We start from the raw sequence: 144,179 nt of genomic DNA on the forward strand, positions 1-144,179 counted from the left end.
AAAATTGGGTGATTTTGACTAGCATTATAGGTGAAAAAACTACTTAGTGGCCAAATACCATTATAAAAAACCAGCAAAATTTGCAAATGTTTTTATTTTTAAGATGAAACTTTAGAAGTCATAATAACTGCCCTCCAAAGTTCTTGATCCCCTTTTGGCAATGACACTATTTTTGTTTTGTCAGCAGCACCAATGAATACAGCTGCTACACTGTATGAAATAATTGTATTATATGACAGATAGAACAAGGAGTATGCATCATATTATAAATAATTTAATTTTACAAAGGAATTTTACATCTTAATCTGTTTGACCATCACTTTCACTTAGGCCCTGAAATAGAATTATGTTATTGTATTCTTTGCTATAATCTAATTTTTTCACCCATAAGGAAATGTCAGGTCACATTTATAGCAATCTAGGGGCCTCTAAGCCAGATTGGAAGGTCATTCTGTTTGAGCATTGTAAATGAACCTGTCCAGCAAAGTTTTGGTTAAGGACAACCAAGGACTCATTATATAGTTAATTTACCCAAATGCCAGTAAAAGCAATGCCACGGTTGTTGCTGTCTGCCCTGTGAAATGTGAAGTGGTATCCAGAATCCAAGAATTAATCCTTTATTATGAAGCCTGGGAAGAAATTATATTTAAAAAAATTTCTAGAAGATCATTATGTTACAATACAAATAACAGTAAGCAAAATAAACTTGTGCCAAAATGGTACAAGCTGTATTTCAGTATTATGAAAAATAAGGATTTATTTTTGTTTTCTAAATGTCCTAAAGCATTATTCTAAATCTTTATTCTAAGAGGCTTGACTAACTTTCATAGCCTACCTAGACTGCTACATTGTCATGATTAAGTTCTGTCAAGAGACTATTTTTGTGGTAAATTGTGACTCCCTTTTAGACATATGATTGTGCATTTGTTATACACACCATCAGGGAACATGACTGCAGTCTTCAAAGCAATTTCCACCTCACTTATCTAGTGTTGATGCTAGAAATCAGGAGAAATAAAGATGCAGTTGTGGGTGGTGCCTAAATCACTAATTAATCTGTGGTCCTCCATAGGGAGAAAGAAAGGAATTAAATATCATTACAAATTTGTAAAGGGCCAGCCAGCATATTCTAGTTATATAGGGTAGCTTTTGTGCTCTGGGTATTGTTTTACACTGCTATTTGTCTATTTTGTAACACTGCAATCTTTAAGCTCATCTTTAAGATAAGATTTCCCAAGTTGGTGCAAAACCAGCAAGAGTTGCTAAACCACATATTTTAAGCAACACTCTGGTAAACTCAGTCAAAGCATTTCAGTTCTCTCCTGATAGTAACTATTTTTCCCATCCTTTCACATCTTCTTTCCTGATTTGTATGATTTATATGGTATGCGTATTATACATAGCAGGAGAGGAGACAAATCTCCTTGAAAATTGAGTTGGTACAAATTAAAGCATTGGAGTTACAGACTGTGGTAGGAACACTGGAGAGATCTGTAAGCAAGAGGAAGGATTTTTTCTTTCTGCATCATCACAGCCTATTTTGAACCATAAATAAAAATAACATAATTGAACTGAGATAATTTGAGCAATTGCAGTTGTCTTCCTCCAGTCAAAGAGCTATATGACTGGTTCTGTTATGATATCATGGAATTTTACATGGGACACACAAAAAAGTTCATATTTAGAGCTAAAAAGTCCTTTTAGCTTTCATGTCATTCAGAAAGGGAACAAAGTTTATTCTGATAAACTGAGACTCATGATGTCAGGAATGTAGAGAATACACAGGAAAAAAGATCTTTCCATAGAAAAATCTTCTCTGTTTACCACTCTGTAGAAATTCCTTCATTCTTCACTGGAAATCCTAAAAGTCCCTGAGCAGTTAAATGCAATGTATTTGATTTTCTCAACAATACAGTGCTATGAAACTCCTGGAAGAAATTGAATCATGTGTCATAGTTGGTAATGTTTAGTGAGCTTTTGCCACACCAGTTTGATTTCTTGATTCTCTTGAAGGCTGCTTTCCTGCTCCATTTCTCTGGAGAGTTGTAATGAGACACTTGCTAGTGTTGATAACACCATAGATTGCAAAAGCAATCTCTTTGCCAAGCTAAGAACAAATCTTTGGCATGGTTTTCCTTTGTGCTGTTTTCAGTGTTGGGCATGTTGGTCACAGGTCTGGCACCAACCTTCTCTTGCGTAACTTCAGGGACATCCATAGCTCTGTTAGAACTCGTATTATTACTGAAGTGGCTTCATGTGTGAAGCAAGGATTTGCAGTACTCCATGGTCCAAAGATTCTCCTTTGGGATCACACATAGGTTTTAATTTTCACTAGAAAAGGGAGGGATGTTTCCTTTAGTGCAGTCTCTAATGTATCAAAGTGTTGATTTCGGCCAAGAAATTGTGTAAAACCTAAAGTAGAGCCTGGGAACTTGAGCATGATGAAATACAGGCAGACTAACTTCTCCCCTTAAATCAGAGATGGGTTTGGCTAAAGGAGAGATTTTTTAGGGCAATTAAAATGAGCTTGTTTTTCCAATCCATGATGCATAATGCTTACAAATAAGGTAACTTTATGAAGTCCAAGAATGGAAAAGTGCATGCAGCCACACGGAAGACTTACATTATCTTCCTACTGCCAATATAAGGTATCTTCCTGGGACTGTGGAGGGTAAATGATATCATGTGGTATGAATCTGCAGCTGAAATAATACTCAATTTTCCAGCCTCATGTTGTGTTTCATTGATATTGTTGGAAACAATGTTGGAACTCCTGTTTACCAGTGGTGGAAGTGCCATTGTTTAAAAGAAACTCATCAAAAAGGAGAGGGGTGTGGTAATTAATTGTTACCTGCACATCTCTGGGTAGAAAGCCACCTGCTGCAAAGTGATGTTATCCTCCCTCTAGTGACATCTAAGGACGCTATAGGCTCCAGCATGGCCAAACATTCAAGAATCCTTCATACTTCAAGGAACAGAGGGAATCTGAAGTATTTGCCTGAGGCAGAGCTATCATGGAGGCAGGGAAATTGCTCTGTTAGTGTAATTGCTCCCAAATATCGTGGGTAATATGTGGGTTTGTGTTGTTTCCGGGGATTTTGGGTTTTTTTATGAAATACTGCATTTAAGAACAAAATGGAGAGAGCAGTTAATTGTGCATTTAATGATTGTACAAAGAATAAAATATGGCCGGTGGCTAATTACGTCCCTAATTACTACACTGCTTCTGTAATGATTCTACAGTTGAAACAAAAGTCCTCATGCATTTAATGCATTTTATGCTCAAGCAGGTATTATGAGTCACTAGTCCAAAGAGCAGCCTAAGAACTCAGCAGGTGTACAGAAGCCTTTCGTAACAAGCTGTAAAAGTAGTTAATTTGTGGCAATTTCTGGAAGGTGGCAGGTAACATATGTGACCCGTTATTTAGCAGAATAAATTGTCTCTTGGATCCAGTGCCTTTGCAGTTTTGTCAGCCAGCTGCACTCCAAATGGTCTGTGCCTCCAAGCTTTTTTCCCTTTAAATGCAATCATATTATGCACTCCTTGCCCATAGCTTTTCCACCTTAAATCAGTCTGCAGCATTTGACACTTGCATACTAAAAATAAAATGAGCTGAGTCCCAAGTTAACATCTGTTTATTAAAGATGATCTTTCATGTATAGAATTACCAGGACATTTGGCCTGATTTACTATACTAACATTTCCATTTTCGCCCTGGGTAGGGAGCTCTGCTAATAATGCTGCACCCTATGGTGAAATAGTACCTAATCAGTATTTATGAATAGGGTTTTGAAAGTCACTAAAGAGCAGAGCTTTCACGGTGGACTGGGGAAGAGGTTTTACCTTCTTAAAACAGCAATATTGCTGAGCTTTGGGGATCTGTATGACATTTTAGAATTGAAGAGCTTTCATTTTTAAATTGCATTAAAATGTGTAATGTAATTCTGTCATTAGTTTAACTGGAATGTATGTCTTTTGGCCATTAATGCTACTGTTAAACCTTGTAATTATTATGCAAATGACTGCTGCACTTAAAAAAAATGCCGAACAGTGACTACAGCATCTTCAAATTCTGTCAAATGAGAAAATAGTCTCCTTATTTTTTTCTTTTTTCTTTTTTTTTCTTTTTGAACTCAAATATTGTTTGGGGAAGATTGCATTTTGGGAAGAAAAAGTAATTTTTTGGAGTTGAAATAAGACCTGTGGGGCTATCTCTATACAGTAACAGTATGCTTATTGCATAATGTATTTGGTTTTCCTAATCTGAAATGAGTTCTTTAAAACGTCAAGGTTCTAAGACTGGCTCTTTTTAGAAAGCTGGCCTCAGGGAAAAGTTAAAGTTATGCAAGGCAGCTTGATGCACAGTTTCTTTTGTTACTGGTGACTTATCTATCTGCATAAACTGGACTCATCTAGAAATTACTAGGATCACATTGGATGATACTTCCTGTTCCCTCAATGTTGAGGGAAGATTGCTATTCCCTTTTGTTTACACAGCTACTGTATATATACTTAGAAGTTTTAATACTGCTTTTCCTTCATCTAGTTACCTAAGCAAGTCTGTTTTTAAATCTTCCCCAAGTTTCTATCTTCTAGACTTGTATACTTTCTCTCCTCACGATGTTCTCCAGTGTTTCGATGCCCAAAATCTGATATAGGAATTCAAGTCTTCCAAATATATTTCCCCATAGCTGAGGAAAGTGTAAAAGTCTGTTATTTCCATTAAAAGCTATATTCCAGTTCATGTGAACCACATTGAGTACTGGGTTTTTTCATTATATCAAATATTTTTTAATTGCTGTTACATTGGTGATGTAGCACAACTTGTAGATTCTTTTCCACAAACATTTGCCTAGAGGCTTTTTTTCCCATCTCTATTATGTATCAGGTAAGCCTTGTTTAAGTGTGAAAACCCATGTTTATCCTATTTTAAAATGCAACCTGTGTTGTTTTCTTTTGGTTTTTTATTTGGTATTTAAAAGATGATTCTGTTGTTCATTCTTAAGAAAGTCTTTGTGAATTTTAGTGAGAAATACTTATCTTAATGACAAAATTAGAAGATATGCAGCTGATCAGCAAAGGTCTACATCAAATCAAGTCATGATGCCAATGACTGTGTCTCCCTTCTGCAGGAGCTGCAGTTCATATTTGAACTTTCAGGATCTTATTATGTTGAGCAGTAGACCTGCACAGATGAGTATGGGCCGTAAAAACAGTCTTGTTGAGCTAAAAGCACAAACCTGGAGAATGTGTACCATAATGAAAAATGGAGAAATACATATAATTCATATTTGGATAGGAAGCAAGACACATTTCAGTAGAAGAATGTAAAATTCAGTTTAAGCTAAGGAATTAGCCCCACAGATTCCTCTGCAAGTTTATGAAGTTCAGTAAGAGTAAAATGCAATGATTTCTAGATCTTCCAAAATCATTATAAATAAATTATATTGGAAGAGCTTTTCAAACATGACCTCTAAAGGTAATTCTCATATAAGGAACTCTGCTTCTTTTCCAGGCTAAGACATAATTCAGAAAAATAATATAAAGGTCATAAGAACAATGTTCTTTTCTAGAAAAGGTCACTGGATACAGAGGGAATAACACAGGATTGGAATGAATTTCCTCATTTCTTCTGCTGTGCATCTGAAGATTTTATTTGTTGTTTGCTCAAAGGTTTTGATTAGTTTTTTTTTTCTTTGTAGAGCACATATGGAGAAAAGTGTTCTTTCTCCTTCAACCCCCTCTCTCTCATACATATGAAAATATATACACATACATATAAACAGAGCAAATCTTCATCATCTTGTTCCCCCACTTTTAAAAAAAAAGTTATCGATGGTTTGCCAACATAGTTTTATGAACTTAATGTCATTGAAACTCTGTCAGTTGGAGTACTTCTGCAAGTTTCTTTTGAAATTATAGGTAGCAGCTTGGCAAATAGGATGGGTAGTCTATTACAAATTAGTTGCCAGAATAGTCTAGAGCAGGTGGGAATGCATGTGCACACACTAAGGCGGTGTGTGCCTTATAGCATTCAACAGGCTTCTCTTCATAACACCTTTTCAAAGCAAGAGACTGCCTTTGTCTCCATTTCACATGCAGAAGATAAAAAAAAGCTTTATAGCGTGCCTGAGTGACAAAGCAGCCCAGGTTAAAGCAGGGAATGGGATCCAGCCCCCCAGGAGCTAAGCTCTAACCTGCAGTCACGTTGCAGCAGTAGCGCAGCAGGACTCTCACCTGATTAATTTGTCAGCTGAGCAAGTTGTTGCATCAGGATCCATCTTATAAGGACATTTTAAATCTGGGCTCTTAATTTAAATTTGCAGAATGGTGCTTGATTGAGACAAATAACACAATTGGTCAGGAGATTCTGCCATATTAAATAAAGCACCAGAGAGACTAATTTAAAATTTACCAAGTTTTTGAACGCAGCAGCAGTCTGAGGCTTCAAAATCTTTCATTTCTGCCACTGATTAACTAGGTGCAGATGAGAAAATCTTTTTACTTTCCACTGCATCAGTTCCAATACCTGTTTCCTGCATTTGCACAGAATCATTGAATGGCTTGCATTGGAAGGGGCTTTAGAGATCATCTACTTCTCACTTCCCTACCATGAGCAGGGACACCCTCCACTAAAACAGGTTGCTCAAAGCCCCATCCAACCTGGGCTTGAACATTTCCAGGGATGGGGCATCTTCTCTGGACAACATGTTCCAGTGCCTCACCACCACTCACAAAGAAGAATTTCTTCCTTATATCTCATCTAAACATATTTTTTTTCAGTTTAAACCATTGTCCCTTGTCCTGTCCCCACATGCTCTTATCAAATGTCCCTCTCCACCACTCTTGCAACCCCCTTTAGGTACCAAAAGCTAAAAGTCTGTCTCCTCCAGCTTTTTTGTAGCCTTCTTTAGGTACTGGAAGGTCCTATGTAGTTCCTCTGGAGCTTTTCTCCAAGCTGAACCACCCAAATTTCTCAGCCTGTCTTCATGGGAGAGGTGACACCTCCTTTGTGAAGCTGCTTGTGAAAGAGCTAGATTCTACTGTCAGCAGTGGGGGTATGTTTATATAGATGTGAATTGCATGAAAAGTGTTCAGATTCCTTCATTGTCACTTTTACAATCATATTCCTTAGCATTTCTATTCGTCTCAGTGTCTGTTTTCTCATGTTACAAACACTGGTCCTTGCGTCTCCTGAAAAGTACATAACAAATGATGCCTTTTAATTTGTCTTCCTAGGATGGGATTGATCTAATCTGTTTTGCAAAGAAAAGATTTCTTCACCACAATTCTTGGTTGAACAAGAGCAGTTTACATGGCAAAAAAGCGTATACTAATAAATATTTTTCTTTAGAATAGAAACTGATGTGAATGAGTGTCTGTGATAACCATAACTGTCATTTACATGCTGCTAATTTGTGAGGGCCACCTTACTGAGAGATGACATTGATGCCATTAGAAACTTCCATCACAGACTTTTTACCAGTTTCAACATTCTGCAATGTGCCTCAACATTAAAAAGATCATATTTAAAATTTACCAAGTTTTTAATGTTCAAATGTTTTTCTTAATAGTTGTCCAACCACGATAAGAAAATAAAGGGAGATTTTTTTGTCTCCTGAAAGTCTCTGACATGGAGTGCTAAACTGCTTAAACCATCTGTATTACACATAATCAGAACTAATGCGCATCCCTCAGAAAGATGTTACAAGGGGAAATGTTGGGAAAATATTTTTTTATTAAAATGAGTGATACTTGATTTGAGTTATTGTGGAAGAGGAAAATTAGAGTGAAAACACACCTTTTGTGGACCCTTGTTTAAAGTTACAAACATCTTACCTTCAAAAGTACATAGAAATGTGCAGTGTCATTATGTTTATGAGAAATATAGAACCCTACTTAAGGCACTGTCTTTGAAGGCTACTCTTTGAAGGGTACTTTTGTATCATTCGTGGGCTGAAACATAGCTTTTAAATACACTGAAAAACGTAAAAGGGATCCCTTTGACATTTCATATGCTAAAGCACTGCAGACAGAAAATTATAAACCTCAAGGACCCTCCAGAACATATCCTTTACTTGTCTTCTGACTGCACAGGGATAGTCAGCTTTCATTTTCTCTCCTTCCCTTTGAACTGAGGGAACTCTGTTGTCTTCTAGCCTGTAAGCAGATAGCTTGTCCCAGATGGTAGAGTTTTGTGTGAGCTCTCCACAGGTTTTACATTCTCAAAGCGAGATTTTATTGTGTTCACTGCAGTCCTTAGGAATAAAGTGGAGACTATAGCAGAAGAGCTGCCATGCACTGCAAGGGCCTGAGCATTGCTCTGTGGGACCTGCAGTACACAATGTCTTCAAACCAGACCATGTAACGCTCAGAGAGAAAGCTGGCATGGAGAAAATAAGGGAATCAAAAATAAAAAAAGGTTCACAGTTAAACATGTAAGTTAAAGCTTTCAAGAGTCTTTTAATGTATTTACATAACAATTTACATTGGCCAAGGAAAATCTGATGCTGGAAACAAAGAGAATGAGACTGAGAAAAAAGCAAAATAGAAAAAAATTGTAATTAAACGTAGCAGATTTACACAGCTGGTAATAATCAGATCCCAGCCTAGGTCCCATAAATATTCTCAAAGAATTTTCAGTAACTGATATATACAAAAACTAAAAAAATCCAGGAGCTCCTATGTTCATATGGTCTGTTTGGTGTGTTTGTGTGCCTGTTTTTTCTATACATGATCTAAATGACTGGAAATACAAACTCGTGTGACTGTAGTAGCTGCCCTCAAAATATATTTGCAAAAGCTTTTCTGACGGTCATGAAAATGTGTGTCAGTACTGATCTTGGCAGAGGTTACGTTTCACTATAGGAAATTGCAGTGATGTAAAAAGCGACTTACATCAGTTTTATATGTGTATGTAGAAAAGGCTGTGCTCTGAATTCTGCTCTTACTGTGCATTTTCACTCAAGCTTGTGATATATTTGTGTTTTAGAACACCTGAGAATATGAGATAAAATTGCTTCACAGAATATGTGCTTTGAAAACTTAACTCCTTCTTCCCTCTCCCGTTCTCAACTATGTCAAGTATTCCTGGGTTTTTTTCTTCTCACATAAATTGTTTTCTATCAGGGAGCTCTCAGTTTATTAAAGGATTAGCTACTTTTCACATCAGCACCAACTTTCTTCTGGCTTTGGTGAAAACCTGTACTTTTCTTTCCTTTAAATGAATGCTTTATGAGTTCTTTAGAATATCTACTTTTAGAAATACACATATCTCACTTTCACAAACAATTGGCCATTTTCTCAATGTCAAAGAACAAACTTCTTAACTTAGTATTAATTAATACTCTTTACTCTGCTCAGATGAAACTCTGCTTGGAGTATTTCATTCAGTTCTGAGGGCCCCAGTATGGAGTACGTGGACCTGTTAGAACAAGTCCAGAGGAGGGCCATAAAGATGGTCAGAAGGCTGGAGCACCTCTCCTCTGAAGACAGACTTACACAGTTGGGGCTATTCAGCCTGGAGAACAGAAGGCTCCAAGGAGACCTCACTGTTGCCTCTCCAGTACTACAAGAAAACTGGAGAGGAACTTTTGTCAAGGGCATGTAATCATAACACATGTAGTGGTGATAGATTAAAATAGAACAGGGTTAGATTAGATTTAACAAGAGAATCCTGTCCTGTGATAGTGGTGAGGCACAGGAAGCTGTGGATGCTCCATCCCTGGACGTGCACAAGACCAGGTGACAGGGCTCTGAGCATCCTGGTCTAAGGGAAGGTATCCCTGCCCTTGGAAGGGTGATGGGAATGAGATGATCTTTAAGGTCTCTTCCAACCCAAACCATTGTATATTTCCTTTTAGAATTTTTAATGGGAAAGAATGCACCTTTGCTAAAGTTGACTTTTTTCACACAATAACCTGAAGAGGTCATCCAAACTAGTGTCAAAACAAGTTTAAGTGTTATGGTTCAATGACAACATAACACAAAATTCTGGGAGATTGTGGAATTTATTTTAAAAAGGTAACATGAATATAAAGAAAGTGATCAAAAAGAAAAGACAAGCATTTTGTTTTCACCAATTCACACATTAGATTTCACTATGTATTTCACGGCGACTCTAGTCAAGCTTTTTTAGTAGTGAGAGAGAAGACTATCGGAAAATCAGAGTTGGGATGGCTGAGGCTTTGTTCCTGATGTCAGCTATGTAGCTGAAAACAGGGATTATAGCTGGGTTTTGGAAGCTATTCACAAGAGGTGGCTTGAAAGAGCCTGGGGGAGTACACCAAACACTCCTTATTTGCATTTTAGTCTCCTGGCTCCTAGCATGAAAGAAAGAGTGAAGATTACATGAAAAGCAGTTGTTTGTCACATTTCATCTATATGGCAACTAGGAATGGCAGAATTGAGACTCTGGAGAGCTAAGGCCAATTTCTACACACTAAATTCAAGTACTTGATCTGCTCTGAAAAATATTAAGGCTTTCTAAAGTTTTCCTACTTTTATCCTAGATCAAGCACCTATGGTCTAGTCTTACTGACATTGTTGGCTGGTTTGTATTGATAGTATTCCACATATTTAAGATCTAATTTTCTCGCTTCCTTTTTTTTACTGTCACTTCTGTGCATGCTTATCAGTTTTTGCCCCTCAGTGACATTGGTAGCATCTTGACTGCAAATTCTACAGAAGACATCTTCCTGCATTGTGCCCATACTGCTTCTGAACCTTTCAAACAACATCTGAGTAACTTTTCCTACTGGAAACCTTGAAAAATATTAGATTCTTTCCCTCCTGTAAAAATGGTCAACACATGATTTTCCAGAGCAGGGTTTTCCCCAAACCCTCTAGGTGATTGAAAATATGGTTAGAAACTTGAGAAGATCGCCAAATTAAGATGAAAATACAGTGGAGTTTAAGCTAAACCTTGGTAATTTTGTGGAATGTACTGGCTGATAGAGATGCTTGTAAGAGTTGGAAACTGGATGTTTTGATACTGGATGTTCCTTATAGTTATACATCTCCCCAGAAATCTCACCACAAAGACTAAATCTTGTTGTAAGCCCGAATTTATGTGAAAGCATAGTGTAGCATTTTAAGTGTTTTCATGTGCTGGTTTTTAATCACAAAATGACAGCCTCCCTCTATTAGCATTTAATGCATTTTCCTCTGCTGTATTGAAAGTTCTAAGAGTGAGAACTTGGTATGGTGCTTATCTCTTGCTAAGACTGTATTCTGCCATCCTTTGCATTTTATAGTACCTTTTTTGTAATTCTGGTCACTTCAGTGACAAACTTGCCTCTTAAAATTGCCCACAGAGTTACCTGTTATAGCAGGGTTTGGGCAACTCTGTTTCCTTAGCAATATATGGTGATTTAAGTTTCCTGCTGTGTCTTTTCTGACATTAGGTTGAGTGCGACTGACATTTAAACAAATTATAGGCTTCTGCTTAGTCCTCTTTTTCTTCCCATGGTTTATACATAGCATTACAAGGAAATACTTTGAGTGATGTCAGATACTGTTCTGAAGAGCTTCCTACATATAGTGAAATCCTTATCTCCTAGAACTTGCTTAGCTTATTGTCTTCTAGCATGTTCCCAATTTTTTCAGCCCAGATTTTCTACTGTCTTCTTCCAAAAGACCAAACATTGTGCAAAAATAAGAGTCATGTTTCTTAATAATAGCTATTATATATATAACACTAATATTTTCAATTTTTTACTTAGAGGTATTGTTTCTGATGACCTTAGTGACAATTATGTATTTATTCCATTGCAAACTTAATCTTTCTTTCTGCTTTTGCAAATTTCATGTAGGCAAAATTTTGTCTTTAGAGGAGATTGTTAAGTGTAAAGATTTAAAATTCAAGTAATATTCTTGGTATCTGGACTTCTTAGAATGCACCAGAGACTCATTATCAATCTGTGTATAATTTTCATTAATATGAATGGTAAGCACATCATTTACTTGTTGATTCTGTCCTGGTTAATTGCACCAGGGAATAATGTATTTTGAGTAGGGAAAGGAAGATATTGGTCCCTATTCAGCAACAACGTTCACTCCCTTGTTTGTTTTTTTTTTTTTGTAAGTAACTGACTTACAAAATATAAAATAAAAAATGTGAAAACTGACAGCATTTTTTCTGTCTCTGGCAGCACAAAGATATTGCTGAAGAGGTTTATATTGTATAATTTTGGTATGCAAGTGCCCAGAGAATGTCCTTCTAAAAGCAAAAAAAATAAAAAAGAGTTATTTTTAAAATAATTTTCATTTATGAAAAAAACAGGAGAGCAATATTTTGATCAGTTGTAGCACATGTATACGACTCAACATGTTTAACTCTTGAAATTGAAAACTTGCTTACTAAATTATTTCAAGACCTTGAACAGATTCCATAAAACACAGTGCTAGTAGCTATTACCAACTATGTATGGTGTGTTGTAATTCTGTTTTAATAATGCTATTAATATTCACCAAGGTGAGCTGTGTTGAGTGTTCTTGATAATATCTGTATTAGATATTACAATACCCTGTATGAACAGACCAAAATGAAGTAATTATTATAAAGCACCTGCACTCAACTTGTCATTTGCATTGCCTTTAAGTTATAATATTGAAAACAGAATTCATCTTACCACATTTGAAGGGCTGTGATGCTGTCTGAAAAAATGTCAGCGACAGAGTAAGAAGCATGCAGGAATTGATTCACAGACTTCATAACAGGTTCTGTATCTGCATTTTTTAATGTATATGGGTACTTATGGGAAATAACAGTATCTTGTTCTGTTTCTCTTCTTTAGTACTAATGCCTAATTGTTTTGGTTTTTTTTAATTCCCCCTTGAAAGCCAATGCCAATGTCAGCTTAAAAATGAGACAGTTTAATTGTATTCAGGATTCTTTCCAGAGATGTGCACATGTGATGCCTTTTCCTGGTCTTAAAATCAAGAGTCAGACACGGTTAGAAGGGGAAAAGGGATTTTACCTTGGTATTTATTTTAAGGATCCTTAGATGCACACATCCAGGTCATATGCATCGAGATGCACCCTGCCGAGTCTATGTGTGTCCCCCTCCCCCCCCCAACATTGGGTATAACATTATAGGTTTTACTAATTAGCATATCTATCCAAGATTCCCCAATGAGAGGCTCAAGTGAGCCCCCCTCCCCAAGGAACCTTCCCCTATCTTAGTTTACAGAATGTGTTCTGGAGAGGACCTTGGGGGCTGGGGCACACTGATCCCTACCTACGAAGCTTCTAAAATGTTTAGTCTTTTAGCTTGACAAACAAGTCTAAGAATGTAGGCAAAAAGCACTAGGAGTACAGAAGTTGTAAAAGGTATAACAGGGGTATAAAAGAAAAGGCAAAAATCTTCATGGCATCACATGGAAACATTGCTGCTGGGTCCTGGAAGCCATCAACTCTGAAAGGAGTAAAATCTTTATATACTTGGTCAGGTTAAAGTCTGTCTGGTATCCACATATTGACTCTACCATAGTGAAGGAGACTTTTTCAGTTATTGCAGAGACAGAAGTGGAATAGGAAAGAGATAGGAGGGAGACAGCCAATATTCAAGGCTACTGAAACCTGCAACTAGAAATTGGATTCCATCCCTATCCCAAAGTTATAAACCAAACTAATTTTTTGAATACCCGACAAGATTCCCAAAATTTTATTTGCAGGAGTGTTGAGTATTTGCAGTTAAAATAGAAAACAATGCAAAAAAGATTTTAAATCTGTTGAGTGCTATATACCATTGAATTCTCTAAAAATCCCAAAGTTTTGATGTTTTGACTTGGGCAGAGTTTGTGGGTACCTTTGACTTTTCTTGCTAGACTTCAAGACTAAATTTTAGATATTCTTCTGTTCTCACAAGAATGAAACATGAATATGGGATTCTTACATAAAGTCACGGAAATCGCATTGTGTGTATGCAATATTAGGTAGTTGGATAGTGTTTTAATACTGAACCCTAAGTAAAGCATGGGCAAAACAACAAGGAGAAAATAAATACTCAACCTGTGTATGTAAATTCATACCAACATTTCAGTGAATCAAATAATTCTTTGAAAAAGAAAAAAAACGATGTAATCTTCAACAAAAAATATCAGTGTTGAAATTGAAATGTGTATGTTCACTTGTGTGAATCAAGGTTGTACAGGCAATTTGAATTCTAGATTTTAGTATTTTTGGTGTGTTTGAAACTGCAAACTTGTGACTATTCTATTGATGTTGAATATGAATTTCGTAGTGTTGTTCTGTGGGATGACTGGCTTGTGAATAGAACAGTTCTCTCTGCAAAGGTAATAAAATACCCTGCTGAAGGTTCATCTATAACAACCGTTGCTATTTCTTCACTTTTCTTCAAGAAATTAGGTTAAATTAAATATCTTCAAGAGAAGTAATGGAGATTTTCTTGTATATTGACAGTGCTGGTAATAAGAAGCTGGATGACTGCAGCTGGCTAAATTAATCTGATATCAAAAGTGTTTTTACCCCACCTAAATCAGAAAGTATCATGTTCAGAGAAGGATTCAACCCTTCACTGAGAGACTTTTTTGTTTCTCTATGTCTTCTTTTCTCTCCTAGGAACCATGATTATTGTTTCCATTAAATTTCTGTGGAATCATCTCTGTAGTCTGCATGAGGGTGTGCTGGAGCAGACCACGCCATGCAATAACCTTCTCTGCCAGCAAAGGAACAAGGAGGGACTGTAGGATTGAACTCAAGGCTGATATGACACACATTGCTTCCTAAGGTTTATAAGTTGCAAGCAATGTTTAAAGTATGTGAATTTCACATTCCTTTTGATATTGCTAATGTCTGTCTTAGTGCTTGGTAAATCAATAATTTGATTTACTTCGGTAATAATAAAGCTATACTTGAAGCAACCTTAATCTTGGCTCTGTGTGTTTGCATGGGATGTAGTCTATAGTTGTGGAATAATTCATTAAACATTTCCTTCTTTGTGTGGTAGAATGAAGATTCATATCTGCATTACATAAGATAGTTTTGGGGAATATTTTATATGCTAACTCTTTCTTTTAACCACAACACAGATTACAGTAACAAAAACCCTCTCTAAAAATTGCTGTAAAATAAAAAAAAAGATTATATTTCGCTCATCATGCAAGCACCTACAGAGGAGATGCTCTTTAATTTAGTTCTTAACTCAGTTGTGCATGAATATTCTAAGACTTTATACATTAGTAATATGTAAGATAACACTATCATCTAAAAGCTTTGCAGTACCATGGGTATAGCAGCACGAGATGAGCTATTCTTATCCTTACCTTTGTCTTTCTGGTAGCCAAATGAGCAGTTTAACAGAGATTTTTCTTTTTCTTCTGTTGTTGATAAAAAATTTGCAATAGCAGCATATGTTCAATGCACCATGTTCTTTTCACTCCTTTTACATCCATGCTTCTGGATGAATCATGACTCTTGGCCCACTGTACTGAAGAACATCATGTTGTGTTATGTGCAGAAAAACAGACACATTTTCATTTCCAGGAAAAGTCAGAATAATAACCTGTGTTAAGTCAGATTGTAATAACTCATTCATTGGTCTTATGGAAGTTTGAAAGCACTAGATGAAACCCCAAGGTGAAGGTATCTAAAACAATGGTGTTTAGGGGGAAAGTTGAAATCATTATTGTTTTTTTTTTTTTTTAATGATACTTCAATCAAATAGAGAGAACAGTTAGATTTGTGAGACCTTTTTTTTTTTTTTGTAATGGTCAGAGATAACACTGAAGAAAGAAGTCTTAAAAAGTTACAGACCTCAACTATAATTTATGTCTTTGAGTGCAATGAAGCCATACATCTAGCTTTTTAAGTAACTATTTGTTTTATGTTATTCTCACCTCTTTGCCACGGCTGCCTTTTCCATTCCAGTGCAGCTACTACTCTGGAGTACAAAATCATAATGAATCTCTGTATCATACAGAGTTTGGAAGACTTATTCATTTTTCCTGCAAAAGTTAAATAAAGTACAGAACTTTCAGCCCATCAATCCTTTAGCAAGCTGTCCAAGGTGACATTTCATTAGCGCATTTTGTCAGTGGATAAATTGTACAGCATGCTCTGAAGAAAAGGTGGAAAACATCCAGTCCTTTTTCATTAGATCCATTCAAAGCTGAACCACTGGAGATTACACACAAAAAGCACATAAGACAGAAAAAACGCTATTCTGTCTATAAACTGCATTAATCATTCATTTCCTTCTGAGTGCTTTGAGTCACTGCCCTTTCTCTGGTTAGGCCCAAAACTGGCAATTTAATTTTGAGCTGCATGACAGATACATTTCAAGGAAAATCACAGACATAATGACTCCTGCCAAGCTTGATAAAGTCCTCATTCGTCAATTAAGGAGCCTCCAATAAGGCAAGATAGATAGAGAAAATGGGACCAATAACATGATAATATGAGCAGAGTTGGGGTTGCCAGGATTCCACCCCCCTCCCCCCCCCCCCCCCCCCCCATGCAAGAACAAGCACATATTCCCCAAAACAAACACACACACACATGCAGACCCCCTCACATATGTTCCTCTTGTTGTTCCTGGGAATAGAAGTAATAAGGGGTCTTTGATTCACTGGTATGGACTAATTACCTAAGGGACTGGGGTTACTTTGCTGCTACACTGATGGTAAGTGTCAAAGAGCTGACCAAAGATAATAAATACCTGGGGAATTACGTACATACTGCAGTGTCAAGACGGTTTTTTTCTTAGTAAATTTTTACAGGCTGTGCTGAAAATCAGTGTTCTAATAAAAGTGAGCTGTGTAAAGAAATAGCAGTGCAGCAAAATCTAATGAATTGCTGGAAAATGTGCTACGTGAACAAGTGAAGCTCTGACAATATAGAGGAGGCACACTGCGATATTTAAAGACCAATTCAAATTAGTGATAAGCCAGTTGGAGGGGCACTGTCAGTTTAAAACTGTGGGTCCAATACAGTGTTAAGTCAGTGGATGTATTAGATATTGAAGAGTCATTTTGCAGTTAAAGGCTTGGCTAAATACTAAGACATCACTGCTGAGGGCTTCCTAATCAGACATCACTAACAACCTTTATTTTCAGATGCAGCCTAGGATAAGAAAGCCTAGAATAGCCTAGGATAAGAAACCATACCCTTGTGCACCTTTATGCATAAAGGAGTCCTTAAAGAATTTTTTTTAAAGATTTCACACCAAATTTTTCTATTAGGTGGTGAGAGTACAAGTATTTCTGGAAGCTCTACACCTGTTTAAAGCATCAAAAATTACTGATTTTACTTGGCACCTTTGATGATACCAGTAGGAACCGATTCATAAACTTTGCTTTACTGGTTCCTGCTCCTCTTTTGAGTTTGCTCCTTTTCTACATTTCTAGTATTACAACCTATCCATCTCTACCACTTCCCACCACTAAGAATGGTTTATTTTGTTCCCTAACAACCGGATATTCAGAGGTAAGACATACTTTTCTTTCCAGACGTATTTTTCTTTCAGTCTTATTTTTCTTTCCAGATCCTTTCTAGTAAAACATTCTTGTTTAGGCTAATTGAAAGAGAAGTGGTTAGATGCTACTGGCCCACAATGAAAAATCATTAAATTCTGCCATTTCTGCTAGATTCAGAACAGATGACTTCTTGGACACCTGGTGCCCTGACTTTTTGATGTACTTGATTCCACCTCCAGTGAAGGTTTTTTCTGACATTTGAAGTAAACAAAGCCATAACTCCTCATATTTTTGTCTTCTGTCAGTGTTTAGAGTTCCACCACATGAGCAACATCATAAACTGGAGTAGACGTATAACTTGAAGATTCAAATGAAGAGTGGGAGAGTACAGAAGTGGTGGAAAATCATCTATATCCTCTCTTCTTCCACTTTTTTAGCTTAAGAAACACAGCACTAGATAATGTCCTCATGTCAACAACCTCCTCCTTAAATTTTGGCATTTAAAAGCACTCAAGTATTTCTTTGCAGAGAAATTTTCACTTTGGAGCAAACTTGATCTTTATTTTCTCAAATATTTTACATACTATCCGAAATACCCAATATTAACAAGTGTTTTCTACCAGCAGAATTTACTCTCTCAGTTTCATTCGATGATGACACAATTTTTTGACATCACAGTCTATTGATTTGCCACTTGTGCTTTTACAAATATACATGAAAATTAATTTCAAAAAATTATCTGTGAAGGCATCAATTTAGTTTTTATAGACTCATTAGTTAGCCGACATGTTTTAAAACTTGCACCTGAAAGTGAAAATAGTGATCATGCTGCAAAGGGCTTCGACTGACAGAACATCTTGTAGACCTGCGAGTGAAGACAGCAGACACCTAACAGTAGAATGAAATGGATTTCATGGAAAGATTACATATTTTCTCAGATTTTAATCTTTTTTATAGTTGTATATGTGCTTATTTTTTACTAAAATATTGCTGATTTTTTCTTGTTTTATTTACAGATGATGTTTTAAAACTCTTGGAACACTAAGAATACCTTGGCGTTCATGATGCAAATGAGGGAAAATTACCTCATTTTTTTATAAATGTCCAGCTGTGCTCTTATGAAATGCATTATATCTGAAAGACACTCCCACTCAAAAAAAGTGAGAAAGAAGCAGCTCGTGTAAATGAGACCTTTGCTGGTATAAGGAAAACCAATGATGTTTAAGGAGTGAAATTCTCTATCAAGAAGCATCTTATAGGTGATTCTTCTTTTAGAGCCCCAAGATGGTATTTTGGATGGCTTTATGAAGTTGGGTTGAAAAAATAATTGTGTCATGTTCAAATTTTAGCCTAGGAAGTCTCTGTCTGTGTTAGAAGTGCTTTCTGGGAAACGTGAACACAGAAAATATTCCATTAAATTCTCCCACACAACTGGAAGGTATACAAGCATTGTCTCTCTTATTTTGTCCATATTTTCTATGTATTTGCGTACAAGAAGGCACACACAGCCTCCTTGCAGCCACAGAACAGTCTCTGGCTGCTTTTCCTCTACTGTACCTTCCCAGTGGGTCAGGAAACTGCACAGGGATGAGAGAGCACAGTTCTTGCTGTGCCACTCAGGTGGCAAAGAGGGTAAGGTATCCCTCAACCAGGAATGAAACATTTTGGTGTGCTTCACCTCTGTAGAAAAAAAAATGTTCTCTGCAGACTATTTAGACATTTGAAAGTCTAAATTAGACCACGGGTGATAGTGAGGAAAAAACAAGAGTTATTGAAAACTCAAGGTAGCTCCTTCCCACAGGCCTAATTTAGAGCATTTGAAAGTACAGTGGAACCCACTGAAAAAATAAACCTTTAGTCTCCTTAGGAATTATCCTACAGAACGTGAACAAGATGATAAGTACCTGTGTGAAATCCAAAACCAGAAACAGAAATGTTGTTTATGTGGGTATGAATATGTCATTTGAGATAATACTGTACTTAACATTGTTTAATGAAAATGAACTGGTTTAGATAAGGGTCTTGAGGAACTTGTTTACTTTGCTAAAACCTAAATAATTTTCATGAAATAATTACATTTAATTGTAGTTTCAAGGAAGGTAAAAGCCTTCAAAATAGTTTTAACAGCATTTATCATTCAATAGGTGGAGCCACTAAATGGCACAATGCTTCTCCAAAAATAAAAATAATGTCCCTGTTTGCAAGTATTGTTCACAATGCCCTTATTTTTCACCCTTCATAAAATTATATTTGGATCATACATATTGTATTAAAACCATGGTAATTATACAAATATTAATATAAAATTATGGCCAAAATATTTTCTTTCAAGGTAATCTTTGTTGGTGTGTTTATGAAAAGTTTATTGCAATTATAAATACAAATAAACTATACTATAGATTTATCTCAGTATCTCTATTACAACCCAAATTTTCTTAATGGCATAATATCTTTTATAGTTTCTTCCTAATTAATATTAGTGTTATTTTCTAACTACTCAGATTTTAAGCATTTCGACTCAAGGCTGTTGGCATTTTTTTACAACTGTCAATTGGGTTTCTTATCAGATTTGAGAAAATGTTCGAACCATTTCACTACATTTTTCCCTTTCAATTTTTTTCAAAAGAAATATGGCACTTTTACTAGTACTTGATTAAAGACTTTTTTTATTCCCAATGAGTTTTAATATTTATTAGAAAATTTGGACTTCTGAAAATTAATTACTGGTCACAAGAGGTTTGAATATGCTCACAGGAGTGAATAATAATTTAAAAAATAACTCCCAAAATCTAGACTTTTTGCATCTGAAAGGTGTGAATATAGAGAATTCTTGTCTTGGGGTGACCTTATGATGTGTATCCCATATCGCTGCCTATGCCCAGAAATTAATTATTGGCCTTTCTATGCCTCTGAACTGAGCCTGAGAGGGGGAAGAAAAACTGAGCAAAACTTTCTCAAAGCAGTTTGAAACTTGTTCAAGGTCACATAAAGATAGCAGGGGTTTTTTTCCAGCTGGGGCAGGGGGGAGCGAGGAAGCACCCGGCTGGCAGCTTTTCCAGTCAGTTTTTGGCCAGTTTTTTTCCAGTTCCTTGTTCTCTGGAGAGAGGCTGAGAGCTGAACTTTTCCTTCTCTGGAATTTCGGATTTTCTCCCTTTTCTACTGGACTGCCTGATTGCTGTAACATCAGAGCACATCGGGAGGACTTTCCACCGGGCACAGAGGGCCTGGCCCTGGGCCAAGCCCCAGCTCCGAGGAGACCAAAGGGAGGACTCGAACACTTTCCCAGGTTTTTCCTCTACAGCGAAAGATTTTACCATTTAACATTATTTTCCTTTCCCGTGTGCTTGTTAAATAAATAGTTTTATCTTCTTCACTTTCCTTCGAGGAAAATTTATTTTTTTTTTCCCGAACCTGGTGGGGGGAGGGGTGGTTGTGCCTTCTCTCAGAATATATATATATTTCTAAATTTGGCCAAACCGGAACAAATTTAGTGGCGCCCAACTGTGTGGCTCGAAGGAAAGTGAAAAAACTTGTGCTAATTACATTTTGGGTTGAATTTACTTATTCTGTGTTGGAGTAAAGTAGTCACCATGCTGGTTGAGTTCATAATGTCTCTCTGGCTCGATGTACTCATGTCTTTCTGGTCCTTAGGCTTCATTGAGGTACTAGTGCTTTTTTGGTCCCTAGGGTTGTTTGCCTATCCACAACTTGCTCCAATCTTGTCCCTGGTATGTAAATTTTACAGAGAAGGGAGACGAATCAGGATTTCTATTTTGCTGTGCTCAGTGATAATGATTTATAAGAAGTTGATAGAGGTACAGGCAGCTGTTCGAGGTGTGTATGATAAGTGGTTTCTCCGTCCTAACCCCAGTCCTAGCTTCAGTAGCCTGTTTTGGGAATTTATTAGTAATTGCACCCAGATTGTTAGAGGAGGAGGAGATGGGGTTTCCCTTGCCTTTAAATTTGACAGGTTATCTTTTGAGAATGTTCAGTATCCCCTGGATGTTAAAGAGACCACCCTCCTGGTATTTAATCTGGTAATCTTCCTCTATATGATTCACAGCTTGTCTAGAATAAGAGCTCAGATTTCCAGGGTGACTGCTGAGACACCTGACCCAGAGGTGGAAAATCCTGAGTGGTGTGGGGAATGGGAGGACATCGGCCAAACCCTAAAGAAATTCTCTGACCCGATAGTTTGGGATTTCCCATCTGAACAAATTCAGAAACCAGCTGAGGTGGGAAAATATCTGAAAGAGAGATACAATGACAATTCTAATGAGAACAAGCTCCTTGCAATATGTTGGGCTTTGGCATATGCCTATCGCACACTGCAGCAGCAAGTAAAGGTAGAGAGGCAAGAAGATCAATCAGCAAAGCCTGCAGACACCCCAGTCACTCAGGCTGCAGATAAACCAGACAGCCAGCCCAAAACAGATGGAGAGTCTAAGCCACTGACAGTGGCTCCTGTCACGAGGAAAAAGCACACAACCAAAACTGATCGCCCAGTGAAAGATGATGATGATGCAGGGGAAGGAACCTCAAAAGATGCAGGGGAAGGAACCTCAAAACCACCAACGGACTCAGGCACAGAAACCATTACTGAGTCCATGTCCATAAAGGACCTTCACAGCCTAAGAAAGGATTACACCCGACGGTCCGATGAATCCATAATAAGTTGGATGGTCCGTATTTGGGATGCGGCAGGTGATGATGTGATGCTGGACGGTGCTGAAGCGAGGCATTTGGGATCCCTGTCACAAGATCCAGTGATCGACCAAGAGATGAAAAGGGAGGCTAACTCTACCAGTCTCTGGAGACGAGTTTTGACAGGCGTGATGGAAAGATATATGTGTGGAGATGATCTCTACATGCAGCAAACGCCGTGGAAGACCATAGAACAAGGGATCCAACGCCTGAGAGAACTAGGGGTGGTAGAGGTTGTCTTCACACATGACCCAGGATTGAGGAGTCCAGACCGGGCCAGAGTTATTCCATACATGTGGCGAAAACTCATACAGCTTGGGCCACCAGAATACGCTTCTGCTTTAGCAATAATGAAACCAGACTACGGTGCGAATGAGACCGTGCGGGATATGGCAGTGAAGCTCAGAGCATATGCAGACTCTGTGCATGGCCCAACACATGCAAGAATCGCAGCTGTGGAAACACATATGCAGAAAATGGAAGATGAAATGAAAAAGAGTCTCCAGGAGATTAAAGAGTGCCTTCTCCGTGGACGTTCCCCAGAGAGAAGGTACATCCCACGAAGTGAGCTGTGGAATTTCCTGTGTGACAGTGGGGAAAACATGAGGAAGTGGGGTGGACAACCCACTTCTGCTCTGGCAGCACGAGTGAGTGAATTGAAGGAGCGCAAGTCTCAGAAAGGAGGATCTACCAAAAAGGAAGTAGCTCCAGTTGCCTGTAGCCAAATTGCCGGAAATGATGGAAAAGACGACGGCATGTCCAATTCCCATGAAGGAACCTCTAAGGTGCAGGCCCAGGGAAAGAAGGATAACCAGGCATAGAGGGGCCCTGCCTCTAGCCAGGTGGAGGTCAGGGAAAACCGTGTTTTTTGGACTGTGTGGATTCGTTGGCCTGGTACATCAGAACCACAAAAATATGATGCCTTGGTTGACACTGGTGCGCAGTGTACAATAATTCCATCGCAGCATGTGGGGGTAGAATCTGTTTCTATTTCTGGTGTAACAGGTGGATCACAAAATTTGACCTTGGTGGAAGCTGAGGTGAGCCTGACTGGAAATGAGTGGAAGAGACATCTCATTGTGACTGGCCCAGAGGCCCCGTGCATTTTGGGCATAGACTTCCTCCGGAACGGGTATTTTAGAGACCCAAAGGGACTCAGGTGGGCTTTTGGAATAGCTGCTGTGGAGACAGAGGGCATTAAGCAATTGAACACTTTGCCTGGGCTATCAGAGAACCCGTCTGCAGTTGGCCTTCTGAAGGTGGAAGAACAAAGAGTACCAATTGCTACCTCGACAGTGCATCGCCGACAGTACCGGACAACTTGAGATGCTGTGATTCCCATCCACAAGATGATCCGTGAGCTGGAGACCCAAGGGGTGGTCAGCAAGACCCACTCACCCTTCAACAGCCCCATCTGGCCTGTGCGCAAATCGGAAGGAGAATGGAGATTGACTGTGGACTATCGTGCCCTGAATGAAGTGACTCCACCGCTGAGCGCTGCCGTGCCAGACATGTTGGAGCTCCAGTATGAGCTGGAGTCCAAAGCAGCGAAGTGGTACGCCACTATTGACATTGCCAATGCATTCTTCTCCATTCCTCTGGCAGCAGAGTGCAGGCCTCAGTTTGCCTTCACCTGGAGGGGCGTGCAGTACACCTGGAACCGACTGCCCCAGGGGTGGAAGCACAGTCCCACCATCTGCCATGGACTGATCCAGACTGCACTAGAAAAGGGTGAGGCTCCAGAACATTTGCAGTACATTGATGACATCATTGTGTGGGGGAACACTGCAACAGAAGTGTTTGAGAAAGGAGAGAAAGTTATCCGGATTCTCCTGGAAGCTGGTTTCGCCATTAAGAAGAGCAAAGTCAAGGGACCTGCCCAAGAGATCCAGTTCCTGGGAGTGAAATGGCAAGATGGACGGCGTCAGATTCCCACTGAGGTCATCAATAAGATCACAGTAATGTCTCCACCGACCAACAAGAAGGAAACACAAGCTTTCCTAGGTGCTATAGGTTTCTGGAGGATGCACATTCCCGAGTACAGCCAGATTGTGAGTCCTCTTTACCTGGTTACCCGCAAGAAGAACGATTTCCATTGGGGCCCTGAACAGCAACAAGCTTTTGCCCAAATCAAGCAGGAAATCGCTCATGCGGTAGCCCTTGGCCCAGTTAGGACAGGACCCGAAGTGAAGAACGTGCTCTATTCTGCAGCCGGAAGCCATGGCCTGTCCTGGAGCCTCTGGCAGAAGGTGCCTGGTGAGACTCGAGGTCGACCACTGGGATTCTGGAGCCGAAGCTACAGAGGGTCTGAGGCCAACTACACCCCAACAGAAAAGGAGATCTTGGCAGCCTATGAAGGAATCCAAGCCGTCTCAGAGGTAATTGGCACTGAGGCACAACTCCTCCTGGCACCCCGACTACCGGTGCTGGGGTGGATGTTCAAAGCAGAGGTTCCCTCTACCCACCATGCCACCAATGCCACATGGAGCAAATGGATTGCTCTCATCACACAGCGCGCCCGAATCGGAAAACTGAATCGCCCTGGGATTTTGGAAATAATTACCAACTGGCCTGAAGGTGAAAACTTTGGTCTTGCTGATGAAGAACAAGTGACACGCGCTGAAGAAGCTCCACCGTACAACCAACTGCCATCAGAAGACACACGCTACGCTCTTTTCACCGATGGTTCTTGTCGCATCGTAGGGATGAAACGAAAGTGGAAAGCAGCCGTATGGAGCCCCACACGACGGGTTGCAGAAGCTACTGAAGGAGAAGGTGGATCAAGCCAACTCGCTGAACTCAAAGCTGTTCAACTAGCCCTGGACATTGCTGAAAGGGAGAAGTGGCCAAAGCTCTACCTCTACACTGATTCATGGATGGTAGCCAATGCTCTGTGGGGATGGTTAGAAAAGTGGGAAAAAGCTAATTGGCAGCGTAGGGGAAAACCAATCTGGGCTGCTGCAGAGTGGAAAAACATCGCTGCCCGAGTAAGAAAGCTGGCTGTGAGAGTCCGCCATGTGGATGCTCACGTCCCCAAGAGTAGGGCTAATGAGGAACACCAAAACAACAAGCAGGTAGATCAGGCTGCAAAGATAGAAGTGTCACAGGTAGACTTGGACTGGAAACACAAGGGAGAGTTGTTCCTAGCTCGATGGGCCCATGATGCCTCAGGCCATCAGGGCAGAGATGCCACCTATAAGTGGGCACGAGACCGAGGGGTGGATCTAACCATGGACAGTATCTCCCAGGCGATCCATGACTGTGAGACATGCGCTGCGATCAAGCAGGCCAAGCGGGTGAAGCCCCTGTGGTACGGTGGGCGATGGTCCAAATACAAGTATGGGGAAGCCTGGCAGATTGATTACATCACACTGCCTCAAACCCGCCAAGGCAAGCGCTATGTGCTCACAATGGTAGAAGCCACCACTGGATGGCTGGAGACCTACCCTGTGCCTCACGCTACTGCCCGAAACACCATCCTGGGCCTTGAAAAGCAAGTCCTTTGGAGGCATGGCACCCCTGAGAGAATCGAGTCTGACAATGGGACTCATTTTAAGAATAGCCTTATTAATACCTGGGCTAGAGAACATGGCATAGAGTGGGTGTACCACATCCCTTACCATGCACCAGCTGCAGGCAAAGTGGAATGGTGCAATGGATTGTTGAAAACCACTTTGAAGGCACTGGGTGGGGGAACTTTCAAAAATTGGGAACAGAATCTAGCAAAGGCCACCTGGTTAGTTAACACCCGAGGTTCCACCAATAGAGCTGGTCCAGCCCAATCTGAATCCCTGCATACAACAGATGGAGATAAGGTCCCAGTAGTGCATATCAGAGGTCTGTTAGGAAAGACTGTGTGGATAAATTCTGCCTCGAGTACAGACAAACCCATCCGTGCGGTTGTCTTTGCTCAGGGACCTGGTTGCACATGGTGGGTAATGCAGAAAGATGGCACAACACGTTGTGTACCACAGGGAGATCTGATTGTTGTGTGAAAACCACCTGTAGTGTGAAATGCCAGTATACCCTTGCTTGCTGAGTGTCACTGTCACTGTTCGTACATAGCTGTGTATATATATATGTTTATGTATTAATGTGTGTGTGGAGAATTAGAATATCTTAGTTTGGACATTGAGCCAACAATATGGGATAAGGGGTGGAATGTCTTGGGGTGACCTTATGATGTGTATCCCATATCGCTGCCTATGCCCAGAAATTAATTATTGGCCTTTCTATGCCTCTGAACTGAGCCTGAGAGGGGGAAGAAAAACTGAGCAAAACTTTCTCAAAGCAGTTTGAAACTTGTTCAAGGTCACATAAAGATAGCAGGGGTTTTTTTCCAGCTGGGGCAGGGGGGAGCGAGGAAGCACCCGGCTGGCAGCTTTTCCAGTCAGTTTTTGGCCAGTTTTTTTCCAGTTCCTTGTTCTCTGGAGAGAGGCTGAGAGCTGAACTTTTCCTTCTCTGGAATTTCGGATTTTCTCCCTTTTCTACTGGACTGCCTGATTGCTGTAACATCAGAGCACATCGGGAGGACTTTCCACCGGGCACAGAGGGCCTGGCCCTGGGCCAAGCCCCAGCTCCGAGGAGACCAAAGGGAGGACTCGAACACTTTCCCAGGTTTTTCCTCTACAGCGAAAGATTTTACCATTTAACATTATTTTCCTTTCCCGTGTGCTTGTTAAATAAATAGTTTTATCTTCTTCACTTTCCTTCGAGGAAAATTTATTTTTTTTTTCCCGAACCTGGTGGGGGGAGGGGTGGTTGTGCCTTCTCTCAGAATATATATATATTTCTAAATTTGGCCAAACCGGAACAATTCTGATTTCCTTCTCCTACTGAGACCAGTGATGACATTAGTGAATATACCAGTAGTTCTGATTTTGATCCTTGCTGAAGCACACAGCTTCTAAACAGTGAAAAAGAATATAAGAAGTAACCCTTGTTGAATTTACTTGGTTTATTTTTTCCTAGTTGGTTTGATGACCTGTAGTTGATATGTTCCATTTAGGTGAGGATGAAAGGCCATGAAAGCCTAACAGCAGGTCTCAAGTAACATGCAGAAAAAGTTGAATTAACTATTTTTCCAATAACAGCTCTAAAATCTTTTCATGAGGGCTGTATAAGGTGAAACTTTTCATTTGGAAAGTTTAAATATTCGGCATACCTCAGGTAGCTTCTTCATGTCTGGAAATAAAACATGTTTCTTACAACTATAAGCTTAGCTGTTTGTCTTGCAACATTTTACAATACAACCCAATTAGCTGTGCTACAGTTGGTAAGTGAAAACTTTACCTTCATTATGCTTATATTACAATTCCAATAGTCTGCTAGAGAACAGAGATTTGGGTTTATACTATGATCAAAGGTGTTAATGTACCACCTGTTCTGTGCCATAATACTTACTCTGTTTAATGAAATAAAGGTTGAGGTGGGAATTCAAAAAGATCATATTGTGTACCACAGATTATATAAGACATCTAAACCATGTACTCTACTTCTCCTTTGCTTTGTGCTTTTAGCTTCCATTTAGATCTTTCATCTATCTATAAGCTAATGGTAATGATACATTGAAACATAGGTTTGGAGCACAAAATTCTGTTGTCTCAGTGTTTTTAGTTTGCTGAAGGCTAGTATACAAGACAACCCTGACAGATCTTAACATTCTTGTTTGGTTTCTAAGTTCTCCCATATTTTTGCTTTTAGAGCCTTGTAAGGTTAGGATGCCTAAGTCAGTGGTCATGACTGATAATTCCATGACTAACACTGGTGCTTTAAGACATAAGATGAACCCCAAAATGCACAGGGTAACTGAGAAAATATGCCCTACATGAAAGTAAATGACACATCTTTCTTTCCTCTCTAAGACAGTCAGGCTTGACATTTGCAATAGTACACAAGTTGCAAACAATTAGTTATTAAAAATTAATTTCTCCATTAAAATGTCTTGTGACTAACAGGAAGAAACCCTTGCATACAGTGTTATAAATGTTACTGCTAACACTAAACCCTTCTAATTATGGGTTAGACTAACTAAACATGATAAAATTTATGTGCAAATCAGACTAATGTGATTTTTTTTTTAATTCCCTCTTTGGCATGGAATTAAATAAGGAATCTCTAAAGGCGCACAAATGAACAAGTTGGTGAAAATAATATACTACTCTTCCAAGTATCCTGATACTAAATAGTTTCAGGTGATCTGCTTCCTTTGATTCAGAAAATAAAGAAATTAAAACAAAATCTAGCTGTCTGCAACTACTTACTATCAAGTTACTTAACAATGATGTTCATTTGCATTTTCATTTAAATTCCTTAAGAGAACTTTTAAAAATTATTTTTAATTTTCCCCCCTTCTTTTCTGTTATTGCAGTAGATGACTCAGTCCTGTTGCTTTAAATAAACAGGTATGTGATTATAATTCAGAAAGATATAAGAAAACTTTGACCACTTTATTTTGGTCTTGTCTATAACAACTGCAAGCAGAAATGTTTCTGCTAGTATTTGAATGGTAGCAGTATTTTAGTTACTATAATCTTTACATTTTAAAGGAAGTGAGAATTTAGAAGACAATTTTTTTCAGATTTTAGTGAGTCAGATTTCTACATGCCTTCACAATGTGGTCCTGTGTGTTGAAGTCCATTTCTGAAATTCATGAAACAAGTTATTGATGGTTTGAATTATTTTCAGTTCTCATCTGGTCTTCGAATTGAAATTCTGTTGTTTAGCATTCTGTTTTTATAAGCAGTAGGTAATGAAGGCTAGGTAGATCACTGCTTCAGAGGATCCTTGTAAACATTTATATCAAGCATTTTCTCTGGTCTAGGAATGTTGTTAGGAATGATCTCTATAATTCACAGGTTCTGGGGAGGACATTTATGTATCTAGGTCAAAGTTCAGTCATATTTTTTTCTGGTGAAAAAATGTATTTTGTTAACTGTGTTTTTGAAACTGATGATCCCTAAAAATCACAAAGAATAAGAATAAGTTCATGAAGAAACCCACAATCTTTAAGGAAGTTTCTCATGTTTGAAGGACAGTTCAGAAAGAAATAACTGCCTTACTAGAACTGTGTGAAAAGTAGCCTGACGATAAAACAATATACATATATCTGAAAGAGTTTATGGGAATTAGAGCTCTGTTCCACTGAAAATCAGTGAAATTAATTGCTAATGATAATACTTCAAAAATGCTAGTACTGTATGCAGAATGCTAAAACTCTGTGGGTGAATATCTATCTATCTCAAAAGGAAAACAACTGTTACCCATTAAATGGTTGGAATATTGGTGATGAGAAAATTACTGAAATACATGACTTGGAGAGAGGAGGGTTTGTATAAAAACTCAGTAATGATATACTGAAATATTATGGGGAAAAAGTGTAATGTAATTGGGAGCTAAATAAGAAGCTAAGCATCACTGAATCCATCAATGACAGGGCTAGGGTCAATCTACCCAAAACCCTAAAGTAATTGGAAATTCACCCTAAAGTAATTGGCTACTGACATGTCCATATTCCATCAAAAGTCAGTAATGAGCCAGGAATACTAGTCCCCTTTATGTACTTGTGTGAAATAGTGTCAACAGTGTTAGAGTACTTATGAAGTACAAGCTTTAGTATGTGAAGGGACTACAAAAGAAGATAAATATTCTTTTATTAAATGGGAATGAACGTTTTGTTTCCTTCTGCATCACTAATTCAGACAGTAGGCACGTATGTTTTCAGTACCCTTCAGGTCCTTAGAGCAGGCAGAGGATTATACACATATAAGGTTTTAGCATGCTACATAACCTGATCTCCTTCTGCAACAAGGTGACCTGCTTAGTGGATGATGGGAAGGCAGTGGACATTCTTTACCTAGACCTTAAGGAAGCCTTTGACCATGTTTTCCAAAACATTCTCCTGGAGAAACTGGTAGCTTGTGGCTTGAACACATGCACTCTTCAATGGGTAAAAAGCTGGTTGGGTGGCCAAGACCAGAAAGTGATGTGGAATGGAGCAACATCCAGTTGGTGTCTGATCACTAGTGGGGGTTCTCCAGGGATCAGTGTTGGGTTCAGCCCTGTTTAATATCTTCATCAATGATCTGGATGAGGCAATTGAATACACCCTCAGTCAATTTGCAGATGACACCATGTTGAGCAGTAGTGTTGCTCTGCTGAAGGGTAGGAAGGTTCTGCAGAGCGACATGGACAGACTGGATCCATAGGCTGAGGCCATGTGGATGAGGTTCAACAAAGGTCAAGTTTCCAGGTCCTGCCCTTGGGTCACAACAACCCCATGCAGCACTACAGGCTGGGGTACAGCAGCTGGAAGGTGGCCAAATGGAAAAGGACCTGGGAATGCTGGGTGGCCTCCAATTGAGCATGAGCCAGTGTGTTCTCAGGTGGCCACGAAGGCCAAAGGCATCCTGGTCTTCAGCAACAGTGTGGCCAGCAGGACCAGGACAGTGACTGTCCCCCTGTACTCGGCACTGTTGAGGCCACACCTCAAGTCTTGTGTCCACTTTCAGGCCCCTCACTACAGGAGAGACATTGAGGTGCTGAAACGTGTCCAGAGAAGTGCAGTGGTGAAGGACCTGGAACACAAGTACTATGTGGAGTGGCTGAGGAAGTTTGGGTTGTTTAGTCTGGAGAAAAGGAGGCTCGAGTGACTCTTACCACTCTCTACAGCTCCCTGAAAGGAGGTTGAAGCAAGGTGGGGGTCAGCCTCCTCTCCCAGGCAACCAGTGACAGAAGGAGAGGACATGGCCTCAAGCTGCAGCAGGGAATATCAAGGTTGGACATCAGGAAGAATTTTGTCATGGAAAGGGTTGTCAAGCTTTGGAACAGGCTGCCCAGGGAAGCAGTGGAGTCATCATCGTTGAAAGTGTTCAAGAAATGACAGGACATGGCATTTAGTGGGTGTCCTTGACAAGGTGGTGGTGGTGATTGGTCAAATGTTGGACTCGATGATCTCAGAGGTCTTTTCCAACCTTGTGATTCTCTGATTCTGTGACTAATAAATTCCAAGCAGCACTTTAGCAAAGGCTTTGCTAAGATCAGGTTTAATTGACTGCTTAACTGGTAAGAAAATGGGTATTAATGTATAAGCTAACTCTCTTTTGGTAAATTATGAGACACACCCTGGTGTTTCTAAAAGGAATCACATGACAATTTTATCCAATTTTCCAGTTTACTTTCAACTATTCCAATTTTAACCCATACACACTACAAGATTAGATCACTATAGTTGGCCAAAGAATTTTTTTTTTCTTCCCTCTGTTCCTTTTCACCATTTTACTGAAGGAAAGAGAAAGATCCCATTCCAAGTTCTGGTGAGTAATATAAAGCTTCCTTTATTCTCTGTCTAAAACTCTGTATTATTGTCAGTTGTCCTACTTATTTCATAGGAACTCTTAGAATGTGATTTAAAAGAGCTAACCCTGGGACTTTTCAGAAGCACTACAAAAAAAGAAAACAACAGCATATGCAGAAAACATCATAGAAATGCGTTGCTAACTGCAATAGTGAAAGAACTGAAAGAACTCACATGTGAAGAAATACTCCAACCCATACTGTTATTGAGAATGGAGCTAGAAACTACAGCTTTCCAATTATTTAGGTCAGAAAAGACCCAAAGAGTCGCTGCCCTTTGTGGACTCAGCTTCTGCTTACAATATTGCAAACCATTGCATGACAGCCACCTTGAGAAGAATTGACGTCCTTTAGAAAGGACATGTGCGCCTGGGATACAATCATTTCTCAAGGAATTGAGCAGATAAACAGTCAAACTGTTGGACACTTTGGCAATGAAACGAGATCAAATAGAGGAGCTGGATTATACATGAGCTGAACGACACTGAAAGTGTAACATGGGAAGTAGCATACAAAAACATTTCCAAATAGAATAAAGATCAAGAAAAAAAGATGAATTCACAGAGAATGGCAGACTAGATATAGAGATCCTGCAAGCCTGTTTCTCTGTTGTCATTAAATAGTTATTCACACTTTCAAGCCATGCATCTTCTGCCTTTTCCTTTTTTCCCCTATCTGTCAGAAGGAGCAACTATTAAAGAAAAGAGATTTTATCAGTGAAGCATAACCCTTGTACAGATTCTGGCTTAGTGAGGATGGATATATTTCGTAAAACAGATAAAAACATCAAGAATGTTGTATTCTTTATACACTTTTTAGTGAACTCCTAATAATAAATCACTGTTTCTGCTACCTGACACATTCAAAATTGCATAATATTTCTCGACTGCAGCAAATAAGTTCAATGGGGTAGCAGAGCATGATAACTGAGATATCATTGAAATATGGGAGTCGCAACCCCAGCACTGAACAAGTAAAGCAGGCTACCAAATGTCCTGCCTTGAACCGAGTTAGTTACACATAAATGAAACAAACAAACGAAATCAAAAAAGCTCCACATCCAACTGTGATGAGTATCCTCCTAGAGGTTGTCACCAGGCTTTGGGTCCAAATTTAGGTGACGAGAAAATGCCACAGGTATGCTGAGTTTTAATTTGCTAACTCTAGGAATGAGAAGAGTTAGCTGGATGTAAAGCTGAGAATTGGGACAAAAGCAGGAATAAGGTAATGAAATGTTGGTCATGTAGGCTGTCAGAAATTGCTATTTGTACCCTTCTGTACTAAAATATGTCTCAGTTTATGTGAATCCCTTTCTGTATACCTGTGAGAGGCATACAGAAGACTTTCCAGAAAACTTTCTGCACAGCTATTTTGACATTGCTTGCTAAAGATAATTTTCTCTGCAAAAATACCAGTAGAGAAAGGAAAGGTAAGGAAAAGCTGAATGAAGCTGTGAAGGAAAACTACTTCCTGTAGCAAAAAAACAGAGGTAATTTGACCTCCTACCAATACAGTTAGTTTTCAAATTTTGCCACATAATTATGACCATGATAGATGGTTGAGGAGGGTTTTTCTGCCCACATGTGGAAACTGAAAATTGTACAACAATATTGTCTGCACTAGACACTTTTCTGTGCTTCCTTGGATCACATTGGTCATGAGCTTGAACAGAACAAATTTTTGTACTGATTTGGAATGAAAAGTCAGCTGTCATGTTTTGATGTGAGTTACAGCATGTCTGCACAGCAAAATATGATCTTTACAGTATAGTCATGAGAACCATCAAAAAAAAAAGGTCGTGACATAGTTTCTTACCTGACAAAGTGCATGACTAGATTGTTGATTACCATCTTGTTCTTGTTACTTCTACTGCGACTGCAGTTGTCTTGTTGCATCAGGCAGCAAAAATGACAGAGACATCATCTCACAGATTGTGGTCTTGGCTTTTACACAAAGGCTCAGTTTAAAATATTTGAGACTATGGGTGTAATTAAATTGTGGATTTGATTAAATTAGCATCTTGTTGACTGTGAGAAACAATGGCAAGTTATCCGAACTAAGTCAATTAAGCGTTGTCTCAGTATTCACTCAGAGGAAAGTGCTCATATTTTAACATGAAATCTATGACTACAGAATGCCACATAAAAATTGTAATAGATGCTGATGATGTTTTTATCTCCTCTGTCTGCTTTTTTTTGTGTCTGCTTCTCCTGCTGTGTTGTACAGTATCCTGACAGCCATTTCATTTTAAATTTATATTTCCATTTTAAGTTTACCAATATTGAATTTAAAAGTAAATTTACTGTTTATTAGAGAAAATTGGAAATACAGCAATTTTGTCATGAAAGGTAAAGGAAGAAAAGGCAAAGAAAAACACCAATTGACCCCACAGAAGCCTTTTCTTTCCTTTTGAAAGCACACTTATATTTTTTTCTGTGCACCACAAAGATAGCTTTTCTAAAAATTAAAATGAAAGTTTCATTACTATTTTCTTACTTTAATAAACTGTAACCTTCATAGTAATCAGATTTATTTTGATACTCAATTATGGGGGTAATTAGTTATTTATATCTAGTTTTAGGGGCTGCTCCTGTAAATATACATGTGAATAATTTTACTAATACAAAGTAGAAGTGCGTTTTGTAAAGGTAGTGCTCTGCCATGTGTATATATTTCTTAGAGCTGTTATATAAATGTGTGTTCTGAATACATACTTTACAGATAACATATATTGTCTGAATTCATGAGCCTTGTTTTTAAAATTTTTCTATAAAGTGAATCAGTCTTGAAATGCTTTTTATTACCCTCTGTGGAACACATATTACTTATGTTTCAACCCCAAATGCAGCAAACACATTGAGGTGAAAAAAAGCTAATCAGAATATCTGATGGTATTCTTAATTTGTTTTGTTTTGTTTTGTCTTGTTTTGTTTTTTGTCTTGTTTTGTTTTGTTGCAATGCAACCTGAACCACCCTACTGCATTATGTGGTCAATTTTGTGACAAATTCTCACTTTTGAAATATCTAGATAATGGTTTACATTTTCTCCTCTCTTTTTCTCAACCTGCAGTACTAGAGAACATGGCAACTGGACCAAATGTTGGCCATGTTGTGTGAAGTAAATCTGTACATGACAGCAAGTCTGTTGCATTGTCCTGCTCCGTACATGTATGCACTGATGAATTTTGGTGTGAGAGGTCTAAGATTTCCTGAGCACCTGCATTTTCACAAGTATATTTTCCTGCCTGATATTCCCTGGAGAGGAGTTGTAGAGTACAATACCATGGAGTGTTTCATCCTGTCTGTAATCACAGCACAGCTGTTAAGACTGGGACTCAAGTGCAACTTCTACGAAGGTCCTAGGATGGGTCAGTCTGCATTGTATAGATAAATCATGGAAACCTCCCACCTCATCTCCTGGACATATGTCATGGGTTAGCAAGCCTAGTCACAGAAGTGATGTTCTTGCAAAGGGGTGTCTACAGCTTCCTCTGTGACCTGACAGAATCTATCAGCTGGCCAGTTTGAATATGGACAAATTTTTTAGCCACTTAAATTCTGACCGCCTCTGACCGCTCTGCCCTTAAGAATAGACAAATGCCGGGCGGAGCTCTCTCTCATTTCCGGTGCTGGGACAGGTGGCTGCCGGCCCTGTGCAAGGGCCGGCGGGCCCGGCTCAGGCCCTGCTCGGGCCAGGCCGGGCTGCGCCATGGCCATCCTGGAGCCGATGGGCCCTGTTCCAGCCGCAGCCCCCCTCAGCTCCCCCTCTTCAGTGCGGCCAAGATTCAGCTGAAGCTGCCCTGCTGTCCCGCAAAAGATCATGTGACCAACAGCGATAAGCCACATTCCAGCTGCAAGGCCCAGGTGAGATTAACCCTTTTATTGCTGTGAAGAGCTGAAAACCTGAGGGAGAAGAAAGAGGAGATGCTTAAGGCTGAAGTTCTGTTGTGAAGCTATGGTGTATCAGAGTACCTGTTGTAATTTCATGAAGGCAGGGGGGTGGAGCGTTCAACTTGTACTTGTGAGCAAAAGCACCTGTGCTGAGATAGGCAGATGCTGAAGCAGCTGTAATTTAATGAGAAGTTTAAACAGGGAGAGATGGAAGCGATGAGGACTTTTGTTCCAAATGGAAAAGGAGAAAACCTCAGTTCCTAGAGATGCTCCCAGAGATAGTCCTAGAGATGGAAATGAGGAAGACCCTTTGCTCCCAGGGAAGGAGAAGGGCCTCTGTTCTTAGAGATTAAATGCTCCCAGAGATAGGTGAAGAGAACTTTTGTTTCTGAACCGCTCAACCTTAAAATCGTACCCCAGTAATTCAAGAGTGGAGCCTCAAAAGCAGTTGTGGGAAAAGCTGCAAGTTGTGGGAAGGGACTCACATGCGAGCAGAGAACCAACCCGGGCGGCTGTCTCGTTGTGATAATGTCTTCATAGCATGAGCAAGAGAGACTCCTCTTCCTAAATGAACTGAACAAGGTTATTATGGAAGTGGTAAACAGACTGAACATCTGAAGGGTTGTCTTTTTACATTGTCAGTGGGAGAAGGGAGGAAGGTGGGGGGAGGAGAAGAGTTCTGAAGGTATGGTATAAGTTTTTTTTTCTTCTTTTAGGTCTGTTAATAAACTTCTTTTTATTCTTTCAAAGTTGGTGCCTGCTTTGCATTTCTCCTAATTCTTATCTCACAGAAGATAAACAGTAATGAGTATTTTGGACCAAACCACTACACTGAATTGGTGTTTCTGCCTGTTTTCAAACTGAACCTGCTACAACATACTGTTCCAGTGCTGGAAATTGTTTCAACTGATGTCCAACCTGACCTGCTCAATTTGCAATTTGTGGTGGGTGTTTCTTGTTGGGTGATCTACTAATAGCAAGTAGAGTCTGCCTTGCACTTGTACTTTTCAAGTAGCCATAGAATGGTATCATATTATCCTTTAGCCTATACTTCACCAGTCAACACCCACCAATCTCTGTAGGAATTATTCAAATAGTAGGGTAATAACAGCATCAAGAAGGAGAGGAATTGTTAGGTGAATATAAATACAATCAAATATACAAAATGCAAACTAATGGGCAAATTAACTTTGCTGGAAATGCAGGTCTGCAATACTGTCTTTTGTATTACAAGTTTCTATGTGTTAAAGCACATTAACTATATATGTATGTTATATATCTTTAAACTCCTTTTCAGAATCATATTCTGAAAATTTTTCATAAGAAAGAGTAACACTGAGAAACCAGCCTGGCACATAATCAACCTAAGTCTGGGGGAATGGAATGATTTTTACCCTGTGAATACTCCTGATCTGCATCATGGTACTCTCCATTTCCATCAAGGCACTGGGCCCTATGACGCAATGAGTCTGATCTGAATAAAGAAAGAAAATCTCATAAATGACTTCTACTTGTTAAACTGCTATCTTGTGAAAATTTGGTCCCTAGTTCTAAACAGTACCACTGAGTAAAAAACAGGTCGTTGCAGGAGCAGAAGGTGGTGTTTGCAGCTTTGGGATAGACTTTAGGCACATATTCATCATCTGCCTTCATGGCATTTTCTCAAATTTTCCTAAATACTAAGTTTATTGCCACTAAAACTTAAGAGTATTATGAGATAAACTACTGGGTCTCACATTCAATCAACCATTTTTTAGTAGTGTATTTTCAGTCAGATCAATAACTTGGGAGGGCTGTGATGAGCATCTTCTCCCCATTCCAGAGCCACTCAGTTAAACAAATTCACTCTCTTTGTTTAAATCAACCCTTTGCTTTTTATATATAATACGATTATAAAATATGCAAAATATATTGTTTATAATGCTCAGAGGTTTCTTAATTATAGTGTTTTGGGGGTTTTTTTTGGAAAATGTAGGTAACTTAATGGTGCTTTAAGTGCTCTCTAATACTTTGACACCTGTTGTTTCATATGTTCTCCCATTTGAATTTTTGATTTTTTTTCTCCCATCTGAAATGTAAGAATTGCTTCTGTTATAGATGACTCAGTTGCCATGGTGTCTTTTCCAAGTTTCTTTCACTGAGAATTACCTCGTTTTCAATCAGGGTATTGGTCTGGCAACTAGATTTTTTTGTTAAAGCATCTGGATTTTCTGGTAAGTGGTTAATATAAAATTTTAAGCATATCTCAAAAGGGATTAGTCTAAAGAAGGTTAGCACTAAAAAATAATATTGTCACATCATATATCCACAACCCATTTGCTTTTGCATATGTCTGATTCCTGGGTTAGATTCTGTTTTGCTTTTGATGAACACGCTCATTCTTATTGCAAACATTTGGTCTTCACTTCTCACCTGACCTCTGATTGTTTCATAAAGATTTTATATTTTGAATCACAAAATGGTTTTGCTAGGTCTTTTTTTCAAAAATGGAAAGCCAAGCATTTTCAAGCTGTTGTTAAAAAAATACATTAAATAGCCTGTGTTCAAGTACTGTAGCTTTGTATCAGGCTAACAGGTGACCCCTGAATTCCACAAATATATTTTATCAGTAGGTTAATTTATTATAGATGTCAACTCTTTCTGTCCCTCTTATTTTTTTTTTTTTAATGATACACTTGATTATCTATTCACTAAGGGGAAATAATGCATTTTAGCTAAATGACAAAATAAGAGAGAGATCATGTTTTCATCTATGTCTCCAAGACATCCAGTTGGTACTAGACCAGTCTGATCAATTGGAGCAGGGCTTTGATAGTCAAGTCTGATTCATGTGGATGGTGTTTGTGATTAAGTTACACTCAGTCACATGGCAGTTTTTTGGTAACACAAATTATCACTGCAACTGGTTTGAGTCACTTGTCCTTGTAGACTTGAGCCTGGATTAATCTGGGGTATGATCTGATTTTTGCACAAAGTTGATGCTTACATCTCTATGGATATTTTTAAGCAGCATCTATTTATTGAAGAAGAATGATGTAATAGCAGTGTATAGACACAACAATTTCTTTAATTGCTTTACTAGCACTTCTTGGAATCACACAACCCACAAATGATACACTTTGTAAGCTGTTTTCTTCCATCAATCGACTTACAATGTGGCATCAGAAATGCTGCTCTCTTCTCAGCTGGTCCTGTGGTGCTGGGGTTTGTCTCCCTAGTGTCATGGGTTAGCTAGCCTAGTCTTGGAAGCGATGTCCTTGCAAAGGAGTGCTTACAGCTTCCTCTATGACTTGACAGAAACTATCAGCTGGCCAGTTAGAATATGGACAATTCTTTAAGCCGCTTAAAATTGTGACCGCCTCTGTGATCCACACTTAAGAATAGACAAACTCCCCCTCAAACTCTCTCTTGTTTCCAGTGCTGGGACAGGCGGCTGCCGGCCCCGTGCGGGGGCCAGGCCTGGCCGGGCCACAGCCATCCTGGAGCCGATGGCCTCTGTGTTACACCCGTGGAATCCCCCCACCACCTTGCTGTGGGCAGCTGGAGCGGCTCGGCTCTCCCCCCTCTCCACTGCAATAAGCCACATTCCAGCTGCAAGGCCGAGGTGATATTAACACTTTTAGTGCTGTGAAGAGCTGAAAACCCTAGGGAGGAGAAAGAGGAGGTGCTTAAAGCTGAAAGTCTGTTGTGAAGCTATGATATATCAGAGTATCCTGTTGTAATTTCATGAAGATATGGGGGGTGGAGCGTTCAACTTGTAAGCAAAAGCACCTGCGCTGAGATAGGCAGATGCTGACGCAGCTGTAATTTCATGAGGAGTTTAAACAGGGAGAGATGGAAGCGATGAGGACTTTTGTTCCAAATGGAAAAGAAGAAAACCTCAGTTCCTAGAGATGCTCCCAGAGATGGTCCTAGAGATGGAAATGAGGAAGACCCTTTGCTCCCAGGGAAGGAGAAGGGCCTCTGTTCTTAGAGATTAAATGCTCCCAGAGATGGGTGAAGAGAACTTTTGTTTCTGAACCGCTCAACCTTAAAATCGTACCCCAGTAATTCAAGAGTGGAGCCTCAAAAGCAGGTGTGGGAAAAGCTGCAAGTTGTGGGAAGGGACTCACATGCGAGCAGAGAACCAACCCGGGCGGCTGTCTCGTTGTGATAATGTCTTCATAGCATGAGCAAGAGAGACTCCTCTTCCTAAATGAACTGAACAAGGTTATTATGGAAGTGGTAAACAGACTGAACATCTGAAGGGTTGTCTTTTTACATTGTCAGTGGGAGAAGGGAGGAAGGTGGGGGGAGGAGAAGAGTTCTGAAGGTATGGTATAAGTTTTTTTTTCTTCTTTTAGGTCTGTTAATAAACTTCTTTTTATTCTTTCAAAGTTGGTGCCTGCTTTGCATTTCTCCTAATTCTTATCTCACAGAAGGTAAACAGTAATGAGTATTTTGGGCCAAACCACTACACTGAATTGGTGTTTCTGCCTGGTTACGAACCCAACCTGCGACACCTAGATACAGCCTAGATATAAATATTTAGTTCGAACACAAAGAGGAAGCAAGACAGGCAGCCTGGTGCTTCAAGGGTTCCCGTTACTGGGACCAAGTCTGCAAACAGATCTGTTTATCTGATTAAATGCAAAAGTTTCTTATGGCTTGTTGGACCTGAAACAAATCTAGTGGTACGTGGTGATGTGAGAATGCATACCCAGTATCACAGCTTAAAACATAGCCCGTGGTCAAATGAAAAAAAGCTTACATGAGCTGTGGAATGATATTTGGACTTGACTCTTTAAGGAGAGTCAGACTGTTATGCTTATGCTCATACAAAAAAGTCTTAAAACCAAAAAAGTATAAGATAAAAATCTTGATAACTCTGCCTTGGTCCTAATAGTTGGGTGGGCTGTTCTAATTCAATGTGCTAGGACACAAATTCTGAATATCATGAAGTTATCTGTACATGTTTGATGAGTGCTATCAGGAGGTTACTAATTTTTAATTAATTTATGGAAAAGATTAAGTGACATGTCAGGAATGTTTTTCAAGTTGAAGTGTAATCATACAGGTAAGTAGACGCAGCAATATATATAAGCAAGGAAGATATATTAGAACATAGACCTCATTCATTTAAAAAATTGCTTGTATTCACATTTCATGGAGTGAAACCTTCAAAATTCAATGCATTGTAACTGTAAATATATCACAGGAGCAAATAAAGCAATGAAGTCTTGCTGCTAAGGGGTTGATCACATAAAATGCTTAGTAAATCTATAGCGCCAAATATTGTGAACTGTTATTTCAAATTCTAATTACTGCACATGTTATGCAAACTAGGTATATGTTATTTGATGACTTAATTGCTACTACTTTTTCTTCTTGATCAGGCTGTAAGACTGATCTTTTTTTCAGTATTCATGTCAGCAGATAAAGCTATGTTAGCACCTCACTGTTGCATATTTTGTTCTTAATTACCATAGTTAATATTGATTAATCATTTTTATTACAATATCCTATACAAATGTATTATTTCTTTTTTCTGTGTTGTATCTATATCCAGTCAGCTGTCAGTTTTGTTTAGCAATATACCAATGCAGAATACAGCACAATAGCTATCCCTAAAATTTCAGTGCATATGAAACAGAGAGTCACTACACAGGGCATGGGCACAGTATGCCATCTGAATACTTTAATGTCCAAAGGGAAGAAGCTGTTTTCCATAGTAATACGGAATTACTATATCATATCTATGGTGGTTTGAATTTGGTTGGAAGCTAGTTGCCTGCCAAAGGCACTCTATCACTCCTTTCCTTACCTGGTCAGGGGAAAGAATGTGGAACAAAATGGTCACGGATCAAGGTAAAGACAAAGAGATCACTCACCTCTTACTGTTATGGGCAAAACAAGCTCAGCTCAGGGAAATCAGTTTAATTTCTTATCATTCAAATCAAAGTAAGGTAATGAGAAATAAACCCAACACTTAAAAACATCTTCAACCCATCCATCCCTCCTTCCTCGGCTTGATTTTATTCCAAATTTACTCTAACTCCTCCTTCCCACTGGTGCTGGGGGATGTGGAGTGGGGGCTGCAGTCAGCTCATCACACATTGTCTCTACTGCTACCTCCTCCTCAGGAGGAGAGACTCCCCACACTGTTCCCCTGCTCCAGGATGGGACCTCTCCCATGGGATACAGTCCTCCATGAACCATCATGGGTCCCTTGCATGGGCTTCAATTCTTCACAAACTGCTCCAGTGTGGCTCCCTTCCACGGGGTGCTGTCCTTCAGGCAGTGTAGGTCACCTGCAGGGTCACAAATCCTGGTGGCAAGCCCTTAGCCCAACATGGGGCCCTGTGTCCCCAGGGCCTGCTGGCTAATCTTGATCCATAAGCTCCTGACTCATCCCAATGCCAAGCTCTGTGCATTTCCAATGGTAAGTCACAGAAAGAGTCACTCACCCTCCTCACCTTGCCAGACTCTGCTGCCTAGAACTCACATATCCCTCCGTTACAGCACTCCAGGCACTACCTACTTTTGTGTATGGGTAGTGCCAAGAACTTTGATATGAACTTTTGTTGAAAAAACCATATATGCCTTACATGTTGGTATATTTTAATGTTTCTATAATGTTTTAACTGTGACCTTAAACTAAGATTCAGAATTGATTTGAGAAAAAATATCTTTTTTTTCTAAAGATAAAGCCCAGGCTAGTGTTCACAATGATGAAATCTTTTAAAGACTTTTTTGAGAAAAGCTGAATTAATAATTTCATGCATTCTTTTATTTTAACTCAAATATCATGAATATACAATTTTTAGGTTTTTATAAACTATGGAACCTGTGAAAAAAAGAAAAAAGGTTTTCTTAGAAGGTTTGGGCCATATTTTTAAAGGGTGTTTATTCTATATGAAAATTTCAGCACCATAAGGCACAAAATGTAGTCTTTCCTAATGTGTGTGTAAGATATGGGATATGAGCAATTGTTTAAATTTTGTATGGATCATTACACAGAAGCTGTGGGTAAATGTGTTTACTGTCTGCAGCTTTCTGAAAGCTGTTATATGAGTAAATTTGATAGGCTTAGCCAACAAATATGTTAGAATGATTTTGAAAAATTACTTCTCCAGAACAATAGGCAATTTCACTGTCTCATTTAGACCACAGTCAGCAGCTTGTGTCCATTATGTAAAACAGTCAGAAACTTTGCTTCTCTACCAAGTAGGCTATAAAATAACTTATTTAGCAAATGAAGTTAGAAGATTTCATTTGCTCAGTTGGCAAAATCATCCACCATGTGTAGTTTAAATGTGTTTTTAAATATTCTGGTAGAAATAATATGAATCTCTGAAAATTTCCTAAAGGAAACACGGCACTATATCTGCTGAATCACCATAGTATCTTGTTTCTTTCTTTACAATGTAGTGTTTATAATTTTTTTCTTTCTTATGTTCTAAATAGTAGCCTTTGGGATGCATGGACTACCAATTTCCTCAGAGATTTTAATTTCTACTGTCTATCTGTGCACATTATGTCAGACATTACATAGGTATTTACATATCAATATTACTGATTTTTTGCTACTGAATGCAGAAACACAGAAATGTTGCATATATTTTCCTTCTTGCATCCTTTAATCAAATTCTTATTTCTGTATGTATTGTTACTCAGCAGCAAGTCAGGGTGACATTTTAAAGAGTCTTAAGTGATGACAAGATCAAGACAGATATGCATATTTATCAGAGACAAAAGAGAGATGGGGGACATGCTAGGGACATAAGCACAGACATCTGTAGGTCAGAGTTAAGGGGTGTTCCCATTTACTCACACAGACCATGTGAATCTGTGCTGGCAGTCCTGCTCTTACAACTACAGATGTCCAACAGCAGTCTGATCCCATCCCTTCCCGTGCTAGTTCCAAAATGATGATGGAGAATCTTCACTGGCAAAATGTGTCAGTTACTTTCTGTGGGTAGTTGCAATCTGGGGCTTCTTGGAGCAGGTCAGCACAGAGGATACACAAAGACGTTTGTCAGAAGTGCTTTCGTCGATGTGGTGCTCTTCTCCACTAGGAACTCAGCTGACTGATGTAATTCTCTTATCTCCAAGGTTTTTCCAGTGACGGATCTTTACCTTCCTTCAGCCAAGCTGTATGCCTGCTACAGCCCAACATCCAGTTGACTAGTCTGGTTTCCAAAAAAGAAATAGGCTTTTGGAGTTGTTGAGCAAATAAACCTCAGGAATACCAAGCTACACTAAGATTTGTACTCATTGGAAGGTTAGAGACACAAGCCTTTCTTTCTACAATGAAGCAAAGGCCATAATGGGACCCAGTGGCCCAGTAGGTAGCTCACCCACTGAATGAATAGAGACAGTCACAGTCACGGGGAGTACAGATGGTAGGTGACTGCTTGGAAAACAGGTGGAGGTATATATAGAGGTTAGCAGGTCTGTAAACTGCAGTGGGGAGAGGTGGTTTAAGGAGCACCATTCTGGTAGGACAGAATGAGTGTGAGGCTTTTCTGAAGCAAGACATTAAGAGGTTGCACAGGCCTGAAAGTGAACTGGCGGGAGAAATGAACCCCACACAAACACCTTGAGAGAGATTTCAGGTTGGAGGTACAATTTAATAGAAAGATAACAATAAATGTGATGATACACAGAAGAACTGGCTTAAACCCGCAGTCAGAGCACAACCTGGCACCCTCTTGGTCAGGATGGTGGTTGCAGTCCTGTTGAAGTGATGGTTGCAGCAGAATACTGTGGTCCTGTGGAAGGTCTGGTCCTCCTCTGGATCCGTCCAGTGGGGGTAATGTCCCAAGTCCCCAGTTTTATCCTCTTGGGTTCAGAAGGGAATGCTCAGTACCTCCCCAGGGCCAGGGAGTTTCACAATGGAATGATGTAATCCTGTGAGTCACAGGATATTTTCTGAAGTCCTTGATGGTCATTGCAGCTGCCTACTCTGTTGGTGCCACTGAGGTCATTATGGCCCATTAGAAGACATGGCCCCCTCAGGATGTGTGGGACTGTGCTGCTGCCTCCCCAGAGGGAGTTATCAGGGTTGAGTTATTGGTGTGAAGAAAAAGAAACATTACCCTGCCTGGCAGGGTTTGCCTCTTTATCTCATTTAGCACCCCACTTGTAGCCTGAGGTGTCAGGTGTGCACTGGGCAGCTACTGTGAGCCACCCATTATTAACAGCTTTGCAGAAATGAAGTGGAAGGCAGTAGAATACACAGAGTGGGTTACACACACATAGTGCTAAACTTCTCCAGGAACAATGACAGATGTGTACTCAAATATTCTGAAATGAAAACTCTCTTGGTCCTTCTGTTCATGGATGAAACTTAGTCAGCAGCATTTTTTTTAAAGCTTTACCACTCAGGGTTTTATTTGAAAGTTATTGTGCATGATTAACTGAATTCTTGCTTTTTGAAAGAGCCCAAAAGTACTCTCATAGTAACAAATAATTTGATTTTTGCAAAAGAATAAAAAGAAATCTTTTTGCTTTGGATGAAAAATATTCCTTAATTATATTTTAATCACATACTATTTTCTGTAGATTTTGTTTTCCCAAGTATGAAGGAAAGTTCGTTGCAGCAATTCTTGTAAAGCCATATAATTTTGAGCTTAAAGGTCAGGTTTGTTAGTCTGTCTTGTTTATGCTTAGAGTCTTCTGATTTTAAAATAATTGCTATTTTTCTGCTGCAGTGATATAAAAGAGCTTAACCTTAGATGTTAAAGTTTCCACTCTTGTCAAAAAGGATATCCATGGAGAACCCTAAGTAAGCTTAAATCTTCTTGCACACTTTTCTTTCACCCCTGAATTTCCACTGATTGCAGGGAAGCCGTTGCTAATTATGGGCAGGTCTGTAATTTTGCTATTTGTCCATTGAAGGGGAAACCCTCTCCTGAAGTGCTTTAGGTGATATCTAACTTACAGATGGTGATTTGTGATATTACTGCCAGAATTCTTTGTCAATAAACAGCATTTCCTTTCTGAGCTACATTGTTCAGACATAGACTGTCGCTGAACAGTTCTGCAAAAGGGAGATTAACAGTCTCATGGAAAGGATTCCCTAAACAGGACTAGCTGGAGCTTTCTGTATATGCATTGGTGATGATCTGTCCCTGCATGAGAGCAGAGTCTGTATGCAGCTGACATTACTTCAGTTGTTAGACATACTGTATTTCTGCTCCCTCAGTCTCTGGTGGGAGTCCTTATGGCAGTATTCCTTGTAGCAAGAACCATTTTCTTCATCAACAACTAGTATTTCTCTCTGACTCCCTATGGGATTTCTTCCTTCTTACCTGTAGGCATTGTCAGCAATCCTATATACTTGGTTGCTCTACAAGTCTCCAGTCTTTCAATTTTCCTTTTCAAGCTCCATTTAGCATGTCTCACACCAGTTGCAAAACTCTTATTAGCTTTCATCACTTCATATTTATTTTTATGTTTCTCAGATTGACTTTCTAGATCTTTTATATGATTATCTAGCCTTGTGCTTTTATTAAGGGAATGGTCTCTTGTGGTTCAAGTACTGAGGCTACCTGGACTGTTTCCACTTCTGTCAGGAATTTTCTTTGCAATCTTTTGTGCCACGGTGCCCTAGTATTAAGGTGAGGAAACAATTCTCTCATTTCTGGGCACTAGGTGAAGTATGCATTGCTAACGACTGTGATGAGATTACTGGATGATTGTGAAGTGCTATTATCCATCATTTTACTTAACTTTCAAAGTGCACTAGGCTTTTAACAACCATTTACTGAAAAGAGGTTAATATTAAGATTACTTGACCTGTTACAAGACACTCTTTTCAATGTTTTCATTTTGCAACACTTCAGGCATTTTGATTGAAATATTCAGCTTGGTACCCCAGACTAAATAGCCTAAATACTCGCCAAAAACCCAAAACCTTCAGAAAAAGCAGTTCAATAGTTCTTAGAACAGAGTTAGGAAGAATATCTTGTGTTGTCCCATGTTACTAGCCCTACTGTAACTGCTGCTGCAAGACACAAAATCTTCTGTGGGGATACAGCTTTCCATATTTTTTTAATTTCCCAGGTTTCAATGGCTTGATTTTATAGCCTTAGTATGTTCTTTCAACATGGTTCTTTTTACGTGAAAACAAAAATCAAGGCCCAAATTTAGCAAAATAGTGTCTTTGCTCTACCAAGTGCATCAAGATGAAAAAAATCAGTAAGTCCTTGTCAGTAAATTGCTTCCAAGCTGCATAATGAAGAACAATAGAGAACAAGTAAGAAAGGGCACACAGTGGGCAATAACACTGAGCACACACATTATTTTAACAGATGTTTCCTATTAATAAGGCTACTTAGCAGTTCTTTTAATGTGCTCTTTTATTCTTCCAAAAAGCAGAAAGTATTTTTGATTCAGTGCTGCTTTAATATTTGATAACAACATTAGTTGGGGAAAAATCTTATTAGAAAGAAATTCTCTTATGTGAATAGAAGGATACTGAAGTGATATCTGTCAGCACTTAAAAGTAGTGGAGCCGATCAACTCCTTTACAATATATAATAATTCTAAAGCTATGTATGAAAATGTTTATAAGAAGGAATTATTATTTAGGGACATTGAGTTTGAAAGGAGTAAAGGGATTTGCTAAGGTTTTTCTGTCCTTTAGGCTAACAGATTTTTAAGCATTTATCCATCCTGCTGTTTTCTGGATCCTTTTGTTAACTGCTGAGGAAGATTGAAGCCATGTAATCAATAAACAACATTTGTTAGTTTTACTAAAACATGTCAAAAATAAAACAGAATTCTGTTACTGCTTATTTTCTAAAGAAGATGGTGACAGCATTGACTGATAGCGTTTATATGTTCAGCTTCAAATCTTCTCTCCTCCACATTAAAATGAATGAAATTCAGCCAGTTGATGAAAATGAAGATGAAAACAAATGACAAGAGAACAGGCTCTGCATAAAATGTTTTAAAATAACTAGTTGCTAACAGATGTGATTAATGCTTATTAAGCAAACAAGGTTCAATGTGTATCTACAGAAAGTGAGAAACTAAAACTAATAATACCACCCAGAGGGGTGAGATATCTTATGAGGATAAGAGAATGAGGCTATGTTGTCCCTGGCCTTGCTGAAGCTGGCCACCGAGCCTCATGCACAGTCATATTTTTAAGAATGGGCTTGCATCATGTTTGATGCAAGAGCTTCTGTTCTAGCTGCTAAATGCTATTCTAATGAGTAGTCATAGTACAGTTTTAACCATGGATGTGAACACTGCTTTGGAAAAACTGTTAGGATCAGGAAGAGGTGAGATGGTAACTGAAGCCTGTAAAAAGAATCATCTATGTCAAAAATAGATATATCATACAAAATTCACCTTAATTTCCATGCTTCTGTATAGCATATAACTCCTTTTTGTGAAAGAATATATAAATAATACATATGATTAATAATGAAGAACTTCAGTGATAAGAAAAGAACATGATTACTGTTTCAATCCACAGAAACCAATTTTTGTCACAATATTTCTCAAGCCCTTTTTGAAGAGGAACAATTCTCATTCTTGAGACTGACAGACTGACTAATTTACTCTTTTTATTGTACTTTCAGAACATTGTTATTCTAAATGTCTCTCAAAGTTCTCAGGTACTGACTAAGAAAGACTGAAACACCAGTTGGCAGTTCATCAAACAGTCATGAAACCATAAATAGGAATTCTGTACTTTGGACTGATAAATAGTTTCCTCGACCTAATGAAAATATAGTCAGTGATCCTCATGATAATTAACTAAGGCAAAAGGGTTCTTCAGCTTCCTCAAATTCCTTTGTGCATGACACCAGGTCCACTAAAAACCTCAGGGTAGACAGGGAAATTATACTGAAAAAAACCTCAATTCAATCCAATCCAATCCAATTCAAGTGTCTGATTTGCAAAAGCATTATGGCCATAAGCCAGGAGACATTAAAAACCCACTAATGGAATCCTATCAATACATACACAATAATGGCCCATATATTTGGATTTCAGTTTGTTCTCATTAAAAATCAATATTGGTAACTGACTTAGAGGAAAGAGGTATTATCACTCACTTATAGTCCCTTCCTAATTCTCCTGTCTGGCCAGAGAAAGATCTTAAGAGCCAGTTGTGGTTTAGAGTTTGTTGCAGGAAATTTCATGCCAATGCTGTGTCTTTAACTGCTGCTGTTCTAAATTTTTCTGACCTGGTTACTCTAATTCAGAAAGTGTCCCAGTCATGGCTGGCACTCCTGGATGCAAGAGATATGTTTTTTATGGAAAGGGCACATCTTTTACATGCAAGATTTTCCCTGCTGGGACAGACTGGAGTGCCCATATACCTTTAACAGTCTCCTGCAGCAGTATTAACACTCACCCACAGTTGCACGCATTGTGCTTGACAAAATTTTATGAACAGTCTCAATCTCTCTAGATATTTTGGTCCAAGGAGACCCTCCTGAAACTGTAGGAAAAGCTCCAACAGACATGTGGCAAGCACTTTGTGAAGTAGAAGTTGAGATTCCACCTGAATCTCAAAACCTTCTTTTTAATTAACACTGCTGGTTGTATTTTCAACCAAGCACATTTCCTTTCTTTTCTGTTTCACAGGAAAGCCAAATGAACTGCACATGGATGGATGGATTAGGCCACACCAGCTTTGTACATATACAAAAAATAATGTCATTAGTTTTGGCTGTAATACTATTTCTGCTGTGTGTAATAATCTGGAAACCTAAATTTTAAGGACAGCAAATCGGCAGATTGAATTTATATTATTCATTACCCTGACAATACAATTCCCTTTGACTCATAATCAAGACACAGAATGACTGTGGTCCCAAGCTTATGATAACTATACTGGAAGTGCTGGGATTCCACCCTAAGGTAAGGCCAGTTTGAACCTTGATGTTGTGGTTGTACATGAAGATGAATTCTATCTCTTAAGTGAGTGGGAATGGGGAAAAAATGATGAAAAAGAAATAAAAACCATTCATAACTGTGAAATTTCTGAAATTTTGTAAATCCAAACAATGCCCATGGAAGAAATAAAAAATAGGGTGCCAAGCAATCAATGGGTCTACTCAAAAAAACCCCACTGCAATTAAAATATACCATACCAATTTTATTAAAGCAAGTAACAACAAAAAATCCTGTTGTTAGGTATCAGAATCAAATTGTTAGTACAATTTTATAAAAGTAAAATTGCACTTTGTTAATGGTGAAAACAGGGTGTAGAAATTTTGATTTTCCTAATTGTAGGATGTAAATTGTGAAATTTGTGTATGATTTTGACTTCTAGAAATACCTCTACCTAACCTAATTTTTTTTATAGTGGCACTACACAACAACATCACCTTTTATGGGCAAAAGTGAATCATCACAGATGAGAGTGGAAATCAATACATACCATTTCTAATGGGAATTAAAGGAGACATCATTTTGGTAGAATGCTGAATTCCAAATAACCTTAAATGCATGACAACAGTCTTACACCTTGCTGTAAACTATGCCAAAGAAAAAGATGTTGTAAACTATACTGAAGGGAAAAAAAAAATTACACATCTGCTGGTTTAATCATGAGTGCTGGCATATCTTTAAAATATCCTATCCAACACTTGTAATATTACTTTGGATAGACCCCAACTCTCGACAGATTGTTGGCCTACAATTCAGAATTGTTGTTGAAGAGCCATATTTAACAACTCAGCCTCCTATCAAATTGTCTCCTCACATCTATAACTTTGGTCCTTAATAAAAAATACAGGTCACCAACAAATGTGTTTTAACACAGCATGGTCATTCAAATGAATTAAGCTGCTACTGCAGAATAATGTGTCCACAATTCGATCAGCCTGGTTGCTATTGCTGAAAATCTCTTATGTGGGATGGACAGCAGGCAGCTATCAGTCACAACCAGCGGTGTCAGGCTGCCCTCCTCTCCTGCTTGGGTCCTGTGCATGCAGCAAAGGCAGATGCAAATACCAGGAGAACTGCATTTGGAGGGGTAGCATGAGACAACTTGGTTGTTATGTTACTTATTGACTGTAAAACCTGCACCTAAAGGTTTAGTTTTTGCATCTGTAAGGCTAAGAGAGAGAGAGAGGAGAAAAAGCCAGCCCTTTCATGTCAACCTTTATTTTAGACACTCCAATCTCCGACCATCAGCTTGTGGTAACCTTTCAGTAATCTTGCTGTGATGTTTATGCACAGACAAGTCATAATAGCAGAACAGATCTGTTTTCTTCTTATCACTGCCCAATTCTTGCTCAGTAGTGTGTCTTAGAGCAGGTTTTAGCTTATCTTACAAATGGCAGAAGTCTGGTTTTGTTTATACTACACTTATTCATTAAATTGACAAGATTTTCAGGCATAACAACTACCTCCAGTTTTCTGTTAAGAATAATATACTGCCAGTCTTTGCAAGTGAATTCCTGTTTTAAGATTCTTGCATTCATTAATATATTGAGTGGTTTTGAATATTAAGTTGTAATATCACGTCATAATTGTAAATTTTGCTAGTTTGAATATAGTATTAATTTATAAAATTATTTTTGAAAATTCTACGAAATTCTTTAAGAGAGTGCTTTCTTTTTTGAACATCAGAGATGGTATCTTTAATAACATTCTCTGTCCCTACTTTTGGAATACCAAATTACTTTACTTCACATCACTCTGAACACACAACTGGAGTGGACTCCTTTTTTCTGAATCCTTCCAACTGAGGGTTCAGATTTAAAATTTGCCCTAAAACAAATAGAGAGTTATGAAATTTATTTGTAATATTCTGAGACCAAATTGAGATTTGTACGGTTTTTTAACTTCTTCAATGTGTGAGTCTAACACCAAAGTATGCATTCTTCTGATCCCAGCTATGTTCTTTTCCCAATCATAGTTTTCACAGAGTAGCTTTCCACAACTTTTTCTTCTTTGTAGTGATCATCTTAGATAATAGCATCAAAATTTGTTGTGCCACCACTTCATGAAGTTTTAGATTTTTTAAGGCACCAGAAATATCTGAAGATGACATGTAAAACTGGGTTCAACTTTGTTGCTTCACTGATTTACTTTTTCTAGCTATTATGCCTTAAGGCAACCTGAATGGTTTCTGTATTCTGTTATTGTTGTAAAAGGTAAAATTCAAAGACCTGAGATTCAGTGTCCATCCAAAGTCTTAGTTATAGTTATAAAAAGTCAGAAGAACAAGGGGCTGATATATAAAGCATTAATGGCTTTCAAAACTGGCCTAATATGATATGACTTTTTATTAAATTGGGTCAGGTGTGGAAGATCTCCTCTGTTTCCTATCAGATCCATATGCAAACAAAGTTTTCACTGATATGAATGCTGAGAATTGAGGAGGGAAAAAAAGAAAAAGGAACTTTCAATTTACATACAGTTTATTACACACCTTGCTTTTTTAATGCACAATTTTTACACTATGGAAGACAAGATATTCAGAGTCAACATGAATTTCTCCTCTCCCTCTCTACTCTTCTCAGATTTCACATATTTTTTTATCACAGTATGTAGAGTATTCTGAGGCCATGTAAGACATGCTCGGCAAATATTCTTTGTAAGCTTTAATAGCACTGGCTGTTCAGGCTGATTACAGAACAGAAGATCCAATGGGAATGGTAAGGATTTTCTTCTGAGTAAATCTTGATGATTTACACAAGTAAAGATGACAATAATAGTCACCCAACAAAGGGACTGATTAGGGTCTACCTTTGCACAGTCACTTCAAGTCTATGTATCTATGATGAAGATGTTTTCTGCCCCAACCAGGACCACTTCTGGTGATCTGACAATTAGATGTTAAGAGAAAAGAGTGTGATGACAACAGTTGAACTTAATGGGTTCAAACTACCAGTACACTGACAAATGCCAACAGCAGCTGCAGTCTTTAGAACATAGGTCTTAAATCTTTCAACTTCCAGTTAATTGTCTCTATTACATTCAGTGGTTCAACGTTTCTGAGGTACTGCTAATGGTACTGCATGTGATAGACTAGTTGTGGTAATAATGTAATGCATGCAATGTTGTTTATTTCCAACAGTAAGAAAGAATTATTAAAAAAAAAAAAGTTTCTACTGTATTATACTTACAGGGAGTGAAACACAGAAATTATGGACAAGTTTTTAAACAAATGCTAAAAAGGAAATTCATCTTTGGAACATATGCATGCTTGTGTATAAATCTGTTTCTGCCGTTTCATCTTTGCTCATGGAAAAGGTGAACAAAAACACAGCAGAAGAATGAAACTTTCCACAGCGGATCTGTTGTGAAATAATTCTTGCACATTAGGTTTATGATTGCACAGGAAGAATTGCTGTCTTGGTAAGACAGAGAAAACTAGTGGCCATGTAGCACAAGGAGATTTGAATGTTGGCACCCTAAGCTGCACCTTGTCAAATATCTCTCACTGTATGATGTTAAGCTCCTTCACAGAAGTAATATAAGCACAAATATCAGGTCTTGTTTTATTAATCAAACAGCAAACAAACAAAAAAGTCCCCCAAAATCTCTTTCTTGAGTGATGTATTCTGTTCTCTAGAGTAACTACTACATTCATAGTTTCAAAGGAAAACCTTGAATTCATTATAATAACTTATTTTTAGATCTCATCAAACATTCATAAGGAATTTAAAAGTATATTGTCCTTCTTTTTAAGGTGAAGAATCATAAGATCATGTAATTTAAATCAGTAATCTGCAGAATATATAAGCTAGTCCCATGAAATGGGGAATGTAAGCTTATATTGAGAAGAAAATGGACCAAGGAGAGCTATCAGACTTAGTTCACTCAAGGAATGAATTCAATATCTAATACTGGCAATCTTGGCAATTTTACCAACCTAATATTTCTTCTTATGACACTGTAAATCTGGAGCATAATGAGGTGACAAGAAATCTACAGCATGAATCTGTCAAGATAAATCCCTTGTAACCAAACTGTTTTCTTCTCTTACAGAATAACTGAGTTAACTAGTAAGAGAAAAATATTTGCGCATATATATATATATATATATATATATATAATTTACTCAAGTAAAAAATTCATCTAACAGGGAAATGCATGATCTGAAAGACATTGTTTTAAAATTAATGGACTGGGTGAAAAACTGTAGTCAGACAAAACTATCAATGAACTGCTATCAACCTGAAATGAAGAAATTATGATCTTTGATATTTTCAATTTTCTTTATTTCCTTAAAAGATGTAGTAGACATCCACATCAAAAGTGGAAGAGAATTGTAAATGCTTTGGGCACCATTCACAGAAAAATATGATATTTAGTGAAGAAATGCTTCAAAAATCCAGGGATGGCACTGGCTAAAGAAAGTACAAAGTGTTTCTCTGTAACAGAAAACTGCCACCTCCATTACGAGATGGAGGAAAATAGGGAGGCAGCAACAGTTACAGTCTGTAAGTTTAACGACTTAAAAAGGTGATAAAAGAAGTGGTCTGTTAGTGAAATAGAAAAGGAAAAAAGAGAACAAGTGTTTGTGTGCACATAATCTGGAAGAAAAAACAGTACAATAACTATGTAACCAACGGCAATTTTGCAAGAGGAACAAACATTTCCAGGAACAGAAAAGAGTCCCCTCTCAGAACGGTGCTATATAGTTGTAAACCAAATTGCAGAAACAACAGCTTTTGGCAGATGGTGCTTTACTTTTTGTTGAAGTGCCTTTCAAAACAATAACATAATTCAAAACATCACTGAAGCAATGTGAAGAAAAAAAATGTACTCAAACAAAGAGAAAACAAGAAAGGCAAATTAGCAGATTTTCAAAACAATTGAATTTTATCTAGCAATAGCCTGCTGAAGGCAGTGGATGGTGAGTCACTGTGTTCTGGACAGAAGTCAAGGTGCAGCCTCACCAGTGCTGAATACAGGGGAAGAATGACTTCCCTGGTCCTACTGGCCGCACTATTCCTGATACAGGCCAGGATTCCTTTGGCCTTTTTGGCCACCTGAGCACACTGCTGGCTCATGTTCAGTCTGCCAACAATCAATACCCCCAGGTCCCTTTCTGCCTGGCTGCTGTCCTGTCACTCTGTCCCCAGCCTGTAACGCTGCAGGGGTTGTTGCAGCCAAAGTGCAGGACCCGTCACTCGGCCTTCTTAAACCTCATATTTTTGGATTTGAACCATCTATCCTCCTCTTCAGGTCTCTCTGAAGCACCCTCCTACCCTTCAGTAGATCAACACTCACCCCCAACTTGGTGCCACTTGAAAATTTGCTAATGGTAGACTTGACTCCATCACCCAGATCATCAATAAAGATATTAAATTGGGCCTGACACTGATCTCTGGGGACACCACTAGTGACTGGCCACCAACTGGATGCGTGTACTTCTATTCACACATTTTCACAGCTTCAGTTTCAGCATTGCTAAGTCAGAAAATTCCCTTGGGTGCTTTTCAGTCTCAGAGATTTTAATTTGAAATCCGTTCATTTATTAGCAACAACTACAGAATGCACCTGGGCAGAAAAGCTCAAATCAACTCTTAATGATAAAACTATTCACGAGGCAAATTAGCAATGTGGGTGCTGTACTTCTGTAAGCTCTGCTTGCATGCAAGCAGCTATCACTCAGTTAGCTGTTCTTTAATGGGTAGTATTTGTAAGGTTACATGTTGATTTCTGGGTTTTACTGAGAAGTGAGAAAGTTATTCTTGTAGGATTTGTTCGCTCTTTCATTTTCATTTTCTTTTTTTTTTCATTTTCTTCTTTTTTCCCCCCTCTTTGCTCTAGTTCTTATTCAAAGTCTGTAGTATACAGAAGCTTGGGGAAATTCACTGTTAACTTTAATTCTTGTAAGAATTTAAGATAGGGAACTGCCTGCATCTTCCTCTGGTCACAGGACACTGCAGCAGATCACAGTTTCAGTGGTAATGAAAGTAGCTGTAATACAGCTTGGGAGCTTAATCCAAACACATTTTTAGACTTCAGACAGATTTTTTTTCCTGAAACATATGAGATGATCTAATATCTACTGGAAACATGTATCCAATGTTATTCAGTAAAGTATCTGTATAGTTGCAAAAGAATTTATGTGGGAAATGTCTGCACAAAAAAAAAAAAAAATTGGAATGTAACAGTACCCACTTATTCTGTACCTAGATAGAAAAAAGGATTTTTCGAAGCTATGACTTCTGCATATTGACTCCTTTATGGAAGCTTGATGATCACACCCTTCCTAAGTTTGCGTTTGTGAGAAGAGAGGATACCTAGGATCCACTGTCAGGTTTGCCAATAAATAAATAAATGTACTTCAGCCTTTGCTTTGTACTAAAACCTGCGGCAATTCTAATCAAATTCTAGGCAGAAATTCCTGCCATGGACACTGCAAAATTTGGTCCAGATTTTCTTACTGCTTTCTATACACTCATGGATCTGTTATTTTTAGTATTTCTACCAGGGCATGGGAGTCTGGTTATAACGCAATGTTTCCACAAGTATTGGCATTCAGTTTCAGTTAAATATGTGTAGCATACTTAACATGCCCTTTTTCCTATGTCCCACTCAGATTTTTCTTTCAAGTGTTCCAAATTCAGAGTCATGCTCTTTAAGGAAAATACTTGATTTAAGAAAAAGCTTGTTTTGTTATCTCAAGCTATACCAGAATAATCATTGCATCCAGAAGTTTTTAGCTGAAGAAAACTGTATCTTCTCTGGTTGTTTGTCTTTTCTGAGGCTGCAAATATGTTGATACGTTAATAGCATTGCTTATAAAGAAGTACTGTCTTATAACAAGTTTTGCACGTTCTTGTGACTTTTAAAAGTGAAGATTAATAGAGCTGAATTCTGAATTGCATATAGATAGGGTTATTTGGGGTAATTCCTTTATCTTCTTCCTCTTTGAGGGCTTTATTTTCCTTTGCTGTACTTAAAAACAGCTACCGAGTATTAATGACTTTCCACACTTGATTTAATGTACTAGATAAACATACATATATTTAAAAAAAGGATGTGCTTATTTTACCTTAATGAAAAAGTTAAAAAAAATAATGGTGAAACTATTATATTTTCTCAGACCATTCTATTAAGATATTTCACTGTGTTTGGGGGCAGAGAAGCATAGGGTACAGGGAAGAAGGGTGAAATATTCAGACACCTATTATTACCTGCATGCTGCCTTAGCTGTTTGTGTTCCCTTTGCAGATGCCATGGACAAAATCTGCAGGATTCAATTACTGGTGTTCTCTGGCTCCTTTTCATCTTTGTCTTTGATGCCCAATACATGCCTGCTTAGGACAAAGGAAGGACTCATGAATATTGTAAAGAGGGGGCAAAGGCATTTTCTCAGAAAAGTACTGTTTGTCTCTCAGAGGAGTGTGATCTTTATCAGCAGATGTATGGTTACTATTCTGCAGGCAAGCATTACTTGTTGCTGGGAAACAGAGTTTGGTGATATAATAGGGGACAAGTATTAGTGTGTGGTTTGGAAAGAGCATCATGAAGAGTCTTCATTTGCTAAATAAGGAGACTTGCCTTTTTGCAATGTGTCTGTGTCTGACAACAACAGATAAACCACAGTTTGTTAATCTTGGAGGTGTTACTTCCTTACTATAAAGCCATCTGATTCAAACCGTTTCTGAAGTACCTTCCTTGCCTTTGGACCACACTGCAATTGATTTGTTTCTATGTTAGGTGGGAAATCTAATTTCTAGTGCCCTTAGCTTACACATACTGAAACAAACATAAAATGCTTGTATAATGTATTGGTTTGTTCAGTTTAGTTTAACAAAAAGATTTGAGTTATGGGTGATTAACCTTGCCACTTTCTCCCTTCCTCTTCTACATGTTCCCAGCTTGAATCACCAGGTATCAGAAGACTGCAAGTCATTGGAAATTATGTCTCTCAACCTCCAGAGTGTGTTTGCTTTGAATATATTTTTAATTTCTCCAAAACTTAAGAAAACACATTCAGATTTCATAAGTAATTTTTTCTTTTGTGTGAACTACTTTTGACTATAAATAGTAGGATACTGCAGTGGGTTTTTTTCAGGTCGGTATTTTTCCAGTGCAAAAGGATCAACCCGCCACTAAGATTTAAAAACATATATTAAATTAAAAAAGGAGGAGGCAAACCATAAAAACTCCTCTTTTTACCTGAGAGTGACTTTTAGTATTTTCCCTTTTTCCCTTGTCTTTTCCTCTCTTTTCCTTTTCTTTTAAAAAATCTAAACCATGTGAAAGCATGACTCTGATGCCATGTATTTTCATCCTGAAGCACATCAATGACATTATGAACTGTATTATCAGTGTCATTAAATTATAAGGTGGGAAGCTCTATAGCAGATTCAAAGTTTTTATACTTCTGTTTCAGAAAGGGTTTTAATAAATGATGAATGAGTCTGAAAAGTTTGTCTTTCTACATGAGAATTTTTCCACAGGATATTGCATACAGCTTGGCATCACCAAAGACATGTGAAAATCATCAAGTTAGAAAAGACCTAATATGAAAATGTATTCTGAGAACTCTGTGCATTTCAAATGTAGTATTTGGAGTCTTAAAAATAAAGTTTCCATTTTCACACATTTCCATTCAGTAGAAAAGGAGAATAGAGACAGAGTGTGAGAAGGGAGGGTAATAGTATAATTTTGAAAATTCTTTTAAATTTGTTTCATAAAATTAGTGACAGATCACATTGGATGCCTTTTCTTTTGAATGGTTCCACATTTCAGGGTAGAGAACAAATATACAAATTAGACAAATAGTCTGGGGCCCAGATTGTTGGTATTTCTCACTATCTAAAAGGGATTTGAATGTGAGACCTTGAGTAAATAAGCAGTAACTAGAGTAAGAAACAACTTAAAACTGTACTAGTTTTAAGTACTAAAGAATTTTGTCATTTACAACAACATTAAACTTAACTGCATCTTCCAGTCATTCCAGATTCCCTGTTGATTCCAGATACAGAACCTGCTTTACCTAAGAGGTAATCTAACTACGTAATTTTTAAGTTCAATACTGGCCTTGCATTTGATGCAACTGGATATAGAACAAAGAATTAGAATCAGGTCTCTTGACCACAAGAGCTGAAGAGTTACTAGGAAAGGATGAAGAAGAATTCCAGAAAAAGTGGTGCTACATCTGATCCATATTTTTGTGAGACACTTAAGTGGGCCAGATAATTTATTACTCACATCTCAGTGGTAGTTAAGGATAGCATAAATTCATGGGAGAATTTTAATTGTTTACTGTCACTTTCACTTTATGACTTTTAGCTTGGTCCTACATTTAAGCCTTCCCAATTGGCATACATGGTGTCTATTCATAAAGCAATGTAACTCACTTGGGATGCATGATGATCTGTTGCCTTTCTGCTGAAGGTTTTTCTGGTGATTAGGGGCTGACAATTCCAATCTCTTAACTCAGTGACTCCTGTGTTCTGATATGCCATCTATGGTATAATATCTCCTCATTTTTGTCTTACTGTTTTGGCTCCTGACAAAAACAAATATTCCTCTGAGAGATGGAAAGGTAGGAGATGAGGTGGTATCTCAGAAACAGTAAAACTTTGTTTCAACAGTATAAATTAATCCCATATGATCCAATGTAAGTGACAATGCTATTTCTTGTTGTTAGCAGACATTAAACTTGAAAGCCATTGTATTCAAAAACCAAAAACCATATAAGTAATAGAGATACACTCTTCAAAGCCTTGTATGGCTACAAACCTTTTCTTAGCAGTTACCTAGGTGAGGTATATAACAGCTCTTAAACTCAACTGAGGCAGCAGGTGGAAATTCAGTTCTTGTGTTTTGATTACTAGAAAATTCATAACTGCAGTATTTGATGGTCTCAGAAACACTCATGAGTTTGTCTTTGCAACATCTTTGTGAATTATGAAAACTTTGTGAATTATAGAAACTTGACCTCTGAAGTGTAGATATGAAACTGGTGCACAGACTGATGAGAGGACTTCCTGCTGTTGCACCGTGAATCTGAAGCAGATTTAGGAAGAGATGAAGAGTTTCCCAGTCCCTGACTAGACATCTTTAGCAACTATTGTGGGGTAAGAGCATGTCTTGAAGGAGGCATGACCAACACAACAACCTGATCAAGTAATTACCTGGAGCTTCCCCTGGTCCCACCCCACTGCATCTCTGTAGAGGCTATCTCCACTCTTGTACTGTGTTCCTGTCTTGCTCCTGTAGCTCATTCTGTAAATGTTTTGCCCTCCCACCTGGGTTAGAACAGTGGCGTCCTTCACCATAACGGACCTTAGGAGCAATGACAAAACCTGGGAATTGTATAACCACCAAGCATCCTAGTCAGAAACACCGCAAACCCAGCCTTCTCATAAACTTGTGTTTATACTGATAGGAGCTCCTGTGCACTCTGGGAGGCCCCTGAGTACTACCACAGTAACACATCCATGTCACAGCCATACGATCCAAAACACTTACCAGTTCACAAGTCATGGCATTCCTTAAATGTATAGGCTTTCCTGTTATGTTTAATCCATGATTCCCTTACACCATACAGCACTCCTGAAATTAAGCAGCAAGTACCTTTCCTGAGTCTCCATAGGCTCAAAAGAAATTGCAAAAAACCTGGTAAGACATCTTGCATATGAAGAAGAAAAATACATGTATATGGGATTTTTGGTAAATTCAGCTTAAGCTTTCTGACTGTAGGCCAGCCTTTCAGACAATGCCTTGAGAGCTGCTGGAGCTCTTAACCATCCCTGCTAGGACAGCTGATGTAAGGAATAGAAAAGCAATCAGACGAAATAGGCTCTGAAACTCATAAAGCAGATGTGGGCATCATGATTCAGATTACATACTGTTGTAAATGGTACAACAGAATTGCAATACTTTGCAAATGTGAGATAACCAAGCTTTATAATTTATATTTTTTCTCCCTTGCTTATAATGAATACAATTCCTTCACAAGTCAGCAGACAATATGTTCTCCTTGTGATCTTAACATTTGCATTTAAATGTAAAAAACCATAGCTTGTTTTTGTATGGATTTCAGCAACCATGTTACAGAATATGATGTTAGTACTTTAAAGACTGATGCATATTTGCTTCCACATTTGTCCCTACTGTCACACTTTTATATGTGAACACCACGCTCAATTTTTTTTAAATGGTAAGAGTACACTTTTGGCTGTCATTCTTATTTGGCTGAAATATATCTTAGGATGAGGGAGTGACACTTTTACTGAAGTAGAGGATCTTCCTAATGCATAACCAAGGGTGATCTTTTTCCACCTGGGTTTAATCACCCATACCGAATCCATAGGTTAGTAATAACTGAATGTTTTTCCTTTGTGGCTGGACCCACAGATCTATGTGATGGTTTCTTTTCAAAGTGATCCTATTATAAATATTAATCTTATTCACTGTTGTGTAAAGTGTTTAAAGTAATAGAAATGTTCTTTTTATAGATCCTGTCTCTGTTTGGCCATGTGCAATAAACGTCCTGTGTTAACTATTTCTAGAAACTTCTGTTTAGTCTCCTCCACTGCATTTTTGCATTTTACGTGTGTCTTTTGAAATGGTTTCATTTTTCACTACCTTTCTACTACCTTTTATCTTACTCTTGAACTGGATGGTTATAAAGACAAAAAGGTCTACAGAGCAGCTTTTTTAGTAATAGTAATTAATATAATCAGTTGTATTTTGCTGCTGTACATATTCATCAAAGAAAAAAAAATATTGCTACTCTTTCTTAGAATATCATCAGACCAGTGTCTGAACTCCAGCCTTCTGCTCCAGGTGAAAAGAAATGTAAAACTGAGGTTTTTGTTACAGGTAATTTTACCCATTTCAGGTAGTGCATATCTGTGACATGTTTAAGATCTTCTTATCAACACAAAATTAGTTTATTTGTTTTTTCTCTATCTGAATTTTGTTTCTCTGCAAGCTGTAAGAGCAATTCCTGTTGTATTCTTAGCTATCAGTATTGCCCATGAGAGATGTCATCCTTCCAAGGGCCCTACTTCATCTTATGTAACTCCCTTGACCTATTTTAGCAACTAAAATAAGTGACTAGAGTCTTTAATAGTTTAATTTATATACTATTCATATACACTATTATAGTATATTTATATACTATTATTTAGGCAATGCTTTCATTTGGTTAAATTTGCTTGAGCATAATGGACATTCCCTAGTTTTCCCTTGAAAATTTGAGTCTTCCATGATAGTAGTCTCTTCACACACTTTCTGCGCAGTGATTTGCATAGAGTTGGAAGAGTCATGCTCCTCTACATGCACCTATTACATTAGTAATAGGTGAAACTTTAAGGGTCTAGTGGAAAGGCCAACTGAAAAAAAGAAATTTCAGATAGTAGGACTTAAATTATTCCGGTCTTGCAGGTGTACAAAGATGAGGTTAAATCTTGGTACTATAGTATTCCCTATACTACTACCTTTAAACTGGGGTTATAGTATTTTTTTTTTTTTTTTCTGTATTTCAGCTCCTGCTGTTCACCACAGCCTTTCAAAATTTCTTAGTAACAATGACAACAGGACTTAGTAAGAAACATAATTTTTGTTAGCAGCACCGCTCCTGTAATGCACTATTGATTCAACCAGTCTCTGCAATGTGAAGAAGACTCTGTGTATGCTTAGAAGATAACTGAATACACAGTGTTTATGTATTAAGTATCCACACTGAGTGTATGCTATAAAAATGTATTTTTCTTTGAGCAAGGTATTTGATCATTCCAGCAGTTTACAAAAAAAGTTGCATGGATTTTCTAAAGAAAATTTGTAATTTTATCAATATACTTTTTCTCATACGTGTATGCCTCTTCTGTGTCCCTTTAGAAAGGGATTGAAAAGATAAATAGGCAGCAATCTCTTTATTACTTTTGTTCTCCACAAAAGGCAATTTTTAATTCCAGCATATGTGTATTTTGCATGAAAAATCACAGTATCTGAGACAATACCTTGAACTGAAATTGTTCCTTGGTATTGCGTTGCTGTAATGGCGGCTGTCACGGTTTAGCATAGTTTGGGTTTTTAGTAAAGAGGGCATCAGCCACGGAACTGATTCTCTTGCAAAGAGGTGCTTACAGCTTCCTCCAGACCCAATAGAACCAATCAACCGGCTAGTTTGAATACTGGCAACTCTTTTAAGCCACTTAAGAAGCTTGACACGCCTCTGTGATCCACATTTAAGAACAAACAAACCCCGGGAAAGCTCTCTCTTGCTTCTGGCTTTTGGACAGGTAACTGGGGGTGGCCCGCACGGTCCAGCGGGGCCGGGCTGGGCCCTGCTTGGCGTGGCCCGGCCGGGTTGGCCGTGGTGTGGCTTGGCTGAGATCTCAGCCGCTTCTGCTCGCTGGACACCCGGCGCAGACCCCTCAGTGCAGGCCAGGCCAGCCCAGAGCCCCCGCAGCCCAGCTCCATGCAGGTGGCCCTGCAGTGCGGCTCGGACAAGCCCTCCCTCCCCCACCTCCTCCAGTGCAGCCAAAAATTCATCTGAGGCCACTGCCCCCGGCAGAGATCATGTCACCAACAGCGAGAGGCAAATTCCAGCTGCAGGGCCCGGGTGAGATGAACCCTTTTAGTGTTGTAAGATTCTCCAGAACAGATGAAGTCTTCAGACATCAATTCTCTCCTGAGTCAGAGGAAGAGGAAAGGTAAAGGCACATGAAGAAAACACCATAAAGACACTAAAGTAAGTAAAGAAAGAAAAGCGGAAACCCTGAGGGAGGAGAAAGAGGAGATGCTTCAAGCCTAGGAGCTGAAATTCTGTTGTAAAGCTATGGTGATGGACTATGATACATCAGAGTACCCACTGTAATTTCATGAAGTATGGGGGGTGGAGTGTTCAAACTGCAACTGTGTGCAAAAATATCTGTGCTGAAACAAGCAAATGAGTGTAATTGTGAGCAAAAGTACCTATGCTGAAATAAGCAAATGTTGAAGTAGCTGTGATTTGATGAGAAGCATGAACAGAGAGAGATGAAAGTGATGAGGACCCTTGCTCCCAGGGGAAGAGGAGGGCCTCTGTTCCTGGAGCTGAAGATGCTCCCAGAGATAGCTGAAGAGAACCTTTGTTTCTGAACAGCTCAGCCTTAAAATGGTACCCCAGTAGCTCAAGATTGGACCCTTGAAAGCAGTTGTGGGGAAAGCTCTAAGTCGAGGGAAGGGACTCTCACATGCGAGCAGAGAACCATCCTGGGCGGCTGTCTGGCTGTGACATTGAAGCCATGAGAGAACTGTTTCTTGTGGAGATGTCTCCATAGCATGAGCAAGAGAGACTCCTCTGCCTAAGTGAACTGAAAAAGGTTATCATAGAGGTGGTAAACTGACTGAAAAATCTCAAGGGTTGTCTTTTTACATTGTCAGTGGGAGAAGGGAGAAAGGTGGGGGGAGGAGAAGTGTTCTGAAGGTGTGGTCTGATTTTTTTTCTTTCTTTTAGGTCTGTTAATAAAGTTCTTTGTATTCTTTTAAGTTTTGTGCCTGCTTTGCTTTCTCCTAATTGTTATCTCACAGAAGGAAAATAAGTAATAGATATTTTGAACCAAACCACTAGAGTGACTCAGATTTTTCAACGGATTTCTAGAAATTGACAAACCAGGAGGCTGAGTGTCAGACCCCATTTCAAAATAGAGACTAGAAATTAAGTGAACTTATTCCTGTTTATCTAAAGAGTGAATGTAAACTAAAATGATTGTATTTTGTTTATGAACTGTTCATTCTGCACACATTTTAAAGATACCTGTGAAAAAAGTAATTGTTAGATGTGCTGAGAGCAAACATAATACAATTCCCAGGACACCTTCACAGGAAATCTGGACAGGTCACAGTGAGTAGGGATGAAGAAGCACATCTGTTCTGTACAGCAGGGTAAGAGTGTGGTATGAGATGGAAAGATGCTGCTGGTTTTTTCTGTGTGTAACTGTGTTGTGTTAACAGATTTTCACTGCTTATGGAACTTAATGATCACAACCTGCTAGGTACATCTGATGCACTGCTAGCAATGGGTTGTCTATGGTTTAAAGCTTGTGGATTTTTGTTTTGTACTTCTGTCTTGAGAGCTGGTCTTTGGGGGATTTGCCTGTCTTAGCTGGAGTGGCTACAGAGAGACAGAGACTCATGCAAGCACACACATGCATGCACATGTATGCTGGCAAGCACAGTTGGATAAAATAGGGATTAAGTATGATAGGAATCAGAAGGCCAAAATAATGAGGAAGATAAAAGTATAAACGAGAATTTTAGCAGTTAGGCAAAGCTAAAGGCAAGAAATCCTCAGAAAAATTAAATCTTTTTACATGGAATTTAATTAAAATCACAAAGCACATTATCTATCTGCGAGGTTCATCCTGGAAGATAAGCACTACCCAAGAAATAACAAAGAATGATATATCAGTTAAAGTTGGCCTGACTCAGGAAAATATTTTAAGCAAGTTTAAGCAGCTTGAACAGGTGACAGTCTGGGTGTTTCATGCTGAGACAATAAAACTTAGTTATAAACTTAGTTATAGGCATTTTCCTTGTTTATGAGCTCCTTCAGACATAAAACTCTGGTACCATACAGAAAACTGTAATTTAGAAATATTTTTAAACCTCTTACACATCTGAATTATTTTTACCAGAGATTGTTTTTCCCTAAGGGCTTGGATGCTGGGAAGTATGGTTCAACTCCCACTAAACACTGCAGTTGAGGTCCTCAGCTGGTGTAAAACACTGTAACTTCCTTCATTACCTTGAGGCAAAGCACCCAAATTATTGACCTACAAGGATAAGTATCTCAGCTGTCACTTTCTCAAGCTATTTTTGTCAATTAAAGTGTTTTTCAAACTAAGTTCATTTTTAATTAATGCATTTATGTGGCCATATTCATCACGGGTGATCAGATGATTTACACTAGTGGAAGACCTGGCTTGCTGAAAATATGCTTTGCTGCACTGAACACATGGCAGTAACAGCCTGTAACTATCTCTTTGCAGGCCTGATCCCATTTTATTTCTGTTGAATTTCTCATAGTGGATGCCGTTACAGAAGAATCATGGAACATGTGCCTTTATTTTTTTTTTAATTGTTATTATTTTTTATTTTTCCTGAAGTCCTGCATTGAAGAACACTGGGTTAACTTCATCTTGTGAATATTTTGCTGAATTAGCACATTTCAAATTTCTTCACATAGTATAATTTCTCTGCTATTATTTATTTTTTAAATCAATTGTACCTAAAGTTATATAGGAATCTTCCAACACTGTGCGAAACATGCACAAAGTGTGTGGAAGAGGAGGACATAAAGAAGAAACCCAACAATCAGAAATTCACAGGCATTAATGTTAAAAAGGGATCACATTTAACTGAATATTGTTTTCCCTTGATAATTCTTGTGTCACTGACAACTCTGTTGCTTTTCAATCTCAATGTTTCACCCAGAATCACAAATTTTGCTAAATAGATTAAAGGCTAGATTTAATCTTGGATTCATTATAAAAGTGAGACCATTCCTATCGATTATAAGCAATGAAGAATGAATGTAACATCTTCTGTGATGCCAGCTCAACACATCAAAGCAATAACTCCTCTGTGTGAAAAATCGACTACTCCTAAGACCAATGATAAGCAGAGACATGTGGAAAGTACTTATCAAACATTTTAATATTTTAGTAAAAGTTTCCTTTTCAGTGTTTTTTATGAGAAAGGAGAAAAACACAAACTACAGTATGTTATTTTGCATCACTTTATTACATTGATTGGAAGGACAGGGAAGTTAAAATTTTATCATTCTTACTGAAAGCCAATTTTAATCCGAGACTCAGCTCTAAAAGACTGAAAAAAAAAAAAGTAAGCAACCTTATGCCCTATTTTTTCACAAACTTTCACATAAAAATTCTTGGCAATATTGCTGTATTTCTAATGAAAATTAGTAGAGGACAGGAACAGGAATGCAGAATCTGATGGCAAGGTGAATTGCTTTTACTTTCCTTGAATGAAGGCTTCTCTTGCCAGAATTTGCCAGTCATCATGACAAGGATTTTTTTGCATAATTTTTCTAGCTTTTTTAATCTTTGATTCATCAAAGCATCTAAACTCATGGTGAATTAGACTAAAATTTTGTTGCAAAGGCATTTGAATGGAGATTTTTTGACTTTGCTGAATTTGTCACATAGAGATCAAAACCAATAGCAAAATCTTTTTTTACGGTCTGCAATTTGGATGTGAGTTTTGTGGTAAAGTTCTGGCTTCTGAAATACTGTAAATTCTCTGTTAGCCTTTTAAGGAAAACAAATCTCCAAAATAATACTAAAAGTATTATGTAGAAAAGCTGAATGGTGTCTCCTACATATTCAGCTCATTTCATTTTCAACTTAAAAATGATTCAGCTTCATATGGCATTGTGTGAACAATTTCTAATTGTAGTATGAAATTTGCCAGCTTGAGGCTTGTTTTTTAGAATCTAGAGGAAACATAATGATAATTAAATATTTGCATGGGTTGTTGTTTGCCTTAGGACTTGCAAGCAGTTGATTTTTTATTAGTTTTGCTGTTGATGTTGTTGTTTTCTTGTGTCCTTCCATAAACCTGTTAAGATGAAAATGATCTTATTGAGGAGATACACCATTATGACCATAAATCTTCTGTCTTCCAGTTTAAAACTATTATTCTTATCCTAGTGCTATACTCCTTGTAATAAAGAGTCCCTCCTCATCTTTGTTGTAGGCCCCTTTTAAGTACTGTAAGACTACTATAAGGCCTCCCTGTGCCTTCTCTTCTCTAAACTTCCTCATAAGGGAGGTGCTCCAGTGGACTGATCCTCCAGACTTGCTTGAGCAGGTCCATGTCTTATGTTGAGGACCCCAGAGCTGGATGCAGGGTTCCAGGTGGGTTCTCACCAGAGCAGAGAGCAGAGGGGCAGAATCCCCTCCCTCCCCTGCTGCCCATGCTGCTTTGGATGCAGCCCAGGGCGTTCGGCTTTCTGGTCTGTGAATGTTCATGGCTGTCTCACATTATGTTTTTCATCCAGCAATACATCCAAGTCCTTCTCCATAGGGCTGCTTTAATCCAGTTGAGATCACTCATAACCCATTTTGTATCCATGTCTGGGATTGCCCTGAGTCATTCAAGACTTTACTTGGTCTTGTGGAACTTGAGGTTCACACAAAGCAATAAAATCCTGTCAATTTTCCTCTGGATGGCATCCTGTCCTTCTGGTGTGTCAGCTGCACCACATGGCTTGGTGTCATCCATAAATTTGCTGATGAAGGGCTCAATCTCACTGTCCGTGTCCCTGACAAAGATGTTAAATAGCACTGGTGGACCCCTGAGGGACACCATGCATCACTGGTCTCCGCTCGGACATGGAGCCATTGACTGCAATATCTTTGAGTGAAACCATCCAGCCAATTCCTTATCCACTGAGTAGTCTACCCATAATATCCATGTTACTTCATTTTAGAGACAAGGATCAATTTCCTTCTCTGCAAGTTCACAGACAGCACCAAGCTGAGTGGGAGCATTGATGTGCAGGAGGGCAGGAAGGCTCTGAAGAGGGATCTGGACAGGCTGGATCAATGAGCTGAGGCCAACAGTTTGAGGTTCAACAAGGCCAAGTGCTGAGTACTGCCCTTGGGTCAAACCACATGAAGTGCTACAGGCTGGGGAAGGAGTGGCTGGAAAGTGGCCCAGAGGAAAAGGACCATGGGGTCCTTTGACAGATGACTGAAGAAGAGTAAAAGAAAAAAAAAAAGAAAGAAAAAAGGTGTGGGGGACGTATCACCATAGGATTAGAGATAGTTTGAAGAATATCACCAAGCATAGGGAGAAGGAGGTTAATTAACATCTCAGAAAAAACCATTAACTCAATAGATATTAAATACATTTTTATGAGTTGTCACATTATGTAATTCTTGTTACCACCATACTGGAATGTCTTACAAGGCTGAAAGAAGTTTTATTTGGAATGCCACTATGACACAACGGAATCTGTTATGCTGTTGGAAGATATGATACGCCATGGAAAACAGGGAATTAAGTTGCTTTCCTAAGGGAACTGAGCACCATCTCCACTGCTAGTTTGTGAAAGCATAGTATTTTTTCCATACATTTCTTCTAATTGAGAAAGAAAAGGGTCAGCAACATCCATTGTGAAATGTGCATTTCTGAGTTAAGTCTCAGTGAAGGATCCAAAGTATGAATACTTCTATTGAGAAACTACCAAATAAACAAATTTTGTTCCAAAAATGGGGAGTCAATACATCTAATATCCTATTTTCATACCTGTAAGCCAGCAAAACTCCACTGACTTACTTTTGGCAATCTTACTATTGAACTCAAATACTTTTGCAAATACAGTACTATTATTATCTGCTGTTCAGTATGCTCATGTCTGTTATTCTTTCTATGTCCGCAAATATAGCTCCAGAAAGCAAGAACTGCACTCTTGTGAAACATTTTGATTGTAATAATAATAATAAAAATAAAATAATAATAATAATATTACTTAATCTGCTGCGTGCATCCAGACTGATACAGTAAGTTCAGTCTGGTAACATATTTCCTATGCACAACAGCACTCAAATCAAAGAATATGGTTTCCCAAAAACTCGTGAAGAAACCTTTTTCCTTATGTGTGGCAGCACTTAGGTTAGGGGGTTTTGTATCACTTAAATATACTGGAAATGCCACAACCTATTTTTTTCCCCCCTCAGGAAGAATAAAAAATAAATATAAGCACAGTAATTATCACTGCCTGCATAAGGACATATTATCATGAAATGGAGGACACAGTTGCTGCATTAGATCTTATTTTCTTTTGTTGAAAGAACTCACTTTGACAACTGTAAACTCACTTTCTGCTAAATTGCAGATATTTTAAACTTACTTAAAATGTAATGAGTAGATCTATTTGGAGCAATCTGAAAGAAATACTGAGTGCCTAGAAGGTCATTTAGGGTTCTGAAATGCCAAAAATGGTATATATGTTCATTCAACAATACGCAGTCTATGTTGTGGTAGAAACTTCATGCTGCAGTAATATGAACTATGACTTCAGAAAGGGTGAAAGATGTTTCCCTCTCTCTTTTTGTCCTTGTTCAAGGTCGTGGTGGTGTTAGAACATCTAGAATAGTTAGAGACTTTGTGACTTTCAGGTATATAAATAAGACTTAAAGACTTAATAAGATTTAATAAATAAGAGTTAAATAACTATACTTGCTATTTGATTTAGCATGTGTACTTTCATATTTTTATACTAAATTCCAGGAATACAACAGAGCTGTACTCTGTCTTTTTTGTCATGTGTTGATATAATTCTACTGTATAGCTGCACCAAGCTTCAGCTGGAGTAAAACAAAAGGCCTGCCTAATGTAACGGAGGGTTCATACTATCCATAAACTCTCTTCCTTAGGACCTAAAAATTTCATCCTCTGCTCTTTCTTCTTCAGGTGGTATCCATAGGATTCTGAGCTCCTGGTTGTATTGAACTCTATGAACTGAAACAATTATTAACAGAACTAAGCATTGACTTAGAAACTTTTATCTTACTTAAGGCATGAGTCCCACTGGAATTTGCAAGCCTACTGGATTACATAGTTTACATTCATATCTGATTGCTATATTTCAAGAGATTTTTCTGATAAGGGAATACTTTTTTTTCCCAGTTAATTTTACTTTTATTTAAAGCAAAGCTATTAAGAGAAAGGGGACTACACTCGTAGTTATAGTTAATTAGAAAAAGAAAAAAAAATTAGCAGAATTCCTTTAAAGAAATTATAAATAAAGTTTCCATAGTTTCCAAAGTTTAGTGATGATTGCATTGCTGAATGCATGTTTTGGCTCCTCCCAATAACAATAAATGTAGGATTAAATTAAAGTCATTACATCGAAAATTTCACTTTAGACTACTTGTTCTGATTGATTGATGAGAGAATTACCAATAATTCAAGGATTTCCAAGTCTTAGCTCTTTTAAATTACTTGAAAGTGAAAAAAAGAATAAATAAGAGAGAGTGAGAGAAAGATGGAAATTGCAGAGTGAGCTAGAGAGAAAAACATGAACCTTGATTCTTTCTAGGAAAAGCAATAGAGAGATTGGCTAAAGGTCCATGATTGTGAGTACACTAAAAGAAGCTCTTGTTCAATAAAGATTTTTGATGATTTAATAGTTCTGAGTTGACATGTAAACCCTATATTAAGTTTCAGAATCTACTATAGACTGCCTAATTAATGTTAAATATGGCTTCATAGTACTAATTTCATAATTCAGTATATTTTTTATCAATTTTTCTCCCTCTCTCAAACATACCATGCACTGCTAGAAGATGTCAGTCAACGTCACTGTTACCACCTTTGTGTTCACTGGAATGACCAGTAAAACCGACAGGGTTTAGTTGGGTAAATATATCTAGACCTGTATATACATGTACATCTGCTCAAAAATATATAAACACATTGTGGCTTGGAAGTCCTTGGAAACTTGGGGGAAATTTCACAAAAGCCAACAAAATACCAAAGTCTTCTCAGATTCAACAGTTAATGAGCTGTCATATGAGAACCCTTAGAGACATCTCTTCCTTGCACACATCCACTCTTTGTATTTTTATTTAATTTAAACCAGGGTACAAAATTAAGAATAACAAGCAAGAGAAGGGAACAAGTCAGTGAAGTAGGAACCTGCAGTGAGATCACACCGTATATGCACTTATTTAAATGAGGATATGTGGAAAAATTCCTATTTTGGCTCCCCAGCTTGGCTGTCTACTAATCTGTGGTTACCTTCAGACCTTGCAGAAGATATAATGTTAAGAAAAGCTTGGAAGAAAAGAAACAAATAGTGAAATGGATTCCCAGAGCAATTATATGATGTATAGAACTTCCCCATATTTGGAGAATCTTTAATCTTTTTCTGGAGAAGACTTGCCCTAAATGGGTCTTCCAAAGCCTCACACTATATTAAGTCTGACAGGGAGCAGAAACTTTAGTTCTACTGTATTGCCATCACTAAAAAAACCCAATACATGATTCTACGTCACTTGAGGTGAAGTTGTAATGCATTCAATCAAGCTTGAATAGGAAGTGCACATAAATCAACAGCCTTCCAGTCTCACATATTCTGTGCAGAACAGGATGATCTCTAAAATTTTGAAAGAATAGAGTCAGCTGTGTGGCACCTGCATGACTTCATAAAAATTGGATAAATTACTCAAATATTAAAACCAATTCCAGCAAAATTAATTATAGCCAGAAACACAAAGTTTAGAAACATGAGACTCCAAGAAAGTACTCAGTGACTTCCCATTCTTACAATTCCCTTATATATCATTTATGACTATCAAGGTTCTGGAAAAGAGGCACAACACTGTTGACTGGTTTGATAAATCTGTCCCCAGCTAAGCAACCACTCTTGCAGACTTCTTCCTGAAGGTGTGGTAATGTACACTGTTCTGTCCCTTTAGTTTACAAAGCCCCAGCCCAACCCCAATATTGACTGTACACAGATGTTGGTCTTACCTCTCCTGAAGTCCTAGTAAGCAAACACTACACTACCTGTTATCTGAAGACAGTGACCAAACATTTCCCATTTGGGCTTGTAAGAGTAGAAGACAAATCTCTTGCAACTGCACCACCTATACTCAGCTCTGCAAGACAAAGGACAACTTTCCAAGTGTTAGAGTATCCAAAGTCATATTACACTGATTTATGACTGTGTAAGTGCTCACATTCTGTGGTGTATCAGAGAATACTCAACCTTTCTCTTTTACTTCTACAAGTAAAAGACACTTCACTTTAGACCACTGACCTATCAAATCTAACACTTTCTTCCCCTGCAAGGGGAGGGACAGGAACAGAAAATGAAAACCCCCACCAGTGAATTAAGAAAGAAAGATGACCCAGTATTAGACCTTCTCTGTTGGAATTTAACAGTGATGTAATGTGGTTTTTTATGTTCTAAATTGGCCCAAATTCAGATGTTTTTAAAGCTATATTCCCAAATACCAACCATAAGCATTGCATATTATGCAAAAAGATTGCACTCAGCAACACTATTAAGTGTGTCTGTCTGTATCCACAAGTACCAGAAAATCTGTTAATACATACCAAACTTGTGGGGTAGGAGGGAGGGCTGAATCTGGAGAAAAACGCAAAGTAGTTTCTTTAATTTCTGGGGTTCCATTGCTGTTAGAAGTGTGCAATTCAGCTTCAGGAGCATGAAGAAAGAAAAATCAGCCTCTATTTTGCTCAGCACAGCACTCTGAAATGTCACAAGGCAAGGAGAACTTCTTGCCACATATAAGCTGCCTTGCTGTTTCAGAGCATATGGTATGTAAGATCACACACTGTTCTGTATCTCCCACCATGAGTAAGAGCAGCAGGACAAGTGGAGGAGTTGAAGGTAGCACTAATTTCAGACTTGCAAGCACTTATATTTGGATAATATTCCCTTACTTCAGTGACAATTGTACTAATCAGAAAATTAACCCACTGTGGCAAGTAGTGGAAGAACACTAGGCTTTGAAAGGGAGGCTGATCTCAGGCAGGATAATTATCCAGCCTACTGGCTTTAGGAAGCCAGTGATTCACTGTGGTACTGATGTGCTGATGCACAGCACCTTCATTAAAAGTGGAGGGATGATGATACAGACAGAGGCTAAATCCTCATCTTATGTTTCAATCCACATTTGGGACATTTGCAATTCCTTCAAGAATATCAAGCTGCTTATTTTCCCAAAGTACATACACATTTATAAGTCTCGTTCCTTATGTCTTCAAAACCTTTACTGTATTCAGACCTTCACTGTAGTGAAGTGTTCATATGCAGTGTTCAACAGGCATGGCTTAAGCAAACAGTGTAGTTTATCAACAGAAGATTCAGGCTCTATTTTCTATTTCAGAGTGTTTATAGGAAAATGGAAGGACAACAATGGAAAGCCTTACTTTCAAAAATCCAGTCCCAACCACTACACTAATTTGGGCTGCTCAAGCTATATACTCTGTGTAACGTTTGCAGTCTAAAAAAATACTCCTTTTGCCCTCTTTTTTTTCATGTTATAAGGCATGTTATGTATTTATAAACTGTCTCCCTCTGCAGTACCTTTAGGGTATTGTCAGGCCACATTATACCTGAGGAAGCAATGCATCTATTTAAGATGGTTTTTGTTGCAACCCACCTCTGAAACAGGGTGACCAGGTTCATTGTTGAAGGATCCCATCAAAACCTGGGCTTACTAAAATCCTAGTTCTTCCAGTGAACACCCCAGTACCTCCTCTGAGATAAGTTCCGAACACGTGCAGTTTTCTTTCTGAAAAATTCTGAAAGTCTGGTGGCAGCAAGAGCAGGGCATGAGTGTGTGTGTGTGTGTCTGTGTGTTTGGGTGTGCCTGGACAAAGTTTCTGAGTGAATGTTCTGATTTTTGTGTCTGCGTTGTGGTGGCTCAACGTATGATAAAGAGACTGGCATAAAAAAATGCACTACCCTGCCTCCACAGGATCTATTGCTTAATGTGGTTTCCCCTTTAGTTTGAAAACAGCTTGTTTGAGGCAACATTTAGCCACAGGATCCAAGTGATTTACGACAGTTTTCAGAAAGCTGAATAAGTGAAGCTGTACCTTTATACAGACATTTTTACACAAACTCATCAAATTTGTTGAATAAGTGGACTGCAAAAAAACCCCCCAAAAACATGGCAGTAGGAGTGTTGTGGTTTGACGCTGGCCCAATGCCAGACAACCATGAGAGTTGCTCACTCACCCTCCCCTGCCACAGCTGGGCAGAGGAGACAAAAAAAATTAACAGAGGGTTCATGAGTTGAGATAAGGACCAGGAGAAAACACTTCAAGGGCAAAACAGGTTCATCTTAAGCGAAAGTGCATTTATTACTAACAGAATCAGAGGAGGATAATGAGAAATAAAATAAGCCCTTAGAACACCTTTTTTCCCCCAGCCCCTCCCTCCTTCCCACATGCAGGGAGACAGGGCACGAGGGCTTGGTCAGTCCATCACCGAGATTCCCTTCCGCTGCTCCGGGAGAGGAGTCTTCCCCTGTGAGGCCGTGGGTCCCTCCCACGGGAGACAGTTCTCCTGAACTTCCCTGGCGTGGGTCCGCTCTCAGGAGCAGCAGCCGCACCGCCCCTGCTGCAGCCTGAGCCCCTCCCACGGGCCCACAGCCCTCCCAAACTGCAGCGCCGGGGCTCTCTCTTCCCACGGGGTGCAGCCCTCCAAGGCCAGGCTGCTCCCGCCTGGAAGCAGGGCCCTCTCTCTGCACCGGGTCTCCCACTGGATCACAGCCCCCTCCAGGCATCCACTCGCTCCGGCACGGGCACCTCGCCACGGGCTGCGGGTGGATCTCTGCATCCCCCGTGGATCCATGGGCTGCAGGGGCACAGCGGCTTCACCATGGGCTGCACCACGGCCTGCAGAGGAACCTCGGCTCCGGCACCTGGAACACCTCCTGCCCCTCCTTCTCCACTCACCCTGGTGTTGCCGTGTTGTTTCCCTCACGTGTTCTCACCTCCTCCTCTTCTCTGGCTACAAGAAAAACTGTGTGTCCTTTGTTTTGATTTTCTTCTTAAATATGTCATCACAGAGGCATTGCCAACCTCTCTAATTGGCCCAGCCTTGGCCAGCAGCACATCCATCTTCAGAGCCATCAGGGATTTGCTCTGCTGGACATGGTGGAAGCTTCCAGCACCTTCTCACAGAAGCCACCTCAAGCTACTAAAAACCAGGCCATGCAAAACCAATACAAGGAGTAAGAAATAAATGAACACATTGGAAACTGGGAAAACGCAGGTATTCTGAAAAGATAAAAGGAGGGATAATAAGATAGGCAAATACACTAAAATACTCTTCTATGAGGAAGCATTATAAAAAAGACTTTCAAAAAGACCTCTGTTGATCAAATTGGAGGGATAGAGATGAGTATGTATTAAATGAGGAGAAAGATAGATGAGAGAGTCATAAAGACAGAGAAAGGAGAGAAAAGGCTTATGAGAAGATTGTTTTGATCTGGAGGAAAGGATGAAGGGATTTTAAGCAGAGATCTGAGGGGTAAATTAAGATAGAAACACAGTATAATGGGTGTTTCTGGGGCCCTTCTCTACAAACAGGCTGGTGTTTCAGAATAGCAAGGACTGAATGCATGTATTCAAATTCCTGTAACTTTATGATGATTAGTCAATAAGGAGTAGATTTTCATTTTAATATGAATGAACAGTTTTAGAATATAACTCTCATTTTTATAATACTTTTTTAAAATTGACATTACAGTCTCACAAGACAGTTCAGATTAGCAGGAAAGACTCCATTTTTACCTACAGCAAGCTCAGTAACATGGTGAGATCAGCATTATAGGTCTTAGAGCATTATCTTTTATGTCCCAGTCTGGGAAACAGTACTACCTCTCCGACCAATCTGATAGTCTTCCACGATGACATGGCAGAATGGATCAACAAAGAAAGAGTGGTGGTTGTTGCCCACCTTTTCTTCAGCAACGCTTTTGGCACTGTCTCCACAGCTTCATAGGTGAGCTTACAAAAGGTGAATTAGATGAATGGACAGTGAAGTGGATCAAAAATTGGCTGAATGGCAAACCTCAGAGGGTTGTGGTCAGTGTAGTACAATCCAGCTGGAGTGTCGAGGTAGAAGCTCTTGTTGTCATTGATCTGTCCCACCAGTCTCAGCTCCACCTGAGCTTTAACTTTCCTCATACCATCTCTGCATGCTTGGACAGTATTTCTAAATTCTTCCCTTGAATCCTTTCCCTTTCACCCCTCATACACTGCCATTTTGTGTTAGACCTTTGTCATGAGTTTCCCACTAACCAAGCAGCTCTCCTGAGATACCTGTTTTCCTGCCTAAGCATGCATTCTTGTGCATTTACTTCTCCATCTTTGAAACCTATTCCTTAGTATTAAGCTACTTTGTGGTTGAAATTTCATTTGCATTTATGATGATGTGGTGTATTAGTTTTCAGTTTATTCTGTCAGTTGGAGTATAGCACCCTGGGAATAACGTTTTTATCATTGTTTTCATTCTCCTTTGGTGATGGGCATGACCTAGTGCTCCAAAGAGTTAACTGTGAGGCTTGTCTTTTTCTGGCTTGAGAACAGTTTTTAATATAATGATATATATTGCTAGGCCATGAGCATTGTTTTTGAATAGTGGCAGGCTTTGTTCGTTGTTATCAGGGTTGCAAAAATTGCTTTGGTTTGTACAGATTGAACACGTACAAAGAATGAACTTACCTAGGATAGGGCAGATTCTCATATTCAAAAATTCTTGAGATTTAATTATTTTTTGTTTGGTTTTCATTATTACACTCCTTTTTATGGTAGCTACTCTGTGAATGAGAGGTATAAGCTGTGTGAAAAAAGAGGACTTGTTCCATTTGAGGGAAAAAAAGTAAGCAACCATGTAAAGACAATTTTTCCCATTTTTCCCTCTTTGCTCAATCCTTTTTTCTGAAGATATCCTTGCTCTTGCCAAGAGCCAAGTATTTTAACTGAATGGCCCTGAGATAGCAGGGTTCAAGAACCATCTGTAGTTTATCACTGTAAGATTTCAATGAAAGAGAGGAGGGATTCCACAAATGATAGTCTTCTCTAGAAGGATAAGTGACTGCTCCTAGTTGTTCCCATGTTAAGGGTTAAGATTAGCAGGAATTATAGACTTTTTTATTTAAGTAGTTTGTTTAGGGTATAAACAATTTTTTTCTACATTTCCTTTTCTATTCAAGTCTTTTATTGCTTTTTATTCCTATGATAAATAATAAAAAATACATTGATGAAAAACATTTTGCACTTACAGAAAATATTTCTAATCTAAGCACTACCTTTTTTCTCCCCTCACTTGTTCTTTCTTTCTGATCTTTTTACCTGTCCACTACATCACACAAAAATACACTATCAACATGTCAAGGTGAGATTTTATAAGGAAATATTTATTTACAGAAATTGTGGTATTCCTTTTGTCTAATAGTGTACATCTCACTTCTATGGTTTACTAAATCCTGCAGGATGCCACCTTGAATAAAAATTACTGTATATTTCATTTTGTTTCCATAGCTGAGAGCTGGAAATGGTTTAAATGCTCAAGGTGATTTTGAAATAATTGGAGCTCGATATGCAATAAGGCTGTCGTTCAATGGAGGGGTGTTTTGGCTCCTCGTTTTTCACACAGGCACCTGTGAATCACAGTAGATTTATTATCTAACAGCCTCAGGTTGCTGCTGCCTGTTCCGAGATACCTTCCACATCAGGTCATTATTTTAGAGTTGTTTCTGAATTGCTGTGACACCAGTAGATGTACCTGTGCGCATATTAGGAATGGAGGTCAAGGAGGATATAATCTGGCTCTTCAGTTATGGCTCTTCCTCTCTTACCTACTGTAACCATCCTGAAAAGATATTAGGACATACTGTTAGTGGACTGTTTTTTTGTTTATAATCCTGTAAAGATAATAGGGCATGTTGTTAGTGGACTGTTTTTTATTTCTAATTATTTCTGTAAGTTTTATGTGTGAGTGAAATTATACTATTTGGCTGTAATGTCCACAGGTAAAACATAAAAAGGAGAGGTTTGGTTTATTAAATACACAACCCAGACTAAAATACACACCAAGCAGAATGAAATGCAAGAAAACATGCTTATACCTAGATCCAAATTTTTCTCCTTGTTTTTTAAGGAAGAGATTGGAAAGCAGCACCCACAGAGATTTCTGTCTATCCTCAGGAAACTATACTTTTGGTCACTTCAGATCTTTTAACATTTAGATTAAATACAGGGTCATTAAATTTTAGACCTGTTTTTCATGGTTCTTGTTACAAACTGTGTCTCAAATTTGATGGTATATTAAAAATAGCAGTAATAGCATCTGATATTATTATTCATCTCAGTGAATTCTAAACACATTAAGATTTATTCTTTTCTCATATTCCTTGAATAGTTTTAGGTGATGAATGCTTTTTGAGAGGCGATTGCCGTGTTCAGTATTTAACACAATTGGACTATTTAGGAATTACATGAATTTGCGTGTACATATAATGCAATGGGAATAATCTGAATAATCTGAACTGTTAAAACTATATAAAATTCTGCAGATTTCCTTGAGAACAGCAAGTTCTACTACTGTGAGTTTCACTAAAGCATTACATGCTCTGAAGCATGTCCACATCACTTTGTAATAATATAGAGAAGAGTTAGTGGGAAGTCGCCTTGGCCACCATGATAATTCTGTGCTGGTTCTTCCAAGTAGCTGCACCCTTCATCAGATTGTAGCTAGCAGTTGGGGTCAGGCCTGCTCAGGGAACCAAGGTCAGATCCTAAAGAAGTTTTTGCAAGTTCCAATCACATTTTCCCTGTCTTCGCCTTTCTTCACTGACTTGGTGCTAGAATTTGTTAATTGCAGTATCCTCCTTTTATTTTCCTGAAGCTTGATATGGTGTCAGATCCATGTACATTTGCAGACTACATAGTATATTTATTAGTTATATATTTTTTCTTAACCATAACTCAGAACAGTTAGTTGAAATACACTTGCTATGTCCGAAGTGCAGCTGCTGACTTGGCATTTTCTCCTGCAGTGCAGTATCTCTGTTGTGTGAGTATTGACCTTGTTTTTCTTTTCTACATCATCTTTGACACTCTGGTTGAAGTCTTTCATAGTAAATGGTGATAAAACCTTGAGTGAACCATGTTTATCTATCTCGTGCTGCATATAGTATTAGCTGATCACTTGAGACATCAAAGCATTTGCCCCCTTTTTGAAAGTGGGATACTATGTAGTGTCATTTGTATTCACCTCGGGCCGATGCTAAGCCTCTGTTCATTTCATCAAAGACTATTTATGAGGCTGTAAAAAAGATTAGTTTCTCTGAATAGTCTCCAAATTAAACTTTTAAAATTTTAATGTTGGCACACAAGAATAATTACAGTTATAAACCATTAAACATTTAAAAGAAACTTATAGTATTGGAGGAGAAAATTTGCAGCTGTGGTTAAATGCAATAAATTTCCTCTGAAGAGCATTTCCACAGAAACATTTCTTTCTAAGAATTAAAAAAATGTGGTTCTTTATTAACAACACCAAAATTCACAGATGATGTCTTTAGACATTAATAAGATAGTAAGACTCATATTTTTATAAAATGCTGTCAAAACCATATAATACATAGTCACCTGTATTTTTGTTTGTTTGTTTTTAGATCAGCAAGTACGGCTCTCTGAATTCACTTGTTACGTTAAACCACATATGCTGTGTGATCTTAGAAAGGCAGGCAATAGTTCACAATTTTCTTCCACAAATTACCAAATGCCTTCAGAGCAGCTAACATCTATGAGGCTTAGTCCTTCAGACAGTTCCTATTTTTTCTCTCTTACCATGCCTGTGATTTAACATTATGCAAAGTAATCTCACTTCGATTGTCCAAATTTTTCCAATCATAGAGAAAATTTTATGGAACTCTACCTCTGCTCAGCCTCTTGATACCTAATAACTCTCTGTTTTCTAGAAATGCTCTCAAATTAAATTAGTTTCTTTGGGACAAAGAGAAACCTATGAAAGGAAGTAAAAGGGTTCACATTAGTATATCTGGTCTTTGATTCATGCTTATTTTGTCTTTAATAATTGCATGAATGACACTCTTGGAAATGTTGGAAATTTGTCATTTCAAATAAAATAGGACAAAACATATTTCCTTTCAACACTTTATGTCCAAAAAGGAGCAGAAGTATTTCAGATTCCTTGGCTAATTTTCAGGTTGACTGAGTTATAGGATTTATTATTCAGAACAATCAATTATATACATTCAATTGTTTAAAGGGGACACTAAAACATATCACTGAAATAACTAAACAGGTAAATTAGACTGTAAACATTTGTAAACTGTACTTTTTATGAGTATATGTTTGCACATTACAATAGGACATGGCCATGATCTTACAGTATAAGCAATGATGTGTTGATATTTTGCAGTGAATAATCATATAAATATAGTTATAAAATTTATTGTGCAGTCTTTGTGACAAATTCTGTTGCATGTTTACATTATTACAGGCAACACTATCTAGCATAAAAATCTCAAATTTACTTTAACAGTTCAATGCTTTTTTTTGCAATCCTCTCTTAATGAAGGCCATGGGATTATTAAAATCTTATTGATAAAAAATATTGATTTGGACAGTATTTTCTAGTCTATTAATCTGTGAATGAGAAGTAAATGAATAAATTTGAATGGAGAATCAGACTCTTAGAGTTCTTCCCTAGGTTTAGATGTACTTTTTTCAAAAGTACTAGCTGTTACACAGTATTCTTGCTGAGACAATTCAGATGTCACAGGTCTCAACCCAAGGTCTCTAAAGAACGTACATGAAGACAACACAATGGTTTCCTGCAAACTGGGGGGCACTATTGTAAGAGACCTAAAATACCACAATTTTAATGAAAAATACCTCATACACTGTTAAGATCACCTAAGGATGTTGCCCACTGTAGCAAAATGTGCAAAGAAGCAACTGCTCATCTGCACCACTTAAGCCCACTCCCTCTGTAGAACATGCCTCCTGGATTCTGGGAATTTGGAGCCACCTAATTGGAACTTGAGATAAAATAAAAGTGGTATTATTGTCCAAATATCTCAGGTCTAGGGAGAAGAACATAAGGCTGGGGGACAAGTATGTATCCACAAGGAAAGCCACCTCAGAAGTTGTGGTGAAGGTCATCTCTGTCTGGGTCAAGAGCAGGGAGGCCATAGCCCCCAGAATATAGATCAGAGGCCCACCCACATCTAAGACGAGAAAGAGGGAGCATGGGATTAATTAACTTGGAAGCAAAGAACCATTTAACAAGTAGATGAAGAGAATGTGTAGCCAATGTGCTTTAATTACTTTGCTAAAATGTGTAAGTGGTGAGAAGTTTTGAGACACGTCAGGAGCCCCACCACTGAGAAGTCAAGGTGAAAGGACCAACAGAACATCATCTGCATCCACAGGGTGGTGCCTATCTTTCTACTCTAAATCTGTCTCTCTCTCACTCTCCTTCTTACCCCACTCCTCTTTTCTATCTACCTTACATTTACTATTAAATAAAATCTATTGACTTCAGCATATGGTCTTATTTACACCTTAATTCTGGGAGGGACATCTTTCTCTAGTAATCAGATCTTAACAACTATGTTATCTGTAAGCAAAATGGAGTGAACATAATGCATATTTACATACATGAGACCACAGCTCAAATTAATTGATGGACCCAACAGACTTTTGTATCATCTCATTTTTCCTTCAGTCCTGCTTTCTCTCATCACCTTTATTAATTTCACATATTTGCAAACTTTTACAATAGTTCCTAAAATAAAATTAATCTTTTAATTTAAAAAGCAGTGAAAAATGTTTTGAAATTACTTTTATACTCAAATGTGGAGATTTTTTCTGAGCAAGGATATAAGAGAAGGTGACTTGTCTCACATAATTTATTCATTTATGCCAATTGACAGTGAAAATGAATCAGAAATTTCTGCCTGGCAGCATTAATAAGTGTTCAGATTGATCAAAGGTCTGGACAGGTGAAACCAAGTCATTCTAGCAACATATTGATAGTTATTGACTGTAGTCAAGACTTCAGGCTTTGTTTGTAGGGGCTTTTTATGATTCTGGCTGTACATTACACACACAATCAAAACCAGATAGACCAGATAAATACTGGTCCATCTAAATAAATAGAATATGGATATATTATGTAATGGGAATTTGTATCTCACTCTCTGAGATTTCCCCACACAGAAAATCAAGGCTTCAATACTGTGAATATTTTCTACTAGTCACCAGGAAAAAATTTCAGTCTTATACCTCCAGATCTAAAGGAACATGTATTAAGCATACTGTGGATGGATGTATCCTTTGTAGAGAATGGAGAAGAAAAATGAAAAAAAAAAAAAACCCAACAGGGGAAAAGCCCAGTGAAAACAGTAAGTGAAAGACCTTAAATAACCTCAGCACTTTAGGCTTACATTCTGGAAAAAAACAAAAGGAAAAGATAACTGGAAAAGAGAACGTTGATTTTAACATTGTTAATGTTTACTTTTATAAGGTTTGTATGCACAGAAGTTGCATTACCTATCAATGTTATGTATTGTAATACATTTAGCTAAGGGAAATACAGTGATGGATGACAGATTACTATCATTTCTGTGCTGCAAAGCTATTGTAAGGCTGAGATGCTTTCAAGAGGTACCACAGTTGCAACTGATGCCATGATTCCTGAGCAATGATCACAAAATTTTGCAAATACATATTGATTAGTACATTAATAAAATTCAACTTTGTAATCAAGAAGTAGGGCAGCTCAATTGTAGCTAGTGAATGTCCAGTCTGCTGAGAGCTGCAGATATTCCTTTCTGTGAGGGCAGATGCAAGAGACCCTTTCATACTGATATAATTACAAATGATAAAATGAGTATCTCTGTAAAAATTACTCCTCTAATTCCTCCTCCTTCAAACAATGAAAAAACACCTGTTTTGGAATGAAAATTGAGGTTAAAGTTTCTTTGTGCAGCAGATGGGTGAAAGTGTTGACTGACTGATTGAGCTAAGCTAAAGGTAATAGTTATGGTTTTTATGTTCATTTGGTAGAAGAACTCCCAAGAAATCTATGCCTGATAAGGTTGAGCTCTTTGCTTGCATTAGTTTGATACATAGTCAGGTAGAAGAACTCCCAAGAAATCTATGCCTGATAAGGTTGAGCTCTTTGCTTGCATTAGTTTGATACATAGTCATCAGCAACGTGTAATAAACCTAATTCCTTTTTTGTCCTAGGCATGGTTATAGACTTTTTACCACATGACAAGAAAATGGTTGTTTCCTTATCTACGCGTGACTAGTTCTCCTTCTCTTAAAGAAGTTAATGTATGGGAAAGTCCTGTGTTATATATTGTCTTCCCTAATAGTTGGGGAGTGAGGTGAGGATGTAGGTCTAATTGAAGTGCTTATTTATTACATTACTGATAATTTTAAAAATTATTTTTGTAATTAAGAGAACAGGCATAGTATCTGAAGGGCTATGTTTGGCATATTCTGGTATCTTCTTCCCCTGCATAAGTTTGTGGGACTTTCTTTTCTCTTTCTTCTACACTAAATGCCAGGTTAGGGAAACCTGCCAAAGAGGAACAAGAATTCAAAGTTTCTAAACTGATTCTGTCTTACTTTTTCAATAATGAGTGTTACTGCATATTACATAATTAATCACTTTCTTAAAAAATTACCCATGCCTGAAGTTCTTTCAACTTTAGGAAGACATTGCATGTACTACAGCGCTGAAACACAGGATTGTGCAGGGATAGTGGCAGTATGATAGTACTAACTACCTTAAGTAAGAAGATTCTGAGTATTTATATCTGGGCCTCCTGTTAGGGAACCAAAACTTTATTATCAAAGAACTATTGAACCACTAATGCAATATAATTAGTTATTGAAGATCGAGTTTCAAGCTAGAGTTTAGTTTATGATGGCATAATAGGTGTCAAACTTTTGTGAATTACAAAGGCTAATATTCTTAGCAGACATATAAAACACGAATGTCAGTAGATTAAGCTTCCTTTTTATTTATGTGCATGTTAACAAGATAGCTACTACTCCTGTGGCCAAAACTAAAGAATGGTGGTGGATCATATTAAGATAATGCTTTTCATCCCAAGAGTTCCCCGCACTTCAAAAATGCAGATATTGTGTTCTTTTTTCCCCATTTCATTAAAAGTGAATTGTAGAAGTATGTGTCTTGTGTAAAGGAGTATCTGTAAGTAATCCTAATTCACACGATGAAGTACAGTCATCCCTGCAATAAAACTCAGCAGCTACACCATAGGTCATGCACAGTGGCAAAGAACGATAGAAATAGAAGATGAAAACATTACTTTTTTTTTGCTGACTCTCTCGTCATAAGATGAAAATACTAAACTTCAAGCAGTATGAAAGAAATTACTTTAAAGTCACGATTTTCCCCACTTCTTATCCTGTGCTTGTATGTAGCACATCTTGACAGGCATGCAAAATCAAATCTTACCATTTCAACAAGTTTTTCACATCAACATTAAGAGCTTTTGCAATTGTTTCATAGCAATCAAGTAATCAGGAATTCGTGGTCCAGTAGTTTCCTGGGCATATTTTGAAGGATGATATTGTTTTTCAGTAAGAGTAGAGAGCAATTTTACCCACTTTTTTTTTTTTTTTTTTTTTTGTATCTGCATGTTGTGGAAGGAGACACACACAGCTAAAAGCTTTCCAAGCAATAATTAGCACCTGCTCACATCACTGTCATTAAATACGGGAACTGAATTACATTTTCCAAAACAAGGGGTCCTTGCATGTGGGAAATGGAGGGAAAAACTAACTGATCTTCTTTAGCCTGTACAGTTAGCAGATAAATGAAGCAAGAAAACCTAGTGCTGGTCTTGTATTTGTCTACCTGTATTATGTCTGCAAAGCCACCTGGAGAGGCCAGAGAGATTTAGTGTCTCTGGGCAAAGTCAACTTCCATACAAACTTCTCAACTTGATCAGGTGAAGCTAGTGATTAAAAAATAAAACCAAATCTTGGGCAACAGTAACTCCAGGGCGAGCAGCAGGACAAGAGGAGAGAAAAATGGAAAATAATGGCAAGTGGAAGAAGAAGGTGCGGGGGCAACTGGGTGAGATGAATAATGAAGAAGTTGATTAGTAAATTTTGAGTAATTTTATAAGTGAATTTTTTTTCTGTCCTCTGTGAAGGGAAATTTTGGACCAGACTTTCTCCAAGTATTCATGAAGTACAGCAGCACCTCTCCAGTTCAGCAGGATTGCACTAGTTCTAGATCACAATTGTTCTTCAAGTCATTGGTCTTCACCTGCACCTAGTTATTTGGGTCTGAAAGGCCAACTTTGCCCATCAAACCGATTAGGAATTAGGTTCATGAGGAGATGCTAGCAAAAAGCATTAGAGCATTAGTGCCTTGCAAGCAGGCTGTGGTGTTCATATGAAGTAAATGGAGGATACAATAGATCAAATTGTTCACCTATCCATGAAAGGTAAGAAATGTCTGTGGTTTTATGACAGTGATGTCAATTAAACATCAATTGACATTTGATCAAAATTAAATGATTAAAAGAGCATTTATTGAGACTTAATAGGAAAGATCATGTGTAATCAAGTTAAAATATAATTAGATTTTCCACACATAAAAATTGTAACGAATATTTAGACTTTTAATTGGATTTTTAGAAGCTGGGTATATTGAGTTAATAATTGTGACAACTAATAGAGTATCTAAGTAAATGTCGGTATTTTTATTAATTGATATTTAATTTTCTGTAGGCTGTCTTGGCAAATGTTAATTAAATGCCAGAAATTTCCTTACAAATTTTTAACATATTAATAACCTTATATTATGCCTTTATTGCTTACATAATTGGAAGTTAACTACACAGCTACGTACTTTCTCTCTACCATTTAGACACAGCCCAGGAGGGTGAGGTTTCTTATGGGTCAATAAACTTACCTGCTCATTAGCTACACAAAGGAAAAGTGAAGGCTAATGCTATGTAATTGTGTGGTGTAGAACATACTAATGTCTGAGGATCTCCTACTTCCAGCCAAAGGAATTTAAACCAGGCACAGTGTATATTTTTTGTGATTTCCAGAATATATGTGGTAAAAGTTCATTAAGTGGGGCTGTAATGTCTGGGATTCAGAAGAACAATAAGAAGTTAGAATACTTACATTCTTAATAATCAGAACCTTGCAGTTGTTTTTGATGTAACACTGCCATTAACTGGTTTTAGCATTTGTAATTTAAATCATTCAAGAAAAGAGAAGAAAATTCAGGTCAGCATGACCAAATGCTTTGTCTCTTGTCAAAATACAGCACATATTTATTACTTGTAGAGTGAGTATTTCTGAGAAATTCTTTACTTCAATCCAGAAGGTACTTCCAATCTCCTGACAAAGCAAGTTCTTCACAGGCAAGGCTCACTACTAGCCAAAAAATGCAAGCAGGTCCAGGACTTTTTTTTCTTTCTTATGGCCAGAAATTTTCAGGATCCTTATTGAGATACTTAGGGTTCCACATCTAAGAGGCAACTAGGATCATGAACTTTTAGTGCTGTGTGTTGGTTAGATATTTTGGGACTTCTCAGCTTATGTCCTTTTCATTTTAAGTTGTCTTACTTGCAAAGGAGAGAACTTTACAAATATTGACTTATATCTGAGCCTATTATGTCTCTACATACTGTTTTCTTTAATTAAAGGATGGAATGGAGAAAAGGAGACATCAGAAATGTAGACCTAGGCTTTTTTGGAGTAATTGTTTTTTGAACTTTCACTGTGTGACTTAGCAGTGGCCAGTCATATCTGTGATTTACATGAACAATTTCAGCACCTGTGGTTTGATCTTTGTTCTCCAAAGATTCTGTGCCAGAGTAAGCCGTGGATATTTGCAGATGCACCGGTGGTCCTCTATGAACAATGGGCAGTCTACAGAGAAAGTAGGTGGAGATGTCTTAGCTAGTCTATATGGAGTGCGCTGGGCATGTATACTCCTCTGTCATAAATACCTGAAAATATTGAAAGAAAATTTCACATCAGTGCAAACTTTGCTATCTTGATTGGGAATTTAGCAGAGGGAGCATCATTTGTGTTAAAAGAGCAGACTGCCAGAAAAGTCACTTAGGTGCAGTTATTCTAATCCATACACCATCCCTTCTCAATGTGGCTGTTTACATATCTTGTATTTTGCTCCCCAATAAATCACTTCTTCTTTCATTTCTAGCTAAAATAATTTTCTTCCACTTGGAGAGAATTAATAATAAATGCATCCTTACATTATCTTTTTTTGTTTGTTTGTTTTGCATCTGTGCCATAGTAATTATATTGCTACTGATTACATGTAGAAAACTTTAGTGACCAGATTTCTGCTTCCTTTTTTTTCAAGATGGCACTTTGGAATTCAAGTCTGAGTTCTTGTAGGTAAGACATACAATTCAAAGTTGGGGAAAAGATATCTCTAGGGATATGGATGCTGCTAAAAGCATGTTCTGCTATCTTCTAACGCTATCCTGATTTTCATTGATGTAAGGTGATTTATATTTGTGACAAGATATGATTTGTGTGATAACTTTATCCTATTATTTACTTTTCTTTCACCTTCCAGCCTAATATCTGTGTACTTCTTTTGTAATTGTTGTGTTATGTATTGTCATGTGACTTTTTGTAGTCTGAATAATTTTGGCTAGTCAGCTTTCTTATATTCCATATTAATGAGGGTAAACACTGTTTCTTGACCTGTGTAATATATTCTCATGTTTAAGGGATTATATTTTTATACATCTCAACCCATATTTTAGAAATGATACATGGCAAACTCACTTTGCATAAATATTAAAAGATAGGGTTCCAGATGTTTGTACATGATTTTTCTAATTATGGTATTTAGATGAAAATATGCACACAATTTATATGGAGATAGTTTGTGATGTCACAATATGCATTGTATATGTTGATATCAATCAGACGGTTTTGTACCTCATTTTGTTAGTTGAGTGAGAAAATCAGAGATCTCTTGGTCACGAGACACAGTAAGGGATTCAAAGCACGCTGAATTGATGACTTTCTGAGCTTAAGGAATATTTTACTCCTTGTTAGAAATACTTTTAAGAACTTTAACTACCACTGAGATCTTTACATTAATGTAATGACACTGATGGACAGTGAAAAGGAATTTGTACACACAAATACTCACATGAACAAACACAGTTTTATCTGGTATAAATCTTATAGGGCAAATGTGATTATTGCAGTTACTTCAACTTTAAATAGGCTAAGATTAGTTTCTGTATTCTGTCACATGAAGACACATGTGATAGGCCTTTAACTCAGTAGTACTAAGAGCTGTCTTGCATATGTATATTTTTAATAATTTTCTTGTGTAATCAATATGAAAACTGAAAGTAAAAGGTGTTTTAGCAATACATTCTTAGGGAAATATTTTGAATAATACCCAGCTTGTGGGATAATCACTGCTTTGCTTCAGGACAAAATTTCAGATTTTTTTATTTAAAAAAATTTGGCTTTTTAAACAAAAAACCAGGGTATTGAAATTTTCATGGTTTATTAAAATTAATATATCCCCCAAGAAATTAGATTATAGTAGTTTTGTTTTCAGATCAAGTAGTTCCAGAGGTGCAAAATACAATATTTAGGGTTTTTTTATCTCTGACCTCCAGATAATTTCTAGCAAGAAAGTATAATTGTTCACTGTTTAGGTAAATTTTACAGAAGATAACTTTGAGGACAACAAAACCATAGGCAAAGTGCACAGAATATTTAAACTTATATTATTTATCTTTACACTATAAGAGTTTAAATATATCTGCAGGATTAATCTGGTGTAGCATAAATCAGTTCTGAGTAGTAAAACTATCTTTAAATTTCAAGAAGTGCATAAACATACATTTTGTTTTCACTCTGCCTGATGTTGATGGGTTCTTAAGGACATGGGTTCCTGAGTTTGGGTACTTTGTCTTTTTTTTCCTAGTCGTAGGGGAAATAGTAGTGAAAGAACTAGTGTGTTATTTTGTAAGAAATTTTTTTAAGACCATCTCCTTGTGACATTTTTTCTTCCTAAATCCTCCATGATACACTTGCAAGAGTCTGAAATCCATGTAAACACAGTAAACATCTGTTACTCTGCAATACTGATCCTGCTGAATCCAAAATTGGGAAGACTTTCAACATAATTCAATTGTCTTCTGTGCCAATTTGCATTGCCAGTGCATTGGTTCTACTTTCAAATGCATATAAAAAAATACATTTAATTACCATGAAGAAAGGCCCTTTGTATATATACATTTAGATTTCATATGTTAGAATATCACATCAGGCATATTGCTCTTCCCTGGAATAAACAAGGCAACCTTCTTCATGATACTGTTCTGACATTTGAGGAGATTTTTATTTTCTATGGTGACAGCACCAATTAGCTTATTATAAGAACCCTGTTTCACTCCCAGCTACTTATCAGCAGTTTAGGTGTTAATTTTATGAGTATATAATGTGATCTTGATTTTTTTAAGGAAAAAAATGGCTGCAGTGAATGCAGAGGTTCGGTATGCAATAGGTAAGTACCAATCACCATGCTCAGTAGCAGAGGCTAGGTTCCCTCTACTGAGGCACTACAAAAGTATCTTGTTAACATTACAGTCATTCAGGACTACCTGCCTCCCTACTGAAGAATTTCTAGGGATCAGCAGTACATGTAAGAAAGGTCTCACGAAAGTGGTTAATCCTCTACTAATCTGAAGTGATTGAGACAGCAGAAACATCACTGCAGTCAGATGGGTATTTTTGCCCTTCATGGATATTTTTTAAAATTTAAAATTTTTTTAATGCTGGTTAAATAAGAAATTTCAGGACCTTAGACTTACAGATTTAGCTACTGTAGGGTTTCTTATTTACAGTGGTATATCAGATGTGCAGTTTAAACTGAAATAAGAGTTCTGCAGTTTTGTTACAACTGCATTAAAAAGGTAAACTGCTGAAGATAAGCCGTGGAAGTAAAGGAGTATTTCAGTGACAATTCATAGTTGACAATGATGTAAAGTAAGAAAAATAAATTGAGAATGGTTGTTTCAATCTGTAATTTTTTAACATGGATGAAAACAAAAACATTTTAAAGGTTGTGCTGGATAGGTCTATGTTACGTGGAAAATAGGAACAATATATAAAACAGATGGTTATCAGACATAAGAAGATCTAAACAAAGATTGAGCAAAACTATTAAGTAAAATAACCAATTTTTTTTTTCTGTCAGAACAATAGGTAGCAGAGGCCAAAAATTAGAAAACTGGATAAGAGAAGTTGTTGCTGATGGTAATAAAGTGATATTTATTCTGTTGATTTTTTGGAACTCATTACCTCATACTAGACCTGCTAGGGCAAAATTTGAGCATAACTATTTCTAATAAGAAGATGTAAACATGCCATGAAGACCAGAGGAGTGAATACCTTCTTCCTCCTTGCAGACTTACCCGAATTCATCAGCTTCCCACTGAGACCAATAGAGAAGCATGCTTTCTGTTTGTGTACTCTGCATGATGACCTGAATGAAACAAAATATTCAACTCAGTAAAACTATACTATACTGCGTATATAATGTAAACAAAATTGCTGAATCAAAATTAATAAAGAAATGACATTTATTATGCGACCGAAATATCGGTTTCAAACGCCACGATCGAGAAAAACAGCACCGAGCCCGGGGTCGGAGCTGGGTGAACACACATAGATCTGATCTCTATCACACCAGACCTCCCAAGTTCACGACTGCTGCTTTGGCTGGTCCTTTCTTATACAGTTTTTGGGTAGAGTCCGAATTAATTCTATTCTTCTCGTATTCATGCAGTTTTCTTGTCCCGGAGTTGGGTCGCACAAAGCCTTTCCTGGGCCTGATGAATTGTCCATCCTGGGTGATGAGTGGGCCATCTCTGGTTCCTGGAACAGTTATTTTTAGTTTCCCGGAATGTCCGATTCCTTATCAGATGCGATGTAGATATCAGAGTGTGGTGATCAAGTCCTCATGGTGTAAATGTCCCAGTGATAAGATCCAACCCCACCTCGGTGGAATCCTCACTTATTGTGAATGAAATACTTTTAGTGTTGTGAAATTTTTCTCTCAGCCAGGCTGGTGCAGAGATTTTGAAACTCGGTCTCTGTGGGGTCTGATTATATTCCAAATATATATATATATATATAATAGCACGAATTACATACTTTATTTATAACAGTATATAAAAGTCCCGAGCTGCTTGGCAATGACTCATTTAAATTGCAGGTATAAGTGGGTTGCAAAATATGAAATGCACATTGATCTTGACAAATATATGCAAGAAAAGTACCTTACTCGTCTTTTTCCCAGCCTTGATGAGAATGAGCTAAAGATTGTCCCATTTCAGAAAACAACATCCTCACAACTGTTTAGGCAAAGAGAGATTTATTGAAGTGTTGTCAATATCTGCTCCTACCCTTGAAATAAAAATGATTTCACACCCACTGCCCTCTTTTATAGGTGTGAGCTGAACGTGTTCTCTAAACCACCGTGATACCACCTGAAATACAACAATCCACTGGTCAGTATTGTATTATCTGCATGCTTTAAACACGAATACACAGGGTGTTCTTTCTCCTCCAATTTTCCTCTCTCTCTCAACTATGCTATAATTTTTTTTTTTCATTTTTCCCCCGCTCCCTTTTTGTGGGGACTCCTCTTTACTGTTCATTTAATCTTTCTCAACAGATGGTTAAGGAATGTTTAACTCCTGGTTTGCATTGTGTGGTATGACTGTTAGTTGTCAGAAACCGGGACCTGCTTTTGCTTGTAGTGTGTGCTGCAAAAAAGGTATAGGAATTTGTTGGAAAATAAACCCCCTTTCATTCCAGTTGGAGCTAACAGAACTGTTTTCCTGCTCCAGACATTTCTGCCCTGAGGCCCGCCTTCCATACTAGAAATTTTAGCCATGTGGGACAGTCACATGGTATAGTTGGGTTTGATGACTTTGGCGACACATGAATTTCAGGGCAGGTTTTCCTTCATTTGCATCTCAAGGACTGTGTAAGTTAACATGGTAATGGGGCTTAATGAGTGTCTCAGTTACTTCTGGTCAGAATTTATAGTTGTCAAAAGAGGAAGAATCAACACTTTGATCCTCCTACAGGGTACTGGGGCAGCAGTCAAAGCTCTCTGATCTTTGTCAGAGGGTCTTTGCAGGCATCCTTATCTCCTTAACCACCCAGACTTATAACAAGGGTTGTTTTTCACAGTAAGGGGAGTGTGGCTGTTGGCTGCTACAGAGGCAGGGGTGCTTTGTGTGCTGCACTGAAGAAACATCAGTGCATGAGGCCTCTGCTTCACTCCAGGCATTTAGGCACTCAGATATTAGGCCTTGCTTGAGGCTAGTGAAGACAAGAAAGAGGACCTGCTCATGTTTTTCTCAGTCTCATCAGTTCTTCACTGTGTTGAAGCCGCACTGTAGGGTTCTGATCATTTACAACCACTGTACAGCAAGAGGAGACAGTTATTCCTGTACTTTTGCATCTCACTAATGTTTTGTTTTATTAGAAAGCAGTTATAATTGCAACTTGGATGTGTCCTTCCCACCATTTTCCTGTCTACTGGGAAACCATCTGCATCTCATTTTACTACCATTGACAATGCCTGATTCATTTTTGTGTTCTTGCTGGGGGGAAGGAAGACCACCAGTTTCCAGTAGTATGTATGCACAACACTCTGTGTCCTGGATGCTTCCGCTATGACATCAGAGATAGCTTAAACTAGCTGTTTAAGTTGTTATCATCAGATGTAAACCAAGCTGCACTTGGAACTGTTTTTTGCAGAGGATTATTCCTTTAATTTTTCTTATGGCTTTTGATGTACTGACATATAGCTGGTCTTGCAAAGGACTGTTGATTTGAGAAATTATCCATCTTGTTTTTTCTGTATTCTTTTTGTCCTCCCACAAATGGGCCTGGCCCCTGACTGATGTATGTTTAGACATATCTAATCTTTTCAGCAAAGCAAGATTACTTGACAACAGCTGAGAACTGCGCTTGCCTTCCCTCTCTTCTTTTAGCAAAATGGTACAATCTGACACTAGATTACATTCCTTGAAAGACTGGAAAAGGGTGGGAATTTTTCAGGGAGCAGAGACAAATGATTAGTAGCTGAAAAGGAATACTGAATAGTACTGTTATCTCTTTGTCCAAGATGAAACTTTATTATGTCAGTCACACAAAATCACCGGTGTATAAAAGTCTCTTTTCCTCTCTCATTCCTTAAAGACAGAAGAAATTTAGAAGGTTTTCTATTATTGGTTCTGCTGCACAAAGAGAGAACAAAAGTCAACAGGACTCAAAACAAAATACTTTATTGAATAATAAAAGGGTGAAATCAATATATTTTTATCTGTTCAAAAAATTTCTCCATAATGGCTTTTTGGGGCTCAGTGCTCTAATACTCTATATGGCCACTAATGGCTTTCTAATTTCATAATCTGCAATGCTAGAGTTTTAAATCTATTTGCTTTAATTTCATGACATGTATTGGGGCAAAAGGATGTATTTAGTGGCTTCATGTTACATGTTTCTATTAGATTAGAGGGTGCTCAAATATCTTCATCAGGAACCCACATTGCAAGTTCTCAGGGAGAGAAGGAAAAGAAAGGAAAGGTTGCTTTATTAATCATTTCAGTTCTCAAATAAAAAAAAAGCCAGATCCTTCCTGTACTTTGAATTGCAACATATCTGGCATTGTTTTCAGTCTGAATTCTTCTTTCAGGAGGTTATATCTTGCCTGTGTGGTGCTGAAATTTGCCACTTAATTCCCTTCCCTTCCCTTCCCTTCCCTTCCCTTCCCTTCCCTTCCCTTCCCTTCCCACACCTTCCCACACCTTCCCACACCTTCCCACACCTTCCCACACCTTCCCTTCCCACACCTTCCCTTCCCACACCTTCCCACACCTTCCCACACCTTCCCTTCCCACACCTTCCCTTCCCACACCTTCCCTTCCCTTCCCTTCCCTTCCCTTCCCTTCCCTTCCCTTCCCTTCCCTTCCCTTCCCTTCCCTTCCCTTCCCTTCCCTTCCCTTCCCTTCCCTTCCCTTCCCTTCCCTTCCCTTCCCTTCCCTTCCCTTCCCTTCCCTTCCCTTCCCTTCCCACACCTTCCCACACCTTCCCACACCTTCCCACACCTTCCCACACCTTCCCACACCTTCCCACACCTTCCCACACCTTCCCACACCTTCCCTTCCCTTCCCTTCCCACACCTTCCCTTCCCTTCCCACACCTTCCCTTCCCTTCCCACACCTTCCCTTCCCACACCTTCCCACACCTTCCCACACCTTCCCACACCTTCCCACACCTTCCCTTCCCTTCCCACACCTCCCCTCCCCTCCCCTCCCCTCCCCTCCCCTCCCCTCCCCTCCCCTCCCCTCCCCTCCCCGTCCCGTCCCTGTCAATAACTTTCCTTTAATCTTCCTGAATTTTTTCCCATCTCAGTGCAGAGTAAATGACAGTTGTTTCTGAGAGGAGAAGATTTGAACAGGAATGGGAAGGAAATAGTTTGAAATGCACTCTCTCCTGTCCTAGAAGACAACTATTTTACAAGCCTTGGATGTATGAACACATCTTTAAATCAAAATCAGATGAGGGTTTTAGGTCTAGAGATTTTCAAGTTAACTGTTACATAAACACAACCCACAAAAAGAGGAAAAGGTTGGGATTAGTGATTGGTGCAAAACCATCCATAAAACTGGATTTTTTTCAACCTATAGAGACTTGCAGATTTGACAATGACCCTTGCTTACTCTTCATTGAAGAAATGCAACAGAACATTTTACCCTGTGGAGAAACTGGAATAGGAGGTATGATATTTCCTTCTAAGAGAACAATCTTGATCTTTCCCATCAAGATATGACTCTGCAATCCCTGCTGACTCTCTCTGTCTCGCTTATCCTGAATGCTCTACCTGAATGCAAAAAAGACGCCTTCCTCCAATGTTTCTGACATAGGAAGATCAGAACTGAATCTCTCTTCCTCCCACTTTGGACCTACTAGTTCAGTAAAAGTATTTGATAGGCATCATAATGAGAATGTAAAATATGTCATTTTTGCTGATGAAAAGTAAAAATTGTACAAAAGGCCCTCCTCTGAATTTAGCAAACATATGAAATGAACCTTGAAAAGTATTGATGCCGAGTCTTCAGGTATCTGATCTGCTGCCATGAGGGAGCAGGTGTTCACAGTAAATTTAGATCATATTCAGAAAATTTTCCACTAATCTGGGTGCCCTAGCAGGGGATTCAAAGCTGTTATTGCACTCTCCAGGAGAAAGCAAGTTGAAATAACACATTTTCTTGTGGTTGCAAGAGCCAGTTCAGGTTCTAGCATTCTACTAAATCAATTTCTCTCAGAGCAAGAGGACACAAATCTATCAGATCCAAACCTTGGCTGAGACTTTGCATTTTTTTGACCTTTGCTGGAATTAGATTGATGCTATTCTGATACACACCCTGAACCTTTAGAAGTTAAGAAGTTCAAAGGCTTCTTTGAACCTATTTATGTTTCAGTTTAATGATTTGTATGTCATTTCTTTTTTCTAACTTCTGTATCCTGATGCCAGGCATCATGTTATACATCATGCTTGTGCAATGTAGTAGTATTTCACATAGTGCTTAAAACCATTAAAATACCTGATAGATATCTCCTGTACTAAAGTCATTCAGGAGAATGAATCGCAGATGCAAACTATAAAGTATGGGGTGAGTCCTTGTGAGTTCAGAAAAAAATATACTCTTGCATCCCAAGCACTTTATGACATAGCAGTAGTGTCCATAAACATCTCTAGTTTTACAGGATTACATGTACATCTTAAATTGTTGTCTTTTCAGAAATAAGATTTAATGAAATGTTATCCATGAGTGCATACTATAACTGCAGTAAAGAAAAATAGAGATTAACATAAAAATAGCATCAGTTTATTCATACTTTCAATATACTGAACAATTGCTGCTGAAAGCTAAAGGAAATGTTGCAGTAAATTTTGATAGTAATCTTTGCTGTACCTTCATTAAAATTGCATCAAACATTCTTAATTTTATTATTTCCTGTTCTATGATGCTGACTCAATGACTTTAGTTCATTTATTTATTTGTGGTGAGAAAAAATTCCATGTTTAATTAAAGTATAAAAGGGAAAATAATGCCCTCAGGTAGCCTAAGTGGCATTTATCACTGCTTGTCCTCTAATTTGAGGTTTTTTGTATTTATGTAACATCAGTTTTTAAACAGCACAAATTGATACAGCTGTATTGAAATTAATGGGCCTACACTGGGTAAAAGAGCTTTTAGCATAGCCTATTTGGTTTGTTTGGTCTGGTTTTATTTTCCAGAATGGAGTGTAGCACAGGACAATGGTTTCTGGACCCCCCGATCTCTTTCAGAGGAGGATTTTCTTTGTAAGGACTTTCTATCTACTCACTTTTCTTGGATTGCTCAGTTGAATTTGTCAGTGAGGCACCTAAAGGCTCTCTCAGAGGTCTGTTGGGAATATCTATTGCACGACCCCTTCTTTTAGGAATTAGGAAAGTGTGTTTGTCTTCTCTTTTTTGTACTTTCTAATAATACTCCTTTTTTTCCCCCTCTATTGTGTTTTGTTGATAATTTTAGAGCTAACTTGTAGGTTACTTGTACTTTCAGATCTCTTTTCTAATTGTAAATGGAAAATATGGCCCATGGAAAGGAATAGGCTTGAGATGAAGTCTGCTCTCTCTATTTGTCTGCCATGGCTTACATGTGTGAACATGGCCTGTATGATATGTGATGAAAACCCTTCATGGGGAGCATAAATAAAATAAAATAAAGCACTGCTTCTCCCATGCTGTTGCACAAATCAGGACTAATCTGCTGGGGTAAATGAAAGCTGGTAGATCACAGGTACTGACACTAACAAGGTGTTTTTTTCCTTTAATGTCAGGGTGACTGTAACACTGTTCTTATTTAAAGACATTGCAGCAGAAGACAGAATTTTATGGACTGTTACTTTAAAAAGCCCCTCACAATACAGATGTTTACCTAGTTACATTGAATTTATCTCTAACATCTGATCCTGCTTTCTTTCCAGCTTAACATTTTCTTGGAAAGAAAACACTCAATATCCATTTCTAGTGGATATTTTATGGTTTATACAGATAAGACCTGAAATTAAAAGCTGATCTGTGGCATTTAGTTCTTCCTCTGTCATTAAAACTTTTGCCAACCAGTCACTAAAGTGTCAAAAACTTTCTGGTACCATTCCAAATTAATATCTGAGACACAGCAAGAATAACCAGGTAAGGAAAGTATCCACACATTGTTTTAACTCTTGCTCTGAAGGTCATGAAGGTTGCAATGACCAACTTTTTTTTTTTTTTTTTGTTTCACATTGACTAGTAAAGAGAACATTTAAATAAGTGTGACAAATAATACTTGTACATGGATTATGTTTAATTCTTTCCTCCTCTTCTGCATCCTTTAAACTCATACGTTCAAAACCTTCAAGCTTATATTGGGAGACCTCTTCCTGAAGGCAGGGTAAATGGTTCTTGAAAAAGGTAAAGCACCATTTATTTTCTCACCTTTTACCTTGCTTTACAAGAACAGATGTGTGCCACTTGCCACTTGTGTGCTCTCTACTAGAGAGAATTACTGCACAAGATAGTTAAAAGGAGAGTGCTAGAGAGAATTTGATGTTTTCTTTTCACAGTTGTCTTTTTCTGCCTCCCTCTCACTAGTGTAAGAAGTGTTACATTTTTAATTATATATGTGATTATCAGGTATCTCCACAAAGAATATTTTGACTGAAGAGTCTGATAAATTTTAAATAATCTAGATCTCTTTTCTCTCTCCTTTTTTTAAGGTATCTTGGGTTTAGATCCATTTGGCATATCTCTACATAAAAGCACTGCTGCTACTGATCATCCATTGTTACTTTACAGATTCCTATCTCAATTACAAAGTAATTAGATACTCTTGTGAGTTTTTCAATAAATTCTCCATTGAAAACTAAGGACAACTGTGTTAAATCGCTCTTGAAATGATTTACCATTCCTCAATGCCCTTTCCCATATATTGAAGAATATGGATTAAATATGTTTGCTGCCTCCAGTGATTAATACATGAAGGCAAATAGTCAAGAGAGACTGATGCAGGTTTAGCAACAGTGCAGACAAACTCAGTAACTTATGAGTGATGATGATTCCACCTTTTTCCCCAAGGAAATAAATATAGTTTTAAATGGTTCAACAGGCTGCATTTGGAGTAACACATTAAAGCTGTAAACAGCTTGGCCATCTAATCATGAATATTGCATTTCCTTGCATTACCAGTGTGATTGACTATCTCTCTAAAAGGGGCCAAAGCGTGAGTGCAAGAGTGGCTTATTGTAGCAATAATTGAAGAGCAAACAAGCTATGGCGAGATGAATTCAAAGACTTTGTTTTGGATGTTAAACTCACCTGCCATAGCTGAGAAACTGCCTCTTGATTACACCCCAGTGAATGAATGAGTATCTCTTCCCTAAAAATTCCTTTCATTTGTTCATTCCAAGATTCTCTGAACATTTTATTCCATTTTTACTAGCAAACACTAAAGGTTGAAAAAATAATGTTATTAATTAACCACTTCTTTTCAAATACTGTTCTAAAGAAAATTCCTTTTTGATCTTCTTTTAAAATTATTTCATTTACTGAACTTTTTTTTTAGATCTTTCTATTTCCTTATTCAGAATTTGTGTACCACCACTATAAAACTAATGTTCTTTTTAACTGAGGCACTGCTAAAATATTTAAATTCAAATACAGTTTTCCTTCAAACTCACATGAAAATCTGTATTACTGTTTTCATGCTGTTAAGCCTTTGTGTTGCTTATGATAAATATAACTGGTCATAAGTGTTATACTGCTATTACTTTCCAAAAATACACTGTGAATTTCTTCAGTGAGTTCACATGTAATGAGTGGGATTTTTCACGAAATATTTTTTATTCTGCAAGATAGAGACTTCAATGAAAATAGAATTCACCGTCCATGACACAATTCCATTGCAGCAATCTAAGAGAGCTAACTGGAGACATCCAGGGATTGGAGGCAACCTGAGATGCAGTCATCATGATTGTAGAGTTTGCAGTCCTGAGGGATACGGATCAGGTAAGGAGTAAGGCTAGGCCCCTGAACTTCCAGACTTCCCGTTCTTTGGGGAGAGAGTCTGCAGAGTTTGCTGGAAGACTGCCCTCAGGGACAAGGGAATAGAACAGAGCTGGCAGACCTTTAAGGAAGTCTGCCATAGAATGCAAGAGGTAGCAATCCCCAAGAGTGAGAAATCAGTCAAGGAATGCAAGATTCTAATGCATATTTCAATTTTAGTAAATTTCACTTAATTATTTTGTTATAGTCATCTCATAAAAGAAGAAAAATACCAAGACATGTAACATTGCTACCACACTTAGAATATAAGTACAAATTCTAAACTGAAAAAATTGATTCAATACAAAAATTGATTCAATACAAAAAATTGATTCAATTTCTTTAAGAATATTTTCACTAAGCAAGTTTAAGTATGCTTTGAAAAGCTGTTTTCCCTCTTCTGTATTTTAAAATGAGTTATTTCAAAACAATAAGTTTTTAAAAACCAAGAAGAAACCATTGCTATAGCAGTGATATATCTATGTGCTTGACATTACATGACCATTTGCACATTATTTTTAACCTTTTTTCATTATATTCTACATTTTCCATCTAATTAATTTTGAGAAATTTTTGTACAATATTTTATGACCAGCTGAGAGTGACCCATGATCCATTTTGAGTGGGATGAGGGGAGAAAAAATATGGCTGAAATAACTTTAATCAGGTTAAACATGAATCACTGACCAGTTCAAATCTGATGTGCCCTATCGATAACCAGGGCCAGTTTTATCTGTATCAATTTTCCAGTTCAGTAAACTATTTAACCAGTGCAGGGCAGGGGAACCAGAAAGTATTTTCATACATCGCTTCACCCAGAAGGTTCTGTTGTCAAGCACTGTTGAAAATTACAAGGATTGTCATAAAATATAAAGAAATCTGAGGCACAGTGGATCCGTACTTGCCTTTTACTTGGAGGTTCATCTGATGCTCAGTATCACTGCAGAAAGACCAAATGCTTCAAAGCAGACAAAATCTATTCCAGATTATATTGTGCCATATCGTGAGGCGTTGGAAATGTTCCTTTATGTAGTGTCATATGAGAAACAGCAAAAGAAGGATTCCATCCATTTTGAAAGAGTAAAGTGTCCTTGTGAAAAACTACTTTTAACAAAAAAATTCAACTCACTTCATGTTCTCTGTCTCTTATCATGGCTGGAACTTCTACCAGTTGCAACAATTCACTGGTCTTCAGTAGCTGCTGCTATTCAAGGCTTAAATGTCCTAGGTGATAACTACTCACACTTTAGCCTATTAAATGCACACATGCCCCCTCTTGAAAGTAGTGTTAACATCCCCGAAATGCAGCTATGAGCACGGGGAGGGGGGGCTGTGATAAAGGGTTTATAACAGTGTTCTCCCTTGAAGCTTGGCCATTCCAGACCAGTGTTGTGAAAGCTTATAGCACTCAAAAAAAAAGGCAGTAACTGTGCTCCAGGTTAATATTCTGTTTCAGCAACAGCAGGGCCCTTTCGGGCTTTATTTTTCCTCTGCAAGACTAATACAATGCCACTCAAAGATACTGTTTCAGTTTCTAGACTGAAATGGAACTACAATGTGATTAAAACTCTGCCTGAATAAAAGTGGAAGTTTAAATAAACAAGTTTTTCAAAATTCTGGAGTGATTTTGGATTCCTAAAGGCACATCAATTCCAAAAAAATGAATAACAACTGGACGTAAAAGAGTATTATCTAGTGTTATTTAAAAAGAAGTAGTAATGAGCTGGGTCTTGGTTTTAGTTTTTGTTTGCTTTTAAAAATGCCATTGGCCATAAAAAAATGGATGTTAATAGGAGAAAGAACCTTCAGTCAGCTCAGCCAGATATATGCATGAGTTTGATGCTTAGTGGCAGATATTTGGGGCAATCCAATTTAACATGGGAAGAAGAACAGAACAGCATAGCAGTTTTTATATAGTAGTAGTATTTGTTGTTAGGCTTATATCCAATATTTTGACCTAGGAAATAGTCAGTGACATTTCTGTGTATTATCTAGAGGTAGTACAGCATTATTTGATAAAGTCTGAATATTGTAGCCTTATTAACATGCAGGCAGATAAACTGCACAAGCACAAGGACTGCCTCCGAATAAGAAGCGCTTGTTTTGCTGCGCATGATTTGTAAATCCACCAAAACAAAATTATATGAACAGGTAACACCAAAGTAAGCCAATAAAGTAACGTGTGGAAATGTAAAGTTTTAGCTCTTCTTGTAAAGCAGCTCAAACCTCAAGCAAGGAATAAGAAGATCACTTCAGCTGTAATATGGGCTATTAAGATTCTCTGCCATGTAGTGCTTTGATGTAGTCATGTTAGATGCAGAATAAACTCTGTTAATATTCTGTTCAGTTATTTTTTATCATAGTTTTGAATTTAATGTCTGACTAGATCTGAAAACCTTTCCTCATTTACATCCAATCTACAACAGTTTTGTACAGAAGGAAAAAAAACCCGAACCAAAACAAACCCCTAATCAAACAAAACAAAAACCAAACAAAAACCAACCAACCAAAAAAAACCCCCAAAACAGCCACGCAGCCCTAATTGTACTATACACTGGTCTCAGAGGCATCATCCAGATCCTCCCCAAAGTCTGAGCCTCAGTGGGAAGATGGCAGAGAGAGCCTGGGGCACACAGTATCATGGCTCTGCAACACAGACTTTCAGCACTATAAGCCTTTGGGCACCTCTGGGTCAGCCAAGGTGGCAGTGATCACAGTACCTTCCAAGTCTTTCCTACAGTCCATTCCCTGCTGGCAGCCTTGCACTAGTCTCATGGTAGGTTTCTGTGATACTCTGGTAGAGCAAAGCCCAAGCATACTGAATTATTAGAATGTCCTCCACCACTCTCTTTCCAAATTTCCAAGGAAATCAGTATAGCGGAAGTAAAATCGCATGTTGTGACAATTTATAAAAGTAATTTTGTCACAGGTTGATTATTTTATTTTAAAAAACAAAATATCATTGAAACCAATTCATTTTACTCTGTGTCCATCCATCCTATTTGCCTCATGTTACTGTGGTGTCTTTTTCATTACACAGCTCTTGTTCTTGCCTGCCAGCAAATGTATCAGAGTTTGAAACCTCAGGAGGTAAAACTGCATGCAGTAGAACTATTACGTATAGTTGCTAATCATAAATGTAAAACCAGACATGTAGAAACACTTCTGTCCCAGTCAGAAACACTTCAGTCCCTCTTATAGATGCTGGTGTATATAACTGTGTGACCTGGTGGATGACAATCATATTGTAGCTCTGGCCCAAAAGCCCTACAGACAGAGCAGTGTCATTCTGTAGCTGCTGCTTGACCTAAAATTGCACACTGCTATCACACACTACAAGGTCAGGACAGAGTCAGAGAAGACACACTAAACAGTGATCTGACTTTGTAACTGTACCTGCAGGGTATAAAATACATGAATATTATATATATGAATATGTGAATGGCTGTTTAAGTACTGTCTTCCTCCCTGTTCTGTCTCCATGACAGTGTTGCTAAATTACTATGGTGTTTCTAGGTTTAGCAGAATGAAAAAAGTCACTCAAAATTTGACACATTACTGGAATTTGAGGGTGTCCTAATGCTCATGAGGGTCTAACTGAGACAGACTTAATTCCTTCATAGTGGTTCATATGATGCAGTGCTTTGAATTTCCGATCAAAACAACTTTGGTAACAGCATAGTAATCTACTATTGCTGAGCAGCCTTTGCACAGCATCAAGGCATTTGTGCTGACCCTCCAGCAAGGTGCTGGGGAGGGGCTCATCCAGGACAGCTGACCCAAACTATTCAAAGGGATATTCCATACTTCATGGCATCATGCTCATCAAGGAGGGGAGGGTGCTTTTAGGTTGGGTAGGTATTGCTTGGAGACTGCCCATGCATCAGCTTGGTTGTGGAATGTGGTGAGTAATCGCCTTGTTACTTGTTTGTTTGGGGTTGGAGTTTTTGTCTTCTTCTTCTCTTTCCTTTGCATGTTAAAATTTCTTTATCTTGACCACTGAGCTTTCTCTCTTCTGTTCTAGTACCTCCCTTGTCTTGCTAAGTGTGGGGTGGGAAGGATCAGCTCTGTGGTGCTTAGGTGCTGGCTGGTATCCAGTCACCACTGATGATGAGTACAAATTGTTTGCTCTGGAATTAAGAAAGTTAAAACAAATTTTTGCACAACATTTTAAAACGTTTTTTTCAGCCTTAGAGGAGAACATGAGAGGGAAAATGAACACTGTAATCTCCCCAAACACAAGACTTAACAATAGGAATTTGCAAATGATAGAGAATTTCTCTTGAAAAGGGACTCTTTTCTCCCTCTTTGATCACTAGCCATAGGCAGTAGTAGTTATAAGCAAAACTGTATTAAACTTCAAGATTTTTACTAATGCATTATTTCTGAGAGAAGTTGCTGCTTTTATGTTATATCAGGCTCCCTAAAATGTTTTAAAAAATCTTTAGCACTCTCTATAAACTGAGCAGCTCATTCAGACCTTCATTTTCTACGGTGTCCATAAATATGGTAATTTTAGCATTTCCCACTTCTTTCTCTCCCAGATATGATCCTCTCAGTGGGCCTGCCACTTCTGACATTTTCCTTCATTTTGTAGAGATAAGTAGCAACTTGGAAGTGCTTTCCCCAGGTCCCTTGTGACCAGAATTCATAATATTAATTGCCAAAAATTACCAGCTGCAAGTAATTTTATCTAACAAAGCTGCTCTGTGGCTTCCTCAAGACAATATAGTACTCTTTATGTTCCAACCAAGCACTTTAGCATGTAAATAGGAAGAAGCCCAAAGTATAATTAATATTTAAAAAGCAAAATGTCAGGCTCAGCTAAAGAGTTTTTAAGCATCCATATATTTTTTTCTTAAATCACATTTTGCTCAGAAGAATGTATTTTGGGACCTAACTGAGCAACTTTCAATTGATCAGGGCTTAGTGTTTTACTGCAAAGTGCTGAGAATGACAGAGCTATGTAAGCCTTGGGTCTAAAATGGGGAAAAATGCCATTAACTCTTCAATATCTGATCGCATAGAATCGTGTGTTTTCTGCTTTTTTAAAGAATGCAGAAGCAGGGGGAAAAAAACCAAAAAACAAACCCTAAACAAATAAAGAAGAAAACATAATTGGAGGAAATTCTGTTACTAGATACATAAAGAGAACTGCCTAATAAGCATACGTAAAGGAAAATCTATATTTTATAATCTCCTGAAGTCTGTGGTAAAATTAAAAGATCTTTTTGCAGATATATGTCAACAATGACAACTTTTGTTCTGCCAAGCTACCGAAATTTAACTTTGTGTTATAGAACAGGAAATCGTAGAGCAGAGATCTTGAATGCGGTATCCAACTTTCTGTACGAGGTCAAATGTTCTGTAATAGAGTTTGAAGATAAAGCAAAGCTGGTGTGCAGTTCTAGCCTTCAGATACAAACTTAACTCTTCTACTAAAGAATGTGAGGAAAAAAGTATATATTTCTTAGAAAGAATTCAGCCCCTCCACTACCCCTTGTGAGGATGTTGAAGACCACAATGAGGTCTAATCTCTCCGCATCAAGTCTTCCTGGACTCCACTGCCCTTCAGGACTGCCTCCCAAGGGACTCTTTCAATCAGACTCCTAAACAGGTGGTCAAAGGTAGCCATTCTGCTGCCATCCCTCTTTACAAGAATCTAAAAGTTATTTCATAACCACCTATGTCCAAGACAGTTTCTGTCAGCCACATTGCCCACGAGCCCTTCTCTATTCACAAACAGCAGCTCCAGCAGGTGCTTTCCCTAGCTGGGTCTCTCATCAGTTGTGGCAGGAAGTCATCTTCCTCACACTCCAGGAACCTCACTCTCTGTGTTCGATTTCCAGCAGACATCAGGTAAGTTGACATCTGCCCTGAGAACAAGCCTAACAATCATGAGACTTCTCCCAGCTGTTTATAAAATGGTTCATGTGCTCTTTCACCTTGACTGGGTCATCTATAACAGGCTCCTCCCTTGATATGTTAATGATCTTTTGTCTGATTCCTGTCCATAAATGCTCAACCTTTTCTTTACCATCATCAAGCTCTGGATAATCAAAGCACTCCCTAACAAGTAGGACCACCTCACTCTTTCTTCAGTGATCCCTTCCGAAGGGTTCATAGCCACTCATTCACTCATAGCAGCACTCCAGTCATGTGAGTTATCCTACCATATTTCTATAATTGTCACAATATCATAATTTTCCATCTTCACAATGATTTCCAGCATCTGTTCCTGTTGGTGTAGTGACACTTCCAGTGAGCTATTGATCCTGACACCTTTTTTGGGGATGAGACCCTAGTTTCTGAGTGAATGTTCTCAGGTACTTCTGTGGTTTCCAACACATAACAACCCTTGTGTTGTTGTTGCCACATGGATCTCCGTCCCCTACCCCCACTGAGATGGCTAGGGTGTTGCATGCATTAGTACAGAGACATTCCAGATGTGCTCCAGTGTGCTCAGGACTTTGTGGAGTGTGCTGAAGGACCTTACTAGAACACGCTTTCTAAAACACTGGCATGCCATCCCCAGGCTCATCTCTAGCAAGCCTGGTTTTACCCCTTTACCTCTTCAGACTTAGTTTAAAGCTCTTTCAAGGAGTCCTGCTAATGCTTGTGCAAAGATCCCTTCCCCTTTAGGAAATGTGAGCACCCCATTTCTTGTCAGCTGGTTTGATGTCTTGTAGACTAACCCATGATCAAAAACCCAAAAATTCTTCTATTAACACAGGTCTCAGAGCCAGGTGTTGGTCAGCTGAGTCTTCCTGTGTCTCCCAATATTCCCTGCAATTGGAAGCATAGAGGAAAACAACCTTGGAGCTCCTGATCCCTCAACCAATCAACATTCATCCAACACCTTTGCAAAGCTGATGAACAAGTTTGAAATGAGCATGCACAATCCTTCTCTGTTTTAAAAACTAGCATTATTATGAATACTAAATGATTATTATGATTAGTAATGAAGTTCTCCCAGATAAAATTGCATTAATTTATTAATTTTTATTTTTGAAATCATACAACTACTCGGGTTTTGGTATTCTTGAAAAGCAGCCTTGAGAATCCTGGGCAAAGTTACACACTGGTCGGTTCCCCCGCTGCTTAGAGGCTGTCTCGTGGGAATAGGGCGTGAATCTTTGCAAAGTAGATATAAGTTAGTGAAAGTAAACAATAAAGCGGAGAACAATGCTCAAATAGTATCGGTGTTCACATCGTTACTCTGGCTGGCTCCCCTGCACTCGGAACCCCCCCCGCAAAAAAATGTGAATATTTTGAGTGACTTGGAAATAACAATTAGCAATGGAAGCTATTGTGCATAGCAGCCACTCTCTGTGGCAGTTTGAACCTTAAAAATATTTCCTTGATTTAAAAGTAAAAAGACTGAAAGTGAGTTGAGACTTTGAAACTGTGCATATCTGAGATAAGAGATACACCATACAGTATGTATCACAAGTTTTAATATCACACGCACAGAAAAGGTCATTCTATTAAGAGACACTTATTGCATTTGCAAAATATGATTGATAGCAGTAAAAACACAATAGAATTACAAAATGTCATGACAGAAATGTCAGTGATTTATTGCTACAGAGTTGTTGTTACTGTCCATTTGAAGCACTTTGCTAAGTGGTACAGAGCATTTGTGGTTAAGCACTAGACTAGAAAAGGAGAAATGTGGTGAGTCATGTATGATCTTGGACAAGGCCTAGCCACTTGTCACTGATTGCTCTTCCCTAGATTACATAAATTGATTATGTGCATAATCTCCACAGATGTTGCAACCAGATGCTATAATGGTAGACTTGGTTAATACAGTTACTATATCCACTACAAGACGAGACTGTTGGGAAAAGGAAATTAGGCAGACTTTCTGGTCAATTCCTAGCAGAAATCCCCCAAAAGTCCCAGTAGGTATTTTTCCTCGTAGTGTACATGCCATTATAGTGACACAGCTGCTATAATAGATGTCTCAGTATTGAGGATGTGCAGTATTCTCCTAAGGTAACAAAATAATATTAAATAAAATAGTTTTTCTTCTCTTTGTCATACTCTGAGTAACTGTTGGGTAACTTGGGAACATTTCTGTAATGTGATGGAGGCAGTTAGTGCTGATAAATGTTTTTTTTTAAGAAGGTTTTACTTTCCTCTTGTATTAGATAAAGCTACTTTTCCCCTGGATATTTACAAACAGTAGATCATTAGCAGAATAGAGGACTCATCATCCATGTGATTACCTATGAATCAAGTCCTTAGCTCATGTTAATGGGCTGATTTTTCCTTCTGATGGGTCTGGCACTACCTCTTAAGTGATAAAGTTATTTCCTTCTAGCTTGCAGTAAATGTGCTCAGTAGATCTTTTATACCAATCACTGTTGCAGAATAGGAGCTATGGCTGGTTACATACATGGTGATATGCAGAACTCCATCAGAAATATTTAGACTTTTCTTGTAACCTAACAAGGTACTACATGAAATCCTTGCAATAAAGAAATATTTAAACCACAATACCAAACAATCTTCTTGGAATCTGGCTATGACAGTTTAATATGCACAAAATTAGCAAAGTTTGAAAGAAGATGGAAAATTATTAAGAAACAATCATAAGCAGTCTGACCACATTTTAGCTGGTTGCCAATGGCTGTGCTTATTCCTTCCTAAAGTTCAGTTCTAGTCATACATATGCTGAGGTGTACATGCATATATATCCTGGTGCAAGTCCCTGTAATCTGATTTTGAAAAAAATGTTTATGCCATCTCCCCTGTTTTTTGAACCAAGCTGATGGATTTAAAGTTGCCATTTAAGCCCAAGCCCAATTTATGCCTCTGTCATCAGCAATATTAGTCAAGCCATACTGGAGTGTAGTTTCTGGGCATGACTTTGCTTTGTACAGTGATTCAAACTTGCTGGATCAGACAGAAAAATAATATAGCACAAAGTAATTGCCCTGGAACTGCACAGAAATCCAGGTATGCAACACTATGTTTCCCCTAGCATACCTAGAGAGCAATAATGGACTGGGATGTTCTTCAGAGAGAGTGACTGTATGTGTTTGATCCATAAGTTTTGGGGTAGACCTTGTGCTCTCTGCTGAGAATAATGAAGAGAATGCAAGATAGAGGGACTTGCAACATTGCAAGCATTGGGAGCGGGAGAAGCCTGCAGAATGATCCAGGACTAGTTTGGTTGAGTGACAGTGCTGGCCAGGTGGGAGGACACATCTTTGGGGATGCAGGTAGCAGCATAGATGCCTGCTGTGCAGCTATTGCTAACAAACCCTTCTTAGACATGTCCTTCTGGGCTGCCATTTTAAAATATGCATTTAATCCCTTAAGGAACCTTTGGGGGTGACTGCTGGAGGTGTAGCCATGTAGACCTCGGGGCTCTGCTTGAAAGCAGTCCCTGCTTACCACACTGAGGTTGCTCATGGTTTCTGCTTCACCAGGCTCTGGAATGTCAGTGAGAAAATGCTGAGGAAACTGGCATTTTCTGACAATGGGGAGGTGACAATAGTCTGCATCTTTTCTTCAATCTAACACAAGTCTTTATCCTCTTCAATATAGAAAAGTATTTTTCCTCCCTGCCTGAACAGCAGAAATCACTGCAAGTGGTTAGTGACAGGTGTTATTCCAAGATCATCCCAGCTTCTGCAATATCATCCTTTGCTTCTGCCACCAGGTCCCATAAAGCAACTCATGTCAGAAACCCCAAAGAGGCAGGGAGGTTTTTGTGTGATGCCATATGCCAGCTGAAACCAGAGGACATTATTTTCTGAATTTATCAACCTCAAAAGAGATGCAGCTGCACCAGTTATTATCTCTTCTGACTATAAAGCAACATTTCCTTTTTCCACTCCAGTGGTTTGATATAATGCTGCAATAATGGCAAAGCCATTAACAAGCTGAAGTAAAGTCATGTTGGTTTCCATTGCTGGCCCAGATTTACTGTATAATTTAGTTTTGCTGATCCTGTCTCTGACCTGTCTGTTTCGCCTAGTTTGGTTTCTTCCCTCTTTTCAAATAACTTTAAGTTACTACTGTCATCTGGAATGAAATTTACATTGTTTCCTCTTCCCAAAGCCAAGCCTAGGTATAAAGTTTTGCTCGGTCTTAATAAGATACCGGATGGTATTAAAAGCCCGTTTTCTGTCTTGATACTTGCTCTTGTTACTTTACCAGACCAAGGAACCTCAATATTCCTTTTTCTGAATACATATAAGAAATTAAGTAGCTGCATTTGGTGCTTCATAAGCAAAGAGGAGGATAAAATATTTGTTTGTTTAGTTGGTGATCTTGCTATGCAGACTGATGTGAGAAACTTGAAATAATATATACAACATATCTTCTAAAAGAAAAGACACAGAAATGCTGAATAATTAATGTGTCTTTCAGTTATTTATTTGTAGAATATTGCATCAGGTAAGCCTGTTGCACTGTTGTCCCTAGAATTTTTTAAAATTGCGTAATTAATTCCCAGTAAAATAAGTTGTATATTACTTCTATAGCTGATCTGTCTAATTAGTAGATTTTTTGTTTGCAGCTGTAAGATTAAACCTTATTAGTATCCTTGTGCTTATTCAAATAGTTTTATAATCTCCTTTATGAAATTCAAGCCATGAAAGCTTAGCTAAGTCTTCTAACACCTATCACCTAATTTTGAAACAATGTATACAGCACAACAACCATGGTTATCCCCAAAATATATACTTTTCTAATTCACCTACGAGGCTATATTTCTAATTGTTACACTGTAAACCATGTTCTTAAAGGTTTCAAAATATTGTTATGATCAGGAGGGGACTGAGATACTGTAGCACAAGACTGATGTCTGAGGCAATATCAAAGCAAGCAAACACATTTTCTAGAGTGATTCATTTGTATTCCTTCATTTTAGTAATTTCTCTAATTTTTTTTAAGAATACTATGGTTTTGAAAGAAAGAACCATCTCCATACTAGAAAATGGAAGTAGGAAAAATTATTTGAGAAGCAGTCCACAGAGCCCAGTATCTAAGCATTTTTTTTAAAAAAATGAATTATTCAAGGAAGAGGTTCAGAAAAGGAATTGGCTCTGAGGACCAGAGTTTTTTGCTTTCTAATGTTTTTTCTCTGGAAACTTTGTCTAAGTAATCACATTTCTAGCATCAACTGACTTCAGGATGTTTTATTTGTCAAAATACAAAGCAGAATTACATTATCACTAGCATTTTTCCTTTGCACTCTACAGTGCTCCTCAGATAAAGAGTCATGAGACTGTGATTTAGTTATTATTTCTTTCCATCTCATGCTGCAAGTAGATGTGATTGATTGAACTTGCAAAATTTCTCTCTGGATTTTGGTTGTCTCTTTGCTAGAAAATATCTGATCACGAGTTTTGATTCTAATTTTGATTTTGGTCACCATCTTGGAATAGGACTGAAAGAGGTTTTGAGTCTGGACTCTGGCAAATTCTTTCTTGCAGTGTGTCCGGACATTTGGAGGCAGAATTTGCCTTCAGCCAATATCTATTTGTTACATGTCTTCCATTGTACATCATATGTAGTTTTCTGTCAGCTAACTCAAGTTATTTCTTATTGCTATAACAGATTTCTTTGGCACAAAAATAACAAAAAAAGTATTTTCCAGAACCAGCAAATGTCAGGTTTTAATGCCACATAAGGTAGCTGTTTTGTGACTGTGCGGAATACAATAGATTCTACAAGGTATGGGTCTAGATGTTTTGTGTCGGTGCCTATATGTCAGATTCACTTTGTCCAGTCATCATTTTATGGTGAATGCAATTGTTTAAACAAGAGCTGGGAGCTGAACTGCTCTGTCAATCTATCCATCAGTACACTCAGTGGTGCAGTTTGTCTCCATCAAATGTGGCAGTTTAACCTCCAGCAGCAGGCAAGCCCCATGCTACAATTCTGTCCTCCCCAGTGAGGTGGGAGAGCGTATGGGAAGCCTAAAAGGGCAAAAAATTGTGAGTTGATGGCAGTTCAAACCAGTCAGCAAGCAGGTGTTTGGCGATTTCCAGGAAAGAAAGACTTCATCACACATATTGGTCATCTGAGAAGACAAATGCTGTGACTTCCAATGTCCCCTTTCCCTCTTCTTTCCCATCCCTTTAGTGCTGAACATTGACATCATATAGCAGGGAATATCCATTTAGTTCTCAGTCAGCTGTGCCAGCTGTGTTGCCTTCCAATCTAGGGCACCCCCAGCACTGGAAGGGTAGCATGAGAAACAGAGTAGACCCTAATGTTGTCCAAACAGTGCTCAGCAACAGCAAGAATGTGAGTCTGTTGTCAACAGTGTTTTGGTCTTAAGCCCAGCATCCCATCAGCTGCTATGGGACAATTAACTCTATCCTAATGAGCTCTTGAACAATTGAAGGGTTTTTATTGGCTTGATTTTCTTGTAATAAGTTTGTAAATTGGTAAACCAATATTTAAGTGTTCCCTTGACTTAGATTTTTGAGATATTGAAGCTATTCCAGTATATGTAATACACCTATCATCTAAAGAGGAGTATAAGTTTGTGAATTCAGGACCTCACAGAGTTCCTTGTGCCAATACAGTCCTGTTTAAGTTTCACTCTTGTAAAACCTGAAGAAAATAAGTGAATAAAATCTCTCATAGACAATAAAACATGAAAAAGAAATCAATTAAATCTATGAAAATAGACCTATTCTACTTTTATTACAGCCTTAAAAATATTTACTTCCATTTCTTTGTTTTAGTGAAACATTTAAGTGAATTAAATAGTCCTATCGTTAAGGCATAAGGTAAGAAGAAATATTTTCAGGGTGGAATATGGGATAAGCTAGGATAAATTCTTGAAAACAGCCTTTTGCTTTCTCACTAGAGAGAGTGGCCATGCACATTTCATCCCTTCCTCTCTCAGGAAATTTGCAATTGGTCATCTCTGTGCAGGCAGAGTTATATATAATTTATGTTATCAATTACCTAATGTTTAATATACATAAAACAGAGTTAGAGGAAACATTGGTACATTCACTAATGAGTTTCTACTGGAAAGGCAGACATCAGCCTGGACCATGCTGGCATTCATCAGATCAATTTCTGGAAGTTGTTGGAAAGTCTGATCTTTGAATTTTCTCTGTTGCTTTTTTGACTCTGTTGGTTTTCTTGGAGCTCTATACACAATTTTGTTTCAATATTAAAAAATCTTGCCAGTACTGTTAGTCAGGAGCATCTTGGGGTTTTTTGGACTTCTGTGAGAAACATCTCAGCTCTAGCCAACTCACTGCTGAGTAAAGTAGCAAGAGAAGCTGAGCCAAGCCCCCAAGAGCAGTGCCTTACAGAACTGATCACGGTGTCAAAGAGTGTTAATACCCCAGACCAGGTGTTATGGAAAACGAAGCACACCAATTCACTGAGTTTTAAACACTGTGCCATACCTAGCTGTAGCAGGTTGTAACCAGGCAGAAACACCAATTCAGTGTAGTGGTTTGGTCCAAAATACTCATTACTGTTTATCTTCTGTGAGATAAGAATTAGGAGAAATACAAAGCAGGCACCAAACTTGAAAGAATATAAAGAAGTTTATTAACAGACCTAAAAGAAGGAAAAAAAAAAATATACCACCTTCAGAACTCTCCTCCTCCCCCCACCTTCCTCCCTTTTCCCACTGACAATGTAAAAAGACAACCCTTCAGATGTTCAGTCTGTTTATCACTTCCATAATAACCTTGTTCAGTTCATTTAGGAAGAGGAGTCTCTCTTGCTCATGCTATGAAAACAGTATCACAACGAGACAGCCGCCCGGGTTGGTTCTCTGCTCGCATGTGAGTCCCTTCCCCCGACTTGCAGCTTTTCCCACAACTGCTTTTGAGGCTCCACTCTTGAAGATTTTTGGGGTACAATTTTAAGGTTGAACCGTTCAGAAACAAAAGTTCTCTTCACCCATCTCTGGGAGCATTTAATCTCTAAGAACAGAGGCCCTTGTCCTTCCCTGGGAGCAAAGGGTCTTCCTCATCTTCATCTCTAGGACTATCTCTGGGAGCATCTCTAGGAACTGAGGTTTTCTCCTTTCCCATTTGGAGCAAAAGTCCTCATCTGGTCCATCCCTCCCTGTCCAAACTTCTCATGAAATTACAGCTGTGTCAGCATCTGCCTATCTCAGCGCAGGTGCTTTTGCTTACGAGTTGAACACTCCACCCCCCAGATCTTCATGGAATTACAACAGGATACTCTGATATATCATAGCTTCACAACAGAATTTCAGCTTTAAGCATCTCCTCTCTCTCTTCCCTAGGGTTTTCAGCTCTTCACAGGAATAAAAAGGGTTAATCTCACCTCGGCCTTGCAGCTTTGCAGCTGGAATGTTGAATTTTTCTCATCGTAGTGGAGAGGGGGGGAGAGCCAAGCCGCTCTGGCTGCCCACGGCAAGGCAGTGGGGGGGGGGGTTCCACGGCTGGAACAGGTCCATCGGCTCCAGGATGGCCGTGGCCCGGCCCGGCCTGGCCCAAGCAGAGCCTGGCCGGGCCCGCTGGCCCCCACTCGGGGCCCGCAGCCACCTGTCCCAGCGCTGGAAACGAGAGAGAGCTTGGGGGGGGGAGGTTTGCCTGTTCTTAAGTGTGGATCACAGAGGCGGTCACAACTTTAATTGGCTAAAAGAATTGTCCATATTCAAACTGGCCAGCTGATAGGTCCTGTCAAGTCATAGAGGAAGCTGTAAGCAACCCCTTGCAAGAACATCACTTCCGGGACTATGCTTTGCCAACCCATGACACTAGCCTACAGAAAAGATGACTGAAATTAAGAATGTGAAGTCCAAAACAGATGTATCTTTTGCACAAAGCAGAAGGGACATCTCAGGCTTAGCTTGGGTGCTGGATCCTCCTTTTGACTCACACAATGCAGCAGGACTGATAATGACAGGTAAATACCAGGTTCTGACTCCCCTCAGAGTCAACAAGAAATTCAGTCTCAAAGGGAACTTGTTCCTGTCATCTCTAACACTCAGTTCTTCCCCAGTGCATATGGTGGTCATCTGGATGGGGCTATTGCAACGAAATTTCCAACTGTTCATCCTGGAGGGGAGAATCATGACCCCAGGATAGGGTAGATAAAAATGTAAGGTGTCCATGCACAAGCATAAAAATTTTGAAACAGTGTTGATCAGGTAATTTTTCTTTTGAAAGACCTCCTAAAGAGGTCAGAGTCAAGGTACAACACACACAGGATTTCCTACCCACCATGCTTCGCAACCACAGGCAGAACTGACACCAACTTGCTTAGTAACAGATCCTCACTCTCCTCCTGTCTTGGATCTCCTGTTTTGCAGGTATTTGTGCTGTCAGAATTGATTCCCTCTGAGGAATTTCCAGTATCGGGTCATCTGAATGGTCAGTTTATCTTCAGAATACATAGGAGTACATGGGGCTTGGAAGACCTATGCATGGGTATGGACGTAATCCACTCTCAAATGGTTCATGTATATTTGGGGTTCTTGAACCCTGCCATTAGTGTCCACAAACAGCATTATACAGAATGCATGAGTACAGAAATATTTTTAATTGGCTAATTCACATAGCATATAGCAGAGAGGCAAACATTCTAGCAGACCGCTACTGCAGCATGGTTGCCACTCCCAGTGCAGGCACTCAGTGACTCTCTGCTGCACACACACATGACAGTTGACTGTGAGCATGTGCTCTTTGTACCAGGCTGAACCTCAGTACTTCCAAGAGGCTCTCCTTGTACCATTTGGTGTTTTTCTTGGGTATTTTATATCCCTTTATATCCTTTACATCCTTTTCTGTTGGAGGTTTTCTCTGACCTACTATCACGTTTCATCTCTAAGCTACAACTTCTTTCAAGAGGCCTGTGACTGCCTTACAGCTCAGTAGGACATTTCTCACGAAAAAATACAGGATTTGGTCCAAAGTCACATATCTTGTCTGAGGCACTTTGTCACACACCCATGAGCTGTGGGATGAAGTTTCCATCCTTGACAGCTCAAGGACAATGACCTTCTCACGATTTCCCTCATCCTGTAGGTTTAGTGCCAAGGGCTTGTCTCCTACCACCAGTGAGCTGTGGTTGCAAATCATCTTCAATGTCTTGATGTGATGATGATGGCTCCATCTAGACTTGCTCCTGTCCCCATGGTTTTCTAAGAAAGGTGTGGTGCTCTTCCTTATGGGTCTCACACATGACTATCCTTGTTTTGTTAGCAAGTCATATCAAAGTTTTAACTCAAAAAGTGGAACATCGTCCCCAACTGTAACATGGTTTCCAAAATTGTATGAAAAATAACATTTTGATTAATAAGGAATGCCAGTAGATTACAATTCATTTAAAGCTAGTACTCTAACATGGACATAATTTTATAGGATCACAGAATTGTTCATCTTGGAAAAGAGCTCCAAGATCAAATCCAATCTTTGGCTGAACATCATCATATCAATAAACCATAGCACTAAGTATCACGCTGAGATGTTACTCAAACACCTCCAGGTATGGTGAACCCCATCCAGCCCCATGGACCTCTGAGTGTCTAATTGGAACAACATGTCACTAACTACTTCCTCCTGGGTTACAGGAGGTCTGTGCTGCTCCCTGTCCCTGTCTACCAGCTCAGGGGACTGGTTGCCCTGTGTGTAACTGGTCTTTTTTTTAAAGACTGAGATAAAGAAGGCATTAAGTACCTCAGCCTTTTTCTCATCCTTGGTGTCAAGGTTCCCTACCCCATGCATACTTATGAATATTTTCATGACGCTTTATTTTTTTCTTCTAAGTTTCCAGAGTCTTGATTACAGAAAATTCCCAGTAATGTCTTATGCTGAGTGTGAAAACAGGTGACACAAGTATTGCCTATTTGTCACAACTCCCCAACATTCCTAGTTCTCATACTGTAGCCTATGATAGTACAAAGCAGTGTCACTTCACATGAGACATTTTAAAGCTGCAATACAAATATAAGAATGGATTTTATCTGTTACCACAAGGAAAGTCTGGGTTTTAACTGTTGTCAAAATATCTTTTAGAAAATATTGTAATGGTACTTGGGTGTTGATAAGAGTTTTCATAAATCATTAAGGTGTTATCATTAGCCCAACTCTGGAAAACCACTCAGAACCACTCTGATATTTATTATATTTAGCTAAAGAGCTTTTTTTTTCAATCAGGAAGGAAAAAAATCATAATGGTTGCCACTGAAAAATGGGAAATAAACTCCCCAACCGACTTTACTAGCTTAGAAAGCTGATATTACTTTATTAGCTGCACTGGAATTATGGGGCTGTCCCCTCAAAGCATGCATGCCCTGTAACCTAACAGATCAGGTTATATTTCTGAAAGTAATACAAATCCATCACATTTCCTGAATACATGCATATATGTTAATTATTTCTGTTGGATTTGTTTGGTTCCAGATCTTCTGATAAATCTTTTCTCCTTGAGCGTATCTCAAATATGTGGCCAGGTCATAATGTACCTCTCTAATCATTCTTTGCTCTGACACACACAATCCTTGTTCTCAAAACTAAGCTATCAGCTAGTACTCATTAATCACTGATATGAGTAAACAAGGAAGCATTAGCTGAAACAAGACTTATTACTCGCAGATGTAGGGAGTTAACACTAGGCCACATTAATCTCTGACATTTGTACCAAGTACTGAACGGTACAAAACTAAGAATTAACCATGAATATAAGGATCATACACTATGTGTTAAAGTTAAAAGAATTTTCCATCTTCTCCCACTGCAGGGAGGAGTTCTAAGGAATATAACTTGTTTTTTAAAGGAATATAACTTGTTTAATAACAGAACGGTTCCCTTTTAATCTTTATATGCCTGAAAGATTTTCTGCCCTCTTTTTCCCAGTTCTCATTTGTACAATAAATTAGCAATTATGTATAAAATGTTACTTTCTTTTCAAAATATTTTTATTATATTTGTGATCCTGCTGCTATATATTATGCATGGGACTAATAAAGAGATAAACTCAAGCATTAGCTATTCATTTGAAAAAGCAGGTGTTTGAATTCATATGAACTTACATCCTTAAATGATATCTATGCAATTGTCATGGAAGTCATTTATGATTCAGGTAGACCATAGTGTAAAAACAGATTAATTTCAAAATGACTGTAATACTGTGGAGGTGCCCTCTGTGTCTTCTGTAGTAATAAAAGAGCTTGAAGTTTGCCAAAATTTTCTCTTCACTAATAAAAAGACAGCAACTGGTAATCTATGTATTTTGGTATTGTCTAGTACTGCTGTGTTGTGCTGAAAAACAGTCACCCAGCACTGCATCTCAGAAGTGTCTATTTCTTATTAACCCATTTCTAAATAAGGACAAGTTCTGTCTTCATTCAGACATTTAATGCCTTTACATTCAGGGAGGATACACAGATTCCTACATGTTCATAATACAGGCCTGGCTGTAAGATTCTTTATGGCCAGTTCTTTGTAATCTTCAAAAGAGCAGTGCTTTTTTTCACTTTTGTGCATACTAAAATTAGGTCTTTTCAGTCCTTGAAAATATTTTTTTCTAAGAATTATCAGAGCTCTATTATGTGATCTGTTTTGATTTGACTTGATTTGGAGAACTGTTTAAATCTTCCCACTGAAATAAAAGGAAAGGCCAAAAAGAGAACATTTTACTCTGCCTGTACTCTCAGTTTGTCTGCCCTGCTGATGTAACCATAAATAAAAAAAACCTTTATCTGACATATAGTCACAATGAGGATGCCAGTGGACTGAAGCTTTATTGGATACTAGGCATTTGCATTGGATTGCAGCCAAAGGGATTGCTGAATTGTGGATGACTGCAGGTGCAGACTCCACCAGACTCAGGCATCAGGTGATGACTCAAGGCATGTGCCTACATGAAGTCTTATTTTTAAAAAATAGTGCTATGTCTTCCAGCTGTACAAAAGGAGATGTCACAACTACACATAGCAGACCCGCAGAAGGTAACACACTTCAAGTAATGCTATCACAGCTTTTATCATGTTAAAAGGTAGAGCAGCAGGAATCTCTAGTTTAGGGAAAGTGTCCACTGACATGGAGATTTAGATGTTCATTGTTACTTTATTTGTATCTAGTAAAAAAAATAGAAAAAAATTACCTATACAAGAAAGAATAAAAAGAAAGGAAGGATTTCAGAAAGGGAGTGATCATATTTTTTATAAAGGAACTGGTGTTGTCGCTGACTGAGAATAAGTAACTAACATCCATCCACTCTGAAAAATGACATGTAATGGAGATCGCAATTCCAACTCTAAACCAGGAGGAAAACGAGGCCACAAGAGAAAGTAAAGGATGTATGTTCCTCTCCTCATGGAACAGAAATATGATTTTAAAGACAACTAAATACAAAATCCTGCCCAAATATTGGAAAACCAATCATCAAAAAAAAATAAATTCCAGAGCCAAAGAAAACCAGACTTTTAATTTTTATTATGTGTTCTTTTCACTATTTGAGCATTCTCTAATTCACAAACCTATCATATTTACTATTGGTTTGTGCCCAGATCTTCCAAGGCATTCAAGAGTCTAAGCTGTGTTTAGGATTTCAAGCGAAGTTGGACTCCTACACAAGGACCAAAACACCTTAGAGAACATAAGAGTTGAGGGAAGATTTTGATACAGTTGTTTTTTTCAGTTGCTTTATAATTTTCCTGATAAAGGCTTGATCTTGCAACACATGTATTTTTCACTTAATGCAATTTACAGCATCAGTAATGGATATCACGCTACCTGAAGTGCATAGATTCCCATGGCTCCAAACATGTACTAATTTTCATTTTATGTAGCTCAAATGAGAGCTGTTTTTTTCTTGAAATAAAGATTTCCTCAAAGATGAGATCCCCATTCTCTTTGTATTTAGTACAGAATATCTTTACCTTCCAGGAATTCCAAGATTCCAGATGAAAATATGACTAAGTTGGTCTTTAATGCGTGAAATTAGAAAAGCAGTACATAAATGGAACGCACCTTAAGCAACTACTTTTTCTGGTTTCCACACCATTAATTTAGCTGAGTCAAAGCACTACTAAGTACAAAAGATAATTTGTGCATTGCAAGTCTAATTTTAATTCATGTTGCCATTTGTAATGCATTTGATTTAGGTTCAAGTTTAAATGATCACTGTCACAACACCTGACCAAAGATCACCTAACATGTTCAGAACAAGCTCATGAGTACACAAATTTCTAATTTCACTCTGGATGGAGATGTGGCTTTTCTCACTGCAGTGAAGAATATTCTAGGTGTTGAATGAGGTGCAGGATGCTTAGCGAAAATAAACAGCTCAAACATGACCTAAGAATACTGACACAAAATCCCAGTGTGCTGTTTGCATGAGTCTTTTTCTTCTGTAAGACTGTCAGTACAGTTTGATGGTTTTAGTTTCCCCATAAAGGGCCACAGAGCTCTCTGATGATGACAAAAGGTACTTAGTGGTCTTCTGGTGAATCCTTCCCGGCTCCACAGACCTACACACTCTGCCCTTTTAGATGTCTCTGATGAGCAATATGGTTTGTCCTAAGACCACCAGGACGGAATAGCAGGAGGAACTGTCTGGCTACTTAAATAATGTGTTGATTCCAGAGATAGAGTGATAGATGTGATGATTCTGATTGACTTTGGCACATACACTGGTCTGCAAAAGGGTTTAAAATACTGCTGGAGACTGGCCCAGCTGGTTACAGGCAGCTCCCAGGTGCACGTTCCCCTTGGCAGGGACGCCTGCAGAGCATGTCCAGCCTGAAGACAGTGAACAAGTTCTTTTGGAGAGGTGAGTAAAAATACTAAGATCCGGTTATGTATGGGGATAAAATCCTAAAGCAACTCCAGAGGAGCTTGTTGATTTGTAACTGTTCATTCTGTAAGGCCAAAGACTGCAAACACATACATTTCTAGATGAATCTGTTTATATTATAGCCCTTTAGACCTGCTTATGTTATATTGCATTGGCAATATTTAGACACTGTACTAGCAATAAATCTAGTCATAATAATCCACTTAATTAGTGTTGTACTTCTCACACCTTACTGCTAGTCCTCTCTCCACTACTCTGTTACAGGTTCTCAGTGGCATGGTTGGCAAACTCTTTATAGTATGCAAAAAATGTCTAAACCCCTTCTACATATCCGTCCTCAGCACAACTGATGGTAGGGTAACCAAGGTGGATGGGTTTTTTTGACTCTTCTAACTCCTTAAAACGTGTGGAACTCCTTCTTCCTCACCTCAGGCTATCCTATTCTTTTGCTTGTGTGCCCTCTCCTCAGCCCTGGTGTAGATGGTTTTGACTGCCTTACAGATGTCAAAGCAGATTTAGACAATGAATGATGCTGTCAGGCATTGCCACATTGAAAATTGCTTTGAGCAAATGTATTATTTTTCAAGTGATGAGGAATCAGGGAGGAAAAAAGAATTCATAAGCATACAAAAATGGAGGTGGTTTCCATGAACGTTCCAGCATGCACAGCACTATGATCTTGTCAAGTGGCTGAAGAATGCTCATGCTTTATCTTCCCTTGCATTCCTTCTGAAGCAAACAGGACTAATAGAAATGTGAATTCTATTAGCTTTTGCACAGTGTTCATAACAGCCCGTGCCAGTCAGACCTACTACTTGAGAAAGAAATTAATTTTAAATGCAAAGTCTCAAATGACCTTAAAACACTTCCAATAAGTATAAGATAATTCCGTCACTTCAAGTATATTTGAAGATATTTTTCTGAGTATTCAGGGTTCATCATAAATCAATTTGTGTCTTTTTTAGTATAAGTTGATGCAGAAAACTGTAATTATATCTCATTGTACGGCAAAGATTTTACTGTCAAATTTGACAAATCAGATAGAGGTTACAAGTTCCCATTTACTTTGAAGAACATGAGTATCAGTGAGGGCAAGAGTAAGATATTCATGAATTTTTTGGGTTTCTAAAACATAGCATATAATAAAAATTGGTATTTTAAAAAAGTCTACAGTGTGGCAGCATCTTGAAAATAATTACTAAATTTATCATCACCTATACCTTAAGGCATCCTTCTTTACATGGAACTATGACTAAACACTGAGGGCTGCATAAGCTGAGACAGGCTGAGAATTCATTCCTTCTATCTGGAGTGTGGCGGAGACAGCTCTGAAGAGCATGCACATCAGCATGTCTACGTGCCTTGGCCTGGCTCCACCCCCTGTTATAACTGTACTGCAAGAGAGAATGAGAGCAGCAATAAAAGGCTATCAACTAAGGTAAAACTATGACCATAAATAGAGATTTCAAAAGCAATTGCAAATATTTAACATAGCTTTAAATAACTTGCTTGATGTATTCTCATCAACAGATGATAATAGATAGGCTTTTTTTCATTGTCATAATTCTGAATTTAGGTCTTAAATAAATTTACAATTCCAATTCCAATTTCTTCCCAATTTGAATTTTTAAATCATATAAGCCAGAAATTCAATATATATTTTAGATTCAGGTACAGAGACTGCTTTTCCTTAAGAACTTTTTGGCAATAAAACTTAGGTAGATTTTTACTTCCTTTGGTTTTTCTTTGAATATTCTCTGAAGATGCCCTAATTGTAGCACTCCAATACAAAGGCAAAACTTCTGGGGAAAAGCATTCAGATTAAGACTGAAGAGTATGTAGGTAAAAATAAGCAATAGAGAAAGACTGAAGGTGAGTACATGAAGGCAAAATGAGTTGATAAACTCATTACTGCTTTGCTGTTCCGCCTGTGAACAGAAGGTATACTGAATTGCATTTAACTTCAAGTCTTGTGAAAAAAATGCAACAATTTTAGTTATTGAGGAAAGCAAAGTTAAGTCTAGTGTGTTGAACACTCTTTAGAAGATAGATATCGCTGTCCTAGAGCTTGTCTCACTTTCTGGTTTAATGACTGATATTTCATACTGGTATATGAAAAGTGAACATCATTAAAATAAATATATATCGGTATAAAAAGACTCTAGAAAAACAGAATCACTGAATTTCTCTCCCAGGAACTCATATTCTGTGAAAGAAGTTACCGTATTTACATTAACTCTTCTGAATGGTAGCAGTAGTCGGTATATTTAAGCCAAAGCTTCAAAATAATCTTAAGGGCTTTGCAGAAAGAAGTGCAAAAACAATGGAGGAACAGCTGCTGGATTTCTTTGGAAAAGCTTTGGCCTATTCAAAAAGAAACTCTATAACTTAAGCATTATCAATAACTTCAGGGAAGTTCTTTGATAACCTCTGAGAGGAATTTTAGTCCTTTCAAGGTGTACAGTAGAAAAGATGTGTATGAATTATGATCTGACTATGCTGTCATTGCACTATTACTGTCAGCATAAAAGCTGATTAGTCAGGATATTGAAAGAGTTTGGCCTGAACATAGAACTCCATCTGATCATTCTGCTCTGTCAATGGCAAAGACCTGCATGCACAGTGATTGGTTAAAACCCCCACAAAATCAAAGACACTATGGATTCTGGTGCTGAACTAAAAATAATTTTTTTTCCCTGAAGATCAAAATTACAGAACTTGAAATTTTTATCAAGATAAGCAGTATTAATGGTTATAGTGTAGAATACTAGTAAGCTAATTAAACTTCTCTAAACAAACAAAACCACTAAAAGTCTCCAAAAAAAAAAAAAAAAAAAAAAAAAAAAAAAAAAAAGTCCTGAATCACAGCATTAAAAAATACTTAAATACTTGGATAAACAAGCAAATTAACAAAAAAATAAAAAAAAAAAGACAGAAAAGCAATATGACAAATAGAGGTTCTGTCCATGTTTTTGGACGAATATGTCCCACAGTTTCTGCAGTAATAAGACTGAGATCATGACAGTTGGCCTGTATGTACAATGCTGTGATTCCCATTGTTTCTTAGCAACTTGTAAGTGACTGCAGTCTTTCTTGAGGGGTCAGCTGGAAATCCAACCTCAGAAGAATTGTCACCATAGATAATAGCTAAGTTTCAAAGTTAAAGAAAAACATATCATAACTACTGCCCTTTTAAAAAGCCCACATAGCCTCTCCAGTTCCAAAATTCTTTGCTGTTCTTTTCCATGCAGGTTTTGGTGCTGAGCCTTTACTCCCTTTAAAGAGACATGCTAATCTACAACTTCTTTTCATTGGCTTTTGACTTATTTCTTGTGCCAGATTGTTGAAGATGAGGAATTCTTGCAAATCATCCTAACTTTATATGTAACTGCAGCTAGTTTTCTTTAGAGATTTGATATATTCGGTGAAGCCTGAACATACTGTTGATTAGTCACAGAGGAGGTGTATTTTTAAATTGCTGAAGTTCAGGCGAACTGGAACAGAAATTTCATTGATAGGATTTGTGTATCTCTCTCCCACATAGAGTTTTGCAAATCTCCCCTAAAAGAAAAAAGCCAAAATAAACCAAACACAGGGGACAGAGATATTTCACACACCTTGTTTCTTGGACTTCAAATTAATGGGAATTAGTTTAATGGCAAATTACTTTGGGGAAAAAACCTTAGTACTCTACATTGTTCATACATACAATTTAAAAATCCTCTGTCATATTCCATAAGTGTTTTTTCTGAATTTGGGCAGGGTTTGGCTCTTAAAAATGCCTGAATTTGCTCACAGAAGGAAATACCAGCATTTACTTACAGAAGGACTTGAATATTTGATTATAGGTGACTGTCATGATATTTTTTAAGCAGAATTATTATCTGTCAGTTCAAGTTGGTCCACTATGAGCTTACATGCACAGAAATTGAATAATATTGTATTTACACATCTTTATTACAACCTATTACAAGTTGTTATTGTCAACATTAAATGAGATATTTCTTGTGATTCAGTGTCTGGATGTAGCTAGAATATTATGCCACATAAGTTTTTTGTATTGACAGTATAATTAAACTGCTTTCATATTCTTTGTTGACTCAGATTTTGAGGTGCTGGTGGGTATAAATCTTGTCAGACTGTGAATTTAATTTTTACTTTTCAACCCAGTGTTGTACTCTTTCTCCTGAGTTTAAATTGATAGAGCATCTGTGACAACAGTTCTCCCTGTGGATGTTCTGTCTTCGCAGCAGCTGTAATATCAGAAGGTTTGGTAACTACAGCAGAATGCAAATAACTTCACCTCAAGTTAGAAGCAGCAGTATCAGTAGGTAAGGAATGGATTACATACTGCTTCAGTACTGGTAGTAACAGTACACAAGCTCATTTAGAGCTCCAGGTATAATATTTTTCCTGTGGCCCCTTCCTTTTGCTTTCTCTGTGATGCACTTGCACAGGAAACCCTCTTTGTATGGGTAAGGGAGAGCAGACGTTTCTGGGCACTGACCCTTAACATGTCATTCAGGGACTTCTTCAGGAGCCCAGGATGGGGAGTGGGCTTCTGGACCTCAATTTGTTATTTTACAGCCACACTGGGCTGACTGTTCCAGAAGTAAAGCAATCTTCTAGTTGGTATTTCTCTAAATGGAGGGAGAGGAGCATGGGCATCTATCATTTTTCCAGGAATAGTCACAGTGGGAGAAGTCCAGCTGTGGACAGAGTACCTTGTAAGCATTAAGATTCAACAAAAATTTGCACTTTGATTTCATAAATACACATTTAACTTTGAGATTTAGAGCTTTGTTGGTCCACAGAAAGTGCACAGGTCTGCAGAGAAGTGATTTGTTGAAAAAGCAATTGGCTTAGAACCTATAGAATGTGTCCTATAATATGAAAGACTGAAGGTAGTGCAAGATGAAAAACAAAACAAAATAAATTCCTGCTTTCTGTAGAATTTTAAAAATATCTTTTTTTCTTTTGTCCAGCCTTATAGAAATAAAAATCCAGTTCCAGTTTTTGGGTTTGGATTGGTTTATTTTCCCTATTTTTTATTGCTTTTCTTTGCCTCTGGAGGGGGAAAAAAAAAAGGCATTTTCATTAGATGACTTTTTCATTTATTTAATTATTTTTACTATTTAGAAAAAGTTGATGAAATATCTCGACTAGTCAAGAAATAGATACTGGGAAATGGCTTCTTAATTAAGTGGGACAAAAAACATTTAAATCAGTGAACTGCAGAAGTGTGTCCTAACTGAAATTCTTAGCATGTATAAGTTCCTGACAGATAGTTGAGTCTCTGAGAAGTGCCATCCGAGAAAAAGAACTGTGACAATAGCAGAAGGGTTGGAAACTCCTTTCTTCCTCATACAAGCACGATATGGCAAGAAAAAACAAGATAATATCTGTTTTGCTAATGTAATTGTATATTGTGTCACAATAATTTCCTTATGTAATGAATGTAACATCAATTTGTGATACATGAAATAAACATAGTGACACAGAAAAAAGACAAAAATCCTTGTACAAAATTTTTTCTCAAACAAGAATACAAAACCGCAGCTGCCTTTCTGAAGTTATGTTAGGATTATGACTACATTGGTAACTTTCAAATTTTACAGATTTTTAAAGCTCAGGCAAATTAGTAATTATTTTTTCATCCAGTCCTAGCCAGAATACATTCCATTAAACTGGAAGATAAGATTTATGATGTTGTCTCCTTCAGAAACAATGACTTCATAACAAATAGAGAAATAAGCTTTTGATTTACATTTTTTTATATTTTGAACAAGCTATGTGCACCGGAGTTGTACTCTTCCTGTTACCTGCCTATAAATCCTTCTCAAGTTTAGCATAAAAACTGTGATTAGGAGAGGTTAAGAAGGGAGTTCTGAGTATACATGAGTAAAAGTCACAGAGCAGATGAAAAGGACAAGTGTTCCTCCTTTCATCCTGTCCTCAGTGATACTTCTTATTGGGTATTGCTGACTTTGCTGAGTTAAGCTTAACCCTTCTCTGAATCTAATACCACTGCAAGAGGAAATACTTAGCATGCATTCATACTTAACAGCTTGGACTCTACATTTCTGCATGTGTTCAGACACATAACTTAGAAAAGAAACCATCACTGTTGTGCACTAGACATATTCAGAATAGATTACCCCTCTTCAGACCCATTTTTAGCAACTAAGAAGCCCAGGAAAAGTCTAACTGTTACAGATTCAAGATACTTTATCTAGTGTCTTAAGGTGTCATCAGTAGAGCTGCACAATCAAATGATATCAAGCTTTTTTTTCCTTGCAGACTACTACTTATGTGCAGCAAACTTTTAAGCAGTAAACATTTACAGGTTATTGGAGGCAACCCACATGCACTCAACAAACTCCTAGATGCTGTTAAAGACTAAAAATTCTGCTTAAAATTGTTTCGTACTATAATGAACTATGATCAATTATTCATTCCTGGACATCTTGGCCTATTATTCAGCAAGGTGTAAGTACAATTGTCTTACTGTGAGGATGCATGTAGCAGTTCACAGATATAAGCAGATTAATGTGTCTCTCAAAGACAGCTACATCCTATTGTAAATTAGCAGAAATGAAGCAAATTCAGTTTTTATTATAGACAGCCTCAAACAGTTACATGAGAGGGTAAAAGGGGAAGGGAGATGACAGTCTGATGTCCAAGTCCCCTCTTTGGCTGGTTTTCAGCACTTAAGGGACTTGTAAATTTAGCTTTGCAAAAGACCCTCTTTCTCTTATCCAAAAATCAATATGTGTTACTGGTAATAAATATGATGGTTTGGTTTTTCCTGTCTGGACTGGAGACTGCCTACTTTCTAAATAAATTTTCTTCACCACCTACCAGTCATTAGTGTCAGGAATCCACTTTATAGTTCCCATGAATCTAATATGATTGGCTTAAAATATACTTTTATCTCTTTCACGACACCCTTTTCAAACAGTCTTATGCAGTAAGCAAATTTATTACATATCAGGAATCATTGCTGGGGATTTAGGAGTCTGAATTTTGTTGCATATTTTACTATCTCACCACTTACTGTTGTTATATATGGTAACATTTTGGGAACAGATGTATACGTAAACCCATGAGCCTCAGAAAAATCCATAAACCCTGCTGATAACAATATAAGCCCACTACTAGTAGTGCATCAGTAACCCATACTTAAGACAGGAAGATGTAGTTATTTATTCAAAGCGAATTCTTGTGTTTAAAATAACTCCATCATGAGATCTTTCTCCAGTGAATTTTACCCATTCTATTGAGCTGAAAATATATGCCCCTAACTCGATAAAATCTTCTATGGAGCTCAGCTGAATGTAACCCATTCTAATGCAATTATCCATGTTTCATTTAGAAGAGTGATCATCCTGATGGCTCAGAGTATTTCTTCTTTAATATGTGAGAGCATTTACATTTCATTAACATGCAAAGGATTTCCTTAGAGTATTTTGTGATAACTAAAAAAACCTCAACAACCATACCAAGGAATCCAGACTCAATCCTTTCTTTGTGCAATCTCAGCAGAGTTAATATGACAGTAAGTAAAAATGTTACACTAGATGTATTTTTTTTTAACATGGATACTGTCCTGTCCTTATGTAGGTACAAAATTATAAAGATGTTGTTGGGTTAGGTTAAAGATTTCAAGAGTTTTTACTATAGAAGCATATAGGAACTTTTATTAGGTACCAGTAAAGTAATATATATCTTGCTACCATTTGATACAAAATTCTGGTGTGTGTAATATGAAAAAGTCATTGTTGGCAATCACTCCTTTGTGGGAATCCCTACATACCTGTGGAAACTACTTCCTCTCTTGACTTCTGTGCAGAATTTTGACAGCATGGATGTGCAGAAGATATCTTCAATTCCTTGCCCAGAAAGAGCAAACACTTTAGTTATGTGGAAAGTTAAACTGAATGCAAGATACATGTCAAAATTTTTTAAAACATACTTATTTTAAATATGTGCAGGTAGCTGGAGTCAGCTTGCATACAAGGTCTAAAAATAACAATATTCGAATTCCTTCTCTGAAGACAAAGAGTTCCTATGTGTAATGCAGATGCTTGACTATCTGCAAGTCATCTAACAACAAGTCCTGGGTTCTCAGGACAAAACAAACTGGAAGGAATCCTTATGAGGGTAAACATGATGCAGGGCGAGCTGCTGGGGGTGACACAAACAGCTCATGTCAGTTCTCACTGTTACTCTGCAAGGCATCCAGGACCTGTAGGACACCATGGTGGAGCTTCCAGGGTGCAGGAATGAATACAGCCTGCTTCATGATTATCACACTGAAGTATTCATTACAGCTCTTATTCTGTTGCAGGTGCAGCACAACAGAGATTCTGCTAGAACAGAAGTACAAAACAGCAGTCCTGTTAGAAGATGGCAAAAGTTTTGCTCCTATGGAAATATTAGAAATAGAGTTTTCTAATATGCCTCAGTGTGCTTTTGGTGGATGGGAAACACTTGATGTGTATTTTATGGGAAATTAAGGATGGGAAGTGAGACATAATAGAAACCTTTACGTTTTTTTCTGGACTTTTTGTTGATGTGGGGGTCACTTCGCAATCACAGTTCTTGTTCTTTCTGGTACAGTTTGTTTGTTGTCTTGTAACACTGTGTGATTTTTACACTACACAAAATACTTGCCTCTGGGAGTAAAAGATTTTTTTTAAATTAATGTTTCAGTGCTTTGATTCCAAAGGATTTTTCCTTCTAACACTTACTTAAAGAGCAATAAAGAAAACTAGATGGGGTTCCCCAAGATAAATGCTGATATTTACCTTCTTGATTATCTGACATGTCATGTTTCTCATGCTTCTTCTGCTCTTGCTGTACTTCAGCTTTTGCTATTGGAAGAGGCATTTTGATTTGGATTTGGACATATTGTGTCAGCAAGGTATATAAAAAATGGATACTGAGCAATAACATTTTCCTTCATCATGATGAAGCTAGAAAGGAGCACACTACGAAACAGAGCAAATTAATTTTACTCCTAAACTGCTATCTGATTAAACTTTATGCTTATAGTGTGCAAGACCTCTTGCAGCCAGTCCAGAATCCTTAGGGAATGGCATCTGCATGGTCAAACTTCCTTAGAAGAAGGAAGTTTTCTGAGGACAGTTTCTGTCAATATTTTCTCTGTTTCCCTCGTGATTTTTGAGATTTTCTTGGGTGGGAGGGGTGCTGATATTCAGTTAATTTTCTTCACATGGACGTGTCTTATTAATATAATCAACAGTAATTTAAAATGAAACATATTTTTATGTTTGCCTAATATTAACCATTTGCAACCATTACTAATAAGTGCAAATGCTGCTGCCTGTGGAAGATGTTCTAATTTTCCAAATGGAGTAATTCAGATCTAAGAGAAGCAGTGAAGAGCCTTTTTTCTACAATGATATAGGCCCTGTAATTTAACGTCTAGTTTGCACAGATTCAAACTTTAAAAATTCGATTTTCTTAATATATATAAATTGATAGAAGCTAAATATTAGACAAGAAGGAAATAGAAAAAGAAGAGAGATCTAAAACTCTGCAAGTCCTATTTGCTGCAGAAAACTTTGAAGACTTGATTATTGATCAGCAAAAGGGTGAAAGAAAACATAGAAGGCAGAAATAAACTACTGATGAAAAATTTGAATTTACTCTTTACTTTGGAAGAAGTTGTATATGAACAAGAGAAACAATACTATGTCAGCTGGAAAACCTGCTGTCTGTGACTCCAGCTTAGTGGGAAACCAAATTTTGTGACCGTGTCATTCATAAATTGTTAGACATGACAGATTCCAGAGTGACTGCTGCCAACCCAGTGAGATCAAATTTTGTATGATTAGGTAAAATTAAATGGGGATAATGCATGGCTTACTGTGAATACAGATATCTCCCTGAACTTTGATGTATACAGATATTCCAAATTTTTATATATGGTTTTCAAAAAAAAAGGTTTTATGTACAAATGTATTTAGATTAATTAATTAACGCAGCCCTTTAGAGCATGACACATGTAAGACTTAACATATTTACTAAGCATATACCAACAGCTACTGTTAAATAACAGTAGAGGTGGAATTAAATTTAACGAACTCTAAGCCAAGGCTGACAATTTATTCTCCCTTTGTCCTGAGGAGTCAACACAAGCTACTTGACTATAAGGGCATCTTGACTGTTGAAGCTTTATTATATTCCTGCCTACATATTTGTTGCTATTCAAGCATTGTCTTTTCTATTGCTCTCAAAAAACATAATAGCTACACTTATCTAGTCCTCTCTTCTTAAGGTGTCAATGTTGACTTCTTATAGCTGAAGTTTTAACCTGCATAAAACTGCATAATAAACCTACTCCAAATTAATTGTAATTTAATATCCTAATGGAATGTTACTGATTCTTAAAGATTATGTTGAGCTCTTAAACTTTTGTTTGTTTTCAAGAGGTGAAAGCTGTCCTATAGGTCTGTGGTTGTCACACCAAAACACACTGGTTAAATTTAATGCAGGAGCAGACATGAAGATAATCTCTAGCCTGCAGATAGGAAATCCCAATTTTGAAAGCATGGCTACAGTGGTGCAAGTTTTGCCAAGGTAGTCACTGCAATATTGATAATCACTGCTTGCTTCAACTCTCAGTCAGTGATCACACAGTCTGAGTTATGCTGCAAGGCTGTACAATACATTCTGCAAAGAAAGGTCTTGCATATTTTTACACTTCATCAGAGTCTAGTCCTGTCAAACAATTTGCTGTCCTGTAAAAATTTGAAAATAATCCAAGTGCTATACTAATCTGATTTCTTTTGTTGTAGTTTTCTTAATAGATCAAGAGAAACAAACACAAATAATGCTTCTACCTCATAGTGCCCAAAATCAGTGGTAACACTGTGCTGTTTGTGATAGATTTTTCAAGTTGTTCTATCTTAAGAAAAAACATGTACACTTGTTTGAATTTTATTTTACGCAAATCCAGAGACACTTCACAGGAAATAATGATTGAAGAATGGTGTTAAAATGATGACATTCACATGGTTTGGAGATGTCTAGGAAAGAAGATGAAGTTAAAACTTTGACCTAAACATTTTTTTATGTAAGTGCTTATGTCACGAGGGAACCATTTCTCACTTCTTGTAAAATCTCAACTACTACCAGGGCTGTCATTATTTTGTTCATTATCTCTGTATTGCTATACAGGCATGACTAAGATATGGTTCACTTCTGAAGATATTTACAGGCTACTACTTTCTCTCTTGCCTTTTGATGGGTTAATGCTCATTAAAAACTCTCTCCAATGCTGCTGCTAAATCCAATATCAGTTTTCTTCTTCAGCCTCAGGGCTTTTCTCTTTGCTTTTTATTATTTTATTTCTTTTCTGCTTGAAAATGCATCTTTAGAGTCTGCGGCTGTATAATGAATAACATAAGCAGTGGCAGGATTTTCATATATTCATTGGTATAATAATAATAATATTTCCTGAAGGTATCAGGAATTTGCTTTAGCGTCAGACTAGTCGAAGTATCTTTGTCAATATTTAATCTCTATTGACTCATGGCTTGATTACAATGCATAATGCTGACCACATCAATCTTCCCATAAAGCCTGGCTTCTGCTTCTGACAAAACTCTATTGACACATTTGATTCATCCTGGCATTGCAACACTAAAAATCTGCTGAGATTTTCACACTCTATAAATTTGTATATATTTTTACCCTGAAAGGACACGTAGTAAGATCTTGCTAGATTAACTGCTATATCTGTTTGTCCTTCTTTGAAATGCAAAAATGAAACAAAGAAATAACAAATATAAAAACCCATGTGAGTAAATAGTATCTTCTCTTTTCAACAACTTCTCCTTCCTCATAGAAACCCAAAGAAAACCAAAGCCTTTTATTGCTTTTTTTGGCATTAAAAAATGCTCCCCAGCGAAACATCTTGTCATGTGCTTAACTTTGTGATACTATGAAGTTCCTTTTTGACTAGGTGTGTGAATATCTGTTGAAAGCTTTTGTTGAGCTTTGTCCAGCTTGTTTCTAGTCTGAAGTATTATAAAGTAATATATTCTTTTGCTGTCTCATTTTTAAGAGGAAAATATATATTCCAAATTATATAAATGCATTAGTCAATTTTATTCATTTATTATTTTCCCTTTGGGGGTTTGATCCTTGAAGTCAGTTAATTTGCATGAAAAATACCACATGTTCACATGAACACACAGTTCATCAGAATGTCTCTATTCTAAGGTTTGGATCAGGGGGTGGGTGTAGATGGGAATAGTCCAAAAAATCAAAAATATATTGCATACGAGTATTAATATATGAAGAACTGATTTGTTAGAATAAAAATAAATTCAAAAGCAACAAGTTAAAACTAATAGGAGATAAATATCTTGCTGCCACAAGATATATTTGAACAAATATCTCAGACTTTCAGGTCAACTAGACCACTTAGCTATTGTAGTAAGTATCTAATTATTCCCACAGTATGACATGAAATATGTAGATGAATACAAATAATTTACATACTGGATAGGCTCTTGTATCATCACTTCTGGGTGAAGAATCAACCAGTGTAATAAGCCTTTCCTCCTAGTGAGGGGCTTCCAAAATAGACTAGAACAGGGCAGACTACATCTGGGGCAAACACATGGCTGATCATTGTGAAAATTTTCATTAGCTCTTGTTTCTGAAAGTGAAAATATATTTTTTTTCTTACTAAAATATATTAATCCAGGTCTAGAGTAACGGAAGTCTCCATGGAAAACAAGAAGCTTGGCTTAAAAACCAGTGAACATAGGCCGGGTTTTTTAATGTAGAATTTCATATCCTTTGAGAAAACAAGTGACTTTATGCCATGTGAAATAGAGTGAAATCCTGTTCCTGCTCATGGTAATGGGAAAGTTACTTGTTGTCCAGAGTTACATATTCCCTCAAAATTTATTTCATGTTTCCTGAATGTATTGTGAGCTATATATATATGAAAATGGGTATGAAATTATCTGAATTTTGAATATAACATGCAAATTCCACCTGGAAAGCCAACTAACTACTTATTTTAAAGTGTGCTTATGAGGTTAAGGCTGAAAATTCACTGCAGTTCTCATACAAGCATTTATAGATTTTCTGCAAGCTTAATCTTGTGTGTCAGCAACATGGTGACAGGCAGCAGTGAAAATTGGAGGGAATATTTATGGTGGTTTTTTCTACCTTCTTTTTATAATGTTACTATTCTCTGACCTTTGGGGACACAGCCATTTGGCGCTGTTGGATGAAGTAACAAAATGCCTCATACTCCAGGCAGGAAAGATAAATTTTGAAGTCTTAACTATTTGGGACTATACAGAAAAATTGTGTAGATTGTTATTTAACTTAACTATATTTTTTTTTTTTTAATAAATAAATGAACGCAACAGGCACATATGTGACAATAAAGATTTTTAATTTATACAGTTAACATTGTAATAATGAAATACTGTTTTTAGAATAAAACATGATCTCTGAATTAAGGGTTTCTACTTATCTGTACACTGTAGTGTCCAGCCTGCATGTAAGGAGCAATTTATACTAATGTCATCCTGATTGCAGATGATTTTCTTTTTATCTTGAAGACTATCAGTTTAAACAATTTAAATATATATTGGTTCACTGTAATGTTCTAAATTTGTGTTTCGATGTCATAAACACACTTGGCAAACTGTTCTCTGAGGAGGGAACATTTATTTTCAGCCGGAAAGAAGAGCTGCATGCATAGAGGGGGCTCCTGCCATACATAGGTGTCTGGGGAAGTCCAAATTTTGGGGGCAGATGAACTGGTGAGAATATAATCTGGCCCTGAAAAAGTAAAATTGTGAGAGGATATTGTTTTCAACTAGTAACTGCTGAAGTAGGGGAGCTAAGACCAAGCATATCCAGTTTCAATGTAGAATCTGCTAGATAGTCTACTCAAAGCATGGGCTAAGATTGAGGGTGACATAGGATATAGGTGAATGCCCAAGAACTGGAAGCACAGCACACTCTTGAATTTACTTATAGTTACTTGGTTTTAGGAGGTTCTGAAACTTTAAAAAGTTAAGGGGTTATCCAAAGCCTACAGATCCCAAAAGTGATGTTTTACAAGGAAAAGGAGGAGGAATTCATTATAATTTCTCCATACATGGGAAGGGTCTGATGTTACTCCAGCGAAATTAGAATAGAATAGAATAGAATAGAATAGAATAGAATAGAATAATTTCAGTTGGAACTTACAACAATTATCCTGTCCAACTGCCTAACCACCTCACAGGAGTGATCTAAATTTAAAGCATGTTTTCAAGAGCACTGTCCAGTACTTTGGCCACTGACAGGTTTGGGGTATCAAACAACTTTCAAAGAAGCCTTTTCCAGTGTTTGATCACCCTCATGGTAAAGATATGTTTATGAATGTCCAGTCTCAACTTCCATTGGTGCAACTTTTAACAATTCCCATGTCTTATCATTGGATCACAGGCAGAGGAGCTCAGCGCCTCGGTCTCCAGGTTCTTCCCTCAGGAAGCTGCAGAGAGCAATGAGGCTGTCCTTCAGTCTCTTTTCCTCCAAATGAAACAAAAGCAGTGTCCTCAGCTCCTCACAGAACACAACATAGATTTTGGGGTTGAACTCTAGAAACCAGCTCAAGCAAAACCACTCTTGGAAGCAGAGGCAAGTCTCATATTTCAGACTTTACTAATTGAACAGAAAAAGGAAATAACTGAGGTAAGAGTTCTGTGCTGAGGGAAGATCCTTCCTGGCAGATTTAATTCGTTGTTCTGGAGAGGAAAGAAGGCTGAAGTAGCTTGTGTACAGATAAATATGAACAGCTTTGCTTGGTTGAGACCAGCAGATTCACAATTGTACCCATCAAAGCAGCTGAGCCAGGCTTGAAAGGTACCTGAAAGCAGAAAAACAGAGGAAATTATTAGTTTAATTCAGCAACATAAAAAAATGGCAACAAAGTAAAAGGGATTAAGATGGAAACCTGACAGAATATCTAATATAGCAAGATGCAGATTTTGCAGGAAAAAGTCAGTTACTGGAGTGAAAGTGGAAGATTATACAGTTAAAAAGCTAAGTTAAAAGTTAAAACATCAGACAAGTGGGACAACTTTTTAAAAGTATGCAGTAGTCATGCTTAGACAGGCAATAGGTATGTGAAGTGCAACAGAAATTTCCATCCTGTACTTGTAAGAGACCTTCAATTGCAGGTCAATGTACACTGTAGATTCTGAGACAATATATGGTCTGTTTAAACAGATCAAACACAAAATATTATGTTCTGTTATGTCCCTACATACACGGTTCATATTTATTTTGAAATAAAAGAGAAAAAGGAGTAGTAATTTGAATGTTTTGTATATGTATATAAATGAAGACACATTAAAACACTGGGCTAATACATAAAACCAAATAATTTTCCAGCAATTAGAATATTTTAAGGAATACTTTTCAACAATCTTGGTATCTTTATGACAACATTGTTATATGAGTTGAACTCTAGAAGCATTGATGTCAGTTTTATGAAACCCTTGATTCTGAGCTTTGAGTTTTAAAAAATAGAAGCCTATAAACATCACAGAAATACACTGCCTGCTTAGGGCTTCAGCTGCTATTCTTAGATCATAAAAAAATGTTGATGTCTGCAAGAAACTGCTGCTGTTTTGCTAAAGTTTGCATAAGTTTCTTATGAAAATTAACACACCAAGAACACTGCAGTAAAAATTAAAATGAACTCTCAGTATTTTGATGCACTTGTTGGTGCCTTCTTTTTAATGTATTTTATACCTAAACCTTTTCTTTTCAATAGTCAATTCTTGCATTCCAACTTTTTATTTCCAATGGTCAATATGTTTTTACAATCTTTAATGGCTGTACTGGTCTGCTGCTTCTAATATATGAAAATCTGATTTCAGAAATCTCTTTTTATTTGCCAGATGGCTAGAATGCTTTAGTTTATTTATCCATGTCTTGGGAAATATAACTTGAAGGATGGCACAACTTTGGTTTCCTTGGAAGACAAAGAGGACCTTATTTGGAGAAGTTTAGTTGACAAAAAAATGAGTGAAACTCAAGTATTTTTTCCAATCACTCTAGCTTCTGTTCAAATTGTACCAAGATTTCCAGCTTTAAGGACTGTCCTTAGAATCTTAAGATGAAGAACAGGTTTCAGCTCTTTCAGTCCTCAATCATGTAAGCTGTACAAGATATTGCAAGAAACTATACCTCAAGCTAAAGCCTACTAAGGCTGTTAAAATAATCCTTATTGCTTATGGACACAGAACAGAGTGTCAGTGCTGCTGACAGCTCAGCACGCCTGGCACTGGGATATATTTGCAGCAGTAGTGCTGCTAGGAGTTACAGGAAAGCAAGATTTTATCACAGAAGAGCTAGGCATATGCTTAAAGAGAGCAATCACTGGAACCAGCCGAGGTGCTAATAGGGACCAGAGGGTAACAGCTCTGAGACTTCAGGAGTGGAGCCAACATTCAGGAGTTAAATATCGTTTTGAAATAGGTGTTTGACCTCTGAGACCTGACCATGTCAGTCGTGCCACATCTTTGGCTGAAACAAGGAACAGTGATTAATGACAGAGAATGAACATTTGACTTAATGCACCTGATCCACCTCAACACCTAATACTGTCAGAATCTCTGACTGCAGGGGTTTGATCTATTTAATTCTGAGACTACATATTGGTTTCTTTAAATTTATTGTAAGTGGTTTTTTTAATTCCTTACACCAGTTATTTTCTTTCCAGATTCACTCTCTCATAAAATTTCATATGGTTTTATTCAAAATAAATCCTATTTATACTTTCCCAATCAGCTGAAAATAAAGTATATTTATGTCTATACCTGCAGCTCACTCCTGTTTGTTGGCTATAAATGCAAAACTGTATGTCATCCTTGCATTGCCTGTTTGTTGATCCCCAGTTGTTTTCCACATCATTGTTGATTAATTCTAGATTTAGAACATTATTACTTTTAAAACCTCCCAATTTTCACATTTTCCAGGAAAGTTTAAGCATAAAGAAAACCATTCAAATGTTTGAAACAGATGTGTCTCAATCAGTGGAAATCCATGCACAAGGTGCAATTGTGCCTTCCTGAACTAAGCGACGTAATGAGAAAAGGATACCAGAGATTCTTGCATATCTTGCATGGCAGTATGGATTTTTAAATTAATTTTTTAAAAAGGAAGCTATAAAAGAAAAAGTGATACCAGATTCTGTCACCCCCACTCATGCTCCATTCCAGAGCATTTTAGTCACCTACTGCAGCCCAAGTGGACATGACAATAAAAGAGAATTATCTCTTGTCATATCAAGGATACCAGGATACTTGGCATTTAATATTCTTGCTTCGCCTCACATATGAGGCTGGATTGAACAAGTACTGCAGCAGGTGCTGCTTCTGCTGCTATGGAAAATAAAAGCAATGTGTTGAATTTAAAGTGAGGACCACCATAAGGTAATAAGATTATACTTCAATTTTCCCATGTTCATAAATAATACAAGGAATTAGTCTACTTCTGGATATTTATATCTTCTTTTTAAAAGCTAGCATACAGTATTAATGCAAAGGACCTGGGTCAGTTCAGGCTTCACAATGTTAGAAAGGAAAGACATTACTTGGGATTAAGAAAATATTTCTAGAAATTCATATCCTATATTCATACTTATGATGGAAAGAAAAGAGATGCATAGACAGTCAGAAAATACAACTATTTTAATGAGCAAGAGCAAGGAAGGGAGACAAATATGAAGAGAACTCCTCTAGTCGCATAATATTAATAATTTCTTTTAAAGAAATGAGAAACAAAGAAACACTCACACAAAGAAAAAAAAATTAAAAAGTTAAAAAAAAAAAAAGAAAAGGATGGACCCAGGATTCTATACATGGAAAACTACTTCTTCAAAACACTGTACACAGAAAAATATATATCAAACTTTTATCCTGTCTGTTGAACAGAACTTTAATTGCTCGTGCACTGAGAAGTTTGATTAGGTAGTGGTCATATGGAATTTTCTGTCAAGAGGAAGTATGGAAGCAAGACCCATTTAATGACAAGCTAATTTGATAGTCTGAACCTTACTCAGGTCTAATTTCTGTGAAATATATAAAGGAAACAGAGTAAGATTACAATATATTTTTATAAGGGGGGAAACAAGTTTTAGGAATATTTGTTTATATTTCTTTCTGACTTGTCTTAGGTCAAGTAAAGGCACTGGTCTATCTAAAATGGGTTGCAAAAAGTACCACGGAAGTAGCATTATACATACAGTCCCTCTCTTGCACAAATCTTGCACCCCTCTTGATGCAAAAACCTGAAAAAAAAAGGAAACTGATCATTCAAAAGGTGAAAAACAAAGACATCTTGATTTCATCAATGATGAAATTTGATTTCATCAAGATTGATTTTGGTTCTCTTTCAAATAATGTAAAGAAAAAAATATCTCATTAGATATAAGGAATTAAAACTTCTGAAACTAGTAATACATAACTGGTTTTGAATAGTTTACCTGTCTGTGGAAAATGGATCTGTTGACACTTGTCAAAAATGCGTTGAGGGAAATTTCCCTGCAGGTATTACAGCCTGGGGTAGAACTCACGGCAGACACAATTTCCACCATCAGACAACAAATCTGGCTGCAGGAAGGCTGATATGCCCTAGTCCAAAAATTTCTGCCTAATAGCAACATACTGATGTATGTAGAAGAATGGATATTAGCTATCATCAGAATCAGAACTACAATAATCAGGAGCTACAAATGTATACATAACCTGACAATATTTACTCACTTATACTTCCTTAGAATGAGTTAAAAATACCCTAACTTTGGGAGTGGTCTCATCCACATTTTGGTTTTTTTCCCTCCAGAAAGAAAATGTCATCAACAAACTGACACTATACAACTTCATTTCCACAGTGAAACTGAAGAGTATACATTTCTTTGAAACTAGGAGAATTATTTCAGTAGTGGATAACTGTAATTCCAGTCCAGAGACATTATTAAACCTCCTAATCCACTGTTAATATATATAGCTGTTGAGTCAGTAGAAAGATTCACAGATTCATTTTAATGCTGTATTTCAAAAAATGTATGTGAGTAAAAAGTGGATATAAACAACCAAGTACATCAGTATCTATTTCCCAATATTTGCAAAATAGGGTTTCAATTTCTTACACTTACCTGTAATGTTTATGCATTTTACAGACATTGAGAGATCAGATTTCCTTCACAAAATTAAAGTCATTAAAAGTCTACAACAGAGCACTTGATTAAAAGTATCTTAATTTATCATGACTGATGCCCTCATTCTATTTACTGGTAGCACAGGCTCCTGTATTGGCCAAAAAAAATTTCATTATATATCTGTGTCTCTAAACACGGTTGTGTTCATGTGCAATTATTGGAAAAGTGAAAAGAGGAATTATTGATCTTCATATCCTGATATTTATAAGAATACAGCATAAGGAAGGATCTATGCATGCTTGAAAGATAAAGAAAAATAATTTTCTATTATTCCCCCATTCTGATTATCTGGGGTTTTATGATCTGAATTCCCTTACTGTTTCCTCTTTTTTTTTTTTTCCCATAGATTCAGACCGTGTTTCCTGAAATCTTCTTCTAACTTTTAATATGATAAGAAAAAAAAAATTAAATCACAGAGGGAAAGTATCACATATATTAAAAAACCCCTTTATTAACTAATCAGCATTGGTGAAGTCTAGCAGCACAGAATTGCCGTAAGATATTTATATATAATTCATAGAATTTAAATATATTTGAGAAATATTAGTCTCAATAGACACTATGAAAACGGAAAGAGAAACTAATTTCAGGGAGTATAACTCAGAATTATCTATTCTAGGTATTTGTAACATTTTCATCTTTCATTATGATTTAACTATATTATGTGTCTGATAATTTTGAGGAGAACAGCAGAAGGAATGACAACCAGTCCAGCCTTTGCTCAAGGTGGAAATTCTGCTTACACTAACATTCTGAGTCTCACCAAGGAAATTTTTCACAATCATAGTGACAGTAGGATAAATAGTAAGCTGTCATTTCATATGTGCACTAAATCCTTATTTGATCCTCCAATGAAAGTGTAACTTAATGGAGACATATTGACAAAGCAACCACTAAATATTCATTGTGTGCCATTATTTAACACAGGTTTTTCTTTAGATATGATGCATTGGGACTCTTCAGTCCTTAGTGACCCCCAAACCAACACTTCAATTTGTGTGTAGAAATAGTGAGATGTCAGTATTTTGCATTGAGTTGTCACATAAAACACTTTGTTTTACCTAAGTTTTCAAAGTCAAAATCACTCTTGCAACCAATGGAGTATTGCATGAGAAAAGAGGAAATTTGAGAGAGCATAATTTTTCTCTTTGCATGGTGATTTCTTTGTTAATTGACATGTTTTCTTTCCGCATATCTGTATTCTCAGTTAAAGAATACATTTTTTTTTTCACATGGAGACATTATTTTTGTAGATTAAATAACTTTGCTATATTCACGGAGATCCATGCCTGCAAACACAAATATTCACATTCAATCTCTTGCTTCTCTCTGCTTAACCATCTATTCATGTAGTTCACAGTCACCTGATTATCAATTATCAATTATCACACATTGGAAAAGCTTTGATACTGAATAGACACAACAGAAACAGAGAATTTAAAAGTGAATTTGGGGAAATCTTGCCCCCTTCATTGGAAATGTATCCATAACCATGCAAATCTTCATTAAATTGCATTGTATTTGCAAAATTTTGTCCAAGACAAAATTTCAAGATTTATGGACAAAATCCAGATATCTAAAACATTGAATTTATTTAGCTAGGCATATTCATGTGGCTGAAAACAGATGGTATTGTCTCTAACTCCTGATTTGCACTTTCTCAAAGAAATGGGAAGAGCATGAAATGTTGTATCTTTATCTTCCAGAACTCTAAGTTTATGGATTTCCCACACACACCATAACCATTAAAAATTTTTAAATAAGGTGTAATACTTACCTATTCTCTTTCTTATGTTCTGTCTCTTAATAGGTTCTGTACCTTTTAAGCACTTCTCAGTCTACTTTGTTTATTGACACTGTATTCAAATGAAACTGGAATATGGCTTATAACTCTTTTTAGCAACCATCACCTTGTTAATTGATAATTGACAATGGCAAATATGTTCACTAAGATTTATCTTCTAAAGATACCAATGTATATGATAACTTCTGTGTGGAAATAATGTTTTTTTATGCTGTAATATTGTTTATATCATGTCAGATGACATAACAACAATGCACATAGCAATCGAGAACAACGTTTGAGTTTTAGGTGATGGCAGGATGATTCTGCAAAACTATTTCCGACGTCTAAATTAATTTATATAATCAATCTGCTAGCAGCATATGAAAAAGCAGTTTGCTGGGATGAAATAATATGAAATTTGTTTTATGAAACATAAACCAATTCTTATATTGCAATATATTTAACTCTAGCATTAGGGGGATGCCCCCTGACAACACTTAACAAAAGTTGACTGTATGAAATACTGTTTAAATTCAGCTCAAAAAAATGGTATAGAGACACTGTTTTACCTTCATGAGGTAAATTTTCACTTGGTCAGCTTAACTTAAAAGACAGTTTTGCTTTTTTTGCCAAAATATTTACAAACATTTTTGCTTGCTTTTTCAGTCATTATGTGCCTTACAGGTTTTATAGTGGTGACTACGAACAGATGTATACCCATTTTTATTGTTATTTTTCAGTAAAATTTTCAGTAACTTGACACTGTACTGGAATAAGATTTGCACCTTGTCCATTGACCTTTCCTCGGCTTGTGACATTTTTTGTTTAAGTTTTTCTGACTCATGCTGTAACTGGAAAATAATTTGAGTAGCAGTAATAATTCTTCAGTGAGTGTTGTATTTATGTCCATGGTTCACCTTTGGTTCTAATACCTAAAGGTACTTCAACAGAGTAAGCTAAATTTTGTCTTCCAGTCCCCTCTCTTCTCTCTCATGTGTCAGACTGCAGATATCACACGTTCCTATTGCTCATCTGAAAACTTCATTAATCTGTGAGCTTAGTCTTTGCCTCATGTACTAGTGTGTGCCCACAAGCTGATGTAAGTACGTCATGTCTGGCAATTTTTGGTCTGGTGGGATTTACAGGCAAGGTTGATTTAAAAACAGTCTTATTGGCAAAAGGATGAAGAAAGAACCTCAGTCTACAGTCCACCTGTAGATTACAGTGTGGTGAAACTGGAAGAGTGTCACAAGCTGGTCCATAAAAATAATATATAAATATATACATGTATATATAGGTACACACACACACATACATATATATGAAATATTTCAATAATTGCATCAACCATTTCCAGCTTAGAAAGGTAGATATTAATATTCTGAGAAATCTTCAGGTATGACCAAGCAACTTCCATTAACAAAAAAAAATAGGATGGAAGCTTTTCCACCAAGAAGCTCCAGTTATGGAATTTAGGATATATTTAATTAGTTTTGGTCTCTCTATCAGCTTCCTTTTGTTTTGGAAAGAATGTTTATTTTTTCCTTCTTTTTATGAACTGAAAGAAAAGGCTGTTTTTCCTCTCATTAAACAGAACAAAAGGGTTTCCTATTTCTTTCTGGGAAATTTAAAATTAACAGGCTTTAGAGATTGTTTGAAAGTAAAACTATATAGGAATATTTTATTCTCTCTTTATTCAACCAAAATGCAGATATACAGGAAATGGCTAAAAGGGTTTAGTGATTGCAAGGAGTTTTAAATATTGATGAATAACATTAGAACCATTGATTTTCATACAATAACTATTTATTTGCATATGATTTCCTCATGGAAACAGTTTCTCCGATACACCTGTGAAACTATTCTTATCTCCACTCACCCACATTTGTCTCTTTAACTGACTGTTGGATTATAGCACAAAAAAACTGGTCTCCTTTAAGTTTAAATGGGGTATTTTATTCTGTGGGAGATGCCTTAAGCACTTTTTCTAAGTCATTTGCAGATGTGGTGATGACTCAATTCAGTCCTAGCAACGTAGAAGGAATAGCAGGTCTGGATAGAAGACAAACAAAGAATACTGTACACGTGCACAGAGAAGTAGCAGCAGTAGTGACTGCACCTAGTTACTGTAGACTGAGTCCAGATTTTTGGCTCTCCTGAGACAGCACTGCTTTGCTTTGTTGAACAATTGGAAGCTAGAAAGTCTTGTATTCCCATTTCTACAGAGTGTGAGGAGGTTCAAAGGATCTGCTAGGAAGGACAACAGTTTATACAGTATTCCTATGGTTTTGCAAAACAATTTAGAATCACAGAATCATAGAATTGTAGAGCATCCCAAGCTGGAAAGGACGCCTAAGGATCCTCAAGACCAGCTCCCTGTTTCCTGCAGGATTACTTGAAAGTAAATTGCATAACTAAGATCATTGTCCAGATGTCATGGTTTAGCATAGTTTGGGTTTTTAGTAAAGAGGGCATCAGCCACGGAACTGATTCTCTTGCAAAGAGGTGCTTACAGCTTCCTCCAGACCCAATAGAACCAATCAACCGGCTAGTTTGAATACTGGCAACTTTTTAAGCCACTTAAGAAGCTTGACACGCCTCTGTGATCCACATTTAAGAACGAACAAACCCCGGGAAAGCTCTCTCTTGCTTCTGGCTTTCGGACAGGTAACTGGGGGTGGCCTGCAGGCGGCCCAGCAGGGCCAGGCCTTGGCCTGGCTGAGTCAGCCGTGGCGTGGCCCTGTCCCATCCATGGACCCTCCCCCACAACCCTGCTCCGTGCGGGCAGCCCCCAGTGTGGCCGAAACCCATCTGAGGCCGCTGCCCGGCAAAGATCATGTGGCCAACAGCAAGAGGTGAATTCCAGCTGCAAGGCCTGGGTGAGATGAACCCTTTTAGTGCTGTAAGTTTCTTCCAGAACAGATGAAGCCTGCAGACATCAATCCTTTCCTGAGTCAGAGGAAGAGGAAAGGTGAAGGAACATGAAAAAAACACCATAGAGACACCAAAGTCAGTAAAAAAGGAAGAGCTGAAACCCTGAGGAGGAGAAAGAGGAGATGCTTCAAGCCTAGGAGCTGAAATTCTGTTGTAAAGCTATGGTGGTGATGGACTATGATACATCAGAGTACCCACTGTAATTTCATGAAAGCATGGGGGGTGGAGCGTTCAAATTGCAATTGTGAGCAAAAGCACCTGTGCTGAAATGAGCAAATGACAGTAGCTGTAATTT

The sequence above is a fragment of the Corvus hawaiiensis genome, chromosome Z (genome assembly GCF_020740725.1).
Source record: "Corvus hawaiiensis isolate bCorHaw1 chromosome Z, bCorHaw1.pri.cur, whole genome shotgun sequence".
Taxonomy (NCBI): domain Eukaryota; kingdom Metazoa; phylum Chordata; class Aves; order Passeriformes; family Corvidae; genus Corvus; species Corvus hawaiiensis.